We start from the raw sequence: 144,179 nt of genomic DNA, 5'->3' as shown, positions 1-144,179 counted from the left end.
GGCACTCCGCCTTCTCTGACTGTCTTCATAATGATGTTGCTGAGTTACATAAGAGTGCAGTATCTCTCAGCAGGCTCTCAATAAGAAATTATGCGTTAGATCTCAACCCAAACTCCCTGCTTTTATTTCTTTTTGTTCCTGCACAGAGCTGTAGCAGAGAGTTACCAAAATGTATTTTTTCCTCCTCTCCCAAGTGACAGAAAAATTCTTCTTTGATCACTGACCTAATTAATGAAGCAATTGATGAATGTAAATACCAGATTAGTTATGCAAATGATCACACCACAGAAAAAAAAAATCTGAAAAAATATATTGCCCCCATTAAGAAGTTCTGAGGATGCAGAAATTATGAATGTATGAGACAAGATCTTCTTCAAGAAGAATAATAAAAAAATACAACATATAAACAAAAATAAAACTGTGGATGAGAAGCAGAGGGGTTTTAGGGTAAATGTGATCTGAATGAGGATGCAGAATGAAGGGCTTTGCCTTTGTTTTCCCTTTTTCTAGCTGTGTATTCAATGTACTTTGATAAAGCAATCTCTGATATTTTCAGTCCTGTATTAGGCAGAAGAGTTTGTATTGTAGATCAACACTCACACTAGCCAGTACACACTGTAGGTATTTTAGCACTGCTGACAAAGTATCAGGATTGCTGCAAACACTTAATGTGTATAAGTGACATTAAGGTAGTGACATGACAGATAAGAGAATTACCAACAAAACAATGTGATCTACCGTATCAACTCACTCCAATAACAACTCATCAAATACAGCAGCTTGGTCAATGGTCTTAGGCTTCAAGCTATGATGCTCTATGATGCTAGAGGAGTAACTACAGTATCACTAACAGTAATATATGTACATAAATTTTTTTTATGTATGCATTTGTGCATGGATGGAAGTATCAGTATTTGTGTGGTGATATAGAGAATGTAGGACAGACAAAAGAAATTGCAGCCATGCTAGTGGATGTGTAAGACTACTTTGAAATAAATGTCAACATCCAAGGTTTAATTTGTACTGGACCTTGTCTGAGCAGGAACCTGGGGCCTCCAAAGTTGGGATGGTACCTCCTTTGCATGTGGGTTTTGTACATGTCCCATGAGCTATGCTGGCATTTGATTTATTGCTTTCTGGTATCTAAATATTTTGGCATGTGATTATTGTTACTGCTCCACTTTGTGTTGAAATGGTGGCTAAATTAGGGGGTGCATGTGTAGGTGTGGCATCATGACCATATTTGATCACTGAGACTGATCAATGAACATACAGACACTCAGTTCATTTTTTAACCTACTACATTTTCATGGTTGTATACAGAACTTATGGCAAATAGGAAATAGCTGACCATTATAACACTGTTGTTGCAGAAAAAAATAATTGTAAGTAGGAGGTTAGAAAAGCAGTTTCAATATATCGGCTACAGAGGCAACAGATGACGTTTCAGGAAAAATAAAAAATTTGAAGAGCAAATATGTGGAATTCGCTCATTGTGCAGTTCTTTCCCTGGTGTGCTACATCCAGTGATTAATTTGAAGAACTGTGTAATCTTATTGTTACTGAACAATTTGAGAAATCAGCACCTAGCTATGTATAAGGCCACATTATAGGTAGGTGAAGGTAAAGCAAAGACTTTAATGATTCTGCTGTGCTTGCAGATGAATATGTATTGACACATAAATGAATCTTTTTTGATCAGTAACAGACTGATTTTATTCCAAAAGATACTATTGATAGGTTTCAGCTGGGTTTAGCTTCAAATTGTACGAAGAACGATATATACTCTTATGTGAGAAATGGCAGATTTTGAAATGACTTTGAACAACAGGGACACTGGAAAAAGGATTGTCTGTCATTCATAAGTTAAGTTTGTTATGTTGACTGCTCAGATTGTCTCTACATAAAATCCTGTAGATACTCTTTGGTTTCTCTACACTCATTTGGCTACTTCATAAAATCATTTGGTGACTCCATGAAATCATTTCACTATTCCATAAAATAATCTGGACAAGATTTGGTCTCCTGAATGTTTGGAAAGGTTAAGACATTTTTATAATCAGTGCAAGTCTGTTTTGGGGGACTATGTGTTAATAAGGCCTGTTAGCACTTCAGCTGCATATGATAGGGTATTTTATAAGAACAAGCTTTGTTTATTACATGCAGTCATACTAAGTACAACATAGTGAAACTTGTTCTCTGCATTTAACACATCCCTGAGGAGCACTTGGGCAGCCACCATATGGCGTTTGTGAATCAACTCCAGATCCAAGTCATTGGTTTGGTCAAGCACACTGATTGAAGAATGAACATCTGTGAACCACTTTCATATCATATTCATATCATGTCAAGAATTTCCCTTCAGGGATAAATAAAGGAATTCTGATTCTGATTCATACTTTCTGTAAAAACAAACAAAAAAAAAAAAAACAAAAACAGAAGATGCTGGAAGACATTCGCAAACAAAAAATATCTAAATTATGGGGACTTTTATGGAAAAATATAAACAGTAAAATGTTAAATGGACTGTACTTATATTGTGTTTTTTTAGTCTGACCAACCACTCAAAGTGCTTTACAACACAAGCCAGCAGAGGATGAAATGCACGGTGACACCTGTTCATCAGCGGCGATAATCATTCACACAAACACTCATGCCCTTGGAACAGCCATCAGAACCAAGCTGAGCTTCAATGTCTTGCCCAAGGACACATCACCTCAGCTGCCAGATGCGACATGACTGCAATGGCTGCAACATAATCCTTTGGGGCAACTCTGAACATCAACATTACGTCAACCTAAAGTGCTTTTGTTGCCACCCATTGGTTGAGATTGTTACTCAAAGTGTCTAACATTACAGAAAGGTTCCCAACAGAGACAAAGTTTTTTGTTTAATAGTAAAATCTTTTTTGATTAACCAGAAACATAAGCAACCAGAAACACAAGCCTTGCACAAGAACAAATATCATTCTTAAAACCTGTGAGGTGAATTGTTGCCTCTCTTCTACTTTAATGGGGAACAACTCGTCTTTCTTAAATATCTAGCAACCAGTCTTAGGTCATTTTTCTGAAATAAAATTTCAGGCTTACTGCAGAAGGGTTGATTAACTTTTAGAATCCCTGCTCATAAAAATTTAACTAGATTAAAATTTCCATCTCTACACTCTATACAGTCATTCTTACCCCCCCCCCCCCCCCCAAAAAAAAAAGTTAAAAAAAAGTTACCTGTATCTTAAATAACATCAAAATGCTCAAAAGTTGATAGAATATTAGGAAGACACAATAGAGTGTGAAAAGAGGAGGTCATCTGCATACAACAGGAATTTTATTAATTGCTCATGTTGTAGGGTTGTTGTAAGGGGTTCAATAGCTGTCCTCCTGACAAATCCTAAGCTTGATCGGAGCTATCTTACAGTATTTATTCCAGAAGCTTAATTCGGTTTCCTCTGGAGAGTTTCTCCTGTCCTGTTTATGACAACTGTTTTTAGTTCTGCTTAAATGCCCATGAGATTTACTGCAGTGACACGACTGCATGCATAGAAAGGTTTACAAAATATGATAGCAGCAGTTAGGGACGTTACCGTACATGGTACAGCTATAAACTCAGTTTTTAGCTCGTCTTGTGTGTTTTAGGAAAACTGAAGAACTTAGAGGAAAGAAAAACCACTAAAATCCAGGTAATGTGTGGTGTGAACCCATATTTAAACAATTATTAAGTCTTCATCTTTTCTATGACGACAGGCATTTTATCCTACCTTCAACTATGGGAAGGAAACACAACAATGGAATAAGCTATGCAGCAAACAGCAGCATGGCAGAGACTACAGTGTCATAACCCCATCAACCATTTTTGTGTAATTACTCTTACTGCAAGAAGGTAGAGACAAAAGGTCCATACAGCAGGTTTAAGTAGGTCTGCAGGTCTGAATGTCTATCGACATCTGGAAAAGTGAATTCATTCAACTTGGCAAATCATGGTTCACTGTTTTAAGCAGCGGGCACTCTGACAACTTGGGACAAAAGTACTGTATGTGCTGTTGCCAGGACATCAAGAGATAGGTGGTGTTTAGGATGCTGCATCCCATCCACTCAGAGTGGAAGGATTTAACCCACACGATGGAGTAATTTGTGATTTGGGAGAATGCCTCACTAAGCTGGATGGACTCTTGTTTCAGATTTTTCCATCTTTGTCATTATATGCCTGAGCAAGTCAAATCATGGGCCAAACTGAAAATGGATGGCAGTAAATGTGTGGCTGGATGGTTGCTGGGTCAAAAATCTGCACCAACACAAAAATTTTGGCTTTGGAAGTGAATGAATAATCCCCTCTTCCTCACCCCAACAGCTTAAGTGGAGCTATTTAGAGACCTGCAATCAAAGACTGTGGTCTTAGTGGACAGCTCTAACACACGAATGAGCAGTGAGCATATAGTAGGACACTTCTGCAGAAGACAACACATGCACAGAAAAATGCTCTGAACAAATTAAATACATTGTCATAGCTTATTAAAAAAGGAAAATGTGAAGTAAATATATTTCATCTCCTCCTTGTTAAAATCTGAACAAATTATTCACTGATGGGAGTTTTATAAAAATTAAGGAAAGAAAGCTTCACAGGCCATGATGTGAGGAGAAGTAATGATAAAAATAGAAATGTTTATAATAAAATCCAGCTCTCTCAAATTACCTGAATTTTTTGGGGTGTCTGTGCCATGTACTAATAAGGATCAGAGGCCCTCCACATGCTCCTCATGTCCCTTTCTACACTGGAAAGTCAAGGGATTAAGAGGCTTTTGCTGCAAATGAAGCCAAACTGACTTTGGCTTTACCAGGGCATATAGACAGAGAGAGGCTGAGAGAGCATGAGAGAGTTAGAATGGTTCTTGTTCACACCACTGTAGTTTCACTTCTTGTTCGAATGCACACAGGCTTATAGCCGTCTGATGGCTGCCTTCACCAAATATGTGTGTTTGTGAGACAAATTATAGTTACTATGCAAAAAATATAAAAATGCGAAAAATGCTCCCCCCCTCCATTAGCCGGCTGATGTGTCCTTGAGCAAGGCACTTAATCCCCCAATATGCTCCCCGGGCGCTTGATGCTGCCCACTGATCCTGTGTGTGTTTCACTGCATGTAATTTGCCGGGTGTTCCATGTGTTCAACTAAGGATGGGTCAAATGCAGAAGACGAATTCAGTGTGTGTATGTAAATATATACTGTACATACTGTCAATAAAGCTGATTCTTCTTCTTAAACATCCAGACTATAAAGTCATGACTTCTCGTTGTGTAAGGGTTGTTCATAAAGTAGTATGTAATCATTCTAACCTCTGTATACAGATGTCCATGTTACACCTTTTGATAAAGACCTCCTCAACCCCGTTTGAGTTTTCAGGATTATCAAGGTAGTACAGAGGCTGTTGTGCCTGAAGTTGCAGTCATTAATGCCATTATCTGGGCAGATTTACATGAGTAAGTGGTAGCTTACTTGTGTAGATGAGGTGCCTTCTAGGAAAATCTGACCTAAGGCTGAGAAACTGAGACACTAGTTGTCTATCTACCCCTACCTACCATCTTGTGCTATCAGAGATCAGTAAAACAACTGATACCATACTGTAAACTTGCATGTTTATGATTTAACTACATTACACTACATTATGATTAAGCTAGACTAATTGATATTTTTATTTTATTTTTTTTAAAATATTGAATATCTATGTATCATGTCACAGGTTTTCCTCAGTCACAGCTCTAGCACGTGTCTGAGCCCAATTGCAAAAAAAGGAGCAACATTTTATAATGATCATGTATGTGGTGAGTTAGAAGGAGTATAATTCCACACCAGAGAAGCTGTCAACCCCACAAACTTTCTCTTGAACCTACTCTATTTTCCACAATTTCATCATCAAAAAATAGAAAAGCTTGTCCTTGCTGCTCTTATATGGTCTTATAATTTAGTTCTTTGAGCTTCCAAGTGATGCTTTTGTATGTCCATGCAGCCCCTTTTGGTTCTGATGATATGTTTGTTTGGGTGATTGGTCTTGTGACATTGGAACAGTAAGCAGAACTTTAAAACTGTCTGAACTCCTCTCCCCTGTTTAAATCTAACAAAGAAATGTTGGTGTGAAACTTAACCAAGCACACTGTAACATGACTGACTGAAAAGTTAAAAGACACACACACACACACAAAATGTAAGGACATAACAAAGCCTGCCTTGAGAATCTAGCTAGAGCTGTTCTGATGGTATCTCACGTAGACCAAACTGACTGTGAATTTGATGATGTTTTATATGTTTTCTATTTTATAGGGGATACATTTCAGAAGAATATGACATTTGTTTATAAAGGTTAATAAAGAGGGTCGAAAACTACCCTACTGACACCTTGGGCTATCTTCAATCGACCTTGGCCCTGCATGTTGTAGCAGATTTCTTAAAACTCTGCCATTTCCCATTAACAGTTTTATAAGGTAATAATATGTCAGTGTTGTGTTGTGCTGTGTGTGTAAAAAATTGAGGTTTAATGTCTTCAAGAACTAAAACTCTGTTGAGATTGAGATAGCGGCAGATTTAATTATTGTAATTTGTACAGACTTGCAAGTCTCTATTGTTTCTTGTCTAAGGCACAACGATGCTTTACTGAACACAACTGAATGTTAACACCAGCAAAGTTGTCTGACAAATACAGATAATACTTTTATCATTTAAATGTTTATATGTAATACTGAATTATACACTCCATGTGAACTCCATGTAAACATCCTGATTACTGAAAGGACAAGTGTACACGTAAAACTACTCATAATCTATTCAGTTTTTAAAGGAACCTTTGAAATTTAAAAACGTTTTAAAACGGATTGTAAAAAAGTGACAAATTCTATCATAAACTCCACTTCCTCCTCCTGCTACTCTAAATTATTAACGCCATGCATGTTAAACTTTGAAGTACGGGCTCAGATCCAGTTTCTAGTAATCCAACGGATTTATTCAGCCTTGCATGGATAACTGTTGTCTTATTTGGAAGAGGTGAAATTGGCTGTACCCTTTCCTTAACTTCTCCAGGGTCTTGATTCTTTAATGACAAAAAACAATCAAAGCAAGAACATGAATGTGCTTCACTCAGCCATTCCAAAGTCAACAGGGGCTCATGACTTTAACTAACTCTATCAAGAGTGGCTGTGACTTAATTAAACCTCACAAACAATGTCACGGACCACAGGGGCTGGCACCGGTGCTTTGCCAGAACGCAAAATGTGAGAGAAATGCCATTACCTCATTTTACTTTACAAAGAAAACATTTTTCTCAGAGGACCTCACAGTGATTCTGGCTGCGGTCCTTCAGCAGGCAATCATCAATATTTATTTGCCCTCATTTAGATATTTTGTATTCATTTACTTTCCTAACTTTCCTTTTGAAAATCTAATGCAATAAAGCTCAAACTCAATTAAATATTTCCCCCATGCATTATAGCAGCAGCATAACAACGTATCATGTATTAACCGCATTGTCTATCATTATAACTTTTTAAGGAAAACAAAGTTTGGCAGTGCTTCATGGATTAAACCTGTTGTCTGGTGGCTTTACCAACTCAAGACTTGGCCATTATCTACTGATCATTAGAACCAGTTCAGCAACGTGGAAAATGGGATATTAGGCGTTTGTAGCTACAGGTTTGTGAAGCAGATTGCATTAGTGCTTGTTGAGAAGTTACAAAACTCAGACGCTGCTTAATTAAAAGAAGTCAGCATCTGTTCAGCAAGCGATTAAATATGAGAGGCATCGACATGTAGTATGTATAAACTGAGTTTTGGCACTATAGTTTCTTTAACAGGTGATTAAGCAATCATATGTTTTCTCTTTGTGAAATGGGCAACATTTCCATCACTCTGCCAAGCCACTTTGTTAAGATGTGATTTTCTATGCTTCAGCATGCTTGTAGCCTATAAGTCTTGCTTGGCAGTGATGGGTAGTTAAAGACTTTCTTCCCAGGTCATGTTGGCTGACCTCAGAAGCAATTGTCAGGTTCTGGACAGCAGAATAACATTATAATCCATCTCTATCTCATAGTGCTATGCGCTGTAAATCTGTTTTACTGTTTCCCATGCTTTTAGCAAAGATTAAGCTCCCTGCATACACTAAAAAACACGCTCATAACAGTAAAATTCAGTAAAATTTAAAGCAATAAATTCAAATTACTGAAAGGTTTGAGTTGAATTTGAGTTTGAAGCTGGCCAATCATCGTCAGGGGTCTTCTACAAAAGCCATCACACCTGCACTCTCTCAACCCTCATTCTGTTTGTTGGCCTGTGAGGCCATTGTTCTGTTTTGTGGTAAGTTAAGTTATAAAGCCATGTGGTGGGAGGTAGAGGAAGATATGCAAGTTTGGGGTACCCTGTACATTCTGCCATAAGTAGTCTAAACACACTAGATTTATTGGTTGATGCCACCCACCGTCTTTGATTTATTTAAGCACTTTTTTTTATAACAGACAGTTAGGCCTTCTCGTTCTTGTTCTAGTGAGTAGTTAGTTAATTTTATTGTGTTGTTTTTGTTTATTTTGGCACAACCTCACAGCATCCTCCTCCCCCTGATTTTTAGTTAAAACTTTTAAGTTTAGTTTGTTATATCAAGAATCAATCAATGTCCCTTGACTGCTGTCTTTTCCAGATACAGTAGCTAAACTTTATCCAATCACAGCATCAAAAACCACTACAGTAAAACATTCCAAAATTATTCAAGTAACCCACATGGAACAAGAAAGATGAAGTCAGAGACAGTGAACTCTGAAGTGACGCAGGAGGTACAGTATCAGATTAACAAAAGCAAAAAAGCTGGGGCAAATTTGTTGGAACACTTGTGTAGTGCTTCAGTTCTTCAACATGATTATGGCGTCTACCTGAGAATCACACCAGCAAATTAATGCTATGGTGGAAGTGAGCTCTATATTAGACTGATGGGAGAGACACAAAGCTGGGTCAAACATGCAGCAGTGTGCATAATTCTCTTGTGTGCTAATTTCTACATGTTTACATCAAGATGTAAAAAAAGACAAAACCAAAGTACAATGTTAGCTCCATCCACAAACCTCGTTTTTAATAACTGAACCATCTGAACTTAATTTCCATATCATTTATTCCTTAGCTATCATTAAGAGTCTATGTGTAACAGCCCTCTAAATGTATGTAAATGGTATGTGCTTGTGTTTTACCTTAGTTAGACCCTCAGGATATGTGTGTTTGTCAAAGAGCTCATCACAGAGCCTGCTGGTTATGCTCCAAACTGCCAGGCGAATAGGTGGGATGCTGTGACAGATGGAGACTGAGGGTCAGAAGCAGGACAGCAGTGGTGTGCTTCACTGAGTCTCACAGATATATACTGATTCACAGAACCACACAAGCTTTATGGCGAGGAATGAAACACTGGAAAAAGCAACAGTATACCCCAAAATTAAAACTTATGTGATTACATTAACATTAAAAATCTAAACTGTGACAGTAGCAGTGGCTAAGATGAGACCTTCTTTATCACAACAGAAATGTCCTGAGTGACTGTTTTGTTCCAAAAGACTGATCAAATCACTCCAAACATCCGCAAAATAATCCAGGTTTTTAAAGTCCTATTTGTACACAAAAAATCACAAACTTTCTAGTCAGAAATAGAGTTGCACATCATCTGAGATTTAATATATTTATTGGTTGTTGCTGCATATTATGTAACAGAGCAACATCAGCATTCACTTGGAGTCAGATTTCTCTCCTTGAGATGACATTAATCGATATCAACATATGGAGGTATCGGTCATTTGTGCAACTTATTTTGACCCATATATATGATCGTATTTGGGAGGCAGTAAGTCTGTTGAAGTAGCATAAAGTAGCACAGAGAATGACTAAGTAAACCAAACCAAGTAGTTTTTTTTTAACTAAAACCTAGCTAAGTAGTTTTACTAACCAAACTGTGACCATTTCACAACATTAAAATGACTTAAGAGGTATGAACACATATTGGGCTCTTTACATTATTGGATTTCTCCATCAGCTAAACCCTAAGCTAAACTTTTGGGTATTTCTAGAGTGACTCTGATTAGTTGCCGATTTTTGCTGGTAACTGTCTGTGGATGTCTTGCTGCATGAACTTCATCCATTTCTTCATTGTTAATGTTAAAAATGAACTTGTTTTTAAATGATCGTCATGATGACGACGCCTGATGATGATGATGATGATGAGTATCTTGGAAATCTCATGGAGAATGGCAGCTTGATGACATTACATGACAGTGTTTCCACACCGCCTTCAGGGCATTGTCTTCAGTATGATAAGACTCTGTTCTCTGACCAGATCCCTGAAATGATCAGTTTTCCAACAAACCAGTTTAAGAGTCCAATCCCTTAAATGTCCTTTCTCTGTTTTATGTGCACATTTTGTCTGAGTGTGAGTGTTTACCATGTTGTGCTGTCAGTTACAGTTCATGTAGTTTGAGGCATGAGGGCAGGTGAAGATTACATTTATGTAAGCACAATAAAAGCCTCCCAGCAAGGGCAGACATTGTGAACGTAAGCCTTCCCAAAGCAGATAACATATAGGCGAAACACTGCCTGACCTTATTCATTTCAAATTATAATTTGAAAAAAATATAGTATTTGGCATTTTGCTTGCCATAATAGCTTCCATCGTATCAACTGACCACGTAAAGGAGAACAAAAGTGGCAATGTAAAGCAAAAGGCAACAAGTGTGTATGGACATGTGCACGTAGAGCATCCACCTATGCTGAAGCACCTCTCAATAAGAGCCTGTCTGCTGCAGCATCCAGATCCTGCTCTGAGTGATTTTTATTAATTTGATCTGTCAGCCAAGTTAATCCCACTCACCATCCACATGCAAGCCAACAATGTGGAGAGTCCAGTTCCCTGCCCCTAGCCAGTGTCTGAACAATTTGTTGGTTACACAAGATTGTCCTCGACCGCATCAACAACGCACCAGTCCTGATTACTTTGAAACAAACCAGAGTACTCTCATTTTTATGCACTTCATCAGGGAGGGAAGAAAACACAGAGGCTTGGCTCTTCAATCTACTTTACTTTTATATCACATTGGTGTTATGTTTTACAAGCCTGGCTTCATACCTTGTTCAGCAATAATCACTGTTAAGCCACTGTCTCACAGTTTTCTTATACGTTCTATGTATTTATTCATATTTTTCAGAGTAGGGAAGGAGACTAGTTTGGATCTTTTTGATGCAGCTATAGTGCCATACCAACTGTATGTTGGTGTCTCACTGAGCAGTACAGCTCCCTAATAACTACTTTTACAAAGCTTTCTCAACAGTCCAGATGATCTGGAGGGTGCTTTATATCTGCTTATCTAAATCCTTTCATGCAGCATCAAACACTGACTGGCCAACAAGATGCCATTCGTGAAATGATCAACTTTGAAAGCCAAATTCTTTCTTTAGTCCCTTAGTTTATTAGCATGCAACAATATTTATTCTTTTGTAAAGTCATTACAGAAAACTGCTAACAAGAATGTGAATGTGTTGGCACAGAAAAAAACAACGACAAATGAGTCAGTTGATTTAACAAATACCACAAAATAACATAAGTGAGTGACCCCTCTAGTAGCCATAATAATTGCACTATAAAGAAAAAATATTGGGACAAAACTGTTAATAACTGTATTATTGAATTCAGGTGTAGTATGGAGCTGTTCCAGTGAAGGGAGATCTTAATGCTTCAGCATACCAAGACATTTTGGACAATGCTATGCTTCCAACTTTGTGACAACAGTTTGGGGAAGGCCCTTTTCTATTCCAGCGTGACTGTGTCCCAGTGCACAAAGTAAGGTCCATAAAGGTCTTACCTTAACTATATGATTGTCACTGTAACCTTGACAATAAAGCTCCTCTAACCTTAGCAAAGTAATTACTTTGCAATCGAATCAAAATGTTGAGCTGCTTCAAGAGAGAAAGCAAAGTGAAATGAAGTGAAAAGTGACATTTTTCCATCTGTCTTTGAATGCTCCAGTGTTTGTTTATTTGTTGTCTTTCAGTCATAAGCAGTCAATGAATAAGTTAGAAGACTTCATTTTAGCTAATTTTTACTATTATTAGCAAGAGGGTTTTTATTCTCCAACCTACTTTTATATTAATTATGGAATACTGTACCTTTGCTTTTCTATCTATCTGTATAGTATTGTTATTAGTTTACCTTTTATTTTCTAGCCCAGTTTTAATCTTCATCTTTTATCTTCTTTTTTATGTGAAGCACTTGGTGTGTGTTTCTTTGTTGTACATCACTCTGAGCTGTATTTCTTGTATGAAAGGTGCTTAACAAATAAAGCTTTTTGTTCTGATTAAAATATTAAAAAGTATCTAAATACCGTACAGCAGTGAATGTATTTAAGGCATTTGGTACATTGTGAAACTCTGCACACACATCGAAACACTCATTGCAATGATCACCTTATGCCTGCGGGATATGTCCATTTGTGAGGGCTTATACTGTGTGTCTGTGTGATTTACTGTGTATTTAGGAGTGCGAAGTGCATGACTTTGCTTGCGTTTATGTGTCTTGCTACAACCACATGCCCAGAGGTGTATACAGACTGAAGTTATGTATTGATTAATTCATATGAGTTTGGCTGCTGTTTTTAAGCTAACAAGTAATTTTCCATTGGCCTTATTAATCCTTATTAATCCATTCATTGTACATTTAGAAATGTAGTTACAATATCTTCAAACATTTTAAACTTAACTGGATATATCTCATACAAACTAGTTTCTGTTTGCAGCAAAAAAAAAGCCAAAGCCAAATACTGAAAGTTATGACACTGTCATGGTTTACTGGGACACATTCTTAGAAGAGAGCCTCAGTTGATGGTCATACCTATGCTTTATCTGTTATGGAAACTCAAAACATTCCAGCATGGGGACATGGTTAGACTGCTTTTTCCAAACAGCTGGTCAATGTGTTGTGGTTGTACCACCAACACAAATGAATCTATCATCATCACCCCGCACACTATCAGCTGTGATCTGAAAGTGAGTCAACAGGTACTCATGATGACTGATCCTGCATCAGTTACTGAGACCAACAGGCCATCAGCCTGTTTGGCCTGGATACAACCATTAGTGCAATATGATAAATAAGACACAGATTAAGGAACACAAATTTCCCTTTCCAGTATGGCTGAGGGTCTCATTTGGAGATATGGCTAATCTTTACACAGCTCTCCATCTCCATCATGGTGCCTCTTTTGAAAGCCCAGGTAAACAGTTCTTCTTCTCCTCCAATGACATTCCCATTAGAGCAATCCTGCCTATAAATGCCAGACAGAACACAAAAAGGGTGGTTTCATTTCAGTGTGCTTCTTAGGCTGCACTCCAAGACAAGGCAAGCTTCTATTCACCCGCCCTTTAAATTATACCCTGTTTCTTAACACAGTCAACCAAGACCCACTGACTATGAATAATGCAACAGGGTAATCAGGACCTCTCAATGGATGCACAGATCATGGAAAGCAGTGATAAATAAGTAACAGATTTTACTACTACACACTGTATTCTTAAAACATGAAACAATACAAAAACATGAAATAATTTGAATACTGTTGTAAATTATGAACCCATTCACTTGGTTAAGTATATTAAGCAGGTTTTAAGGAAAGCAAACTGGTTAATGAAACTATCCTGAACAGGGCTGGAAATTAACGCCAGCCACGAACCAAATGCAGGTGATTTTGTGTGATACAGGGTGAATTTGCTCAACCTCAGCCACGGTGGCGGGTAAATAAATGTGGTGTGCTTCACAAAGCGAAGGGTGCTTCCTTGACAGGACTGATCAGAGGCTACGCAAGACCCTTCCTAGCACTGGCATAACACATTTTGAAACAAGCTAGCAAGTATGTTAAACTCCTGCCTTTACTGCACATTGCCCTATCTGTGATGCCATCCCTTCACTTTTGTTTGCCATTTTTAAGGAGCAGCAAAGCATCATGCACATGGGATTGTAGTACTTTAGCAGCACAGATACACATAGGCATCCCTGAATTAACTCGCTACGAAGGTCTTTTGTAGAATTTGAAGAATTCTGGACATCAAAACAGTTCTTTGGTAGCAATCGATTCCTTGAGGATGCTGTCTTGAGGATTCTTGTCATCATGTCCATATATTATCATTCCAGATAATATATGGGCATGATGGCACCCATCACCGGCGCACATGATGGCAAATGGTTAACTAGCTTTGAATTACCGTATCTACTATTCAGCAGGATGCAAGAGTGTGACCAAGCTGGAAGTTACAGTACTGAAGAAAATGTATTGTTATTATTAGGGAATGATCAATCAGGAACAATCAAGGGGTGCCAATGTCACATCAGAGTTCTTTATATTGTGAGATCAATCAGAGACAAAGCCCATTCTCCTGCCAGTGGCAGTAGGACAGTCAGTGTTATCAGTGCAACTAGCGCTTCAATTATAACAGCAACAATGTTCAGATCCAAGATAATGCCAGAAAAAGGAAAGAGCTATAACAAAGAACAACAGTGTTTCTCTCTTAGTAAATAAAGCTGCTGATACGTGCTGTCCATCAAATGGAGCAATAACTGTACACTGAAGTGGACTGTAAGGAGTAACTCTTACAACAGCTGAGCTGACACTATCACCTTCTCTCAAATTTAAAATTAAGGTCTGATTGGAAAGGGGTAAACAAGTTGTTGTTAGAGAGGCTGGTCATCTACCCCCTGCTCAATGCACCTGTCCAATTTAAAACACATTGAAAATGCTTATTTTCAATCTTGTGGCAACAACAGTAGCATGACCAATTTTTTGCATGTGCACCTATTGAGACACAAAGCGATATCCATTGGACACAAGCTTCAGTCTTCTCTGCTGGCCAGCATAGATAAGACCATTCTGACTTAACCGCTGTGATGACTTTAAAGAAAAAAAGAAGAAAGAAAAAATAACCACATATATTTCATAAAGTACTCATAAACACGCTGCAGATTTTACATTTTTGATGGAAAGTGTTACATTTTATAAACAGTACAAAAGAAGTTTTGTTAAATACAGTTGACAATTTCAATTTGAGATTAACAAATTGACATTATGGTCATTCATAGCATATATTTGAGTAGCACAATAAAGTGGGGTGCAGTGAGCTCACATCCCACATCTTGTTTACAAGGCAAAACAGTCTGTCTCCATGGCTACAGACATTACTTCCTCATTTGTAGTGGGTGGGTGCTTGTTTCAGAATGTAGCAGTGGGCTGGTAACCCTCACAAAACCACAATGACTGATGCTTAACAGTTCCTAATACGTAAATTGCACCAAGATCTATGAAAACTATTATGTATAATTTGTATGTAGTATTTGTATGAGAGCCCTGTTGCAGTCTGTTCTCACTTTCAAAATATAAAAATGTATATAAATACAGTAATAGCAATATGTGTTTTTTCTTCATTTATCAAGAAGAAGAATGAAGAATAATCAGCTTTATTGACAGTATATATATTTTAACATACACACACTGAATTCATCTTCTGCATTTGACCCATCCTTAGTTGAACACACACATGCAACACCCGGCAAATTACATGCAGTGAAACACACACAGGAGCAGTGGGCAGCATCAAGCGCCTGGGGAGCATATTGGGGGGGTTAAGTGTCTTGCTCAAGGGCACATCAGCCGGCTAATGGAGAGGGGGAGCATTTTTCACTCCACCACACCCAAATTTTTCAAACCGGTGACCCTCCAATCACAAGCAGCTTCTCCAACCTCTAGGCCACGGGTACATTTATATAATCTAACAAATATTAGATTATGAATAACTTGGTTCTTAATTGGTTATCATGCTTTCCATAAATTGCCACCTTAAAATGCACTACACCAGAGATGAGCGAGTGCTCTGTTTTGGGCACACGACAAGCATTCCCTCAGCGCTATACTGTACCTTTACATTTACAATTTCCTTGATAGACACGTTACTTTCTGATAAATATGGCTAATATATAGAACATATATCTCTAATACAAAAAATAGTTTAAAAAAAATTAAACTACATTGTAACATTTGTAATGTTAACAATGAACCTTAAAACTGGACATGTCCCTCTATCCTCAATGGAAACTGCATTCTTGATAATCTGGCTGCAGGATTTAAGTCCAGGGATGTTACACCTGTATATTTGTAAGAAAGATTAAACTAGAAACCTTAACAAACTGCTGAACATCACAGTACGAAATCACTGTGGTTGATCAATATTGTGTTTGGACAGTGCAGCAGTGTCAGTCCAATAAGTCTGAGTGAGACAAGTTCAGTTGCTGACATTTTCGAATTCATTGTGGTTGGGCAATGAATGTGGCTCTCCAGCCAGCACAGATGTTGTTGAGCTGTCCACTCTGCCCAGCAGTCAGCATTTGCTCTAACCCTGAGGAAATCATATGAACGCAGTGTTGCACTCAGTGTGAGGAATTATTGGGTTTGACTGGATGTCTTAGTCACTAAGGAAATTCAGCTGGGCAGGTACTGGGACCAACAAAAATGCTGATTTTTGTCTGCCTTTCATTACTAAATAATATGAAGTAAAATATAAATATAGAAGTAGCTCACCAACTGTTTATAGATCGTTTTTTTCAATTCAACCTCAATTCAACCACTGAAGCTGTCTAATATTATAAGACATAATGCATTAAAGTGAAAGCTGAAGGAGAAACTGCATTATCAGAAATAAATCTCATGAGTTGCCCTTGGTGGCTGCATTTTACTCTACCCTATTTCAGACAAATGTTCTGTTGAACTCATTTTGCTTTTCTAACATTCAACTATTACTAAGTTAGTGTAATGTGATATGCAAGAAGACTATGCAAGCTTCAATTTCCTGCATCAAACAACATTTCATCATTGCTTAGTACTGTTTTTTTCCAATGGAACAAGCCTGCACACTTGGTAAAACTTGAATGGTTCATGTGAGAAAATGTAGATCACATCCTCAACCCAGAATGTGATTCGCCGCAGTGGTGAGATTACAAAGGTGATAATAGACCACCCCACCCACCGTATACACACACTCACACAAAAGAGCATGGGACCAAAATGCAATTTCCATGCAAATTTTGAGCACACTTACAAAAAGATTTCCATATTCAGTGTGATTGGGATTTGAAGTCACTTTTTACTTTGCTTAACCTTTTATTTATACATTTTTTACTTTCATTTCTTCTTTTGCTCTATCTCTCTGTCTCTTCCTCATGTGTTAGCTTAATGCAGGTTTTGTGCGTTGACCAGAATGTACGGGTGCGAGGCTGCTTTACCCTCCCGTTCTCGTCGCTTTATTTATTCATGTGACATCTTGTCCTTTTGCCTCATCCAGCTCAGTGCTTTGCAGGGATACAGATGCTTTAGATAGCAGACACATTTGGGTTGCTCAAGCACTGATCGTATGCCAGCCACTCAGACAACACCATTAATCTCTCTTATCAGCATCTCAGTGGGTGCTCTGGCCCCAGAATGGTATGTTCTGCATTAGACTACCATTACTCAATGGATGCTAAATAAACCACATTGCTCCCTCTGATTTACCCTTAGTACTGAAGCACAGCCCTCAGATGAAGAGGCAAAAAGGGCCATCGCTCTCCCAGTGGCGCTGACCACTTTGTTATTGTTAGTTCCTTCAAAGTGTTCCTGGCCTCTTACACCAACAGCTTGACAATTTTGTAATTGCATTGTGTGATAAAAAGCTAATTAAGTTATGGGAGATCTCTTATCTGTTTTATTTTCCTCTGTGCTATCCAGGGGATGACCTTGATAAGATCAGTTGGAGGCTGCTGGCTTTTTTTCCACTGGTGCTCTGTGTTAATAGGGACAGTGATAACTACTGTGGATGGAGATGAGTAAAGACTCCTTGATGACAGGAAGCTTAACACAATATACAGAGATACAGGTCCCGATAAAAGACAAGGAGCGCCTGAGGGAATCACCCACCAATAAAGTTCTGGTCTTTGTGATCCCATAAACAACTGATAAGACTTGGAAGCCTGATGAGTTGAATTATTTTACTGACACTTGGAAAATATGGGTTGACTGGCCTCTTATGAAGCAAGACAATATCCTCACACTTGCAAAATCTGTACCATAAGCGACAAAAAACGACCACCAGGCACTGAAAATGTAGTTGTATACTGTATACTGGGAACACACACTGGGTATTCTGTTCTTGAGATGCAGAAAAAAAAACAAACTCATCTCCACTGCCACTCAAAAACCAACAGGCAAAACACTCATGCAGACATGCACACATACACACACTTATCTTTTTTATTCAGACTGCATCTCTTTACTGACATTTCAGTGTGGTGAGCCGCATAGAGCTGATATCCCGTGATTGCATATTAGGATAGATTAGGATTGTGCTGTCTGTGCAGGAAATACATCTTAGTCTGGGATTTATTGCGCCTGGTTGGTTTATGGTGCAAAGCATGGCTAGCTGAGCAACTGTAGCCCCAAACATAAAACATCATTCATTTTAGTTAAGAACGCCCAGCCAGATATATGGAATGGCACAGGAATGGCACTCAATAGCTTTTTCATTCAGTCTCACGCATGTCAGGGATCCTGTACTCCACCTGAGGTTGTACCTGAGAAAGACTTTGCAACAAATGGCCCTCTCCCCCATTTAGGAAGAGAAAGAAATAGTTGCATACACACATCCTTCTAAAATCAGTCTGTCACGACAGCGTTATTGATATTAAAACTACAATGATAAACACAAATGTTCACAAATGAGTTTTGGATCTCTTATTGTTACACCTAAACACATAATAGTTCTCAAACTAGCATATTTTCAAGACACAGGAACCTTTCACAATGAATGAATTGGGCCATATTTTGTAAGTGCAGACTATGTGGCTTTTTGGATTTGTTTTTTGGGGATATGTTAAGAATGTATCTGGGGGAAAATTTGACAGTGCTCTCACCATGCATTACCTAAATGAACTGTTATCCTCAGCACTCACCCAGGCCTTGTTTGGTATTAAATAATTCAGCACATTCTCTGTTGCAGACTTCAGCTGCATGCACATCACATCTGTGCTTGCTGTCTCCCCTGGGTTTCAGAGGCGTAATGTATTACATTGGCCCATGAGGCAGTGGTGACTGTTGCACATACTGTATGTATTATGTCAGCCTCGCATTCACCTGCCCAAGGGTGTGGTTTGGCTGATGGTGAGGAAACAGTTACACTGTTGTACATCATTCTCTGCACTATTTTACTAGACTATTCTGAGTGTATGGAATAGCTGCGAGCGATGTGGTGACACGAACAGAGTTAGTTAATGAACAAAATTAGATACTTAATGTAAAGGGTAAAAAGTAAACAGTGACAGGGAGAGAGTGGGCTGTTCTGTCAGTTAAGTAAGTGGGAGATTACCCCAAGCTTTTTCTTAATGACTGACTCTATGGTCTTTTTTTATTTTCATGCAACTTTTACAAAGTAGCCTTTATCAGCAGAATGTGTCTTGAACACCTTCTCTTGTAGAAATGTAACTATCCAACAGGCTAATTTGTTCTTTGGCATGTGGCCTTTCTATTGCAGAAAGAGAAAATCAGAGTTGTGTGTCACTGCTACAAGATGACCTGCTGACAGACAGTGTTAGAGACCCAGCAGGCATTGGTGTATCGATCAGAGGGGTAGCACCTCATCACAATGTGAACTGACTGTGTGCATGTGAGTAGACCTGGGGGGTGGGGCAGGAACCATTAAAAATGTACACTGTGTGACTAACTCAGGTGAATAAGGCACTTAAGCAGCAACAAGAGGAAAGGAAACAAAAAAATTGTCTTCATTGTTACACTATGGAAGCATAACTACACATATATGCACACTAATGCATATATCATGCAGGTTACTTAATTTCAGGTAATTGTCTACAGGGGAACTGATATTGGATTTTTCTGCTTCTGAGTATTGGGTGAAGAGAGCAGCATATTGACACAGCATGGAGAATGTGCCCTTGAATGACTTTCCTCAGCACTCTGGCATTTGTACTTGACAAACAGGCTAATTATCGGATGACTTAATAAGAGTCTTCCATTCAGAATAGATTTCTGCCTAAGACAAATGATGTACACATGGCACCAAGAAATTAGAAGTCTGGAAAGGCAGAACGTGCCTCTGTCAGCGCCCACTCAGCTGGACAAATCACTACATGCAGAAGGGTTAAGGAGCCCAGATGACCACATTGATTATAATTATGACATTGTTTTGGTCATTTACTCCTCCATAATGGATTGGTTTCAATTAGATGGATTTCGTAATCCTTTTGGGTTCAACAAAACCAAAAATCAGAGCTAAACATGGCACTATAGACTGCAAATACAATGATTCATATTTAGTTGTAACATAGCAAGACTTGAATAAATAGTAAAAACTATTTAAAATATAAGAAAAGAAAAACCATGTAAAAAGTTAGCCAAAAGAAATACAGTAATAATTGTATTTATTTGGTCATATCACAAAATAACTGCTAAACTACTGAATTCCATTCCCATTAGTCTGGAGTAAATCACATCATCTGAATTTAAAGAAAAAAAAAACAAACAAATATGAAGTTTAGTGTAGTTTGAAAGCTTTTATACTGAGTTTAGAAACAGCAGCCATCAAAACCAAAACACAGTAGAGCACAAATGATAAACATGCCTGTATGATCTCGAGGTAAACCAGCTCTGTCTAAGCAGTTTCCTCAGATGTCTTCCTCCCCCGACTCTTCCTTTCTCTCCATTTATTCCTTCATACTCTGCCACCCTAGTTCTTCACAAGCTCTGTCCCTCACTGTCTGTTATGAAATTTAATGGAGGAAATGCATCTTGCCCTGAGTTGACCCAGGGTTTTAACTTGACCTTTGTTTGATGAATGCCTCATCTGTTTCTCCGCCACTGTCTTGTATTCGTTCTCCAATAATAATTTTTGGGCTTGAAAATGTTCTTTTGATGCATAGTTTGACATCAAGATGTCTCCTCTTAATTAATATATGGCATTGAATCATGTCAATGTCTAAAGCTGATAAAGTTGATAAACTGCCCTAAGCACAAGTATTATGGCTAGTAACTTAACATTTCTTTTAGCTTTTTTTAGCTCTTACCAGGCAAGAACATATGCTTATACACAGCTCTAGATCAGAAAGTAAAAAAAAAAAAATGTTGTCTGAAGGCTATAGTAATAATAATACTGTATTACTGAATTGCATTTAAATATTACAGTAGACACTTTAACATATACAAGGTTTACTATCAATGAGAGAAGGTTTATCTGTATCCAAATTACACTGACAGTTTTTTTTTTACATACCTACCAATAAATGCATATTATACTACAGACGTATAGAGCAACACTATTGTCCCATCTGTATTATTAACAAAAACACTTTAAGTACCTGGGATTTCTCCACTATTGTCATTTTACGTATGTAAAGATATGGCAAATTCAAAAATAATTTCTTTCATGATTTTGGTTTTTATCTCTTTTGATATCTGCAAAGCAAAAATTATTCACTTAATTAACAATCCCCTTTAAAAATGACTTTCATGTGTCTGTGGCCACTGTAGCTGCAATACAATCTACATCATGATTAAAAATCCCAGCAGTCAGAGAGCGGTGGCATTAAGAGCTGGTGTATTTGTATGTGCATCTATGGGGTTGGGGTAGCATAGTTTATTTTCAAATGCGATGCAATGTGCATTAATATGTGCTCTGAGCTCACTTTATGCCAGAGAGCCATTATGTTGATAGATCACATTTCTCAGATCACAAATAACTGCGGAATGTTGCCTTTAAATTCACTTGAATTCTCTGTGTAAAAATACATCTGACCAAGTGCCAAGGATATGCCATCACAGAGTCATAATAACAAGTTAGAACGTGCTGGAAACAGCAACGTGCTCCAGGCTGCTAGAACAAAGCACAAGCAGTGGTGGTGGCCCAGAGAAAGAGCTCATCAAGTTCCTAAGACAACCTCATTGTACTGTATTGCAATCATGTCCCCTACATGATTGCTGACACTTGCTGAGGAATCAGTTCATTCTGATCAACAAAGTCAATGCTCTGTCAAAACAAATGGTTCATTTGTTAATAGGCTTGCTAATTCTTAACAAAAAAAAGTGCTCCACAGAGGAGAGGAAAGGATAAAGCAGGTTAAAAACAAAACAAAAAATGCTATGATGCCCATGCTTGTAATGTACAAAAAACCTTTCAAATACAGATGTCCTGCATTTAAAACAAACACAACAGTAACAGTCAATAACAGTTTGATGTAGAGATGTTAAAATTGCACTTTCTATAACGTAATTACATTGGTGAAGCAAGTTTAACCTGCTTTAAATTAGCGTGTTTGAATGGGATAGCTATTTGCAGTTATTCATTTCACAGACACGTGTAGAGAGAGTGAAAGTCGTGTCTTTTTCTGCGTGAGGAGTGAAATGGCTGATATTTCATGTACAAAGTACTGAGGATATTAGACATGTTTTGGCTGTTGAACTTTTGAACAGGTCATTTAAGTGCAAGTACAAGAAAGCCTTGACATCAAAATCACATTGTTCTGTTTGATTGCTACTGACGTGGCTCCGACTCTGCCTCTCATCCCACGCTGGCTGTCAAGTTCACAGCAAGTTACCAAAATATCAATCATGTGCTGCTCAGAAAAGGCCTCTGTTTTGTCAGAGTCAAATGATGAATTACACAGTCTCAGATAAGGTGAAATGTCTTCAGATTACAGAAAAATAATTTTGTTAAACTTGTATATTTAATTAAGGACAAAAAGATACTCTTTTTTATCACTGACTTCACACACGTGGATTTACAAAGTATTAGATGAAGGCGTGGTAAAAGATTCCAAGTAGCATCTATGATTTATTCGCCCTGGTGAGGAAATGGGATGCTGCTTTATTTTTTTATGCCACAGTGTTAGACATTGAGACGAATGGTTGCATTAAAAGATAAAAGAAAGTGAACATTAACTGAATACAAAGGGGAACATGAGCGTGGCTCCAGAGATATGAACTACAATTCTTTTCATGACACAAGCATTGATATGTGATACTATTCTTCGCCCCACACTCTTTCTCTCTCTATTGTGGTCCCTGTGGTTTTTCTCAACACCAGAAGTGCATCAAAACTTCCTATAATTTAAAGTACAGTATGTCATTGCTGCCTCCTAACACACCGCATATAAACGTATCTTTGTTGAATCTTCTTTCTGCAGTTCTTCAGAGGGAGAGAGAGAGAGAGAGGGAGAGAGAAAGAGAGGGAGGGAGAGCTTGTGTTGGCCACTGCATATGCTTTGATGTATTACTGTTGCCCACTGAGCCTTTCTTTCATGACATATCTGAGGAGTGATTATGTCTGCTGGGTTTCCAACGTTTGTTTAAAGGATGGGAACAGATGCGATTGTGATGTGCCTCTTTTGTTCTTGACTGAACTGCACGCAAACATCATATAATTTCTGGTCCTTCTCCTGTAACTTTTCCCCATATTTAGTTTCATTAGAGTACCAATCTGAACAAGTGGCTATGTGCCCTACACCTTCAATATGCCTGTATTGATCTGGACAGTAACTTTGTGCCTTTGTGTTGCTGCCGTCACCTTGAGTCATGCCTGGAGAGCAGCCAGACTACTTGTAGCCAATTTGCGTCAGACTAACAGCACACAGTGTTTTCTTAATAGGATTGTCACAGTGGCAGTAAAGGGTCCATCTAAACACAGTGCTTTTCCAAACTGCTGATTACTGTTAAGAGTAGACCCAAGAAGGGCCTTTACTTATCAGTTGGGAGGTAACATACTAGAGTGAAAGGCACTTATTAGTCTTCTCATTTGCCTGCATTTCCTCCACAAGAGTGTAGACCATATGACACAATGAAAAATTCAGTTCCCTTGAGTAGAGCACATAAAATCTGAATATTTTCTCAATCTGGGTCATCCACAACCAATGAAAGTGTGTGGAATATATAGTAAGCATGTTAGCTTGCACACAGATATGCACATGCACATACAACAAGAGAGAGTTATTGTGCTACTGCAGCAGGGTATGAAGATCAGACTTTATTGCATTTTAACATGCCCATGTCTCACATCAGTTCCACAAACCACAATCTCTATATTGAAGGAATGTCAATAGAGAATGCAGCAAACTGGGCAATAAAACTGTGTCCTCTTGAGATAGAAACTAGATTTGCCAAATTGAAATATAAAACTGCATATAGCACATCTGCTCTTATCTGATACTTTGTCCAGTAGCGAGGAGCTCATACATGTCAAATCATAGAAAGCGTGTACACAGAACAATATTCTTACTGTATGTAATCCAAACATGCATGTTAAAGTTTGCTACAAAAATAAAAGCACACTTTAAGTTCTGATAGACACTTTTGCAAAGGTCTAGATGATGGGACTTGTGCCTCTCCACAATAAAGAGCTTCATTTTAGGTGCCATCATTTTCTGTTATCCCCATTTGTTCCCTGTGGTTTTCCTCCAACAATTCAGAGAGATTCACGAGAGATGGCTTGAAGACTTTAAATTGTCTGTGCCTGTCAGTTTCTACCCATTTCTGTTTACATTGGTAACTTTTCCACAGACAGGGCTTTACGTGCTTGATTTTTTTTTCCAAGTCCAAAAGGGAGGTACATTAAAGACCAAAAGTAACACTAAACACTATTTTGTTGTGGATATTAGTCCAGGATTTTCTACTGAACCTGCTGTTTATGCATCAGAAGCAAAGGTGTCTCTTGGAAGACAAAGGATGCCTCCCTAACAGGCTGGAGGGCAGTTGAGGGCACAAGCAGACATCTGCATAGACTGTAGTTATAGCCAGTGTTCCAAAATAGCAATGAACAATCATAGTTCTGCTTAAAGAATGTTGACTGTCGGTTGGAAACAATAAGCAATAAATATTTAGATATTTTCTTGGACACCTTCATCCATCCCAACCACCCTTGGAACTGTCACCTTACGTCCTCCTCTGCTCCCATTACAATTCTCCTACATGGCTTTGGGGCACCTGCTGAAAGAGCTGATGGTGTCATTCTTCTTGTACTGACAGCCTTAACGTGCTGGATCCCATCCGTATCTACCATTGTAATGTGGTCATTGGTGTTAAATTTGGGGAGCAGTAGGTGCTTTGCCATGGCCAGCAGTAGCCATTCGCCACCTATTTGTGCACACTTCATAATACAAGTAGTGAAGGATAAGTCTAAACGATCACGGCCTCACCTCTTAGCCTGGCCACTGCAGAACCTCACTGACCGAACCCTCTTTAACTGGTGTTAAAATCACTATTTATTGCTGCACTGTGTCCCACTTCCCTTTCTAAATGTGCACTAGAACTGCACTGACTAGTTCTAAGCAGAGCTTATAAATAAATTCAAAGCAACACTTGACCAAGGCACACAAATGGATAGTCATCCTTTTTTACCAGGCCTGTAACCTCTTAAGGGCCATAATGCTTTTTCAAGATGTGTGGGTGCACATTAGTTCACTCTTTTACTGTAGATTCTGGTGAGGAGAGCACAGGTGTTTGTCAATGGAATATGCTGAAAAACATCTTTTACATGAATACTGTTAGAGGCATGCAGGCTCAAAAAAGGCTGAACCAAAAAGGGTTTATTTTTAGCATTCATTAAATTCACACTGCAGCTGAGTGCATATTATTGTCTAATTGTTTGTAATCTGTAAAGTCTCTACAGTAGAGGCTGGTGGGGCCAGGCCCCACCAGATGTCACTGTTGCGCACAGCACAACATTATCAGTAATTCATTCTAATAAGATATATTTTTCTTCACAACTAACTAATGATGTTATGCATTTATCACATACAACAATTGCAGCACTGTAATACATTCCAAATACCTTGCTATACATGTTGCATCACAGTCAGGACTCCATCTGGTGAGTATGGGGCCGTCCCTGTCTGTTTAAGCAAGTGAGTGGGTGAAAATGGTATGTGCATGTTCAGCATGCTTTCAGTAATGAGCTGTGGGACACCATCAGGATGGCCACATGCTGATAGCACCTAATAAAATGTTACGCTAATCGATATGACATACGTCAAGACACTGGTCTTTTCAACCAACAGCTCCTTGTTATGTTAGCCACCACTAACAGGCTAGCAAAATGAATGAGGAGGACAATCTATTATTATTTATTAAGTTAGATTTAGCATCTTGCCAGTAGAGCAAGAATTAGAGATTAAACGTTTGGGACCACATCAGCCAGAGGGTTTTGACATCATACAGCTGGGAAAAGACAAAAACCGCTAACTACAAGCGTTGCCAAGAAGACACTCTTCACCAGACACTTGGATCACCACAGGATTCAAGAATCTGAATCATCTTTCATAACGACTGGTCAAACACAAAAGTAGCATTTTGAATGTGGAAAATGAATTAGATTAGGCTTGCTTGGAAGGACTAATATAGCGGTTCAGATCGATGCTGCTCAGAAACATGCCATTGACCCCTCACAAGCAGCAAACACAAGAGAGCAGGTATGTTCTTTGTAGAAATCAAAACTTTGCTCTGTAAAATTACTTTGCTAAATCTTGCAAGGACCTTTGATTTGACTGTAGGTTGAGCACCATTAAGCAATGCATTTTCCTGTTCTAAAATGTTGCTTATGTCTTATAACAGTGATCATTTACTGCTTAACCAGTTTGGATTTGTAATTTGATACTGTATAACAGGGTACTATACCAGTTCTGTGCGCTCAAAAGCTGTTATTGATAAATGCCACTCATATCTCTGTCTCCACCTCTGCTTACTCCTGCTCCATGTTACATTAATGCATGCTTGTGGGTTAATTGATGAGGTGAACTATTTGAATTCATTGAGCAAGTACTTTGCATTTTAGTGTTCATTGTGCCCACCAGGCGTTCTGTGCTAGAGATGCCACTGTTCTTAATTATTTAACATATGTGTGTATAAAACCACTGCATATTATCTACACTAAACTAAAGCAAACTAAGATTTTGTGTGCAAAAGTGAAGACACTATGCAATAAAGCATGCAACACTGTACATGAGATCCCTATAGCTGTGGGGATCCCCAGTTCCAATCTCTCATACCTCACAGTAATGGTGACAGCTGTAGTTGCGCTGACTCCCCCACCTGCCTACACTAATATATACATTACGCTCAATGAGTTGGAGTTAAGGAGCAAAATGTACATTGCATGGTTTTCCCTGATGCAATTTGAGACTGCTAAGCCATGAGCAGTGGCCTAGTCTGTTCCATAACCATGAAGCAGAATATTAGATTCCCCAGCTCCCCCTGCTTGAGCACTGTGAAAGTGATAAGGAGATGGGAAACTCCCTGAAGGAGACCTGGAATCAAGCACAGTATGTACTCATCCCACTCTAAGGACCAAGACCAGCTATAACTAGAATGTTATGACTGAATTTAATATTTACATTTAATTATTCTAAAAATTCTAAAATGTTGAAAAGAAATTGGGGGGAAATACTGTGGATTAGTCCATGATCATCTGTCATGCACAGCATCTGCATAGAGGTTTCTGACAGTATTGCGAAACACTGAAAAATTTGATTTTTTATTAAGTTCTTGTGCTTCATGACTTCCAAAATGACAACACTGTTACATAAATGACATAAATTGAAGAGTGTTTGCTAATCTGCCACCACTATGGTTAAGGTCTGGTTAAGTTTAAGAAATGAATGGTGCAACTAACCCCTGGTGATCTAGGGGTTTAAGGTGTGGACCGTGAACCCAACGTTGAGGGTTGGTGTTATGATTGTGGTTAGGATCCAAATCCAACAGGTGACCTTTGTTGCTCTCAGCTCTACACTCATCTGCTATCATTTCTCCTTTTCTATCCTTGGGGATTAAAAAAAAACAACAACAGCAATTATGGAACATGGCATTCTTTCTGTTATTTATTCATTTATTTCTGTGACGCTTGCTGATGTTCCAAACCAGATCTACCAAACTCTCTGAATTGGACAAACTTGTCTAAGATTGCTCCATTTAACCTGATGAATGCCAGATGAATGTCATGCATTCATGAGGAGGGTTATCATTATTAGCATAACTGGTTTCTCTTTTGTCATAGAGGTCTATGAGGCTAGTTTCATTCATAACAATCTCACCAGACAGTAAAAAGAACACTTTACTCCACAGAGCTTCAAGCCCAAATATAAGAAATCACTGTACAAAAAGATAACAGATTTATCAGTGGCAGAAACAATTAGGAAATATTAAAAGCGCAGCAGAGAAGCACTCTTCTGTTACAGAAATTATCTTACATGAATTTAAAAAACAAGAAGTGTCCAAGAGGTATGAAAGAGTCAAAGAGATATTGAACGAGAGGATATTAAAGCCTGGAGCAGGTGAGGTTACAATGTCAGGAGCAACAGAAGATACAAGACATAGAATTGCATAATTCTGGTACATTATATAAACTTCAAACTGATTCAGATTAAAGTATTGTCTATATATTACTCATATGACAGGTCTAGACCAGTTGTGAATTTGAAGAATACTTGATAACAAATAAAAGGTTACTGCAACAATTTCTCTCAAATCATTTATCACTTAAGAACAAATCTGTCTGTGTCAGAGGTTCATTGTATCTCAACAAGCCTCCCTGACTTGCATGATGCAGCGATGTCAGAATATAATAATATCTTCCCATTTCTGCCTTTGTTGTTGAGAGGACACAGTTATTATTTGCGCAATCTCACGATAGATCATCAGGGGAATACAAAGATAGTGGTGTTTGCACAAATGACAAATAGTCCCCTGATTGTTCCATTATGGCATTTTTAATTAATATTGATTTGAATGAGTGGGCATGCTCAAACTTTTGTTAAACGTTTTGATTTTCCTCATTATTGACTGGCTAAAATGAAGTGGACTCTTTCCTTCAATTTTGTTATTTATGTATTCATTTTTGCACATATTCTTCAAAATATTCTTCTATTTTTATATTCGGCATTTTTGATCAATGATGTCCTTGCAATTACCTTAAAGTAGTAGTTCATCTTTAATCCAATTGACTATGTTACTCTTGAGTTTAATGTCAAGGTGTCAAAGTGCAATAGATGTGATGTAGGATATAGTATCTGGGTCTTGTAGACAGCACTTCATTGTTTAGATGCAAATTTTCAGGGGGGTGGCGCTATCACGGTGTCCATTTGGGATCTAACTGAGGTTTATTAAATGAGAGGGATGGACTATCCATCTGGTAAACATTCACCTAAAAGGCAGAGTTGTTTGAAGACTGAAGCCAATTAGAAATGATATACAAAGAGGTCCTAGATTTACATTTTCTTCCATCAAGGAGCAGATGGATTTATGTCACTAACACCTCAGATCAGAAGGGGAACAGAGACCAAAGGCACGCACATTATTCATTCAACACTGCTGCATGCATAATGTTTAGTCTATATTTGATATACTGTCTCTGAGGTCTGCATCCACAGCACAAAAATAGGAAACTCTTTACTACAGCTCATGGCATGTACATTTAAGTTTCTTTTGCACGACGGGTTAATTCTGTCTAGATGTATTAAAATAATCAATCTAATTACAAGTCTTCCGTTTGCACAGGGAGGAAAAAAAACATCAATGGGATTTTGAAAACATATTTACAGAGGCTGAGGCAGGGAGCGTATCAGCAAATATTGGATTTTGCTGTGAAGGGAGCAAATGGGTCAGAGTAACATTAGACACAGGGAAAACGATGACAAAGCGAGACCAAAGGGGGCAAAAATCAGATAAATAAGAAAAGCAATAAGTTAGATATCAATGGAGTGGATAAAGAAAGCACATCAATAGTAACATACACATACACACACAGACTATCACACAGCAGTCACTTATATTGCCATGGTGTTGCGATAGTGTGCTGATAGCATTATGTCACGCTAAAGGATGACACTAATCTCATTAGGAATCTAGTGTGGTAAAATCAAGCAAAGCAGCATACATGACATGCTGTAGCTAGAAAAATGTGTCAGGCAGTAAACATAAAGCAGTGCAGGCAAGTGGAGTAAAGAGAGGCCATATTTCAAATTTTTAGAAATTAGGAAGTAGTTGCTAGTAGTATTTGCTGCCTGGTTCACAGGAAACTATTAATTTTCCAAGCCAGGTAAAACTGAAAATGCAGATGTTTGGGGACAAGGTTGACGGAGGGACACTCAGAGTACAGGGCTTTCACACTGGTGACTGGAGTTTTCATCATGCATCTCACTCAGGTTTAGACTGCTAAATCACTTGGATAGGATTAGGAAAGATTGCTGTTTTACTTGAATACTTAGAAAGTCAAAGGGTCCCATCTCAAGTTTTCTACATATAACCATGAAACATTAATCAGAATAACAATAATGTTGTGCAGATTCTCTCAGTGACCACATTTATACTTCATCATTAAATCTCATCTTGATTTCATCCAGATACGAGGCAGTGGAAAAGACAAGTGTACATGACTGTATGAACATTCTGCTTTACCAGTCAGCAGCTCACATTTTCTCTCTAAAGTTTTTTTTTTTTCAATAATCAGGGCAGATTTGTTCTTCTTAAAAAAAGATTAAAAAGACAAGAACCAGATATTTTGTGCCGTATTTACTTCTCACTTCCAAGTAATATAACGTAAACCGAGTTTACACTAACTGCTAACATACATTTGAATATGTTAGTATGAAGACTTGCAGTTCCCTCTTACTATGATTGTGAGGCCTTACTGCATGTGTGTTTGCTTGTCAAACAGTTAACAGACAGCTACTTTATGTATGGTCAACAAGGTAATGTATCACTCTCTCTTTTGTTAACTGCAATAGTTTTCATTGTGACATGAACACATATACCAGATACTAACAGGCCACAACATACACTGACTGACGCCAAACGGAAAAGGATGCTCGCCTTACTTTTCATGTGTGAACTGGGCCTGGTATTAGTTTCAGTTCATTTAGGTTAGTCACTAAAGGCAGAAATAAACTAAACCGAAGCTAACTTCAGGAATGAGATTCATCATTCACTGCCCAACTTGGTCTCAACTAAACATGAACTCTCACCAGAATTGTTTGATACAGTCAAAATCCAAAAAGTAGATTCCACTGTACTGTTTTTCACACAATGTCTCTAAAAGACATTTTTGGAGAGCACACTGAGCTGGACTAAGGTGTCAAATTATAAGACAATCAAACTTATGGTACAAGGGGCATGGCCTTTTCAAGACTGCATTTTTGGTCCTTAAGTGGAGTTTCACCTTGTGGCCAATTGGGCTCATGATTTTTGGGAAGCATTTGCACATTATTTCTAGTTACTGGGCAAGGTTTTATGTTTCCAGCTCACTTCACTTCAAAGTAATTTGAAACACAGCACACCACAAATGACAATAATAAACTAGCAAAAACTCAATAGGATTCTAACCCTTTGAGGTTTGACAGAACAGTTTGAGTGACTGTGTATCTGTGTTCATGATTGTTGGTGAGTGTCAGTGATCATGTGAAAGCACTATCAGAAACTAAATGACAGACTAACAAGGGGAGCTGAGAGGCCCCTTAAGCAACAAAATGTAATGGCTACATGATAGCTGTATTGTATAGAGCCCTGGAGTTTCCTGTTATTTCATCAGATGAATGGGGCTGACCTGCACATACACACACTCACTGACACACAAATATACAAAGCACACACACTGTATATCGAATGTCCTTTTCCCCAGAGCTTAACAGCTCACCACACACGGTGGATGGCTTTGACTAAAGTGCAATGTGGAGATGTATGGCCAGACATTTTTAGCATGAATGCTAGCAGGGGGACATAAAGCTCTTGCCACAACTGTGTAAGCATACACGGCTGTATTCTAGATGTACACAAAATAAAGCAGCTGGACAGATTTCAAGACAAGCCAATGTTAGGACTATCATGCATGTGGCATGTGGAAATCAGAAATCAGAAAATCTGTAAGCGTGAGCTGAGGACAAACAAAACAATTTTCAAAGCTTTTCATTTTCAAAAAGCCATTCAGTTTTCAAAGTAGGAGAGCATACTGAAGATATTCCTTGTGCATGCCTCAACACTATATGGCAACTGGCGCAGAAAGCGATATGCAGAAGTAGGAGAGTAGCAATTAGAAGCACAGTGGAGTGCTGAGCCAATACAGGCAGATAAAGAGCCCCTTTGCCCACAGTTTTCAAGCTGTAATTATGTGTAATTGTGATTTTTTTCTGTGGCTTGTGAGCTACTCTCAGCACCACATTCCTCTCAAATGAGTCCTGTGGGGCTCACCTTCACTTTCCCTGCTCAGCACTTTCACACCACACCCACTGATGGCTTGCTTCAACTCATTATTGTGGAGCCATGTACGGTTGGGCCTTCACGCCTACATACCCACTGAACTGCTGCCTCTGCTGCCACCCCAAACTCCATCAGTTTAATTTAATTAGACTTCAGAATTTGCATTAGAGGAACTGTCACCATTGAGCATGATAAATGTACAGACATCTTGCAGAGATACACTGATGGTTATATACTGACGGTTATAAGCACATGAGCGCTCCTCTATAACACAAAGTGAGAGTGCATAACATGACCCAAATCAAAAAATGTGATGTATGATTTTAAAACTGCGTTGAACCTAACAAACATAAGAGTCAACTGCCATGCTAGCAGCTGTGTGAAGCTCTACGTTGAGGTACATGCTAACATCAGAAAGCTAACAATGTTCATTAACATACTGAGGTAGTGTAGGGTTCATTATCTCACAACACCATTTCAACAAAAATTGGGACACTGTGTAAAATATAAATAAAATCAGAACGCATTGATCTTCTCATAGTCAATCATGATAGTACCAATGAACCTGTTTACCTGTAGAATGTTCCAAACGGTGTTTTTTGAGCAGTTATCACATTTTGTTTTATTTATGTTTGCACAGCGTCCAAACATTTTTGGAATCTGGGTTTTAGTTGTGCATGCTAACATTTGCTAATTAGCACAAAATACAAAGTGCAGCTGAGGCTTATGGAAATTGTTTGGGCAAAAGACAATCTTTTGGTAACTGCATTATTAGGTACACTTCAATGCAAACAATGCAATAAACTGAAACTTTGAAACTTTGTTGGATGAAGAGAACATGGGGAGTGAGGGAGTGTGGCCAGGCCTGTAAAGTTGGGCTTGTGCAGTTGGGGACACTAGCATTGGCCCTGGAGCTATTTTCTTCTCACTTTGCAGAGTTTTCCAGGGAAACATGTAATAGGTCAAAATGAGCTCAAATTTCCAGATGTGTTCAAGTTAGCCCCCCCCAAAATCCCTGTTTTATGGTCAACACTACGCAATATTGCATTGTAGTTCGTTAGTAAGTTACACAAGTAGCTTTATTTCTAATTTAGAGATAAAGAGGAGATGATGAACAGACCTTTTTGCAATATGCCAATGCGTGCAGGTACTTTTGGCCCAGTCATGTTGCATATATACTCGATTATCTCCACAGACTTCATATCCAAGTTCTTTAAAGAGCACAGCTGATATTTCTATAGAGCTGGAGCCTCTTGCTGGCACCCGTACTCAACATTACTTAAGCCTTTAATGCAGACTCTAGTAAAAATCAAACAATTTATGGTATTAAGCTACATAGTGTGAAAGCACAAATGAGCATGAATGACTCTTGAGCTGTGCTTCATCAAACACTCAAAAATTTCTGCCTTTTCTGTACTTCAGGGATCAATTTACACAACCACACACCTGGGACAAGTCTTCACATAACAAAAGTGCTATGTCACCTGGGACTTGCGGCAAGTTGCTGAGTAAATCTATTTGTTTCTCCTCTCTCCCATTTTCCTCCCTTTGGTGATGTCTCATGCAAAGGATTGGAATTTCAAATTTCCGCTTTTGATGACATTTGTGCCAAGGGCTCTGACATAATGTTTTCTCAGTTGAATAAATATGTAAATACAGACAGTTATGTCTGATTAAGCAAATAAATGACTTAATTAATGAAAACTTTTTTGTCACCTTTGTGTTTGATGAATGTATGTGTGAACACTGTGATCACACTAAGGGCCCATGTTTGCTGCTCCTGTGAATGCAACGTAGAGAAGTTCTAAATTTCCAGTAAGAAGTTAAACTATGACATTTCACACATGCTGACTCATGTCCATTAAAGTCCCTATTTCCCTTTGTCTTAATATTCAGAACAAAGAAAACAAAGCAGAGAATGCAGGAGTTTGAGAACTCAAAAAGCCCCAAGCTGTGGCAGAGCTGCAGCCCGGTGGCATGAACATTGAGTTTGTTCCACCATGACGCCACCCTGTGAGCCCCCAGGTTGATGCCTTGGGTTTTTCTCTACAGTTCAGTGTTTCTTTCATGCCATCTGTGCCTGGCTCCAGGACATGGCATTCAAGCAGAGCACAGCACAGACATGACTCCTCTACCCTTGCTCCAAAGAGGCTGTAAGGTTTCACTTTGAGTGAACAAACCTCAGGTCAGAGGGTTACCGCACTAAACAGACATGGCATTAATACCACCAGCAATGAGCACGACATCCTCGATCCTGTTGTCGCTACACTTATTGTTTTTACTGGTGTGAGCAACCCCACCGCAGTTATTTGTAATGCTGGCCACTGGAGATACCAACTACACATACATTCAAACAAAATTTCACTGAAACCTGCTCAAAACATTGTTAAATTGCAGTGCAGGTAGCATGTGTGCCTCCATCTGTCACTATTGGTTTCTAATCAGAAGAGATGCAGAATTCCTTCATGTGGATATCATCTGTATCAAAATACTGGTGATAAAACAAGTTGTGAAAAACATCTTTCATAACATTAGCAAAAACTGCCTTTCTCAGTACAGTAAGACGACACAGCATCAGGTGGCTGTTTAATCAGATGCTGATGCATGATGGACGTCAGCTACTTGGGTTCCTTCATCTACAGCTCAGCTTGAGTTCCGCTAATCTGGAAGAAATCAAAGATTAGCATTTCTGAGAGATCTGTGTTTGCCTCAAAGACCACTGACTCAGATGTTCCCCAGCACACCAGAGACAAATCTGTCTGGTACATTTCATATTTCACACTACAAATATCTTCTTTTTTTTCCAGAGAATGTAGGTTGCTGCTGACATGTGCCAAAGTTGAATTGATGGGGACACCACCTATTTGATAACAGGGGCGAGACCGATGGAAGGATTGACTGTGCATTGAAATTTTTCAATGTAATGAAAATCATTCTTTACACGAAAACATTTCAGCACTACTTCATCATGTGGAACAAATTGTGCAGTCCTCTATTTTGTCGGCAAATTAAGATTAATCACTCTTTACTTTAAACATGCAAAAAATTAAGTGTGAAAGAGAGTGAAATGAATTTGCCAGCATCGCCTTGATAGGTTCAACTCCCAGCACTCTGAAGTTTTTCAGGTTGACCTAGATTCCATTATTTCTAAATTCTGCTGATTTTCCAACAGCAGGTAATTAAGTGTGATTCTTCCACCCTGTTCAATGGGGCCCTGAATGTTTCAGAGTTGGCTGCTGAGTCAGATGGGGTGGCGCTATGTGGCTAACTGAGATCTAGGGGCACATCTCAGTGCTGCTGCCTTTAGTATGTGTGCCAGCTGCCTGCCAGAGGCCCAGCCTCATTAGCTGAATTACAGAGATCAAACAGAGAGGCCGAGGAGCAGAAGAAAGAGAATCCGCTGTCCCTCTCCAAGAGGATGGGATGAAAGGCACACAAATAGTGAAGTGGAGGCAGCAGAAGACATTGTGTAACTGGCTCTGAGTTCGAAGGGTGGGTTCTTTGATTCCCTGTCTATTATAAATGAAAAATGTGTAGCACTTCGATGGGCCTGCACAGGTCTGTTGACATTCAAGTCTGCTTACTGATGTACTGCCATGAAAGAATATCAGCCTTTTGTGTCCTTCACCACCACAAGACGTAGGCATGTTTCTTAGAGAATACTACATAAATTTATGGATAATGTTTGATTAAACTTTTAAAGGAGTGGCTCTACAGGTTTCAGAAGAAATCTTGCTCATGGACGCTCATGGAAGTTTATGAGTTTTTGTTGTTGATGTTGTTTTATTAAGTATAAATTATTGCTTTTGTATGAGTGTATTGCTCAGAAAACCTGCTGAGTAAACAAAAGTGAGTCGAACACCACCTTTAGTAATTCTCTGCAAAAAATTACATTCATATTGATTTGATTTGCTTTGAGCTTAACAAGGCATGGATGAACCAAACATAGACAATAAATGTATCAAACTCTTCGCTGATGAAGAGAAAGATCCACGCTTAAAGTTTAATACAGTCCACTTCAACAAGCAAAGAATTTTTTCCGTATCCCTCAGAGTTTTGTCCTCATAATTGAAAGGTCAAAAAAGCAGTAAATTGTGTCCTATCTCAAACCTTTCACCATTTTTCAATTACAGCGTAGCTGTTCTTCCAGCAGTCACAAACAGTCAAGGATGTATAGCCAAAATTATTTTAGTCTTGAGCCAGGTTATTGCCAATTGAATAGTCCTGCTTTATTTATATAATTATTCTGTGTATCAGCAGAGAGTTAAGATAAGTAAAGCTCACACGCATTAAAGGTCAACAGGGGTGCAAAGTGCAAATCAATAAATATGGCTATGCAGGTTGGTTCTGAATACACCACAGCATATGTTGTACTTCCGCACAAATCAACTTTAATGAAGATTTTATCGTTATTTTTCTTTGTCACTGGGATGTGCACTTAGTGGTATAGCACATTAAATGACTATACATGACTGTACTGCAATGTATTGCGTGTCTTAGGTAAGTTTGCATGTAAACCTTGAGCAAATTAGTTTTGATTTATTCACGCCCTTTATCCAGTTTTGCACATTACAGTGCAGGCTAAGACAGAGACTTCTTGGACCCCTGATATTTAACAATAAAAGCCTTGTTGAAATTGGATAGTTTTCAAGTGCATCACTACTATCTGCAGTGAGGTAGAGATGCTTGCTTTCGGAACAGCAGGGGATTTAGAGAGGGATTTCATTAAGGTGAGGTAGATGAGATGGAGGTCCATACCTTGGAGGATGGGTTGAAATGCCCACAAGATTGCATCACTTCTTGTGAGGTTGACAGCTTTAGGTTAAAGCATCTTAACAATATAGACACTTCCCCAATTAAGTCCTCACTTGCTTTTAGAAACTTAATTGATGAGATAATTGGGTGGTGGTGGTGGAGGTGCGTTTGTGTGTGTGTGTGTGTGTGTTGGGGGGGGGTCATAGAGGCTCTCGTGCATAGAAACCATAAAATCAATTGATGGATTGGGAAATCTGCAAACACATCAGAATAAAAGTACCAAAGTGATCTCAAGTCATTTAACAAAGAGTACCATCTCAGCGCATCCCATTAAAACTGTAGCGCAATATAAACATGTTTCGTACTTGATAACGCACAGAGGTTTCAAATTGTGTGTTTTAGTAATACTAGCATCATGGTGTTATGAATGGCATGGTTGCTCCAGACTGAAATATATATACAGTAGAAAAAAGTATTGGGACACCAGACCCGACCATTACACCAACAGGGACTGTGATGACATCACATTCTAAATACATGGAAAGCTTTGCAGTTGTCACAGCTTGGACTCTTCCGGGAAGGCTTTCCACAAAATCTTCCCAGAAGTGTGTTTCTGTGGGAATTTTTGACCATTCATGCAGTAGAGCATTTGTGAGGTCAGATGCTGATACTCGCAATCGCCATTCCAGTTCATACCAAAGGTGTTAAACGGGGTTGAGGTCAGGGGTCTGTGTGGGCCAGTCAAGTTCTTCCACATCAAACTCATTCACACATCTTTATGGACTTTGCTTTGTGCACTTGGGCACAGTCATGCTGGGTCAACTTCTAAATACATAGACAGAAAAGGGCCTTCCCCAGACTGTTGCCACAAAGTTGAAATCATCATCATCATAGCATTGTCCAAAATGTGTTGATATGCTGAAGCACTAAGATTTCCCTTCACTGGAAGTAAAAGGCCAAGCCCAAACCTTGAAAAACAGCCCCATCCCAATACTTTTGCCTATACAGGGTATCTCAACAACATTTGAATGTTTTTTCATGAAATAATGACTCTTCACCAGCAGCATCAGCATTATGAGGTATTTTGATAATGCATTCCAATTAAATATGATACACACATTCAAGTCCTCCTGAGGATGAATTGTTAGAACTTATGAGTGGTGACTAGTGATTCCTTACCTTTCATATAGCACCATCAACATGCTAGAATGCTACAGTGTGACTAGTATGGTGAGCATTATACTCACAATATATCAGCATGTTGCCATGTGGATCTTAACATTTAGCATTTTAGTGCAACTTCACACAGTGGACTTCAGCAATACAGATAACAAACCAATTTATCAAGTCTTCATTGAATGTGCGTTGTGTGAGAAAGATGAGAGAAGTTTCTAGCTTATGTAGTTCTGAGCACAATACATTAGGTTGGATCTTTTGAATTACACTTTTAATTGTGTTCAGTTCTTTAAACAGAAATGTTAAAGGTTTACCTTTGCATGTATATCTCACACCCATACAGAAAAGGCAAGGAGTCGAAATTTTAATGAATGAGATTATGTTAAGCATCACAGATTCAGGCAAGGAGTGAAAATGAAGCTATTCTGAACACTTCAATTGTATTCAAACGGAGTTCCAGACAAGTATGCTCTGCATGGATTTACTGTCCCCGGGGACAGGGACAGACTTCATTGCAATCTCCTTTCTCATTTAACTCCTGAAAGGTGTTGGCAGTGCTTTGCATCTAAAGTGCCTTAGAAATTATCAGTCTTACAAGACCTGATATTAAAAGACACAACTTAAAGATCACTTTAAAGACCACTGAAGGAGAGGGAAAATTAGGAAACAGAGGTTTTATGTGATCAAAGCCGCTGTGAAACGAATTCGTTTTAAATAGCATGTTACTATAGAGAATATTAAAATGGCACTCTTGGTGAGAAGTAAATAGCAAATACCATACTGTGCTCATTTTGTGATACATTAAAATCCACTGTAAATCCAGAAGAATTTCCCTCATATGTGGGTCACACATCAGATCTGCAAACTAAGCATACTTCGACTGAAGCCTTTAAAATGCTTGAGACTCCCAAATTAATCACACTGTGGCAAAGGCAATGCATGCTTGTTATCTTTGCTAATTCATAGTTCACATAATACATAGGGGGAAAAAGATTAGTTCTTCAGTCATCTGCCAGCTCTTTCATCCCTTTATCCATCATGTCAGAAGTCTATTAGCACTGTGTGCTGATAAGAGAAATGGGTCACAATATTGTGACAAAACACCTGCCATAGCTTTTCTGAAAATATAAAACGCTAAGAATCTTCTCCAGACAAAAATTAGTGTATGTGAGGTTTTAGCTGTCAGAGGAGTCATTCAAATAGTCATTCTTTACCTTTCATCATTATGCCAATAAGGATATTAAGGAAATGCAAATGCACCACCATGCTTCCTTACCTGAGGCAGTGCAGCCTGCTCTGTTTCAATACAGCAACCAAGTCGAACTGCTCACTCTCCCTTGAGTACAACTGCTGCTGGGGAAAATATCATTGAAAAAAAAAAATAACAGTAAAAGGAAATATGGTCACAATAACACCCAGAAACAATGCTTGTTCCTAGCTGTACCTACAGAATTAGCTTAGCATCACTTCTGTATTGATACAAAGAAAGAGTCCCATTACAACTACACTATATAGACAAAGGTATCTAGACACACCTCTTTATGTTTTTATTTTTTTTTTCAGGGGCTGGGCTCAGCTCCTTACTTCCATTGAAGAGAAAATCTAACGCTTCAGCATACCAAGACATTTTGGACAATCCTCTGCTTCCGACTTTGTGGCAGCAGTTTGGGGAAGGCCTTTTTCTATTCTAGTATGACTGTGTCCCAGTGCACAAAGCAAAGTCCATAAAGACAAGCCTGGATGAGTTTGGTGTGGAAGAACTTGACTGGCCCTCACAGACCCCTGATCTCAACATCATCGAACATCTTTGGGATGAACTGGAGAGGAGAATGTGAGCCAGGCCTTTCAGTCCACTATCAGTGTCTGACCTCACAAATGCTCTACTGCATGAATGGGTAAAGATTCCCACAGAAACACTCCAAAATCTTGTGCAAAGCCTTCCCACGAGAGTGGAAGCTCTTATAGTTACAAAACTGTCTATGTATTTAGAATGTGATGTGATTACAGTTCCTGTTGGTGTGATGGTCAGCCAGTGCACATGGACATAGTGTATTTGCACTTATTATTCCCAGTGTTATAAATATAAGATCAATATTGCCTTCAAAAAATATTATTCATGTCTTCAAAGGGAAAAAAATCACCATATCGGAAAACAGCCTTTGCCAACGGATTTTTCTTATCCCCCCACCCCCCATTTTTCATTTATTGCATAAACAGCTCAATGCATCATCTGCGTCTTTACTTCCAAATAATTCAGCTTCCACATTGAAAATCAACAAGAGCTAACCAAAGTCATTAAGCGTCACTCTATCGGGTTCATGAATGTGTGTACAAAATTTCATTTTAATCCGCCAAAGAGTTGTTGAGATAATTCAGACTGGAGAAAAGTGGTGGACTGACTGACATATGGGTGGGCTGATGCTGCCATTGAAAGAGCCATGCCTCTAGCAAAAAACATTCCATCCTTTGACATAATGCCTCCCAAGGCAGAACACAAACAGCTTATGCATTCAATATGCATTATAAATTTACAACGGGTGGGGTGGGGAGGAGGACTAAAACTACAACTGTTGGGTACCTTTAAGCTATCCTGAGAACAGCAGAGAGGCCACGTGTGCCTACAGCTGCATAGAGCTACATTTTTTAGCAACCCTTCATTCATATTTGCATAACCTCCTTATTTGCCATGGGAAAGTTATATCAAGGATTTCTAAGAACATTTTTCTTCAAGTTCTCTGTGAGTATGAGAGTGTGAGAGGGGAGAAAGGTAGACTAAAGTAAAAAAGGACAGTGACTGGGCACAGACCTTTTGTTTGTTAGTATGGTAATATTCCTTTTAAAATTCCTAACTGCAGTGGACAATTGGTTACAACATGAACAATTTTTAAAGATGTGAAAGATCACTGAAATCATTTAAATCAAAAGCAATGTTAAAGTAGTTTGTGTTTGTTTGATTATTGGCAATCTTGCATAACGAAATTAGATTTTAAAAATACTTTAAAATATTTATTTAAAACCATTAGTATCAGTACAGTATTTTTAAATATTTGTGTAAAAGTACTTCCTCATCTTTGATTAACAGCATGCATTTTCATTGCAGAGCGAATGGCCACTCGGCAAACTAGAAGCAATTTTTCAACTGTCAGTTTACATTTGAAAATTTCACTTTAATATCCTCAATCCTCAGCACACAGACAAGCTACAGTGTTGTTGTTGTGTTGTTATGGCCAGCAGGTAGAAGATCTATGGTTGTATTTTTCTTTTTAGTATGGAAAACAGGCATAAGAAAATTTTGTTTACTCGTGAGAATAAATACTAAAAGAGCTTATGAAAATGTAAACTTGTAGCTTGTGTAGGCCTCCCAGCTGAAATCATGTGGGTGGGGCTTTTGAGCCTCTAGTGGTACGAAGTGGTATTACAAGATAAGACAGGTCTAGGATAGCTGGTTAACATGTTAACTTCAGTATATCTCTGCGACACAATACATAAATGTCTTTGAATTAAAGTTAACACTATTTTTTTAAGTTCTGTTGTTATTGTTAGTTAATTTTCTTTAATGTTTTAAACTTCAAATATTGCGTTATCTTTAAAATTGCATTGTGTTTCAGGTGTTCAGTGTAGGTATCAAAGGTGCAAAACCAAAAGACAATGATGCAGGGTGCATGCCAGGTACGTGATGAGATAGACAGAGTGAATGCATAGGCCAGCTTTTACAGCCTAAAGGCCCAGGAGAACTTAATCAGCTGATGACCCTCCCATTTTAGCCAACTGCCTGCTGAGATTGGCATAGACAGCCTCCAAGACTTTGAGAGGGGCATCACAGCTCATTATAACTGTGCCCATTTTTCTATTTCCATAGTATTTCTTGGATACAATAATTAGTTGCAGGCATTTTGGCTGGCTACATTTTCTTTTCAATTATCCAAACTATGAAGGTATTAACCTCTGTCCACCTTTCATACGTGTTCAACGTGACAACCACCAAGTTTTACTGGAGGGGAATTGAGAGACCTCCAGACATTTTTTATCCAACAATACACTACTGGCTATTTGAAAGTGAACTTCAAAAATTCACTTGATTTCAGACTCTTACTCCCACGATGCACCACAGAAAGACACAAGAAATCATTCCTTTCTGTCGCCATCAAACTGTTAAACTTTGCACTGTGTCGGACACACATACTTTTATATATGCAATGTATATATGTTACACATGTAAATACCTGTATTTTTGAGATTTATACTTATCTTGTTGTTTATCCTATTTTTATATCTTTCACTTTCTTTCTTGGTCGGGAAAACTGAAAGTGCAATGTCTGTACAATAAAGAATTTCCCCTCAGGGATAAATAAATAAATTCTGATTCTGATAACTTCTTCAGCACCATCCACCATACTTGTATTTTTACCTCTCCTAACAAAAGAAACTGTTCTGTTCTTTTGTCCCATTGAAACAAATAAAAACTATAATTACATTAAGTGTAATTGATAAATACAGTTTCAGATTCTCAGATTATTTTGAGATTGAAAAATATAAACAGCCTAAGTGTGGCCCTAACAGCCATCACACAGTCATGGTTGTCTTATCTTGTTATTTCAGATTTTTTCTTCTCTAAACCCAATTTTACAAATAAAATAGTCCAGCAGTCCACATTCATCGCAGTTTAATACATGGGATGCGACTTCATTAATCTTCAATTCTGTGAGGTTTGTCATACAAAATCGGGAAATCGCTATTGGATTCCTCCCAGAGACCCTTGCAGCAGACAGAACTTGAGGGTAACAAAGGGGTACTCAAACTTTTATTTTATTTTTCATAAACCTGTCAAATCATTAGAATCCTGATCTTTTCTTTATAAAAAAAAAAAATTTGACCCTCAAATTTTTAAGTACAAACATTTCAGTATTTGTTATGTGGATGCCATTTCTCCACTTGTCCATGGTTACATCTTAGCAGTGTGGGTTATTTTGCTTGAACGTTAAACAGGTCACTCTGAACTGCAGGTCATGTAATGCTTGTTGGCCCAGAAAAACATCTCCTTTAAAGACAAAGTCATACTTCTAGTTGTTTCTGACTGAACCCTGTTCAAATTCTTACTCGCATAACAATAGAAAAGCCACAATTGAGAATTATTCAATTCCCTTTCCTTCAATATCACTTCAATATCTTTTAATACTGTTTCCAGTTCTCTTCAAACATGGGCCTCACAGACTTGGTGTCCCTGTAGTAACCAGGCTGTTCTTTGATTCAGAGAGAGTGGATCAGAATAGGACTGACTGGAAAAGACATGTGTGTTTCTGTAAGTTGTCAACAGAAGAGTTAACTGTGACAAGGACTGCAGTGCAAAGGGATTGGCTTGGACATCCAAAATTGACATAAAGTGGGCAATCTGCCAAAATAAGGAGGGTTCACTAGCCGTCTAATTCAATCAATTAAGAAACCAAAAACATAGTGAAATTACCAATTAGTGAATAATCATACCAATATTCAGCTGTTAAAACTAGTTTATGAATCTGTGGTCACTACAAATCTATAGGTAAACTGAATAATTTGGTGTATGAAAGCAGGCTTTATTAAAAAAAAAAAAAAAAGAAAAAGAAAGAAGCTCAGCACTTTTTGCTGAAAAAGTGGGACAGATGAAATTCTTTGTTTGGATACAGCAAGAGCACAAAAAAAGGCTTTTATACGCAGTCCTTACATATTATAATACTAGTGAGCAGTGCTGTCAAGGCCACCTCTGCCTCTCTCTCTGAAGAGCCTATCATAATGAACTGCTGCAGGAGTTCTTGCTCCTGCATGAGCAAAGAGCCCCTTTTAAAAATCAGACACTATTTGAAGCTTTTGCAATGCAGTAAGATGTCCAAGCTGTCCATTCAGACCTCCGTCACTTAATCTTTAATCTACTGTATTCTGTCTAAATTTCCCTTTTCCATGTCCATCAAGACCTTTGCTGAGTACTCACTATTTGTACAATCAATCTCATCACTCTACACAAATGTAGCTATCCACAAACGAAATGAAGAGCTGTTACTGAGTGAAAATAAAAAAAAAAAGCTGACATTTTGTTTTTCTGATTTGCTTTTTACTTTCCTTGGGCAGAAACTCAACAGCTGAAAGAGCAATAATGCAGCATGGATGTCACAGTGCACACAAATGAACCAATGCAATGACACATACAAACACGCTCTGGTATGTCAACACTGGCATAAATTTCGAAGCACTTTTCCGGAATGCTCCCTCTTTCAGGGAACACATTTTATATGTAAATTGTTTTTGACAACATCATTCATCCACTAGGCTACACTTTTTGAGCACGTTAACTGGAAAATGTTGGTGACACTGGTGCAGAGAAAAAGCAAAAATGTTCAATGTTGCCTGATGTCTGAGAACAAACAAACAAAGCAACCAGAAACTGAAAGGTTATCCAAGGCCAAACAAACACATAAACACATAGCCAAATATTTGCAAGTGTGTTTGTCAAGACCCCACGCCTGACAAAATACATTTTCACATCATAGCGACACTGAAACTAACCTGTCAAGAATCAGAGGCATGTGTCAAAACCAAATACTAACACAGTCTTGCTATCTGTCTTCACAAACTGTTACAAGTCGCAAATGAGACCAGAAGATTAAACATTACGTGCCTTTTGTCTGCTAGAAGCTGCTAGTTAATCTGCCAGGCTACAAACAGAATTCTCATTGATGAAGAGGTTGTGAAGTCCCATGAAAGGCTTCTGAATAATTGTACCATGTTCTGCATGTCTTGATCTCAGTACATGCTCCTGATCCCAGGGCACCGTTTTCACGTGATTGAGAACATGCTGAGCCTAAGATCCTGTAAAAACTGGTGACTAACAAAGATCTTGGAGATCAAGAGCTTCAGATTTACAGCGTTTGATGACACCATTCAGTGAGATGCAAATATAATTCCCAGCTTGGCAAAACAATTTTTTTTCTCATGAGCTCATGAGAATAGAATAAAATGAATGCATGGCAAAATGTATGCCTAGTACTACAAGAGAAGAAAAATGATTAATGGCATCCAGGGCTGAAAATGGCCAAGTTGAACTTAAATGATCCTGTAACTGTAGCATCCAGAGCATTATTATTTTGAAAAATCAACATATACTGCATGGATGTCTTTCAATATATTAAACTCCAAAATAGTTATATAGTCATTGTCAGATAGTCACAGTGCTTTTTTCTCACAGTGATGTAAAAGTTAATAAATAAAATCATATATACATATAAAATATCAATGCATATATGATGATATTTTGAAGCTCCATCTACTGTCCAGACAGTTTCAGAGCAGGATATGTGATGTAGACTAAGGCCACGTACACCAACTATAAGGGTTATTAAATGGCCCCAAAGTTAATTTTATTATCGCGCAAAACAAAAACTTGAATTTCTAAGCAACTACAGCCCATTTTCTAAACGGTTCAGGTATAACCACTTTCCAGATATGCTCTCTTCAAGTAAGATCATATCTGTGTTCCCAAGCAACAAGGTGTAAACAAAGACAGAAAAACAAGGACAATGGCGACACACTCCATCACGTCATTGCTTTCCAGCCACCATAAAACATAAAATGAACAAAAAAGAAGGTGCCAGAGGGAATTCAACGGCTGCCATCCATAGGAGAATTCATCATTACGAAGGTGAACGAAAAATAATCCAAGAAGACCAACAATAGACGAAAAAGACAAGTAAACAAGGAACAGCAGATGAGAATAGCCACTGGTCTGTCAATAAAATGTTAGAAAGAAGCAAAGCTTTATTCTGATGGTATTCTTCGACTACACTTACATTTGGCAGGTGGCCTGAAACACAACTCCACATGAATGGACTGTAAGTGCTGTACATGTAAACAATATAGAGATGGATTACAAGTTTTAGTTAGCTTGCAGACAGGCTGACATGATCAGTGCAGGTAGGAAATGTTGGAGCAGGTGACATGTTTTAATAATGACCAAGAAAGACAGCTTCTAGTCAAAATGCAATATTCTGAGGTTAGTAAGGTGACTGCTACAAAGTAAGCCAATTATTTATTTAGCAGAAGTAACATTAAGTTACACAAGCTATCCCTTTAGAGCTCTGGTGAAAAATGCTAGCAGTCAGCAACCACATTTTAGCACACAACCCAACACACACACATACACACAGTGATCAGATCATCTGCATTCTCAACAGGGGACATCGTAATATTAAAACAAGAAGTATTTTGTCACATTGCTTGAAGATGTTTCTTCTCCTCTCCATCCCTGCGTAAAAGTGTGTTATCCCTCAAATAGTGTTTACTTCTTGTGAAAATAATATGGTGCCAATCACAGCTCATATATCAGCAGAATTAACTTCTCCAGCATCCTGTGATTACCACTAGAGGCAGCAGAGTGCTGTTGCTGCTGCTCTACTTAGTGTTTCCAGTCTTGCTTCAAGTAATCAGTCAGGCACACACTGTCTGGGTTACTCCAAATTAGAAATATGAAGCTGTTTTTATATCTTTTAAAAATCATATGTTCTTTCATTTACACTCTTGGCTCTCAACAAATGTTTTTCTAAATACATTTTACACTTTACATTATATAATTTCAAGCTGTGAATGAGGTGTTATTAATTCCATGTCCTAAATATACATTACTCTATTTAATGGTATTTACAGTTGCACTACTAAGCACACTAGTGTTAGCAGATGGTTTAAATTCCCCACATTTTCACTCCAATAGCAGCTACAGCATTTGTGCATTTGTTTTAGCATATATGACTCAATCTTCATGATGGCTTCTTTGAAATTTCAGAGAACACTGTCACACTAAGCCCTCAAAGACACTGCACTAAATTTTCCATAAATACTGTGTGAATGCACTCTGGATATTTAAACTTAATTTAATCCATAGATTCAGTGAGAGAGAGTTGGTGGAATGTCAGTGGGATGAAGAGAGCAGTGATAGATGAAAGAGGAAAGAGGGAGGCAGAGAAGAGCCATTCTGCCAATCAAGTAAGCTGAATAAAGCTGCACGCTTTGGCTCTTAATGAATGAGCCAATGTCCCCTTTAAAAGGACAAGCATGTGAACCACACCTGCACCTTGTTTAGTTCAATGAAGACGAGCAGTAGGGGGACGAGAAAAAGATGAAGAGAGACAGGGGGAATCCATCCTTTCTTTAAGACTTTTGGTGCTGATCCACCGTGAAGAAGAAAAAAGAGCCAGGGCTGAGAACATGATGGAAAAGAAGGTCCCATGGAAATAAAACAACCTCTAAAAATGCTTTAAAAGTCAACCTACAAAAATGTACAGAGTGAAAAAACATCACACAGAATTCACTCGCATAAGACATAGCCTAAACAAGCTGCTCCCTGTAAAAGTATCCAGGTTATAGAACAGAACACACCTTACTACAAAGTGAAATCAACAAGCATTCATTCCTAAATTTAATCTATGAAGTTTTGCATATAGAAGTAGCTTAACATTGTTTTCATTTCTTGATAAGTTACACGCATTTTTCTCAAATTACTGATTCTTGAGAAAAAATGAGAAGAAGAAAAAGAGATACCTACAAACATGCAGTACTCACTGCACATAAATTTATGACACCTTGAACTGTACCTCCCAGCCATTTTGTACACTGTGAAGAAAAAAGGCCCCTGCAACAGTAATCATTGATTCATATCTAATCTCTTGGTCTCTTCACCTTGGGTTGATATATCTTTAATGGTTGATGTTCACCTCAGATGGATTGATGCAAAGTCGTTGACTCTTTTGCAAGGTTCATTGCAGTCTGGTTCCTGCTCTGTCAGGGGCAAGACCACGGTATCGTTAATAATATAAGAGGAAGACAATACACCTTGGCTCCCAATCCACAATTCCAAATTATTCAATTGCCTTATGAGGCAGGAAAATAGTGATTGTCCAGGGAAAAATGATTCAAGTCCTCACAATTGTATTACGTTTAGAATATAAAGTATTGTAGCTCTTATGCATATATACATTCTGAATGACTAATGCAGGTTGATATGTTTTTTCCATAAAAAAAATAGCCTCAGGGAGAAAGCCTAGGCATGCAAATTGCTTGGAGTTGGTGTTATTAATGCACAAGCTTAGCTGAGTGGTAACAAGACCACTAACTAACAAAAAGCCTTTTCCTCACTCCCTCCTATCATGAGACTACTGATGCTTTGCAGGAATGGGTATCAGTATTCAGGTGAGATGCAATATTGTGCAGGTTTCACTGATTTGTGTTTAATTTGATTGTGTCTAAACGTTTCTCAGTCAGTAAATCACCGGTTTAGTTTTTTGGTTAAATGAAAATGTGCTGATGCTAAACATGATTCATTCTACATTTTTTTTTTCATTTGTAAAAACAACAATAAAGTTGATATTTCATGTACACCTTGGTCATTTTTAGCAAAACAAACAAGGTTTTTTCTTGAGGAGTGACTAGTTTTCTGGTGCCTGAAGCAGTAACATCACTTGTAGCATTGACACAGTGTGGTACTGATATTATTCAATCACTGCAGGATGATACACCGCATAATGTATACGCTAAAGCATAAGAATGCAGCATCCTACACAGCTGGTGAGCCACATCTTAAGGCATTGTTTCTTTCTTCTAACCTAATGCCTTGCAATCGCTAGAATTTGCCGGAGCAAAATAAAGAAACAACAACAGAAGTCAATATGTGTCAAATAAAATCAATTGTCTCATTAGGAAAACAACAAGGAGGATTTTTTACAGACAAATGGAATGTAATAGCCTACAATTCATTATGTTCTGCCTTTTGAATTTTGTTACTGCTGTTCTCACACTGAGACTGAGTAATTGTTTAATTAAAATCAACAAAGGGTGGGGTGGGGGGACCAACTCCTTATAACACACATTCATGCAGATTTATAGTTTCAAATACATAATTTTCTTGTGGTCAAATCTGGTCAAATCTAACTCTTTAATTTGGAGACTTTTTGCCTTACCATAGTTTATCAGTTGCTTAGTTCAAAAAGTTAACTGTATTTGCACAGACTTTAATATCACATTGTGAATTCAGGATTATTATACTTTACGGTATGTTAAGTCTGTTTATATTTAACATACTGGTCTTAAATTAATATCAGCCGTTCATAGTTCTTTAACAGAAACAAGCTACCACAATCCCTGTTACCTAATGATCACCTCATGACCATTGTCACACTTCAGATAACCACTAACCAATGTTGATTATAGCACATGCAATGTTGTCTGTGGTGATCAATCACGGCTCCAGCCTCCACAGTCCATCTTATGGGAGACCTGTAGTGAGCCTAATATCACTCAGGAATAATGAACAGAGGCCACGGCCTGATGGTTCAGCCTGGCCTCACAACCTCACCTTAACCCCTCCAGATGAAAAAGTCACTTCCTTCGGGTTTAGATTACTCACTTGATGCCAGTTGTCAAAGAGTATTGGTGCAGCTTTTCACTGCAGAAATTTTCCTCTCTCCTCCAGAATGGGCAGTTATGTTTGTTTGCCTTCAAAGTAAATATTATACAAGAATATACAAGCATGCAAGGTTTAGTATATTCTGAATTCAAAACACATTGTACTGTATATCACTCAAGACATTTCATATTAAACGCGATTTGTCATGGGTCCAAGGAAAATAGAGGTCGGACAGAATAATAAACAAATACTGTATGAATCCGGTATGGCGGTTTGGGCCATAAGCTTGAGACACGTCACATTTTCAATCTCCACCAGTGGGAGGACAAATCGCCTGAGAGGAGGGATTAGGGTTGTGAATCACTGATGGAATAAAAGCCTCTTGTTGTTGCTTTGTAATTGTCTCTGCCATATTTACATGTTAAAAAATGGAAATCTTTTGTTAGGTGCTGGCATGAAAATCATTCTCCTATGAGTCAGCAACGATGTTAAATATTCATGACTTTATGTGGAAAGCAGCATTTAGGTCCAGGATGCCAATGAGAAGTAAGCAAAGGCGCGGATTAGCAGAGGTGACAGGGTTGATGAATACAAACATTTAGGAGATTATGTTTTTGATTGGAATAATGCTTTGCAGGCAGATTTATTCAGAGCATTGGGGGAATGATTAGATTCCCACCCCACCTCAACCTCCTATCATCCATATGGAATTTTGACATGCTGTGTATGCCGGCTCCCCAGAGGTGGGGTGGCATTCAGTTTTCTACTGAGGCGGGGGAATTGATCCACAAGGTGACACACAGTATAAAAACTGTCAATAGAAGGTCAGGAGCTCTCCACCGCCAAGCATACAGAGTGTGTACTAAGCCTCCTGTGCAGCCATGCAGCGTCGATCAATGTTATATGAGAAGGTTGTAAACATCCAACTGAATCACCCTGCAGTTTTGCATTGGATTGCAATAGATGCCGAGTTGCATGAGTTTGGGATGAAAGGGAAGCCATTCCAGGAGTGAATTTAGGTTTTTTGACAATCTTACAAAACAACACTCACAAGTTCCGGCAGTTTGAAAACTTGTACAAAAAAAAAAGAAAGACGAAAGAAATACACTTTGATACATTTCTTACATAAGACTAATAGATGTGATCACTTTCATGTGACAGACAAAGCGTCTTCAAACATTATATTATATATCTGTTTGATGTTTCCTTGTCAGTTTCAGTGAGATAACAAAAGAAACCCACACAAGTACAGACACATAGATACAGGCAGACTCAGATTCACGCACACACACACACACACACACTTATATTGGGGAAAGACTTCAGAGATGAATTTCTGTTCTTAATGTTTGACTTTGATCTGCTTTATTTGATGTGCACTACTGAAAGAATGAGTTCCACTATTTTTCTCTTTGACCTGCTTCTTGCTTCAACATCAAATAAGCAGTGTTCTCTTGTACAGGGGAGTCAAAGGTTGCTAAAGTATTCTAAGGTCTAAATCAGAGAAAATATCTGGTTCCTTTAAGTTGATTGCAAGAACTCGATAGGGTTACTTCAGTATGAATGAATTATTATAATATAATAATTATTTCTGGAAAATACATTAAAGTACAAGCAAGGTCAGTTGCTGTGTTTTGGTATTCCTGTATGTCGTTTATTATCGCTATATGCCTGTTTTTTCTTGCTTGTATTACTGGCATCATGCAATGGGAGTCATGGGAGGAACTAACTTATCTACAACCAAACTAGCGGTTGCATCATAACATCGCAATGATCATGCTAACATACTGATGATGTTTGGCAGGACTAATATTCACCACTGTACAGGTGCCATTACTTTTGCAGGCATTTGGTCATAAACAAAAAAATATCAGGCAAATTACATAAGTGAACTGATGATGCCAATGGCTGACAAAATATTTCACTCAAAAACAAAAAATGTCATGTCAAAAAAAGTCAAATGTCATACAGTGGCGCTAGAGCAAAAATCTGATAGGTGTCGAGATATTTCAGCTGGAACCAACACCTAGACAATACCATTGCCAAGAGTGAAATTTTTGTACAATTAGCATGTACACTGGTAATGGCCATTGGATTATGGAGAAAATAGGATAATTCAGCTCTTCAGAGAAGTTAACGTTTTGTTCATCATCAGGGGGTACATAGCACAACACAAGCTAGATCTGTTTGCTCGTGGTTTTACATAAAGGGAATGTGAAGGCAGGTTAAAGTACTTGTGTTAAAAGAAGAGTTAATATTTTTCCTTTTAACTAATTCCTAGGTTGGATAGTAGTTTACTGTGCTGTTACATGCTATGTGTTTTTTCATCCTATTTCCAGTCTTCTAATGGTTAACATTATGAACTTTGCTGCACTTTTGCCACTTTTGCATTGAAGTCTAATTATTTTGAAAGCCTGCCCTTAATATCACTGCTGCAACAGACATGTTGCATTCCTGGTAAATGGTATGTATGCAGTGTGGCTGAAATATTATAATAATTATTATTATTATTAATAAAATATTTTCTCTGAAATAAATTAATAAGCTAATGCCATTTCAGACAAATGATTACACATGCCTACACTTGTTTTGCTGTATCATTATTTCCCTCTGTGTTGCCCTGAGGGTAGTTGACACAGTTGTAACATTTCACTTGCTCGTAATTGTAGCCATCAACTTACATAACCATTACTGTAACCTGACATCACAACAGGTGATCCATTAACCAATGAAAGCATCAGCCCAGGTACCATTTTGAGGGTTGTGACTACTGGTATGTCTTTGTTAGTTGTGGTACCCTTTAAACATTGTTTGTTGCTTAAAACACAGTATGTGATTTTAGTTAGAACTAATGATTTGCTACTTCTGCCTTCTGCAGGAGGCCTACCACTGCTGCTTGAGTTTGTCTCATGAGTGCCTGGCCTTAATTGGGTTGATTGCTCTGCCTTACGAGCGTGGATGGTATATGACTTGCCTTATACACACATTTTAATTAACTTCCAGTCAGGTTGGTTTTGTTTGGGTACCCATGACTGATCAAGAAACTTAAACTGAACACTGTCTTCCTGTTTTGGAAAAAGAATTAGTATAATGGAGTACCACTGTTACGAGACAAATTGAAATGGCTGCTACCTACTGTAGACCAATTAGCTTATTGTTTTGTCAGAATGCATGGGACTCACAGAAATTAATAATGTTATATGAAAATGAATTTTTAAAAAGAAGATCTGTTTGATGTGTTTTTTAAACAATATTTTGATTGGTTTTAACTTAATGATAGCAATAATAATTACACAGGAAAGTAGGAAGAGTTATAGCAAAAATAAAATAAACAAATACACAATCCAAAAAAATTAAATTAAATTAGATTTTAAAAAAGGAAAAATAAAGGATAAAAAGTCTGGTACATATCTATTTCATCTCTATCTCTGTACTCAGTCAGTTTTTCTCAATGATGTAGAACATATCACTAAACTAAACCTGGCTTGGCACTAAGAAATCATAAACAAATGTCACAGTTACAGAAGCAACATGTAATGTGCATTTAGACAAGTTGAGGAACAGGTTTGAGAAGCCATCACAGTCTTCCCTGTATGTTTCACTCCCGCTGACAAGTTATAAAATTAACCATCAAGTCCTGCATGTTTCACTCAGAAGCTTTAGAGTTAGTGGACGGATATTTGCTACCACGTTAACCCAGTTAACATTATTAATTAATTAATTATTTTGCTATTGCAAACTGATAACTTTTTTCGGTGAGAAAAAATGGCTTCCAGGCAGACTAAGCCAGCCTGGCTTGTTACCAAATTTCACATAGCCTACTGCTCACTAACATGGGCTAAAATTAGCAAATTTAAGTGCTTTGTTTACAGCTGGACCAACAATTAGCCAACTTAGTGAGGCTTTAATAGCAAAGTGGTGCACGTTGTGTCTGTTCTGGTAGTTTTAGTTTGTTTTGGTTCAGGTTTGGTAGTAATTCCCACTTTCTAGCCACAGGGCATCTCCATTTACTACAATGCATTGTGTTTTTGCGTTTCTGCAAAAACACGTTCACGTTCAAGTTCTAAAGTTTTCAATTCCTGAAGCACCATCCACTTACTACACTGGGTCATAATTTGACTCCGCTACATGTGTCTCCTCTCTAACTGGGCCTGGTATTATTTATATATCTGGAATGTGAAACAGTCTTTCACACTGAAATATGTGGGCTTTTTGTGGACTAAGAACTAAAAATCGTTAATTTGTTGCTGAAATAAATAAAAGTGAAGATGAAGTGCCTTCTGACAATACATGATATTCAGTACTTCTGGGCGTTATTGAACCCATTTTGGTCCTTCTCAGCTGTGCTTAGAATAAAGTCTCATAGGCTCCTAGCAGTACTAAATATCTTCATGTCTGAATGTAAGAGACTAACTGGACATAGTTTTCCACATTTATCACTAGCTTTCCTAGGCTTTAGAAGAAAAATAATAGCTGTCCCTCTTGGGGGGAGAGTCCCATTTTCAAATATTCTTGAAACATTTCAAAGAGTGGCTGCACACTTCTTTTTTGTAAACATCTTCGATATAAGCACTGGGACCTGCAGAGCTATCCCTGTTCAACTACACTCTTCCAAAAGAACTCTTCTAATGACAAGCTTGAATCGAACTCCAGTTGTAAATAAGTAAGTGAAAGGTGAGATCCAATTCCACTGGATTATTCACAGCCAGGTCCACCACCAAAAGTCACCTTATCATAACAAGAAAGGGAACAAATAAACTCATGAATAAATTCAAATGGGTAAAAATATGCACATACATAAGCCAGGTCATGCTAGTCTGATGACAAGAGGTGGCTGGATACAGAGCCTGGCTCCACTGCTGATGCACTGTTGAGCAGGGCACCCCTGCTGGCCCTCAAAAAGACTCTACTACAATCCCTGTATTCCATTTGAAATCAAAATGCAGTTAAGGCACAGTTCAATGTTCTTTCCTCTGCATTGTAGTGGTAAAGGCGCCTCTGTATTCTGACAGTTGCGGGGTGCTGTGTTGAACTGTACACCGTGTCTTTCAGACTGACAGCTTTGTTTGTATGCAGAACACACACAGCCATCACCTGGGGAGCAGCAGGGCCTCAGAGCAGAATATGAAAGTTCATACCCACTAAACTACATCAAGATGAACAGGGGTATATGGGACTAGACACAAAGAGTGACAAGAGTCACAACTGTATACATGTCCATGTGAAGTGTTGGACTTACTAAGAGTGGTAGCAGCATCCAGGGTAATGGATGTCAATGACCAGTGTCCTCCAACTGTTCAAGAGCCATTAGAGAAGGGGATCTATATTAAGAAAACACAGGCATGAGCCTTTTAAAACACCCTAGGGGTAATGGTATTAAAACCACACGACTGATGTGTGAGGAAGGACTGACACACATGAAGGACACAAGACCTTGGCCTCATCTTCAGAGACAGCAAGGACTGTCATAGCAGTGAAAATGAGAACTAACAGAATTATTTTAGAAAGTGGCTCCTAGGCTCTTAGCCAGCACTCCAACAACAGAGAGAGAAAAAGAAGGGTGATGTCTGCTGCTGCTTACAACTCTGTTCGTATATCAGTGCCTCCACATTTTCCAAAAGACCACTGGCTCAGACTGGCGTTGGTGCCACTTCAGGAAGAGACATCACATTTAGAGGGCACAAGGTTTTTTCATGTCATTTGTAGAGGTGGTTTTTATGTTGTCATGTGCTCAGCAGTGTAACATCCCCACACATACTGCCTGCCATGAGAATAGAAGTCATTTTGATGAATAGCAAATTGCCTTCAACTATTATAGACTAGCTGTTTTTTCTTTTGTCTTTTGTTTTTTTTTTGTTACAACTGACATTGAAATACCATGTGGAATTAGATTACTCCACACAGACATGTCAGACTGTAACAGAAAAGCTTAAAGTTGCTTTAATTGAATTTTGATCACTACTGGGCTGACGGATTTCAAAACAACCCTAGAAACATTGCCAGCGCAACATGTATTACTGACAACCTGCTGAATATACAGCCAGCGCCCACAGCCATAGCATGGCACCACTCTGCCTGAATGCACTCAGGTTCATGAGCCTTCTTAGTCACAAAGAACTTCCAATGAATGCTAAACAGGAAATCTCAGTCCAAACTTTTCTCCTGTGTGCTCTCTTGAGAGGGAAATGAATGAATTACGTAAAGACAGCAGAATCCTGTCTTGAAGACCTTTCGATTCCATGTACCTACTCACTTAATATGGCTTATCACTCTCTCTTTCTCTGAAAAAAACTGTCACTCACTGTTGTGTTACATGTTACAATCCACTACAACATGTTCTCATCCTTTTTTTTACATTACAATGCACTGTAGAAAAGTTTGTATAATCCTCAAGAAAGACATGTTCAGATCATTCCACAGATTAGCTAGTTCACTGACTCAGCTGATTCATGACTAGGTATAAAAGGGGCATCCTCAAAAGGCAGTTGTTCACAAGCAAGAACAGGGCAAGTGTCATCACTATGTGAAACTCATGACTGTATAATTAATACATGGACTGAGGAACATTGTCTCAGCTTTTTGGAATCAGGATTGTGCTTTATTAACTTGCAACCTTGTGTCACGTGGAACAAATAACTGAGTGGGGATCTAAATTACAAGCGTCATTATGCTACCATTTTGTATTGATCTCTGTCATATTCTCATGACAACGATGCAATATTTGGTGCCATGATATGACTTTAACACCATAAGTGATAGAAGAAGCTGCCATCCTTTTTGTTTCAACTTTTGTTTATAAAATTGAAAAACAACAAAAACAACAAATTGTTAATAACTGTCACCAGTTAGGTGCAGTAAAGTTTACTTTAAATTAATGTAATGACACACATAAAACATTAAAAGTACCAAATTCAACTGTCAACATTCATAGACAAAACTGTTTTTTGTTAGTCACCATTATTATTTTATGCCTATGGCATTTCACATGGTATAAATTGGTCAAGTGGCTAGCAGACTCATTTACTCATAACTTAACAAATGGCATGTATTGTTTTGACTTTTTATTACTTATCACTGGATTAATTCAATGCATCTCCGATTTGAACATGGTTAAATGACAGACTGCATGCACATTTTTTCACTGTTAAATGAAAAAAAAAAAAACATTGTTAAAACAAGTTCCTTGGGTATTTCATTCTGCACATTGCATATAAAATGTGCTTTGTCTGTTAGCCTATCATTTCTCCAAAATCGAGATTCTTTCAACATGGCTGGTTTATTTCAGAGAGAGGAGTAAATATCCTCATCATCTGTTTCTTGGCTGCTTGCCATGATCTGCCTGGTCGTAACATGTTTGAACATGTAGGAACAAGTTGTGCTTGGAGGGAAATGGTGAAACACAGGTGCCATAGAAATTTCAAAATGAAGAGATGATAATAAATCACCTTGGATCGCTGATCATTAAATCAATGTATCGATCCACACTGATGGATCTTCATTGCCATATAACTGAATACTGGGACACTAATTCTCAAAGGCTTGTCCTCAGTATACTGTGGCTTAGATTGTACTTGTATGTATCCATCCAACCATTTCAAGCCACTTATCAATGTTACTTTGCAACAAGCTAAAACAAATCTCTCCCATGGAACCCCTCCTATGATAATGATGCTGCATTACCAGGCCAGTATGTTCTGGGTTTGCTTTTTCTTTCTCATATTTGTGTCGTCAGAGTGCAGGATGACTCCTATGTGTCTTACAGTCATCTTGATCAGATCCTCAAGTCATCTCCATTCAGTGTAGCACAAGTAGCACCATTTGTTTTTAATTGAGTTATTTCTGAATCTCAAAACTGTAGGTGCTTAGACCCACAGCAGAACAATCTCATTTTAACAACTATTACATAATTCTATTGATCACCACCCTGAGCTGATGAGTAGGCGATAGCTGAAACACCAGTTCTTCACCGTCTTCTTATGCTCATTTATGAACACAGTGAACAAGACCTTGACATATCTGAACTGCTTCATTTCAGGCAGCAACTCCCCAAACCAGGGAGGGATAATTCATTTTTGAAGTGGTCCTGTGGGATCAGGCTAATTTCTAGTCACTGATTTTATTTGGCAAATATCAATTTACATCAATTTCCATTTTAGTCTGACTTTTGATTGGAAACCCTAAATATTATTATGGAAACAGCTATGAGTGATGATGATACTGCTGCTACATCTGATCTGTCCCTAGATTAGGTTTTTGTCATGTGCTTTTACACCTATAAGAAACCCTATTAGGAAAACTGTTTATTTAGCATGAAAGTGCATTGATTGTTTATTCATATTACTGTTCACATTTCACATTTCCATTTATCCCAACTTCTCTTTATGAATTCAACAAATTTTCAACAATACTTTTGATACTTTTGAAAACTGAGAACATGCTTAAAACAGATGGTAAAAATCTGCATATTATCTAAGAAAACTTTCTGATGTCTTATTATATCATTCAAACGACAATGTTTTCTTTCCTGTGTTCATCTAAGGAGAGTTAGAAGTCACTTGGAACAAATTAGTTTGTAAATAATTACGCATACACTTAAAGAGCATGATCAAAGTAATTAAATTTGTTTTGTATTCAGACAGCGGTATAGGAATCATTTTGTAATATTTGTATAGGTCACTGGAGGGGACTGTATGTGCCCAGATTCTTTATTGTCATTTCCATCATAAAATTTCCAGACCAGAGGAGATCTTTTGATCTTTTTTTTTTTTTTTTGAGGGCTTAACTAATCAGATTACTTAGGTTCTGTTTGCCCTGTGAGCAGGTTTTGATACAGTGCAAATGATTTTAATTTCACCAGGCCAGCCTGTGAGACAGCTCCAGCCTTACCTTCCTGATTGGTGAAGTGGTCTTTAATTGGTTTAAACTTTGCTCTTGCTGTTCAGGGATCTACACGCTTAATTTCAGCAAAAGGTCAATATCAATAAATCTTATGATAGAGAGGGGAGGAAGGCAGAGGCATGGAAATAAAATGCTCTACACTATTCTGGCTCGAACTGACCACTGGGAGGGGAAAACGAGCTGACCCTGGTAACACTGCGAACCAACAGGGTGTTAAGAGAAGATTAGAATTTGAAGCTCCATTGGCCCACCCTCTTGTCAGGTGTTTATTGCCCATGACCTTGGCGAGATGAGGTCAGATTTTCATATTATAGCAAACCAACTCCTTTGGTGCAATTGGTTGCAGTATATTCAACAACAGCATAATGAAATGGCCCGGCAAGGGGGGGGGGGGGGGGGGGGGGGGGTTATATCAGCTAGTGAGGAGAGACAAGCATGGATAGGTAGTGAGTCTCAAGGGCCAAAGTAGAAGAGACTGCGCAAGATTATTTGCAGCGCAGAACTGATGCAGAAGGAAGAAGAGTGATATGAACAAAAATTCACTCTGTAGGGGCCTTTCTTGTTGCATCAGCTCCCCCCTTGTGTGAGCAAGTCCTACAGAGACACACACAAGACACTGTGGTGCTTTGGGCCCAATCGGGAGTATCCAAATTCTACACGTACCCCTCAGGATTTCACTTGCCCAAACAGCCCCACTGATTACACGTCTAATACTTTTTACATCACTCGTCACTCTCTGATGCCCAAGTGAAGTGCTCGCTTAACACACAGGCATACACTCACACACACTCTCTCACACATAAGACAAAACTAAGTCACAATCGTCAACATCCTAACTGAGAACTACCCTGTCCATCACAAGATTATGTCACTGTTCACCCAGAGTGATGGCAAAGTCTTTCATTTGACACACAAACAAGCAATCAGCCAGGACTGTCCAGGTGCGATTAAAATAAATTACCAGAGCTCCCCTTGTGCTTTTCCTAATCTGTCAGCTGATTGGTCTTGATTCGGTGGTCATAGCTTCAGCAAAGCAACGTGAACTCCTTCACATTGGAGCTGAAATTGGGTAATTATTCTGTCTGGTCACCATGCATCACTACTCACATGAACTCAGAGAAAGGCAACACCAGCCAGAGGGGTGGTGCAAAAAGAAGAAAATACAAACAAAATGAATGGCAGCACTATAAAACATCAGGGCAGAGTGTAGGCTTCCTGTTCAAAATACACTATACTACTACTATATTATACTATACTATACAATACTATATATATATATATATATATATATACAGACAAATAAACACACAAACCACTGTCCAGTTATACTAGGATGTTAAATTATGGGATTCAGTCATCCAGTCAGGATATCTGTACCAACTCCATTCTCTCATCTGAATAAGGTCCGTACTGTTTTCAGGAAACCAAAATGGCAATGGCTGTCATGTCATACTGGTCCACAAGCCAATGGGTGATGTCACAATGGGCCACATTTTGTTACACAGTCTATGATTATGACACATATTCACCTTTATTAATGCTTTCTTAAACAGTGAACTCTACCAGCTGTGATAATTATGATGGGAGGAAAGGGAGGCAGTAGGTGACACAAGAGAAAAAGTGAAAGTCCCCATATGAAAGATGTTGTGGTAGATGGATGGGTCAAGCACAACCAGACTTTACTAAACCAACCCAAGTAGTTTTTGTGCCTACACCTAGCCAAATTGTGAACATTAACCATATGATGACACAGGTTTTGTATGCATCATGTATCACTGTTCATGCTGTTTTGGGAGTCACTGAGAATCAACCTATTGTGTTGTTAGGTACCAAGATGTGATAATTTTGATAGGCCTTTACTATAAGTATGCACTATAGGGGAAAAATATGTATTCACACTGGCACAGAAAAACTGTACCAAAACTGTACAACTTGCTTTGCGTTAACCACCACAGAGCTAATTACCACAATATTGAGAGCTTGCCTCTTGGTTTGCTTTTAAACCACTTCATGAAGGCATGAAGGAGACTGGGGATGGACTGTATGTATAATGTGCACTGTGGTTTGTTAAAACCTTGCCCTACCTCATATATCACCATAATGAAACACAGGAGGGGACCAAGGTGCACAGATTTCATCTGTCAGGAGGAGGAACTTAGCATCATCTCAAGCAGTGATGATAATCCATGTTTACCTATCCCCAAACAGGAGATGAGAATCTGTAATGACAGGCCCCAATCAACTTGAACCTTGGTAGCTAGGAGGCTAATAGCATTTCATGTCCAATTAGGTTAGCTGATGCTGGTGCATCTCCCTGACACAGCCTCTTCTCTGTGATAGGCAGACTCTGACGAAGAGGGAGGAGGGATATCTCTGACTGGGTTGACAGACTGGGTCAAAATCAGCTCTCCGGTGGGTTAAGTAATCCTGACACTGTGTCTGCCTTCCTGTGTAACCGAGCTGAGCAACAATATACAGCGCATGGAATCATGAAAAATTGAAAATATTTCATTTTTGAAACAAAATAGTCGAGGCATCGCTTTCACCACTGGAGTCCATCTTAAAGCTTAAATGCCGAGGTGCATTTCAGACCAGGCTGAGACAAGTCAGTAGGGGTGATGCCTCTGAAAATACTTTGATAAAATGGGAGACTTGACCGGTGAGGCGTGTGATGCAAATTAAATTCCTCTAACAGAGAATCTGATTGAAGTCAGAGAGGAACTGACCAAGCTGAACACAGACCTCACAAGCTCATCATCCCAGCCTCCGGCTCCTATGCTTGTGGCAAGATCTACCCCCTGTAGCTGAGCAAACACAGATGTGGCAGCCTCATTTAAATACCTTGCTCAGGGGGCTGCAATCTCATCCATGTTTCCCCTACTGGCAACTAAATTCAAATTTGAGTCTTTAGAGATTTACATGGTTTCAGCATACACAAATATGCTTGAATGAGTGTGAAGACAGCCTTGATTTGTTTTTAGAAGGAAAGTTGGCGAAGTACTGTAGTATATATCAGACTCAGTTTAGGCATTGCTTGTTCAGAGAGAGAGAGAGAACCCCTGTGATCTTACACAACAGAGCTAAGGTATGGTTGCCTTATTTTCTATAAAACAAACCTGAGTAAAAACAGTAGGGAATAAAAATAAAAATCTGTGTACCTCTGCCAGATGGAGCCCTGCTTGGTAGATAATGCCCATCACCACGACCCTGAGATACATTAGCAATGCTTATTTAAACAGCTGGGTTGAATATTGTCCGCTTAAACAGAATGAAATAGTCCCATTACCGGGCCATGCACTCTCCTCCTTCCACTTATTGTTTCCTACTGCTCTAAAACTCCCTCAACATTGAAGAAAGGTTGATTAATAGTAAGTGAAGCTGAATGAGTGGCAAGGTGGCAAATGGACAACACAATACTGCTGGAAACTGGATCACCAATACAAAATACACTACTGGTGTCTACATAACATTCAGCCTAACTCTAGTTGACATCGCTGCTTCTCAGAAACACACACTTTTAACCATGTTGATATTCGTCAATTCTTTTGTTACACGCACACAAAGACACACACACACACACACACACACAGTGAAGCAGCACTTCTCTTGGAGAGTGGCTGTCAGTCTGTCAGGGGAGCTATGCTTTTTTTCAGGTCTGGTTAGGTAGACAGATCTTTCTGTACCAAATGGTCATTTCCTGGAACAATTGGCGGAATGGCTTCCTGCAGTGAACACTTTTACACCTTCCCTACTTGTAGTTTAAATGAATGTGCTCCTGGACAGCAAATGTAGCCGAGGAGAATTGTGGATTATATGTGCCAAGTTGGAGCCAATATTTCTTCTTTGCAATTACATGACAGGTATTAGTAAAGGTGAGAAAAGTGAAAATTACAATTACTTCAAATATTTTGTTTGTGCATTGAACTAAAGCATATCAGACTGACATGTGCTTGCATGATGCATGCAATTTTTATGGTCGATTTACACATAGTACAGGACCTTTCTGCCTACAGGAGAGAGACCTAGGGAGAAAAAGAGGGATAAAATAAATGACTGCCAGGTGTATATTTTCATTTTTGCTTCCATTTGAGAACAGAGTATTCCAACCCCTATTTGTGGTGTTCACAAAGCAGACTGGTTTTTCTTTTCTCTGCGAGCTCTCAGACAACATGAGAGGGAACAAAAGACCATGGGACTGCTGCAGTCCTTTCAACTCTACAAGCTATTTCCAGATAGACAGACACACAGATATGCAAACTGAGACACACGACAGACAGACAGATGGATAGATAGTCTTCGTGCTAAACCAAAGAAAGCTTGTCAGACAGAGAAAAAACCCACTATTTTCAAAAGTTAGCCTGGAATGCATTTTTTGGTCTCAAATACACCAACAACATCATAGTTCTGTCAGTCTGGGAAGGCAAAAGCCTTTATAATCCTGCCTGGTATGTTATAGTTAGCAGTCAAATGCTCACCATAAAGACAGTTAAAGGACAAGATTTAAAAAGGTATTATTTTGTGGCAAAACCAATTAATTCTAAACAGATTTGCTGTGATGAGAGGATCAACTCGAGGAGGTAAATTTGTTCCACAAAAATGCTCCACACAGAATTCAACGACAGTGAACTCCGGCATGTGAACTTGTGCTGTTGACCAACAAATAGCAAGTCGTGTTTCACACTGCTGAACTTTGAAGTGAGCTGGAGAGTTCAAACCAGAGGAAGCAGTCATAGCTCATTAACTGTAATACATCTTTTATTAACCTCTTCTGTCAGGATAGAAACTGTTCTGCAAAAGAAAAACGTGCAAATCTATATTTATGTTAGTGACTTAACGTAGCTGATGACCTTTACTCTCCCCCATCAATAGCTTCATTGAACGAAATGGCAGGGAGAAGAAAACTGTAGCATAACAGCAGAGACAAAACAGAGGTATGATCTGGAAAATATTGTGACTAACTATCATGCTAACTTAGCCACGCTGGCTAGAGAGTTAACCAGCAGCTTGCCAGCTACAGGAGTATACCCATTCCACGGATTAGTTACCACACCAGCAAGCTTCACATTTCACATGGATGAATGTCAAAATGTCATTTTGCGGTGTGACTTCGCGAACTGCTAGATGATTGGAAACTGGAAACAGTTATACAGTAACATTAGTAGCTTAGTCATTTTAATCAGGATTTTTTAGACATAATGAGTTTGTGCAGTTACAGCGTTAGTTAACATTAGCTCAGAAGCCAAAGAGAGACTGACAGCTGTCAGCAGAATCATTTTAGATGATGTTGTCTTCAGCTTTAATTATCATGCATTACTTTCCAAATGTTTGTCGTACAGGAGACAACTGCATAACATTCACCAGTAAATATAATTCCCCTTCTGAATGTGATGATGATCCACTGGATGCAATGATCCATGTAATTTTATTATATCAGAATTTTAACTATATTTCTTAAATGTTATTTTGTTAAGATTTATTCATATAATGCTATTTATTTAATTTTTGTTAATGCTATTCTGGAGCATTAGGCAGGTGTACAGTTTTTCATAGTAGAGTTTATAGTTTGGATGGAGCCGTGACTGTGAAAAGTACTAGTGGTCTGATTTGACCCCAACCTGGACAATTCTGGCTCATACAATGTGGATATATATACGCAAGTATTTAGGACATTTTCTTATTTGGTCCTATTTGAGGAGAATGGCTATATTGGCTAGTGACAGGGAAGTGGAGGTGTCAGTGAAAAATGAGTTCTTCCCACTCAAATATAAAACTTGGCTATTACCTCAATAGCGATCCACACTGATTGTGCACATTTGTCATTCCTTTTGACAGAGCTTAAATAACATATAACCAGCTTTCAGACACATTTTGCTCAAAACCAAAACTGCCTGTGCTTTCATTGAGATTGGTTATATATGTCAATATGTAGACTGATTGATTGAGGCAATAATAACACCCCCTCCCCAATGTTAAACACTCTACAGCGATGCAAAGTTTCCTAAACTGCACTGTGTGGCTTTAGCTGCATCCCTCAGAGCTCTGCCAGTTTGTGTCTGGAGGTTTGGCTGTGAAAAAGCTGTCTCCAGACGGACAGGGATGATATAGTCACTTCTGCGAGGCCCCCAGTACTCTAATCGGCTTTGAGAAGAGAGACTGATAGAGGACATCATTGTCTGTTTCTTGGTGTTTAAGTCCTCAAGGCCTCAGCTCCTGTGTACCAAGGCCAAGCATCTCTCTGGCCTCACGCAATCCAGATTGTGTGAGCTGCGATCTGTTACGTGCCCCAGGGAGCTATAGCCACTGCTGGAGCGCAAAGTTTGTGAAGTCATCCCAGAAGGACTTCTTTCATGTCTAGCTGTGGCAGTGTCTCTGCAAGATTCCAGGAGCCATCTGTGGAGAGGAACCGTTCTCAAGGCTGTTGTCTTTGTTCACCATAAAGGTTAGCATGTATTTCGCCTCTCATTTCACCTGTCTCTGAAAAATGGAGCCGTTCTATTAAAGCACAGTCCTTCTACGGTAAAAGGCTTGTTCTTTTTAGTGAATTTTCCAGACTGCCCACATGGCTCAAATTAAGTGTCTCATAAAACTTCTGCTTAAATTGTCCTCTAAAGCAAATGCAAAGGTATTGCAGATTCTGCCATTAAAATCTCTATCTACAATTCCCCTGGCTTTTAAAAGTTGCACTGGCTTTTAGAAACACACAATCCCCACTATAATGAGGAAGCAAAATTAGAAAGTCAAAGTCCCAATTTACCACCAGAAACAAAAGTATGCATCCATTATTAATTTGTAATTTTATAGCATTTTGCTCAACATATTGTCTGCTATGTCACCTTGTATTTAGCACTGCCAAGACTAAATTGTATAAAGGAGGTTTGTCCTTTCCCCAGATTGCTTAAATGTGATGTGTTTTTTTTTTTTTTTAAATAATGCATGCTTTACCAGTTCAGTGTAAGAGAACTTTTTTCCTCTCATAAATCCGTAATATAACCAACCTTAGTTTCACTTTGGCTCCTGAGAGGTTGAACTCACCCCACGTTTTGTCTCAGTGTAATGGGAGGGATGTGTTTGATCATTAAGGCATCACTGAGATAAATGCAGAGCACTCCTGTCATTCGTCGAGAAGCAACAGCTAACCTCTACTGCAGCTACGTGTTCTTTCTTTTTACGTCAGCTACTGATAAACTCACATTAGGGAATCACTTGGTTTTGTTTGTTATTAGTGGGTGCGCAAACATGAATTCAACATGAGATCAGGATTTGTTGCAGTTCTATGTGCAGTCACCAGGGCTAAACTAACTGTTGATGTACAGAAAATAAAAAAACCCCTTCAAAACAACCTTTTCTGTTTCCTATGGTGGTATCGGGGTTCGACATTCATATCTTTCAAGTCAGTGAGAAATCTACTTGTTCGAAGGTCATTTTACTTGCTCCTATTCAAACAGTTTGATTTGGTTATCAAATAACCACAAAGACTAATGTTAACTGTCACATTTAATCTCATCCACTTTGCTCTCTAACCTGTGGCAAACTGCACATTGGAGTTATGGCCACATCCTCTAACTAAATTGTTTCCAGCATAACTGAAATGTTGCGCCTCAGCTCATGAACATTGCCAGTTTCTCACAAGTGCTCAATCGGTATGGCAAACAGAGATGAGAAAAAAGATGAGTCACTCACTCATAGGTACTTCCATCATCAGTTCTGTTTAATTCTTTTTTTAAGAAGGGTTTTGCCTGGTTCATTATCCAAATATGGCACTATACTCGCTACAAGCTACCAGGAAATCCTGTTCTTGTTGATTCCTGGGTAAACACAAAATTGGTAACTTTTTTAAGGATTAACAAACAATGAGGAATTGATTATTCTTTTCAGGTAACTTGCCCGACATTGTCTTCAACTCTTCTTTACTAAAAATACTGCTGCTAAAGTGAATCTTGCAAAAAAGTAATTAACATCAATTATTCGTCATAAGTGCCCCTGCATGTTCACATTCCTCTCTGTGAGAGATTTATGTCTCGTTGCTTCAGCATTTGCTCATGTGTGTTTGTCCCTATGCTGCTACTTTGCATGGTGACTCAATTCCAAGGCTGTGGCTGAGCATGGCACTGTCCTTGGCTGTCACTTCTCATCATTTGCCGGTCAGTGAGACAGCTGAGCAGAGGGCAGCATATGAGCAGTGAGGAAATGGAGTCCTGGTGCTGAGTGACAGACTCTGGCATTGAGTGACTGTGTCCTGTTAGGACCCCTGTTGCCTTCATGGGGAGCCTAGTCCTCACATCATACATAAAGGGATGAAGAATAATGCATCCATCCAATAATGCATACATGTACTGCACACATGTGCATGCCCATCTTTCAACAAGCATGTACAGAAGTATTGGAATACATACATATAAATGGGTTTGCATATATGCAGATTTACAGAACCACAAAAATGCACAGAAACAAATGTATTCACGACGCCACCACCCACATGAAGACACACATACACAAATGCATGCATACTGGCAAACAATCACACTACTGTCTCTCTGCTATTGATATTCCTCACAGCTGTGGCCTTCATGCACTTACAAGTCATCACAGGCTGCCTTCCGCCAATACATATAATGGAAGTCTGTAGCACTCATTCTTCGCTTTCCCTTTATCCTCTCAGGAAAGAATGTGAACGCATGCAACAGTCCACATATGCGCACACATGGGCACCTGTGAATGCACAGATACAGCAACATGCAGGCTACATTTAAAAATGCAAAGAAACTCACAGAAATACAGGGGGAACTACACATCCAGAAACTAAATGCATGCATTTAGAGCCTCAGCAACACAATAAACCATCTTTAAACAGAGAAGACCTTCAGCCAGCGAGGTCTGTGATTAATGCAAAGCATATATAAAATTCACAGGGCCATATAAAAAATGATACCTACTTGGGATTATTAGACATAGGAAAAACTGTTTTTATCCTGTGTATCAGCAAGAGTCCCCTATAGCCCCATCTCTCTGCACAGCAAAACCATCAACATCATCAATGAGCGAGCTGTAATACTCAGAGGACTTGTGAACAGGAAAGGCAGCAGAGCCTGTCAGAGATTCAGCCTTTAGTTTAGAAGACTGACAACAAAGTAAAAGTGAAAACGTTCAGGCTTTCACATTCACTGCATGATTTTGGATAAGCCTGTAGTGTTGCTCTTAAAATTTAATGATCCCCCATTGATAAGCAGTTACGTGTTGAATTTCAATGAGACAAGGTGATGGATATTCCAGATGTTTCAAAAAAGAGAACTGCAACACGAGAAAGAACATGGTCTTCTACTCTTGTTTTTTTTCTCTCTCTCTAACAGTATAAGACAGGACAAAGATTTCAGCTCAACCCAAGTCTGTTTTACTTACATATTATCAGAGGAAATTAATACATCCACAGTGACAATGACATTTCCTATGGCAAAGTGCATATGGAATGCATGTATGTACTTGTTCTCATCCATTCTTGGTTTAATTGTTTTTCCCCCATATAGTTTCCTCACCCCAAATGGAAGCTGTGACGGTGTTGTTTGAGCTCTACAAAAACATCTTAATAAGTAATTTAATTTTATATTAAACCCTGGAATATGATTTATGAGTAAGTAAGCACACTTCCAGCTGAATGAGGTAATGTCATCTTTTCCAATGCCACCTCAAGTTTTCAAGAAAATCTGCATTTTAAAAATAAATCAAGGCTACAAGATTAATTTTAAGCAGAACACCGATAAGGGTTTCGTGAGTGCTTTATTCTGCTGTCAAAGTACCGTTGATATTTTTTCTGGCTGAAAAAGTTCTCTCCTTCCCTCATTTCTCTAACCCCTATCCCTATATCTTCCCTGACAATCTCTGCTGTAGGCAAAGATTAATCAAATTGTGATATATTTTACTCTAGCAAAAAGACTTTACTTATTACCTTCACGCAGGTCACAGCAGAAAAGTACTGGCCTTGGAAATTGCTTGCTTACAGGATAACTCACTTTTAGCGCTATACCAGCACTTTTAAGCAAAACTGATTTGTGCATGCTCCAAAATAGACACAAAATCCAGAGAGTCCTAGCTCTGGTGTGGTCTTTAAAAGTAACTTGATAACACCCAAAGATTTGGCGATGGCTCCACGTTAGCTTGTTATCAACAAAGCCACAGTTCTGGATCACTTTTGGGAGATAAAGCCCAGAGTGGCTGCTTGACTATGGATTCAGAAGCTGGTGTGTTTAAACTCATAGATTTAATTATCAGTCAAATATTCTCCTAAACATATAGAAAATGTTAGAATGGATCTGTCTTCAATCAATCAAGAGGAGAGAATCACACACTGTGCAATACACAATATAGACAAATGTATTCAGACATATCTCATTATTATTGATTTCAGGTGTTGTAAGGGGTTGTTTTTCAGGGGTTGGACTGGGTTCCTTACTTTCAGTAAAGGGAAATCTTAATGCTTCAGCATACCAAGACATTTTAGACAATGCTACGCTTCCAACTTTGTGCAAACAGTTTGTTGAAGGCCCTTTTCTATTCCAGCATAACTGTGCCCCAATCCACAAAGCAATGTTCATAAAGACATGGCTGGATGAGTTTGGTGTGGAACAACTTGACTGGACCAAACAGAGCCTTGAATTTACCTTCTGCTGCTCGGTTTGTCTTTCCTTCCAAACCAAGTTCAATCAGTAAAAGGACATGATAAGCTTAGAAGCATACATATTCTGATGGATCTGACAGTTTAGAACAGGTTCTCAAATGGAACATGTTCTCAGTTATCGTCTAAGTCTAGAGAGAGGGAAACATACATGCGTATTTCTAGAACCAGTGGCACCCTTCAGCATGAACTGTATGTTCAGCAGACTTTCCACAGCCGCATGCTCCCTTAGTCCAGTGCTCCTTCTCACTCTCCACGTTATTCACGCTCTCATTAGCACTGTGAATGGAGGCTTTAATGTCTTCTCCACGCATTTAGATATTTTACATCTCAAATCCCAAAAGACAACACACAGTGGGAATTAATCGTTTTGTGGTTTTTCACCCTGCTGAGATACTGTGTGAGCTTTGTAAGCGTGTCACAGAGAGAGATGCTGCATCAAAGGAAGAGGGTAGCGCACGGCGTGAGAGCTCTTTGTTTTCCGAGACTTCAAGCTGAGAGCAGTTGTGTTACTGCTGAGTTAGTTAAATTTCCAGATATGACGCATGGCTGTTACCTCATTGTACCTTGAATAACCTTAATAATATGTATTACTGGTGTGGATAAGTACATATATACTGTACATGCTGACAAATATGCCTGGGAGTGTCCAGGTGTACTTATGTAGACTTGTGTGTATTTGCTCTATAATAAAGAAACCCAACATCATGTCAGCATGTGGCTCAGGATGACAAATCTCCTCTCACTATCTACAGCCACGCAGCCTCTCCACTGCATGGCTGGGGCCATGTTTCCCAGCCTCTCTGACACACAGGCAAGTGGCCTGCCTGCTAAACTACCCTCACTCCCCAAATGGAGTTCTCATTTTCAAGGGGAACGGCTGCAAGGCATAACGCACTTTGTCTTGGGAATTACTTTTTCTCTGCCTGTGTGGTTCTGTGCGATGGACATGGCTGGCTGGCTCTAGGGGGAGACAGATGGAGGCCGCTGGCTAGCCTGACACATGTTGAGAGGCTGTGATGAGTCAGTGACGAGGGACAGGCGGGATAGAGGTGCACAGCACTCTGTCTATGTAATGTGTTGATGAGAGCAGGGAGAATCGGAAAGCTGAGGCCTTGCTTGGCCTGAAATCTGCTCTCTCGGACTGTAGATTGGAGTTGCACTAACCTGTATCGTGAACGTGACCTGGATAGGAATAAGGACAAGTTTCATTAAGATTTGGGATATCAATTGGCACTCATAAATGACAAACTCTTATAATAGTGTGCTAAAAATACCTTTAAAATAGTGGTCGTTTTCTTTTTGTTATTTGTTTCAGCCTAAAATTAACGGGAATGTCATTAGTTCTGCAGATATTTGGTCCTCACCCTGAAAACTTGACAAATGGAAATTTTGATGACTGTGTGAGATGAAACGTAAGAGGGCCGCCAAAGTTATTTACACTTACACTGCCTTTAAGGAATATGAAATCCATCTCATATCATTAAAGTAAAAATGCTTCATTGTCTGGAGGACTATCTGGAATATGAGAACATTTTTTACAATAATCAATCTATTAGTTGTTGAGACATTTCTATCTGGACCAGTGGGGTAGAACAACTAACAGAGCAGCTATGTTAGGCTGGCTAATTATCCAGCTTCATTTGGTAAAAATGAATGAATATAAGATATACTGTTAAATCTCGCTACAGATATTGTGGTGTGATTTAGCTCAAGCTACTTTTTACAGCTTTGCAGAGCCTGAAGGACAACATTTAAGTCAATCAAAGGCTAAAATGATTCTGATGTATCAGAACTTTTCCCACTTTTCCTAGAAGCACACACACAAACACACACGCACACACACACTTTTACGTCTCATGTTGTTCCTAAATTGAATCTTGTGCTTCTGATCTGACTCTGTGTCTCTTGGGGTCTTGGCTTGCTTTAAACCAAAATTTTCAATAGATTTTAGATGTGAGACTTGGTTAGAAAAACATTTACACAGATGAGAGGTGGATTATGTTTGTACTGCAGACCAGTTATTAATTATTCAGTAGTGGACAGTTTGCATCATCAACATACAACCAGTGAATTTGAAAAATGTGTAAACTTTCACAAAACAGATCTTTTCATGGGAGAATAGCAAGACACAGCTTTTACACTGATGAAGTGAGAATGTGAAGTGAGTCTGAGATGCTAATAAACTGATCCATTGATTCATGTCATTTATAGCTGACTGCATCCTTACAGCAGATCCTGACTGCTACTGTACTAATGCTAACTAGAAGATAGCAATCTTCCTCTGGTGTCTCCTGCCAGATTCCAGACCATGGCATTGAGAGAGGAACTTGGACTGCCTTAGGCAATGAAACAAGAGTGGCGGTAGGCATCAGGGTCGATCTGAATAATTCAGCCCCTGGATCACAGTACATTTTCATATTCATATTTTCACTGGCACATTTATCTGAGAGATCCTCCCCTCCTCTGACTGAACACATCTTGCTCTTCAGACCCCATAAATATCTGAAACAGCTAATGACTCCTCTTGAGGAATTAAAAAGGCATCATTAGCCAGCACCTGAATGTTTGGTCTGATGTAGTGTGAGGACTTTGTCGATGCTGATTAAGAAAACAGTCTCAAGGGTTGTTCTGTGTCACAGCAAATTCATATGTAATGAAGAAACCGGGTGTACATTTAATGTACAGGATGTCCCTTTTCGCTACTGTCAACACAAGGACTAAAGATGAATTACTATAATTCTTGCAAGTTTATGTTGGCATATTATTTACAAGTCTATACAGTACATGTCAGTTACTGCTGTCCAGATCATCCAATATACAGCAGAGGCACACTGTAAAGAATGTTTTTATAGAGTGATGGCTTTTATATACACTCTCACCACAGAAAAAAAAAAATGCATCAACTGTCCTGTGACTGACATACTTACATTACATTCACTGTATGGCAGCTGTGTAAAAATATAAAAAATCAGACTTCATTTTTTAAGTCCATTAAGCCAACATAAATAGATGTAAACATAGATCTATACATACATAGATGTATAGACATAGGTCTGTTCTTTCCCCCTACATGCTGTTTCAGCTTTCTTGATGTTGACAGCATGGTTTGTCATAACAACAGTGCCCTGTCGTCTAGAGGTAAGGAGTGAATCCCCTGAGGGTACAGAGGATTCACAATGTTGCACAACAAATCAAACGGTTTTGACACTAGAAAAATGGCAGCATTCAAAAGCCTTCTTTTAAGTATTTCTTCTTACAAAATCCCCTACTTTTGAGTGCTCTTTATAATTACGATCCTTCTTGTGCAGGTGACAAACACATTAGCGATACGTTTACTCTCCCTTTGAGTGAAGCAGATTTGCAGGAGAATACATTTTATCTACCCCAGTCTCGAGCACAGCTGAGAGAAATAATGCTTGTCTAAGGGGCAACAGGTGTGCAAAAAAAAGGGCAAGGAGGAAGATGTAGAGGCAGCAGAGATGACCCACATTGGTGCGACTCGTTATGAATTTGCAATGACGCTGCTGAGCTTGTTAGCACACGGCTGGGGAGCCAGGGGTGATGGGAGATGCACAGTCGGCTATCTCTGCTAACCCCTCTGCAATTCTATTACACTTGTTTATAGCTCTTGGCAAACAGCACACCAAAGATATTTTAGCTTTTGAGAGAAGGGCAGGGTTAAAGGAGGGGCGACTACTTAGCATTTCACAAGGAGACAGAGAGGGCATCCTTAGCAAGTACGAATGCAGGGGAAGTGAGGAAAGAAAAGATTGAAAGATAAAGATAAAACTGGGCGGACTGTTAAAGTACTGATGTCTGGTAATGGGACCAAACAGAGCAAAAACACTATGAGATTAAATGTTATTATGGATTATGTTTTTTTGTCTTCTAATCTTTCTATGAATTTAAACCTTTATGTCCTTTCCCTAGCACAATTTGAGAGGATTTGTAAAAATCTCCCTGGTCTGCATGAATATTAAGAATATTTTTGAGTGACATTCCCTCATCCAGTTTCAAACGCAGTGTCAGTTTGAGAAGTGCCATCTCTCACTGCTAATGTAAATGCAGTGCTGGTTAAACTATGCTTTTTATTCAGTAGAGTGGGGACGATAGTTGCACCTCCAAATTAGTAACTCTTGTCACACACACATGCACACAGAGAGAGGTGTTTATGCATGTGTATGTGTGTGTGTGTGTGTGCATGAGTGATTGAGTGAGTGATGTAACCTGAGCTGCCCACAGCACTCCAACATGATTGGTTTAGGTGTTTTAAAATGACAGGAGCTTTTCAGCTGTGTTATCCACATGGTTAGTGACCTATAGGTATTAACAGGTTTTCCTATGATACAAATTATGGTAACTTCTGTAAATTCTTCAAACTGCAAATGCAAGAGGTTGAAAAAAATATTCCACTGAAGTAAGCAATCATTTTACGACAGCAGTCAAAAACAACAAAGCTTGCACAGTGTACTTTTAAATTCAACAGCTGAATAATTCATACACGTATAGGTTGCATAACCTTATATTGAAGATATTTTGTATGACCTGCAGCTTTGAATTTCTCTGCTCTCCCTTCCCCTTTATCTTTCTGATCAAAGGCTGGATTTTGCTTTGGCATGATGTACAACTGATTAGCTACTTTTTTCCACCACCTTCCAATAGTGCAAGATAAAGCTATTTTCTATGAATCCCACATTTCTTAGCAGCTCATGCAGAACGATAATAAGGAAAAATGAGTCCATAAATACAGCAGAGAAAGTCTGCCATCACAAAAACTATGAACATACAACTTGCTAGCAATCAGACTTAATTGGCCCAACTATTTCAGTAGTATTCAATGGTCCCATCTTAACTGGTCACACAAGATCTGAGGATTTGTTAAGCAATGACTCAAACAGGGATTTATTTCAGGTGTTAGATGGCTGATTGGGGGGAAAAAAATGCATTTCTGAGTAAGCAGCTGCTCTTAACCCATGTCATGTTATTACTTTATTATCAGAAGGCAGGAAGAAAAAACATAAGCACAATATGCTTTAAAGATAACGACCACAGACCACATGTTTGAGTAAATGCAACAGCAACATGGATTTCCAATACAAAAATAAATAAATTAACAAGTCATACATCAACCAGTGGCAGTTATTGATGGTAGAATGTTGATGCATTCAGGTCTTTCACTGCATATGGCTTTCTATCCTAAGGCTGGTAGCAGCATATATAATGGATGCCACAGCATATCTTGGCATGCTGAGGCCAATTCTATTTCAACTGCATCCTCACAGCAGGAGATAACCACAGTGACCCAAAAAAAAGCAGGACCGAACAGTGACAGCATGCACCCTCAATCATACAGTGCTGACATCACAAGAATTCAACGCAGTTATTGAGGTATATTGAGGATATGATGGAGACAAACTGCAACATCTAGTCCACATCTAAATTTGCACATTTTCTGGTGCTTTTTTTAATAGGTGGCTAAATTTTAAAGGTTTCAGGAATTAATGATAAAGATGGAAAAAGTCCAGGCAAAATGGACAGGTGAAGTCAAAAGGATGTTTACAGTTATAGTGAGCAACCCCTGCAGAGAAACTCCACTGATTTTACACATTAAAGTGTGTTTACAGGTCTAGGCGAGTACTACTGCATGTGCAAGAAAAAAGTAGTAAAAAGAAAAAAACTTTTCAGACAGGCACACAACACAACACACTCTTACAGTAATACTGCCATTTTGGACAGAGGCTTTTCTTACATCACATCAAAAACAGGCAGCAACCATGAATTTAAAGTCTCCTCAACAATGTCTTTTTCACCTGCCCCATGCTATGATTTCCTCTCAGGAAACATAATTGGTCAGCCAATTTAGACCACCATGAGCCCTGCTGAATGCCCCCAAAGTAATTTTGGTTCAGTTTTGATTTGGTCAGGATCACTGCTGTTCCAGCCGTGTGACAAGTGTTATTTTTCACAGCTTGCTTCATATTTAAATCAGTAAATTTTTTAGGATTCAGAGTTGTTTTGAAAAGCAAACTTCATTCAAGCATATCTAACTGAACAAAGTCCACACTAAATTCCCTTCTCAGAAGAATGCAATTTCTTTCACTTTGTGCACTGGAATAAATGAGCTCAAATACCTTTTGGTGACATGCAGCATTTACATATGAACCTGGACTGATTTTCCATATAATGTGAACACTACAGTAGCAGACAAAAGCCCTGGCAGCATTCATATATTGTACGTACACAAAGGATACTATGTTGTACTAAATTATAGAGGCGAATACTGATCCACATCTGTTGGGTCATTTGAGCTCAAAAAAACATGCCTTGAATATGACACAGGTCTCCACAGACCAGAGGCCCCCGGCACGGCTACATGCACCGACTATATTTCCACCACTGGTGAGGAAAGCAAATGAGAAATCAATCAAACACTTAAGGTTCATTTCATTGTGTAAGAGCACTGATCCATCACAGGGTGTTGTGGTCTGAGACAGCTTCTGCTCCTCTGCATGCTGCAGGATTGCTGACAAACACATACACACAGGAGGCAGACTGAAATATCAAAAGGTCAGTAGACAAGCAAGAGGAGAGACTGGTGTCGTTGTAAGACAGGCTGGGCCTCTGAGCTCTGTCCTCTTGGTTTGTCTGTGTGAAATCAAGGACACCACTGGAAATTGTAAACAGGGAATGATGTCCGTGTTTGGCCATGTATATTGCAGATGCCAGATGTGCCTTGCAATTCCTTTAGTTCATAATCATCCTTCAGTCTCAGTCATCATAAAGCCAAAAATTCGACTACGGAATTATGATGGCAGAGATTATAAGGAAAAATACGTAAGCCTCTTACTGAGAGTGTATTTTATCAGTGGAATTCATTGGACTATACATAGTTTTAAATAAATGATGTCAGACATGAACCAACTGCCAAGATTCTCTTAATTTATTCATCAAAAAGTGCAAACAGTCTCCCTCCAATATCATGTGACTTCTTCACACGTTAGTCGTGCCATATAACAATTAAAATTTCAGTGCGTCAGTCAAATACCAAGAACACACAACTTTTTCCTGTCTGTCCACCATTTTAGTCCTCAGTCAGAGCAGGGAGAAAGCAACATGTCACAACTACACCACAGTGCCACACAATGGCCAGGAGAAGAAAAGCATAGTGGATGCAGGCTAATTAAAAGGCTCATTCCAAAGTGTAGCTTTTCTGTGGAAAGTGGGAAAAGGCTTTTGTTTTCTTTCTGGTCAGCTGCTTTGGGAAATACCTTAAAATACTACAATCATCACCACATCATCACATTTGGAAAGACAGCCTTCAGTCCAGGAATCAGCTGATTAGATTTTGGTGAGAATCAGGATGTGTGATTTCCACTGTTATACAGTATTTATGTGCTGCTGGGAAAAACTGTGGGCTAAAGATTATAGGATTATGCTAGTTGGTTTGAGAATCAAACCAAATAAATAAATAAAAATCCATTCACTTTTATGGAGGCTGTATATTTTTCTGTTTTGGTGGATTGTATTGTAACAGCTAACTTCACGAAACATAAAAAAAATAAAATAAAATAAACTTGAAACCCTGCATCTAGTTCATCACATCATTTTGTGTAATGTGCCCCTCTAAGTCACCTTTACTCAGTTCTCCTCTGTTTGGAAGGGAGAGCTACAGGACAAGAAGAGATATAAAAGATCAAAAGACATCAGTTACGTGCATTGTGAAAATGTATGTCAGATGTTTATGGAAATTAACAGGAGTAACAAACCAGCAAAGAATGTTGGTTAGCTGAGGAACATTGTTGTTTGTTGTTTAAAGCACAAAAGAGTAAGGACTCTCATAGAGGACAGGAGTTTCTGTGTGTTTGCAGCTTTTCGAGCACTGAAGTCAATCAAGAGTATTGAGGACTGAATGAGACCTAATTAGCGAAGAGGAAAGAGTGATGTATTGCTGGAGGAGGGGTGATCTGCACTAGTGAAGCAGAGGGAATGTGGTCCCACACAGATCTGGCATTAAAATGTAAATGTAGTCATTTGATGTATAATATCAGGGCATGTCAAATCTCTATGCCGCTTTATCAGAATCAGTATTCCTTTACTATACTATATGCTGTATTTTTACAATTGCAGGTGTAAATACAACTTCTAACCAAGCAATAATCACTATGATAAAAAATATAAAAATCTAATTTCTCTAAATATCTCTCATTGGTAATAGGAATAGTTTTTAATAATTAGTAATAGTAATTTTGGGAAACACTGTGATGTAATACTCGGCTTTCCTGTCTAGTGTTAGATGAAAGCCTGATACCATTCTCTTGTATCTATGGTAAACCACCACAACCAGTCAGTTAGCTTAGCTTAGCATAAAGACTGTAAAACAGCCAATCTGGCACTGTCCAAAGAGGTATACAGTGTTAATTAGCAGGCTTTAGTGATGCTATATGTTTCCCGCCGCTTCCAGTTTTCACTACATGCCAGCTGGCAAATGGCAGTAGCTTTATATTTACTGTACATACATAAGAGCGAATTAGTATGTTTCCTAGAATGATTCACTGATTTTATCCACTTACATAAAATCAGTGATCCAGGTTTAGTGGATAGAGCTTCTTATAATGTAATATACGAAGTGGTCTTCCTACTAGTAGATAGATATGTAAAACAAAGGTAGTGGCACACCATCAAAGCAAACAATTAGACCTTGACATTTTATTAAAACACGATTGCTGCAGTAGTTCCTGTATGTTCCCTACAACAGATGGTATTTCTTTGGTGTTACTGAGTCTGACTCTCTGTTTCTGTCCCTTCACTTACCTCTTGTGGCTATCTGAGAGTTTACCAGCTTTTTGTTCTGCTGTACACCTGTGGTGAAGTAGGTCCTTGGCTTGATTGTCTTGTATGCAATTGATTTGTTGTTAACACTATTCAAGCTCTGAGGAAAGCCTATGAAACAAACATGGGTCATGCTTTTTAAACAAATGTAGAGCTCTACAGGCATTGTTTGTTTGCTTTGGAGCTGATTTATACTTTTGCGGTTGATCCTTTTTTTTTTAATTTGTCTCTTATGTGACACATAATGTATTCAATGTTCTGTTATATATAAAATTCACTGAAATAAGTAAACGTGCTGCAATGTGGATCTCACGGATCTCACAAGGATTACAGTGTATCTGTATTGATCATCTCTCCACTTTATCAAAATAACAACAACAACAACAACAACAATAATAATAATCAGAAGAAGAAGAAGAAGGGCACATCTTGTTTCAGTGTCTGTGAATCCAAGAACTGAGAAAAGGCAACCAAAAAAGAACAATAATATTAACAGTAACAATAATAAAAAGACTAATGATTCAGGCAGGTACCAAATTGCCAATATCATTTCCTCTGGACAGGGATACCTAGCCTGGTGCTTATGTGTGTGTACTTGATGTGTGTGTTTGTGGCTCTGTGCCCACATGTGCCTGTGTGTATCAGCGTGTTTATGCATCTTTGTGCTTGTTTGTGAGCCTGTGCCCGACTAGAAAAAAAATTACGTTCCATAAAACGTCTCCATAAACAGCATAGCACAATAAATCCAAGGCAGAAATATTAAGTGGAACCAATATTTTGCTGGATCCACTCCAGATTCTGAGTAAACTCACGAGTCAGGATGACCTTAGCTTTTAAAAAAAATATATTTTACAGGGGAAAATAATTCAATTCCCTTACAATGAAGGCATCCCTGACATAGAGCTATCTGTGTAGTGCACCTGGGCCTTTCCACTGAGAGGTCATCAAGCAAATGTTCTCTCTAGGGAAACCTTTATTAAATATGCCATGAATATACAAGCAAAAGAGTATTTTGCAATATTAAGAAAATAGGAATGTTAAGAAAAAGTTCTGCAACATGTTGCTGTGTTCAAAGATGGAAGCCTCCCATACGTGCAGAGAGACTAAGTGGTGAAGCTACACCATCAAGGACACCTGTTTCTTTGAGGGAACCGTTAATGAGAAGCATCTTGACTGTGCAATGCTGCAGCAGTCATGTGCAAATGCAAGGAAAGGCACACGATCCCACTGGAGTCCCCACATGGAGCCTCAGTGTGCTTTACAATGTGATGACATGTTAAAAAATTTATGAAGTCCTAAGATGACACAGTGTGACTGTGTACTCAGAAACCGATAACTTACAATATTAAGCATTTCTTTATCATATTTCCTAAAAGCCAAATGTGATCATTTATTAATCAAAGAAAACATGCAAAAGAGAATTTATTATACTGCAGAATATTCCCTCAATTAGCCTTACGGCATCAGCATAACGTCTGTGATCCTGTAGTAGAAACCACAGAGGACCCCAGAACAAATTCATCTGCATGGAAGATCCACCTAACCCGAATCCACTCTGCTTTTCTCTTTACAGTTATGCTGAGGAATGCACCGAGCCTCTGGCTGTTCATTACAGTCATCTGCCAAAACCCTCTGGAAAGTGTCGTGCATTGCTCAAGAAGTTGTCATTCTGAATTTGCTTTACTGTTCCATTATCTTTTTTAGAAAACTAATTTCATATTAGTGTAATTGCCTCTGGTGGGGTTATGCAGGGCTGTTGTGTTGGGGGAAAAATGCTGATGAAGAGGATGGTGGGAGAGAAAAAGTCACGTTGGCCCTCCCTTCCTATTTCGGTGTTTCAGTCAAATGAGGTCATCAAACACCAACCTGCTTTGTATTAATGATATAACAGCCTGGGATTTTTGGACACCCCGTCCCCAGAGTGTGCTTGGCTGGAGGCAGAGGAAGACTTCATCCTGATTTAAGAGGGAGATAACACCCTCGATAGAACTGTGACAAAGACTAGATAGGCAGTGTGTGAGCAGATAGTGAGGGAGTGTGGACGCCAGCAGAGAGGAGAAGACAGGAGAGGAGCGAGGCAGAGGAGGGACTGTGTGGTACACTGTGCCTTTAAAGCTCCAAGCCCCCTCCCTCCGAGCAGAGCAGAACAGCCGAGTGGTGCTGGCAGGAGCCTGAGCCCCACGATAAACTCTGGCATCAGCTTCCCTTCATCCGGCAGTCAGCGAGGACACAGTGAGGGCGCAGGGGCAGAGAGACGGGGACGGAGAAAGGGAAAGAGCACGAGTGACAGAAAGGAGGGGGGGGGGAGAGACGAAAACAAGCAGATAGACAGAGAGGGAGAGGCTGTCATAGGAATCACACAGCTCTTTTTTCACAGCAGCAGCTCAGTCGCTCTGTCTGCCGCCTCCCGATGCAGGCGAACGCTGACGGGGATGACGGGTGGCGTGCTTTCGGCAGCACACTTACGTGAGTGATGGTAGCGGCTGCGGCGGCATCGCAATTCGAAGCTGGAGCTCTCCTCACTGCTCTGGTTGTTAGTCATCTTTCAGCCTCCTCTCTCCCTTCTCAGAGGGCTATCACAGCCATTCATCGTTCCCATCTCATGCCTCCTGCCTCCTCCTCCTCCTCAGCAGCTTCATCCTCCACTTCTACTCCTCCTCTGATGAGCCAAAGCCTCAGAGTGAAATAACCCGGCTGATAGAAGCTTCTCTCTGTCAAGACAGTAAGTAGGGGAGGGAGGGAAAGAGCTGCATGTGTGTGAGGGAGAGAGAGCGTGTGTGTGAGAGAAGAGAAAGAGAGGAAGAGAGAACAGCAAGGCTGTGAGAAGAGAAAATGTTAGTGTGTGCGACAGAGGGACCGCTAAAGAACCAGCAGGTCATGTGGAGCTTGAATGATCCTGCTGTCTGTGGACAGTGAGCTCTGGGCATAGCAACAGCAAAGTGATGCACAGGAAAGGTGAGTAGGTGTGTGTGTGCGTGTGTGTCGAGGTGAGGCAAGTACTACTGAAGCAAGAGATGCATTTTAACAGCAGCAAAAAATCATCAACAGTAAATTCCTGTCCATCTCTGAAGCTCCTTCATTCTCTTTTTATGCTGTTACAAATGGGGGTGGGGTGGTGGAGGCGGCGGTGGTGAGGGGGTGATACGAAGATGCATGAGAGAATAAATGATTGCTTTCCCTTCTGTCTGTCCAGGTGCCATGTGTGATTGGCCAGCGTGCCCCATGGCAGTGACATCGCCCTGGATTTGGCGAGAAGCTCTTTCCCCTGCATGTTCTCTGAGGCTCCTCTGGGAAGCTTTCATAGGATTTATCCAGTCCTGCTGGATGGCACAAAGCTCTCTGCCTCTCTGAGAAGAGTCCACAGAGAAAACATACACTACACGGATAAGAAGTAAAATAATTATCCAATCACAGCACAAGGAGGCAGATCGGGTTCCCTTAGCAACAACTAAAGGAGAGAAGAGAATCCTTTTCTCTTTCTGCTACCTTGGTTTTTTGGGCACACCCCTGTGGACTGCTGCGGGTCAGTGTTTTCTTAGAGGACTCGGTTAGCTCCGTTGCATAAGACAAGCTACCACCCAAATTCCAGGGGAAGGTGCTCAATCGCCCTCAAGCCCCTATGTAACTGTGTCTCATCCGCACCATGAGTTTTTGTTATCCCTCCCTGCAAATTCTCACCACAAGTCACGTTCAGCTGGCTTGGAAATCAATTCATTCTGATCCCACGCCACCTGGAATAAGCCTTGCTTTGGGGGGAGACTGGACACTCTTGTGAAAAGACCCACAGCCAGCTTCCTCTCTTTCGTGGACGAAAAATGACGGACAACACGAGTAAGTCATCATCTGCAAAGAAAATGGATGTGAAAGTTTATTTTGATGTGAGTTTCTACTGACAGTCTTTTTATTTTTCCTGAAGGAGGAAAGAGCACACTTCACAGAGGAATATCCCACTTTTTTCCTAACAGGATCTGTCCTTTCTCCCTTAAAAGACAGTAGCCCTCACTGAGGGACTATATTTAGAAGGCAAATCTTGTCCCTGCTGGCCAATAATGTAGAACACGATCAATTTGAAAACTGAGCCACTGCTGGGAGTTCTATTTTTCTATCTCTGTTGGATAGCTTTCTCTATAAAAGGGTTAATACAAGCCTCTTTTCTGCTTTCACTTTTGTAAGGTAGCATGCCATTATGCCACTGTGTTTCACAAGTAATAAAGATTGTACAGGAAAAGTAGAAGAGGAAAAAAGGCTCTTCTATAGGCAGGTGTTTTAAATAGCATCTCCTCGGGAACAATTTCAAACATACACACTGACACATGAGATGAGTTGGCTCAACACGATTATGTAAGAGTTTCATACCGGCTTTAGCCCATGTGTGTTGCCTCTTCATTTTCCATGGATTTACAGCATTTGACTTTTCCCATGCACATTTTCTTTGCGCTTTTGGAAGTCTCTGCCAGAGGGCATGGATGTCAGAGTGTGACCCTGTGCAGAGTGTACGGGCGAGGCAAGGTGTTTTGGCTGCCCAGGTGCTTTTAAGATGTTGAGGTCTCCCTGCGTGGCCGGGGCCCCTGTTCGGATCAGTAGCACTGAGGCTCCTTGTAGCCAAAGACATGGACCCCGACTCGGCTCCCCCACGCCCTCAGCCTGTTGGCCACTGGCCCCACGTCACCCTGTAAAGGATGTCCCTAAGCAGAGCTCCGGCCAGGGACACCTCTGAGACCCCCAGCCCGAGAGAACGTATCCGCAGCCACATGAAGATGGTGATCAGCCAGCTGGAAGGTATCCTCATAGAGCTCAAGGATGTGGCCAAGGAACTCCGGGAGGTGAGGTTTCAAGCCAGCTTACACATATCAGACTTCTTGGGGGTGGGGGGTGGGGGGTATGGAGTTAGGGAGGAACAGTGGGAGGAAGAGACAGGGAGAGAATGTGGGTGCCAGGTGGGTGTGCTTCTCAAGTAGGCTGCATTTAATTAAGTGTAACATTCCTTTCACAGCGTGTAGATTTTGATTAAGATTTGAAAGTGATGAGATTTCACTTTTTTTTTTTTTGTAGCAGGAGGATATTGTTGATTACCACCACAGCAAGGCTGTCTTCCATTTCCAATCACACAATTGCTTATCACCAATTACAAACGTCCTTCATGTGTTCAGTGGTGTCTTGTGGGAGGTACAGTAGATGTGAAGAGCTGTTGAAAAGCAGCAAAGCCAGGCTGAAAAGAAACACAGAGGCAGGCTTAGATAAGATACGAGACTTAGCGCCGCAATAGTTATATAACCATTTTGTTAAGGATCAGCTGGATTTCTACTGTATTTTTGCAACTGCCATGGTAACACTAGGAGATTTGTGTGTGTGTGTGTGTGTATGCACTACACAGTTTGAACAAGGATCAACAAAGAGAGATACCTGCGTGCGTGTGTGTATATGTGCGAGAGTTCTTATATCCATCTACAAGTGCATGGAGTCAAAAAATGCGTGTACGATGTCTGAAAATCAGAGTGCATCTGTTCACGTCTGCGACAGTACAAAATGGCCCTCATCATCTCCTTGGGATCTTCCCATTGCTGCGTCCCCAAAGCTGTGAGCACTTTTTGCTCCTCCAAAGAAAGAGATGAAGGCAGATAGAGAGGCAGAGATAAATGAAACCTGAGCAAACAGTTGTGTCTGACCCATCCCACATCCTCTGAGCGCGTCACATGATTAACCTCCCACCTGCTCCTGATCATGGATGCAGAGGGAGTGTGTGTGAGTGTGTGTGTGTGTGTATTTCTAGAAGAAGCCAAATGGTGGATGTTAACGCATGTAATGACCTGAAGGAGGAGGAGGAGGGTTTTGAGCAGCCAGAGTGAAGCTGCCATAACTCCATCACTGCACACAAACCTTATCCCCCTACTTCTCCCCAACTCCCAGCTCTGCCTCACTCGCCAGGCTCTACTTTATGTTCCTGCACAGTTGGAGGTGCAAGGGCACAGCGCACAGTGCACCTTGTCTCTGGTGAGCAGGAGAAGCCGGCCCGCGTGCAGGAGTGATTGATGATTATGGGACAACTGCAAGTGGAATAATGCTGGCTGGAGCTATTTATAAACAAAAACACGGCCTGTGCCTCTGTCAGCTCCGACGCATATTACCATTCTTATCCCGGACCCCATTAGAGAGGGCTCTGCACAGTGGCTCAAATGTCATTTTTTATTGGGAGACCACAATCCCACATATTGAAATGACTAAGGAATCATGTTAGCTGCAGTGGCGGGTCATAATGCTAGTGTCAATATCCTGCAATTAACTGACCTGTGAGATTGCAGACTGTATCAAAGGGAGATGAAGAAACAGAATCAGTGTAGTGCTATCAGATGCACGGAAGCCTAATGTTCCATAAAATCTCTCATTCTTGGCCACATGAAAGGAACAACATAATAGATAACAACTGTCACATAAATAAATGATGAATTGCTGTGTGAATGTGGTGAAATAAATAACTCAGTGAAGGAGCAGTAATGACTGATTATCACCCACAAGGTCTTTGGGGAGATACTGCAGTGCTCTGAGGAGTTAAAGCTAACACTCTGAAGCATGCAACTGCCCAGAATTTAAGAAGTAACTGCTCTGTCACTGTACTTAATTTAAAGTACTGTTTTCATAACTGAAGATCACATATGTACAGTGTCATTGTGCTATTTGGACAAAAGCTGAATCAAAAAAAAACAAAAAAACAAACAAAAAAACATAACAAACACTGCAATAGATTTTTTTTGAAAGTGAAGGAAATATTACTTTTATTACTAAATTTTAAATGAGGATTTACAAATTTTAATTTTATTTTTCAAGCCCCAAGCAGACATTTTACAAGGCCCAAGGATTTGGGATCTTTCAAGCGTAAGGATTATCTATCCCAAATGTACTGTCTATAACCAGAATTTTTCAACAGCACTGATTCTACCACAAAGTGGCTTGCTTTTCTCATAAAGGTAAAGGAGTCTAAAAAAAAAGACACCCATGGGTCTTACTTTCTTGTCTGCCAGAATTCATCATCCTCATTGTCCCTCCTCTGCATAACGAGTGCCATCTCATCTTAAATGGTCGGCAAAAATAGGTTCATCAATTTTAGCAGAAGAGTTGGGATCGTTACAAAAACACTAAGTGCAGTCTAATCGAACCCTGCGGTCAAGGTACCATTAAACTTTAATCACCATCACGTAAATGGGAATTGTTTCCTGTGTGGCAGGAATTTGGAATATTAAAACACTGACGCCATAGCAAAACCTCGCCACAAATAATCTCATATTCTTTATGCTTATTTCAGTTGAAACAGTCATTATGAGGGAACCTGATAAATGAGCGATAATGAATGTTAAATTAAAAAGCCATACCAAGGAACCACACATTCAAGCATGTGAGGCCTGTTTTTTTTCACTCAGATCTTCACAGAATACTAGCACTCTGCACCGTGACTACATTAATGCCGCTTTATGCTATCTGCACATCATCTTCATTCTATAGAACTAATAAAGCATTCAAAAACATAACATGGTAGTCCCTGATTGGCTGTCAGTTTGAAAGCCACTAATAACTAAAATCGGCAGGTCTAGTATGGAATGCAATTTGCAGACATTTAGCAGATCGTGCCAAGTGGTTATCTACCCTCAAGATAGCAGATTAAAAAAAAATAATAATAAATAAATAAGTTATAGGCTGTCTCTTAGACTGTGCTTTTACTGTACTAGACTGAAGAAATGTTTATACTAACAGATTACATAAAGTTGTTTCATGAGAGAGATCTTTGTAATCAAAGTATTTTAAGCATCACAGTGGCCTGTGCATGGTATACAGTCAATCTCCTTTACAAGTTAAAGATAAATGTGACACAGAAGCAGAAGCAGTTTTTCAAGATTGTTCCTTTCAAAAGTCCATTACAGTCAAATGCAGTCTGTCTAACTTGTGAATCCCATTACAAGCTTCATGACAGGTAAAATGAGAAGGATCTAAAGGAAGGACATTGGAAGGGAATATACTGATAAATTACACCATTTGTAATAATAATACTGGCAGGAGTGGCAACTCTGGAGGAAATAATTCATTAGGTCACATGTCAACCCTGGACTTCTGGAAGTCTGAGGATAAACAAGGAAAGCAAAGGAAAGCAAAGGAAAGCAAAGGAAAGCAAAGGAAAGCAAAGGAAAGCAAAGGAAAGCTAGGGCACCAAAGTTTCTCCTTTTGCTAAAGGAGAAAGTCAGAGATAAAAGTGTGACTAAGGAAACGTACATGTACCTGTGGACTCTTTTGGTCATTAGAGATACAGAGTGGTGAATTAAAAGAATTCTATAAATCACTTAAATGAAAACAAAATTGAGACTGGGGAGAAGGGAAGGTGGCATAGACAAAGGGTAGGGGGGTTTACAATGAGACATGACAAAATATTTTTAAACTGAAACAAACAGGAATGATGGAGTGTTATAACATGGATGTAGTTATAATTCAGAATTGTACTATAAGCAGGCAATGCTGCTCATCTATGTTGGGCTCAAGACAAATGAACACAAGAAGGCAATCAGGACCCGTGGAATTAAAGCTCCAGTTGAGAGGAGTGAACATAACCTGGAAAAATTATCTCTAGCAAAGTACAGAACGTCCAGAAAAACTGGTCTCCCTCACTTAGCCATGCTGGGGACGAGGCCTGAAGACAGAGGAAGGAGACAATACTTGTGTCAGAACTGCATCTTCCAAAATTTTGCTTTTTAGGACTGACGTCCTGAAAAATAGCTTTAGTAATGACAGTGGCTATCATGCAGTTTTAGTATTATATAACAGATTTTTGAAAGTGTATCATGAATGCTTTTGTTTTACTGAAAATCCTCTGTGCAGCAGTCGGGCTATGAGCCTTTCAGGTTTTGCTTGCTTCTAGAAAATAGAGACCAACTTTGTGCTCAACAAGCTTGGCCCACCACTAAATATATACAAGCACATCTCATTTAAAGTTACAGTCATCCGTGAGCACCATGGCAGACACAGTGGTACAAATGGGGTGGTCTATTCAATGTCTATTCATCACCCAAAACCAAACGAGTGATCCCAGTAGCCTGGCTGTCAATCAAGGCATTTGAGCTGCAATGGAAAAGGAAAACTGCTATGTAAACGATTTGTTCAGAAAGGCTTCCGCGTGGTGTTCTTTCATGTCTGAGGTGTGCTTAAATACTGTATTGTTGAAGCCTGGTATCAAGGCTGAGGTATCCAAACAGCTGGTCCCCAGATCAGCCAGCAAGCAAGCAAGCAAGCCAGCAGCGTTTCCTTGCCGAGACTCAAACCAGTTATGACACATCGGTGCCGGGTGGGGGGTGGGGGTCCCTCTCTCCGCTTAAGCTGTCGTGCTCTGCACAGACCCAAATCTGTTCCAAACCCAGAGGCAGCCCAAGGGAGACCAAAACCAAAATCAAAGGGCCATTTTTTTCTGCAGGGGCCATATCCTCTCCTCATTCTGTGTTTCCCCCTGCTGATGTTGCTGCTGAGCAGGGCAGGGAGGAGAAAACTGCCTTACAAAAATCCTTCAACATTTAACCATGTGGGAGACTCCAGTAATCACTAGTACTTTCACTCAGGGAGTAGAACAATATAAATGCTGGTGGTAGGAACGCCTTATTCCATGAAATAGTGAATGCTATTACAAAGAAATATTTTGGGGAACATTTAGGGACATGGCAAAGAATTGGGAAATGGGTCACTGCAGAGGCATGTAATACAATAGAATGTAATATTTTAAAAAATATTATCAGTGAGTAACTATACTAAGTATTTACACGTTCAAAAGATTTATCCCCAGTTTCTTTCACTAGGAACAAATCTCTCTAAATGTCTATATTTATAGCCGGGGGAAAAACTTTACTTACTACTAAAGTAAGTAAAGTAAATTCACTGTAAATAAAAACCCATTTTAATCCAACCATTAAAGACAACTTAATAAGGCTATCACATCATCCTGGCAGGAGATGGTGGTGCTTTACGTCTGTCCAAATTAATGCCTACAACCAGAAATTCCAATCAATCACAAAGCTGTGTCCTAGTGGATCATTTCCCACAAAGCAACTATTTTGATCTGGCCACTGGCACCACAGGTTTACTGCCCAGTTGAGCACAGGCCAGTGATCTCCACTGAGGATGACCCAGCCTGTTCTCCACAATTTCCATTTAGTTCACATTAAGGCAGGGTTTGAACCAGCCTCCAACCTGTGAACGGGCAGACCAGCTGTCCTTGTAGGCCAACAACACTCAGTGGGCAATGCCAAATGCTTAACCACTCACAGAGGAACGGACCCTTCAACCTGACAAACCTGGGCCAAAGGGTTTCTTCTCATTAAAAGCTATTTGGAAGAAATGACAAGTATCCGCCTGCTGTGTCTGTCAATTTGTTCCTCCTTGCCTGACCTCTTTTGTGTGTGGAAATTAAATTCCTAAATTAAACTTGGTGACATGCCTCCAGCAGAGCTCTTTTTGCTCAGGAAAACAACGAGAACAAGGTACCCCAAGCCTTATCTATTCTTCGCTGAACACAAAACACCCCGTCATCTCCACACCTGTGTTGCTGCCTTGAGCTGAGCTCCACATAAATTTGTCCATTATTTGAATGAATCAGAGACTCAATTATTCTCAGGACTGATGAAATACTGCTTTAGGATTTGAAGTAAAATGTCAGTTCTCTCTTGGTTGAACTGATTTGAAGCAGATTCTGAACTGGCCACAATCACTATATTTTATTATACAATCACTGTATTTACCAGTACAAAGTCTGGTCTTCTGCATCTAGCTGATGCTTTTACCAAGATGAGCTTGAAAAATAATTGTTAATTTCAAGATCCCCACATTAAAAAGTAAGAAGTATTAAGTACTGAAAGCAGAGCAGAGACAAAGAAGGCAGGGAGTAGTGGTAAACAACGGGTTAAGACTTCAGCCGCATCTAACCTTGACAGCTGTGGAGAGAATAAAACTGTACCACGCAAAGCATTCCCCTGAGCCTCTTTTACCTAGCTCTGCTGTGGAGCTCGAGCTTCTTTAGGATGCAGGCCCAGCATATTGACTAGCCCATCATGCCTGTAAGACCCACTGGATTAGCTGGCCCTTTGAGCTCTGCCTCCCTCCACGAACCCTGCACTCAGCACAGACTGTAATAAGGGCTTTGGGTTAGACCTCTGCTGAGGTAAACACTCCGAAAATTGCGCTCGTCTTGCTCATTGATTTATATCAACTAACATGAATTGTGGGGGCCAGTTACTGATAAAGCAGTAAAATTTTTTACCATGCGTGTTTGTACTTTGCGATTTGGGAACAAAACTCCTTTTTCTTGTTCCTCAGCAGAGATAGAGCTGAATGGGATGAAAAGGGGTGTTAAAGGTAGAGCAAAGAAAGACAGAGCATGTGTGAAAGAGAGAGAGAGACGAAGAGAGAGAGATATGAAGGGTGGACAGAGATAATGGTTCCTCTTGCTGCACAGGATTGCAACAGACTGGGTAGAACAGCTTAGATCAATTGTTGCAATTGTGCTCGTTCGTGGGCGTGTTTAGGATTGTTTTGGCCTATCTCTGTGCTGTGAATAAAACCAGTAGGCTGTAGTTAATGGTGTGAAAAATGGCATCCATCGAAGTGCACAAGCAGCCTCCAAGAATAGCTACTTCATTTCATTGTGTCAAAGCATACTGTACGCAGAGGGACAGCTTGCTCTCCATTAGGCTGTCAGCCTGACTGTCTCTTTTACCAGGTGCGGACACTAATTTTTACTAAGAGCGTAGATGCACGCAAAGCATAACGAGAGCTACTGATTAATAACATGATCTGATTTCAGAGGCTATATTTTCCTCCATTTCCGTAGCCTGTGAAAGTGCTCAGGGCAGTGTGGGCCAACCTACTCACCAGTGTAGCAGCTTAATCCAGCTTCAATCTTTGGAACTGTGTTATACTGAGGGATCATCAGGAGGCTTTTTTGTCCTCCCTTTTATTTTTAGCCGTGGTCTGTGATGCATCATAAATCAACCCAGTTTTGAATGAGATCGTTCAGTTTTAACCAGCAGAAATAGCTGAGTCGAGAAGGCACACAACCAAGCATCTGTATCCTCTGGCCTTAAAAAAAAAAAAAAAAAGAAAAAAAAAATCAAAAATGTAAGATATTTTTGGGAATGTCAACTTGATGCACAGAGCATGTCCATTCTGACATATAATGTCAAGCAGGTGCTCACAGATAACTTACAGGTGGTTTCGTTGTGCTATGAATATTCATACCATGGGAATATCATACTGCATCTGGTAGTTTGTTCTGCATGAACGATGTCTGACTACTGAAAAACAGTAGCTTCTTGTATAGTGGAAAGTATAGTGGAAAGGTTATGGCCATAAAGTTATTAATTGTAAATTGCTTATTCATCAGTAACTTGCTGTCAGTGCAAATAAACCACTGCACATTGAAACTTTCAACGGAGAAATCCACTTATGGAGTAACACTTAGCCTGACATCTGCTTGTAGTTTGACAGATTAAATGTCTGTCATTCACTATGAGGTCTGTGTGTTAAGATTATGAGGGAGAAAATCAGTGTGACATTTCAGTTTTGTTGATGTATTTTAGGCAACATTTAATGGGACTGTGATAAATGAAGCTTAGCCTCCTGTCCACCTTATTATAAACTACATTTGTGCCAAGTTCTGATCTTATTATCTCAACACACAAATGTGTGGTGACTCTGGTCATTCATTACCGAGAACATTTCTCTAAGCATAGTTTCTTTGTGCCCTGAAAAAAACAAAAAAACAACGGACACTCACACACACACACACACTTGGACTCACACACATTCTATCACTCACTCACAAGGAGGACAAACTAAGGATATACCGCCACGGAAAGCTCATTTGTTTAAGGTCTATAAATTTTGGCACATCTGCTAGGTTGTCTTCTGCACATTGCAAATTTTTTAAAAATGATTTCAGCTGCATTGGCGGTAAAGCAGCGTTACAATCAGATATCTGAACTGTACGTCTTTGGAGATTTTCAGAATATTGATATCACACAGTTACAATTTGGATGATTTGGATTTCTACAACTGAATTTTGTTCTTCGAAAAAAAAAAAAAACATGCTGAAATCATATCTTCAAAAATTCTGACAGAAGAACACCCACACAGTAAGTTCATTATTTTTAAAGAATATTTTTGCACCAAATTAAGCTAGTGCTACTAAGTAGCTTCAGTCAAATGAAAAGTTTTCCAATTTGTCCTCAATTTTGGAAATACTGCAAAAAATTAGTTTGCAATTATTAGAACTTCTAACAACAGTTATAAGTTTTAATAATTATGCAGGGGATTGACAGAATTTTCATTAATTTCTTTGAGTGCAAGATCACACACTCCTTGAGGGAATAGGTTAATACAGAGGTAATGCACCTTGCCATGTGCGCAGCAAGACTTGAGAAATGCCAAAACATTAGATTCTCTTACTGAGATTTGTTTCTAATCCACCTAATTAGTGCCAGCTAGACAGAGATCCATTTAACATTTAAATGTCATTAAATTCTTCACTTTGTCGGGAGCCTGTCTGTCTCAGGGCGTCATAGTTAATCAGCGTCGTGGACCTGAGCGGGACCTGTATTATTGAATGAATCAGTTATTTTTGTTTTTGCTCATTATGCAAATGCACCTTTGAATTTCACAATGGATTAGATTGGTCGACCAAGATTTTAATCTTTGACTCACCATATACAGTTGCACGAAATCCACGAATCACCAAGTTTAAGCATCATTTTCTTTTAAGTGCACTATTCCTTATATTGTTTTGACTGGAAAATTGGATTGGTGGTGTTACATTTCACAGGGGATGATATCCAAGGGGAAGTGGTCTATCCCACACTGAGCCAAGTTTATGCCAGCAAGTGGAGCAGGTGTTGAGGCTGCAGGTGAATAAGCTGGCCAGTAGCAATTTTGTGGCGGTTGTCTTGCAGCAAAGGATGTTTTTGCTCAGCTTATAAGTGACCTTTGACGTAATGTTGGCTCATGTTTCAACAGAGTCATTGTAATTCCTTGTTAAGGCCACCACATCTACAGTCTCTGAGCTGAACATGTAAAATGACACAATGTAACCCTGTTGAGCATCTTAAACAGCTCTCCATGTTTGAGGAATCTGTCTCTCTCTCTCTCTCTCTCTCTCCCTTCCTCTCCCAGCCTCACACTGGCAGCTCACACTCTGCCAGTGGCATGCCATGGATGGCTGCCACCACTGTCATCATCAGTAGCATGACCATCTAGTGTGCACCATTTAATGCAGGGCAGGGCAAGATGAGAGAATCACAGCAGAAAGGACAGGCTAATTATTCAGAGACGCAGCTAAAAGCAGACAGGGATGGAACATGTCAACAAACTGTTTGGATGATTAATATTTTTTGTCATCTGCACAGTAACCTGCGCTGTTGGCAGTTTATGGCCAAGATGAGGAAGCCCAAGATTTCTGACTTTTATGCAAAGTAGACGATACAGCAAGGTCTGGGAAGATGAAAAATATAATTAGACTTTTTGGTCGGCTGTTATTCTCAAGGATATTAAGTGGAGATGGGACTGCAGGTTCATGTGTGCTGCGGTGGAGTGTGTGCTGCAGGTTCTGATTGGAGAGAAAAATTTCTAATTATGATTATGAAAAAAGAAAAAAAAATAATTTATTGATGCATTTACTGATGAACATGCATTAGCAAATTCCCAAGGTTAATAACCCTCTGGATTGCCTTCTTTGTTTCCAATAAAGTACTGTGTCAGCCATTTCTCAATATTTTGGGGGAGAATGATCATCTGGTCTATTTACTATATCCAATATACAGTATTTCGTTATACGGATTACTGATGCCTTTACTGCTGTGAGTTATTTTCACAACACGTGTCCCGTATTAGTATGCAGGGCTGTCATGCCAAGGCTCCTCAGGATGCCAGTTCATTTCAATGTAAATTATGACATTCTTAATGTAGGTACTCAGACACACTGACTTGTGGGTACTTGCTTATTGTTTTGCTTCAGTTAACACAATCTGTAATGATCACAGGTAGGAAGCATGTGAGATGTCAGACCAAGGGCCTCAAAATGCTAACAGTCGGATAATTACCGTTCACCTCTTTAGCGAGTTTTATAACCAGTATTTTATGACCATGTAGCTGTTTGACACCAGAAACTTAAATATTCATCAAATATATTGCCTGTGTTATGAGATATAGCACATAATTATTTTACAGTGGATGGTTCAACAAAGGAATGGAAGAAATAGATCCTTAATACAACAATTACTGTGTAAGTCATTTTTACAGAATAAAACACCAACGCAAATATTAAATCTTAGAACTTGTTGATTTTCTTTGTCCTATATTGTAGTAAAATATATATTTGATGACATCATCATGAGGTGTAGGAATTTGTAATAAATACTGTTTTACTGTTTTCGGATGCTGAAGACCAATCTTCAAATGAATCTGCAGGTTGTTTGATTTTAGGCCTGCTGAGAAAAAATGTTCAGTATGCACGAGGACTTATGGTTCCTCATGTAAAGGTTGTCCTAGAGCCAAAAGAACAAAAGGGTGATCCTAACAGCACCAGTAATAACCCCTGACTGTATCATGATAATAAGTCTACACAAGTTGACTGCATATTGAATTTTATAAATTCAAAAATAAAGAACAACACAAAATGCCATTTCGGTGACATCTGATGGACCATGGCGACTGAATCTTGTAACTCCCTCCCCCTCTCTTTATATTGATTGAATTTCATACAGTTTGATTGACAGACTTAATGTAAGTAGTGCTTCCATCACTCTTCTTTGCTGGCATACAAAAATATACAATACAATATCTTCCATACAGCCTACAGAGCTGCATAGTTGATCATTAATTTCTTGAGTGACACCATAATGCAAGGCATGCTGACGTTTGTTCACAATGACTCACGTGTACAGCCGCAAGTAATGCACATGCAGACAGTACATTCACCTCAATAGAGAAAAATAGATATCTGTCTGAGGTAAGGAAAGTATGGAACAGCTGAAGGGTCTGACAAGTAAAGCTGCTCCACTGTCCTCGATTCAACTATGTCTCACTCAGTTTTGTGGCTCCCAGTGAGACAGCACAGATTATTTTCTGGAAATTAGATGGTTGATAGAGATACAAAGAATGACTTTTTTCCGGACAGTATGTCATGGACTGATTTGCTTCTTTGAGTTACTATAACTTACTTTGTTGCTGTGCTGCAAAATGAGGATGAACAAATTTCACATCCTATTATGAACCCATTCTGCTGCCCTTGTATGTTTATATACAATCGGTCATTGAATACAGCGTGTGACCAATGCTGTGTGTGGACCAGGGTGAAAAAAATTTTTTAAAAAGTGTTATAATTTGTGTGTGACCAAGGACTTCAGGTTAATCATGACTGCAATGACCCTCGCAGAGCTATAGTTTCTGGCACTACCACATAAATCATAGTGCCCAGTCTACAGCTTGAGGTTTATTACCAATTCTGCGTGCATCTGTGACTTGCCAAAAGGCAAACTACGTGACTAATTGACCTAATGTTTTGAGCCTGTCCTTTTTTGGCTGCAGAGCCACTGACATGCACTAGAAGACGAAGGGACAGGGAGAAGCGGCGGAGATGAAGCTGCACTGATGACCTCCACAGTGACTATCAAGGTCATGGCTAGAATTATAACTCCTAGAATCAGCTGTTCATATTGGCAAAAAGGGCAGCTTGATGGAGTGGTTTGCCCACAGTCAGGACTTTCAGAGTCAGGTGAGGGTGAAGACACTCGGGTCATCCATTGTTGAGTTGGAGTGGGGAGGCTTTTGTCAGCACAAAACAAATAGGACAAGGGCATAAAACAGCAGGGCGTCCAACGTACGTTGCAGTTTGTATAGGTGTCACTGTGTGAGGGAAAAATATTTAGAGACAGAGAATCAAGATGATGATACAGACATGGAGACAGGGTGGGAGAGAAAGTGGGATGAGGAGGAGCATGGAAGACAGAGAAAAAAGAAAAGAGAGACAGACAGACACAAAGGCAGACAGACAGACGGAGGGCTTATCTCCTGGCCTGCAGACAACATTTCTTTATCAGAGCTGGCGTGTTGTGCACAGGCTGGGTGGGGTGGGGTGGGGTTCTTCTTTGAGGAGTCAGAGGGTCAGCAATTCATCCCATAATTCTATGGCTGCATGTCACTTTCAAATGCACAACAATAACAAAAAAAAACTGGGTCTAGTTATTTAACACCTGTCATTCCTGCATCTGCACTGGGAGCTGAGTATAGTGGCTGTTCGTCAAAGCATATTTGCGAGAGTTCACAAAGGAGCACGAGATTTCTCTTTAACCATCTGTGTGCTTTATAGAGCTTACTTATTTTTAACTGATATTCTAATTCCATGAGTCTCTTGGCCCTAAGAAGCAACAGATCCATCTGTCTTGCAATTCTTTGCAGAGTCATTTGAAACAACCAAAAATAGCTTTGGTCTACATTTAGTCAATGACATCTCGTATGACCTAAATGAAGACAATATTAAATGGGCTGCAAGTAGCTAAATTTGTGGTGGCACACACTCTTTAAAAGGATCTGTGTTTTCAGTGCATCCTTATGTCTAAATTATGATGAAAGGAAAAAAAAAATCAAGGGCACTGCCTACATCTACAAAAACTAAACATGCCTTTAAAGTCACAATACGCCAACTGGAGAGCCTCTTGCTTTGTTACGCTGATACACAATATTAGGGCAGAATGTGATGTGGTGCAGCAATATTTAGAAATATAATCAAAGCAATATCAGTTAGAAAGAGAAAAATACATTTATGTGACAGAGGACTAAAGGTGCAGCATTCAATGAGGACACAATTTTCCGGAAAGAGCAAGAAATAAATTAGTATTCAAATTGGATTTTGAGTTAAGCCACAAGAGTATTTTTTTAAATCACTTTTGGGGGCATTTATTGCAATGTAAATGTTTTCACACAGAAAATTATCCTACAAAATGAAAAGAAATGTTCTTCATCATCACTGTGACTTTAATAAATTATACGGATTTTACATTGAACTGTGCTGACATATATAACACATACGGGAACTGTTTTGGTTTTCGACTTTTTTTTGTATATGTATATATGCGTATGTAAAAGCAAAACAAAGATGACTCAAACAAGTGCAGCTGACGCCTCAAAAGGAGATAAAGTTTTTTCTTGAGCTGGCTTTTTTAAGACAACAGTGTCACCCTATGGTGTTTCAATAACTATTATTAGCACATAATAGTGTATTCTGTCATTAATTAATACTGTTCTTTATAGGCTGACTCCATCTGCGTTCTTTTTTGAGTTTTAAAATGGAAACTCCCAGTGAGAAGTGACTACACATAGCAGTGACAAAGGGTACAGTGCTGATGAAGCCCCATTTCCTCGGCCCACACACACACACACAGAAGTTCACTGACAGCGTGAGCATGGGAGTGATCAAAGTGTCATGCAATTTGAGCTTGGAGGTGGAAGAGAATTCTATTTCATTTTTATCACACTTTGCCTACTATGCATACATGTCATGCAGGATTTGTCGAATGCTGTTCGTACAAACACTAAGTTGGCACCTACTTCCCAGCTAAACGAGAAAGACAGGAAGAGAGAGAGAGAGAGAGAGAGAGAGAGAGAGAGAGAGAGAGAGAGAGAGAGAGAGAGAGGGAGAGAGGGAGGGAGGGAGCTGGGGAGTGAATGAAGACAGAGTGGCCTTACCAAGAAAAAAAGCAGTGAAACTAAAATAAAATGTTATTTCTGGTTGTTTCACACAAGTTATGTTCCAAAGCACAAAAACAACCCTGATGCGCTGTATTGTTGGAGTTCATGTGAATTCAGCTGAACCACTCAGTTGTCCAGTATGGGTATCTCTCTACTCTGTGTGTGTGTGTGTGTGTGTGTGGTTTGACCCCACTCTCAGTCAAACAGACCTGCAGCTCTCAGTCCCAAGGAGGCACATTAGGTGAGCTATTGTTTTATATTTAGCAACAACATCATGCAATGTCCAATGTCAAAGATTATGAATGTGAATACAACTGAAGTGTCACTTTAATCATGACAACCCAACAAGAACACGCGGCAGTCTGAGTGGGCCACATGTACACCTTTTATGGAGGTTTATGCATTGTGAGACACAATAAAATTCCCAGCTCAGTTAAGGAAACTCTTTGCAACCCTGTGAGCGATAGTTGTCAATGCAAGTGAAAACCTGATTTCAGAACCCTCTCTTTCTGCTTGGGAGCAAGTCCCATAGTGCTTGGTGTCCATGGATAGGTTGGCATTAGGATGCCTCACTTTGATTCTTCCAATCTGAGTCACAGAGCTTCATTCACTTTTAGTTCCTGCTGACTGTTTCAGAACTTCAGACAGTGTTGAACAGAAACGTAATAACTAAAGATAAACCATTTATGACATTACTGCTACTTTTTTGTCATTGAAATCCTAAATAATAATGAGCTCATCAGCAGAGGAGTATCTCTCTAGAGGAATAAAGTAAAGAGTGTGAAACAAGCGAGAGATTCTAGTTTCAAAACTTTGCCTTCATACTCAACTTCGATACAAGCAGAGACAGTGTGACCTTTGCACATAACATAGCTGTGAATGTAAATCTCACACAAAGCTTTCCAGCTCCACTAATTGATGCCTGCAGCAAAAAGACAAAAAAACATCCATCGCTTTGACATGTTCGTGTGAAGGCTTGCTGGCACTCTTGGACCAGTGCGCCTCTGGGAATTTGCAACCTGTCGAACACCCTCTCCTCTGCTTGACCAGATGCAGCCCATCCGGACACCTGGAGGAGGGTGACACCATTACCTCTCCTTCAGTCTAATTGCATGGACACAACATTGGCATTAGGGGAAACTGTTCCGAAGCCAAATTCTGCAGGAGAGGTAGCAGGGACTTGATGCACTGAAATTCATTCTGACAGCCTCTGCCCGATTGACAGACTGATAAAGGTTGACTGTCGTGTGTACTCGCCGCAGGTAGATGGGCTGTTTGCCCCGCCTCCACAGGGCTCCGGGGAGATTGGCTTTCGGGCTGGAAAGTGGAAAACAGCTCAGGAAACATTTAGTGTTGGATTTGAATCTGGCTGTAACTGTTGGTGGTCAGGCAATTAGATATACACAGTGCAAAACACAGTCTCATGCTGTTCTCAGCCCACTCCTGCCTGCCTGCCTCAGCACTATACATATGTATGAGAGCAAGCCTGGGAAGAGAGGAGAGTCGCAAACCGTCCATAAGCCATAACTATTTTTTTATTTTTGAATACAGGTTGCGGCAAAGGGTGATATCGTAGAGCTACTGTTTCTCATCAGTGATGTGCTTGGACTCTTCTTTAACCAGTATATGTCATAGTGACAATCATGTTTAATTGGCTTAATAGTTTTATTGTTTGCATATATAAACTTAAAGTGGAAAAGGCAAAAGACCTGTCATGTTGTTCTCCGCCTCGATTTCGGCCCAAGCAATAAACTTAAACCCACTTTTATGCGGTGAAACTTCGAAAAAAGGGAAACAAACAAAGATCAATAAATGCTACTTTCACTTCACAAATATGTTGTTTTTTTTATCAGTGAGGCTAGTGGAGGCAGAAGATACTCTATTGATTTCTGATCCTAGGACAACAGTGGATATCCTTGAGGAATAACAAACTGTTGCTTCAACTTTAGTTAACATCCATTGTATCAAAACACAGTCTTGTCGGGTTTTGCATGCCGAGAGGTCGTCCAACCAAACCTTACATCCTTGAGCAAACAAATATCTACATAAATAATATTCAAGCACTGCAGTATCAACAGTTACATTCTAATGAGGTGTGCATAGGTAAATCTGAATGGCACCATATTATCTTAGAATGGCTTCAAATGCTGAGGATACTAAAACCTCTGATCCGTGAAGATTCATAAATTGGATCTTATTTTTGACTCATGTGCACGTCTTTTATCTTGGACTGACAAATAAAAAAGCGGCAGATAATTTCAGACTGATCATCTTAAGAACGGGGGAAGAAAGGGGAGTAAGGGAAAACAAACAATTGAAGGTTGCCTCGGGTATCATCTCTATGAGGGGCACTGAGCCATTAAAGGCAAAAAACAAGCATCAAGGAGGAAAGTAAAATCGAGCGCTGGCACTAACAACATCGTCACTCAGCCCACCCATCCACTTCTTACCCTCCTTTCACACCACATTGTCAAAATAACTGCCAGAAGTGTTTCATGCCTCAGAACTGCTGGAAAGAACGTCGGACTTTGTGGGAGGTGCTGTGCGCTCACAATATTGAGAACAATAAAGAAAGAAACAATCTGGCATATCAGTTCAATGTAAAAATATCATTTATTTGATGAACGGTGCACCACAGCGAGCCTTGGCAACTCTTAACAGCGAGACTCCATTTTGAAGCAGTGGAGAATTTTTCTAATGACAAATCCAGAGTAAACTTTTGTTACAGCCAGTGGCTGTATTTTCCATCCATTTTAATCTTTATTGGATTTCTTTCCTTTATCTGCTATTGCTGTATTTAGTGTTGATGATTTCCAATGAGGGAGGAAAAATAGGCCATCGGATTCTCTTAATTCACCGCACACACTCTGCCCTTGCCATTTAATTGATAGATGCACACTCTCTCTTTTTTCACTCTCTCTTACTCTCCACAAAGCCATCCATTTATTGCCACTTTCATTACTCGGAGCAGAACGGCGAGTTTTTGAGATCAGTGCTGGGTGTCTGGTGGCTAATGAATTGGGTGGACTGCAATGACTGCAGGAGCATCTGCCTTAGCTATCAAAGGACACTTAGTGACATGTTCAGAGTGACAACAGAGAGATGAGGAACTAAAAGCTACTGCTGCCTGACGTACAATAAAGCAGACACAGGAATCTTTTTTTTTTGTCTTACATTTACCTCCATTCAGGTCTTCATGAGTGACCAAATGTTAATCATATTTCCGAGCTACAGATGGAGGAAACAAATCTGCATATGAGAGCTCTGGAGATAGATGTGTGTTTCCATGTTTGTTCGTACCACTGATTAAAGTAATGCCATGAAACTTGAGAGAGCAAGTATTATTGATGTACCATCCCTAAGCAGGATCTCAGTAATACAGTAGCAGGGCTGTGCTGGTGTAAGTCTGGGCCCAGAGCACCCCGCCAGCAGCACTGAGGCATGTCATTAGAAGCACCTAATCAAGCCCACATGCAGGACTTTGGCTCAAGTGCCAGAATTGTGGCCAGGGGCAAAAAACACAAACACTGGTCCTCCAGCAGATATAAGGAGCGGTTCAGGTCTGCTCTGAGAGTTTGAGGGGTGAGTCCACTTCCTTATTTTTTTATTGGTTAAATTTAGACCAATGTCCTATGCTGCAGAATACTAATCAGGCCAGTGCCAAGCCAAAGAGAGAGCCGCATGAGACTCCACTCCTGTATTCCTCCTCCATTTCTACTGCATTAAAGCTTTCTGGCATTCAGGACCCTGTACTAGTGGAGTAGCTCTAGCTGTAAGTTTAACTGTAACCCAGAGATGTATTGACTGCTTCTCACACAATTATGAGCAGCATTTGAAACACCCAAGGCATATTAGTGACACATCAAAGTCGCTTAATGGGACGCTGATTTTTGTTTCACCACTGGACTTTCCAAGTAAAGTGTAACCCATTAAATGAATATTTCATATGCATTTTGATGGGATGTATCTGAGACTCTGCAAACATTACCTACTATTTATTGCCCTGCTCACATACTTCTACTTCGTTCCACTTTGCATTAGAGAGTGGATGCTTTTGTGTCCAATCACTCATTTGTTGTGCTGTATGAATTATTGAGTAGGTACAGTATATTCACATAAATAATTGAAGAATTTGAGTTGTAGATGGAAATATGTGCATTTTTCTCTCAATCGATCACATTTCAGAATATAAGTTGTTTTTTGCTTTTTTTCATTTTCAAATATTGCTGATGTGGACAAACTTTTAACAGCCTTTATGACTTCAGTTTTGATCCGGTGGCTCTCATATTGTCAATCAAATATAGCACATTCCAGTCTTTGATTTTTTAATAACATTCAGTGACACATGATTCATTCATTCATAAGTGCTTTCATGGCAGGCTTTCCTGGCTTCTTACATAGGAGCATGTCCATGACATGTTTCCGGCTGATTTCTGACCGACATTTCTGTTTAACGTTGATAACACAGCTCTACAGCAAAGATTACAGGAAAAGCTACAGTAATATTTGTGGCTGACCGAGCACACCAACCCTCACTTTTTTTCTTTTTTTTTTTGTGCTCTAGAAATGAGAGCAGATGCCAAATGAAACCACTAAGCAGAGCAGTACTGAAATAAGAAAGAGCTGTAACCGGGACACACTGGGTGAATATTTAGAGCAATGTACATATTTTAGCATGCTATTTCATGTCATTCCAGGTCAAAGCAGACCTTGCGTGTGCCTGGGCTGATTTAACATCAGATTTAAGGGTACATGTAGACAGAAGTACAGAAGTGTTGTGCCAAGTAAGCACTACTGGCAATATGTGTTGTTTTACGGAGAGCTGGACACAGGTTATCCAGGTTACCAAAGGGCACGGTCTCTGGCTCCTGCTGTGAATTTCTTCGTATCTCTGTCTTTCTGTTTCTCATGCTCTCTTAGTCCTTGAACTCCCCTGAGTCAATAGAGTCACTCCACTCTGGGGTGTAAAGTCAGGGGGCCAGGGACATGGTACTTGCGTGTCAGCACTACATTTGCTCTGGCCTTGGAGAGAAAAAGAAGGGTTAGGAAGGTTAGAATAAGTGCGAGATGAGGACGCTAAAGACGGAGAAGGAGGGAGATTCAGGGTGCTTCATCATCTCCAGTGACAACAGCACACAGAGGGAAGCAAAGTACATGTCCACTTACAATCCGCAACCTTATCCAGCATGCTGCCAGATAGCGGTCACCTCGCAGACGTCTGGCCAAGCCCATCTATTAACCCAGAACAGCTGGCCCTTTTCCAGCTTGAACAACTGCACTTTTAATTGTGCTTGGGTTCTGGGGGGAAAAGAACCAGAGGTTTTCTACGATAACATTTACATTTTGATCATTACCAAAGAGTCTTGTCTCACAGGATCACGACACAAGAGACACAGTGTAACAACATTCCATAGATAGAATACCCGCTGTCATTAAAATGTCCTAATTTTTTGAGAAAAAATGAATACAAGATTATGTTGCGTCTTTCCTAATTTTAATAACCTTGACACTCCCCACCCCACCGTGCACACACACCTCAATTGCTGAATCCTGTCGATGCTGCAGAATGCACCAGCATCTACATAATACAACAAAACTAATTTCCCTGTCTCCTGCTGTTCTTGAGTCCTGAGAAGATGAAAATATTCATTGCTGTTGTCCTGAACACAGCATAATCATCTAGGATTTATGCCTCTTGCTTGTATCAAATTAATTGTGCATGGAGTGAGGAGGGTCGAGAGAATATCTCATAGTAATGCATAAAGTAAAACTATATTCCTATTTTTTTTCTTCGACCACACAGCTGCTTCCTCCACTGGAAATGCGCATTGCACGGATATGGTGCAGTATTACATATTAGCTAATTTCCAGGCTTGTCAGCATAGTGTGGAGAGGGGTGGGATACACCGCATTTACATTAAAGCGGTTATACAAGCCAATGTAATATAAGACTGTTGCTTTAGGATTATCCCATGGCTTTGACGTGCAGATGCAGTGGTTTCTTCTGTCTAAACACTTAAGTCACAAGGTGAAATTTGTCAGGAGCTATTAATGGATGTCTACCATTTTTAGTTGATGGTGAAAAGTCTATGTACTAAGAAACAGAGAAACAAACAGACTTCTGAAAAAACGTGGAAACAACATCTGCTATGTTACTCATAGGTTTCAGAACTGATGAAACCTGGGGTGTGGTTTATCAGGATCACTACTGAGATGGACCTGAGGTGGGCTGAGTGAGTTGGTATTTTCTTATCAAGTTCAATACCATCTCATTTGTTTTGGAGCATCTATGGGATAAAGGAACATCATAAAGTAATTCCACAATGGGTCCAACACTAGGCTATGGTTCTGACAGTGTGAGCAAATCCTTTGAAGCGCTCTCCATCATCTTTGTGAGTTAGTATTATCACCATCTTTTCATAGGTTAACCCTTTTCATTCAGTTGCACTAATTTATTGTCACATAGATGGAACTTACAGTACATCTTGATTTAAAGACTTAGGGTCAGTGTGATGGAGCCAGTGGTGATTCAGTGTATCTCTGGAGCACTATTAGTAAAGATTATGATGAACAATGTCTTTAAACAGTTCATAAGTTTTAATATGTGAGGCAAATAACTCACTGCTCTGGCAAGATAACAGCTTTGTAACCTTAATTAAATGGAAGAGATGGTTTTATAAGCATGCATGATCTTCACATTTGAGCTGTTGTCCAGGAGTAGAGCTACCTTCAAAGAGCTGCAGATTCAGTAAGTTTCCCAGAGGCATTTGATAAGAAGGGTGTAAGGTACAATTTGTCACTGCTTCCTCTTTCTAGATTGTTAAAAACAAACAAAAAAAATGGAGTCAGCAAGCTTCCATCTGGAAACTGACAAGACAAAGAAGCAGCCATGTTCACTGCAGTTTTTAGTGACTAGATCAGAGTCTCTAAATGCAAAAAGAATGGAACAACAAAATGGTTCCTGCAGAAACACATCTTTCTGAAACTCCAATTGACTTGGTCAGTGCCTTCTTAACTGTTAGAAATACATATATTTTATGCGGTAGTTAAGATTTGGTTCAGAAGAAGAAAACATCATAGTTAGGGAAAGTTCAAGGCAAAAGTACTTTGATATGGTTAGAAAAACATCTTGATTTGAGTTAAAATGACTACTTTGTTAAGGTTAGGAGACCTTTGTTGTTATTGCCACAATTGTAACCACATGCTTGAGGTTAAGCCACAGTAATAGTTAAAAGAAAGCCATTTTGACCCAGGCATTCATTCACCCCGATCTCATCTCTACGGGTACTTTGCCCATCCATAACATCAACTGACTTCTTCATTTGCCCCCAAAGGACAAGAGTCATAATTAATTTGGCCATCACTTGAACCTGAATATACGCTGTTTTGGGTCATTTCTTGAGACGACAGTCCTATAATACACAGTCCCATTCTCCATCTTCCTCTCAAGCTTACTAGACAAGAATTAAGGGTTAGAGATTCAAACTAATCACCTAACTGCAGCCTGTCTTTGAAACTGTCACTACCTCATAAACTAGCACAAATATTGAGATGAATGTACACAGGTCAAGACTTATCATGACGTTAAATGTGAAAGTCATGCTAAGAAAAAGTAAAGCCATCTCCCCATGAGAAGAAGACTGACCAAGTCATCATAAAGGATCGATGGTGTAGCAATAAAAGAGTGGAAACAGAAGACTGTGCCACGCTCATAAGCCCAGAAAAAGGGAGGGGTTGACAGTAAACCCTGTAAATCCATTCGTTGTTTCAGACATGGAAGGAGAACAGAACTGACAATAGCTTGAGGGGCCACTGCTCCATGGAGTGAATACCAGAGCGGAGGAGAGGAAAAATAAATAAAGAATGTGTCACCTAGTGGGAGGAGGCACTGAGGCAAGATCTGTCAGAACTCTGCTGCTGTCTGCAGATTAGATCTGGGGCTATTTAAAGAGGGAGAGCACGCCAAAGCCCCCCGACGCCAGTGTCCACACTGCACCCGCCGACACTCTGACATCATTGGCAGCCATCACCTTGTGACAAAATAACATGAAGCAAAAATGATGGCTAAAAAGGGGGAGGGAGGCACTTCCCTCTGCCATGACCGACATGATCACGTTGCACGTTCGCTGCATCTGTGTAGATTCACCGCATAAAAGCCAAGGTCACACGAGAGGGAATTTGCTTGATGATGTCACAGATGCAGTCAGAGCTGCAGTACACATTTCTAAAGGTTATTGTTGGCCTATAAATATAATTTATATCCTTAGGTTAGACGTGTGAGCTGCCATCAGAATAATCACTTTTTCCCATCAGGACCAACGTAGCATGAGCCAGCCTGGCAGTCAGACGGATTTGGCATGTGCTGTATATGTATCTGTTGCTTGTGTATGACGATGTGTTTTTATTTAAGAAGGGAAAAAAGAGCTAGTGACTGATGCATGTGTTTGCGTGGGTGTATGGGTATCTGCCAGAAGACATGAGATTGGCTGCGTGCACAGGAGTGTGTGTGCATATACTGTAGTTTTGTGTGTGCCTATTGTGGGTGTGTGGTGTTGCGTGCGTGCATGTTGTTTGTGCGCGCTTTCTGTCCTCCCACAATAGATTGATTATATAGAACGCTGTTGGCGAGGCCCCGCTGTGTGTTTGGTCACATCACTCTGACTGTCTGTGATGTTTCTCTTCTCAAATAAAGCAACATGAGCCCAGTCATGTTTGCCTCCCAAACATGAGCCAAGGATGATGAAGCTGTGTGCACTACCAAACTGCAAGGCCTCATTTACCCCTTGATACCTTCTCTCTTCCCCACTCCCTCTTGCTCTTGCACTCCTGTCTCACTCTCTTCCTCCGGGCTGCAGCAGACTGACTCTCTGCTACAGACTGAGTCATTCTAAGCCAGTCAGTTATCTCTCCATCCAGCCCTCAGATTTCACCACTCCTTTTGTTGTCATCAATCAAAGCACGGCTGCCAGAAAGAAAGGGAGAAACCCTGAGAGGTGTCAAAACAGTGGCCAGTGTTGCACTTGTAGGTTGATGCTGCATTTACGAATGGACACAGAATCTGTGGATTATTAATGCAGCCCCTCTTCAAATGTTTCCAGGAACCTTGTAGAATGGTGTGTGAAAAATGAGGACCTTGCATCAGAAGTGCCTTGGCAAACACCAGTTATTGCGTCATGCAGACTTGCAAACTGGCACTACAGTAGGTTTGGAGGAGGCAGTACGCTGCCAGGTTGAGCATATAGTTGAAAGGGTCACGGAGACACGCAGGTGAAGACAAAGAAGCTGGGGAGGTTCAGTCACAGAGATCCTCACAAATGCTCCCCACAGATGGCTCAGCGAAGCGTCCATGCTATACCTCTACCTGCTAATTACATGCTGTGCCTGACTTCACACTATCTCTTCCCTACTAATGCCAACTTTATTGAAAAGATGAATATGCTTTACATGGAACAATACATCTCCATTCTTCACTTCCAATTTGTGTCAACAGCACAATACAATGGCCCACTGTTTATGGACTGGCAATTTAAAGCGTGAAAGCAAGAGATGAAGTGAGAGGAGAAAAGGATAGAAAATTGCCTCTGCTGTCCTTCACCTTCACTGTACATTGCTTATTTGTCTGTGGTAATTGGCCCTTTTAATGTGCCTGGAGAATGCAGGTAGAGAACCCCAGTGTGTTATGCTTTTTCTGTTTCTTTTTTTTCGTTTTTCTTTTTTAAACAAGACAGCAGAGCAGCATGTTACATATAGGAGGGAATCTGACGGATGACGTGTTACACAAAGACTATATTCCTGGTTGCCACCATGGACTTGCCATTCACCTCCGCTATATGAGAGCCTGACAATCCAAATTCATCTTTTCTGGAGTTGCACTTAATTTCCCATCACTGGGCAGACACTTGACAATGGGATTTAGTTAAATGCACATTAACACTGTTTTCTTTTTGCCTGTGATTACGCATACTGAGGAAGGAGACAGTTACATTTTAGTTTGCCTTCCTCTGGACAACCACAACCCCTTCCCCTGCAGTGGGAATGAGGACTGTCAAAAATGAGTCCAAAATGTAGTAGAAAAATATTAATAGTTCACAAAAATACTGCCCTAGTTAAACAGAATTTTTCTCTCACTTTGGTGAGATTTGTTTACCAGGCTCCTCTTGCCGGAAGGGTTTGTGTGAGTGAGGTAGTGCTGCTCCACACACCACCATGTTTCCCTGCCAACTCTGCAACCTATAATTATCAAGACACACGCACGGCATACACACACAGACACACATGTATTAGACCGCAAATTAAGAGAATTCTTGGGAATAAAATATGCTGTTATTGCTCTGAGGGGAACATATATGTATGCAGATTTCAGGCAAGTAATCAATATGTTTTGAACTTATGAGCAATATTTCAATATGTAATTAAAGGAGCCGATCCATACACATTGACTAATTGTTCTCGCTATGAGATGCTTGATGAAATGCATCCAAAAAAAAAAAAAAAAAAAAAGAAAGAGAAAAAGAGAGGCTGTCGCAGCTTCTTAATGGGGAGCTGCGCCAGCACATCTGGATTTTGATGACTAATTTCACATACAAGGGCTGTTTTTTGTTTCCATTGGAGCTTTGTTAAAGTTCATTCTTACTCTGAGAGGATTAACCTTGATTGAGCGTAAAAGAAAAGGTAGCATGCACAAAAATAAGAGAACATTTGTGTTTGGATGCAACGGAAACTTCTATTAGTGAGACACTATTTTGTAGTCCTTGCTTGCTTGAGTTTAATTATATGTGCCATTTTAGCACTGCAATCAAAGTACTACATTGCTGTGAGGATTCTTATGGCACTCAAAAAACAGTCACTGTAGACCTTATCAATATATAGTAAACGCCAGACTAGCTTGCAAGTGCACATTCTCAATATCATTGCTTCGGTGGGGAATGTTTGTTCAATAACATGATACCAATGATCAGAATTCAGCCATCTCCCCTAAGAGATTAGACACTAATTGCTTTATTGATAACTCTGATAGCCCACTGGTTGACGTTCCACATCAAAACAGATTCCACAAGTATCAACCTGGAATACACAAAGATCAGAGCACGACAAATACCCTAACTGTCCCCACCACTCGCCGCAGTAAGATTTTACCTCACACTTCATTCTGGGTCACAGCTCATCTCACGAATTACTCTTAAGTACAGCCAAGCTAAAAATAGGCAAAGAGTACAGATAATGACAAAGAAGGTCATCGTCAGCCCTGCTATGTCCGCAAGGTCTGGCAAGGAGCCGGCTGATTGTTCATTTCTATTGTTAGGGACGGCAGACTTTTAAGAAGATGTTATCCACACATTACAGGAGGATGTGTTGACATCTGTCACTGTGATGATTGATTGCCTGAAGGATATTCTTCAGTTTGCTACAATTTTGTTGCTGTTTTACAAGATGCAATATGCGGGTGGGTGGACAGGAGAGATTCTAAAAATAGAGGAACGCCTGATGGAGGCAGGTATGTGTGGCAGGCAGATGGTGCCTTGTGGGGAATGTCTCCCAGTGATTTTGTTTGCAAATAGGTCTCTGTAAAGTCGCCGGCTCCTCTCCTCGAACTTGCCTGCTGTTATAGGCAGAGCTTTAGGAACTGCCATATCTGATAAAGGTGCTGCAGACTCAAAGATGTCCTGCCACTTGCTGGAGAGAGAGTGAAAGTGACGCACTGTGACAGGTTTTGTCACTCTCTGAGGCAACCGCCCTACAGATTGTCACAGATAGAAACGGGAGAACCCTGGAAGCAGTGACAAATTGTCTTGAGAAAAAGAAGTAGGAGAGCAAGACATGCCAATATCTGCGGCCTACATCAGAGAAAAGGGGAGTGTGCCATCACTCATGATCTTTGTTTTTATGTCCCGTAATCGTATGCGTTTAGTTAGTTTAATAGTTTTGCTTTAATAACGGCCCCATGGTTGCCCCCTAAAAGTAAACGATCCTAGTCATCAGTCCAGAGGACTTGTAGTTGACTCACATTTTGTCCATCAAACCACCGCACTTTTTTATTTATTTATTTATTTTTTTAATGAGCTGCGTCATCGTACACAGAACAACGCAGGAGAATGCAGGAGCAACAGTGTGGGTGTGAGTCTTGTCTCAGAATGACCTCACCACAAAACTAACTGGCGTGACAGCAGAGAAGAGAAGCATAGGGCTGCATGACACCAAACAGCAAGACCTGCGCAATCTGTTGACTGTGCTGATGTTCTCTGCTCCTCTGGTGACTGTCTGAAATCGTTTCAGCTACTTTTGAGCCTCCTTGAGACACTGGTGGAACCTCCTCTACTACCGTCCAGCAAGCGTTCAGGTGACAGCGCTGTTAGCAGCCCAGCAGCAGAGGCGCAATGTTGTGCACAAGGATTTCATAAGTCAACTATGACCTGGATGCACAGTTTTACTTGCTCAGTGAGGAACTCTGATGTTTGCACATTTATCAAAAAAAAGGCATCAACACAGGGACCACGTAGGCTGATGTGCCATGAACAATTCTAAGATGATAAAAAAAAAAAAATAGAACAGGTCAATATTCTCTTTATGCCATCAAGAGAGCACTCCTTGATCTGCTCCACTGAGTGAGAGCAGGGACGACATTGTGAACACAGTAACAGAAGCCAGGGTGATTTCACGGAGATATGGGCACATTTTCTGGTTCGTAACTGCTAGCGCCACACCAGATAAAGCTCATTTGGTTGTAAAAACTCAAACAAACATTTCACAAGTACACAAATTAAACCCCCAATTATTTTTTAATAAGGCAGCTACAGGTTTTTTATCCCTTGAAGTCTTCACTACTTAAGGTTCTCTTGTTGTCACTCAGGAGAAACAAGACCATAGGATTAATGATTTCTTATTTGTTTTAGGATTACAAATTTATTGTGGAAGTTTACATTTACTGAATAAAGCGTGTCCTCATGAGGCAATATCGGCTTTTGCTTCTATTGCTGGAGTTGTTTTAAAGTTGAGCGCAGCTTAAAAAATTCAGTAATGCATCCCTGTAAATGGGACCCTATAATAGCATATCAGTTACTGTGGTATGGTAAAATAGACTGCTTATTTTAAGCAGCTCACTCCTCCAGACAGTGAGTCACAGTCAGGCCTGAGGGTGAAAATGCTTTGTTGATGAGAGGTCAGAGGAGACTTGCTCAAACTAGCAGTGGCCAGTGGAGTAAGTGCCAAGAAAGTGTGGAGAGAAAAAAAGTCATCGAGGAATAAATACTGACTATTAAACCAGCCGGGTTCCACCTCTTTCATCCATCTACAGATCTGCAGGATCAGGCCTCTCTAGGCTAATGATCATCAAGTCGTGACCTGTAGTGAACAGGTCAGTGTCACATCAGTGAAAGATGGAGGTGATGTGGTGGCATGAAATGTTTTTCCTGCTTCAAAAATGCAACAGTTGAGATCGTTTTTGCATTATACAACCTTGTTGCTGAACAGTCGCAGCTCTTCATGGCTACAGTCTTTCTGCTGGATAATGCACCATATGACTAAGCATGTTTCATCTCAAGATAGCTATCTAATAGCTACAGAAAAATTCCTGAGGTCTACCACTGTAAGCAGCAAAGGGAAGGTTAAAATAAATGGCATATATGTTTCTCTTTTCTCTCTCTCTGAGTCTCAGTGTTTCAATTTCAGCATGGCACATTCGGCTATATTTGGTGGGTAATGATATATGGGTTCACACAATAAAAGAAAATGGTAGCACACTCCCATTAAGATAAGCGCTGCAGGCCAAGGAAACCTAGAAATGCCAGTGGCATATTGATTGCATGCCCTGTATTAATAGTAGGGTTAACTGCTGCTCTCTCAGCTCGGACATTTCATCCAAAGTCGCGGCCCGACAACAATGAACAGCAATGAAAAATAACCTCAAGATTTAACCAAATAATAATAATAAAAAAAAAGAGTACAAGCGCTGAAGAGCTGAAAAAACAGCCACAGTCCATGAATTGGTTGCTGCTGATTTGGTTACTACTATAATTTCTCCACTAAGGACACACTGTTGACCAGAAGATATTATGGCAAAAATTTTTGTTTTTTTCCATTATGACTCACTTAAACTGGTTTAAATGTAGTGACTCAGCACACCATGAAAATCCACAGGTATCCAAATATTAATCACTTGTGTCAGGTGTGATCATTATTAATCAACACTGATACTTGATCGATAATCGCATACATTTTTGGGTGCCAGCTGATTAGCATCATCAACTATAAGCAGGCTAATACAGACAGAAATAGCACAAAAACAGCACACTGGTTAGCTTTACAGACTCATTTCTTTTAAGGCTGTATTTTATTTATGTTTTTTTTTTTTGTCACAAGGGCTGTTAAATTTTAGAGCATTTATACTTTGTGTTGTTAGCATGTTGCTGATGGATATGTCTGCCTTCATCAGGATATACTAGTGTGTATGAACAAGCACGATGCTACACAGTAAACCAGTGCAGCTGCAGTGAAGTTACAGTCAGGCACAGCACAGCATATCTGATGCCTAAACGAAAAGAGGCCCATTTTCACACAGTTCATAACAGCCTCATACATTATTGCGTATGGGGCAGAGCTGCAGATGTGGCTTGCATATTGTAAATGGTAGTATGTCTGCTACTATATATTTCCAACGTCTGTTAGTTATTAGAACATTCTATGTACACATTCACTGCACACTACATGGTTCATGTACATAATTGTGCCTATATTTTTGTCCATAATGCAGACTGTCTTCACAAGAAGACCAAGAGCACTGGTTGCTCAAATGTTTAAAACAACATCTCTCCAGGTTTTCCTGACAGGTGACCTTTTGAGATTATGGGAGAAATAGCTTTCCTATCTTGGTAGAAAAATGTTAGTCAAGATGTTTTACCACAACAGGAAGGCTTAGAAGTTAGGAGAGAACAACTTGAATCAAACCTCATTTTGCATTTTTTTTTTTAAACTACTATTTAGGGTAGGTATTTATATCTGCAACAGATTTTCAGTTCATTTATATTTGGGAACTACCTGTTGACCTACTGGTTTTCATTTTCTTTTGGCAGGGTCAGCCATTCCCAGGCTGGATTCAAACTACCTTCACATGCACAATGAAAACTAAAACATCCTAATTATGTTCCACGAGTGAAATCATGTCTCACTGACGTCTTTAACAGAACAAGCTTCCTTGGTTGTGCTGTAAACAGAAACATCATTTTTCTGTTGTATTTTTGACTTAGTAGCAGGTAACAACTTCACTTGCTGTTACCATGGTAGCCTCAAGTCGCCAAATTAACCAAGGCTGAACCCTTAAGACGCATTTACATATGATGTTCATCCAAGTGTTCATCACTGGTTCATCATTGGTTGGTTATCTTTGGATTTACTGACTGAAAGATAGAGCAGCTAACACCTCACAGCTGTAGAAACATAATGCTTTTCTGCACCACATAGAAATGGTGGTTGCAACTTGTTTAAGACAAATGATGACAGTGCGGACAGCTGACAGCGTGTGGCTGACACTGAACTCAAATCCAACTATGTCAATAAAGAAAATATCTGCAATGTACTTATGAAACATTTACAGTATGTTTCTATTTGTTCTCAGCAATGGGGTTGACTTTAAGTGGCAACAATATCAATAACTGAAAGCAGTCTGGCAGCTGTCATGGATGATACCTCAGTGATTAACCCCAAGCCACATGGCATGTCCAGTTATACACATCCACAGATCTTATCTTCCACCAACACATTCACGTCTCCTTTTTCTTCTTGTAGGGAAAACTGTAAAAACATGTTCTCCATCGTGGTATTTTTATTTCACTTTATTTATTTATCTGTATCTTAGTGTGTTATTTCAGATTTTTGAGGGTGTGCAAATCCATTTACACCCCTGGAATTGTGAAATAACACTCGGCCCAGTACTGCCACATGGAAACTATCATTAGGTAATATCATCTGTCCTCTGCCCAAGAAAACAGCCATGATAGCAGCCATAACAGGATAACAGGAATTTGTTTGTTGGGATTTTTTTTTTTGTTTTTTTGTGGGGGGGTCATTAAAAAAAGACTGCAGGTGCTAGCTTTTGCATGGTAACTGTAGACATGGAGCATAAATAAATAGAACCCTCAGTCTTACTGGCTGAAAAGGAGTGGAAACAGCATCCTCACTTATGAAAAGGCGATGATGGCTGTGTATGACTGTGAGTGAGGTGAAAATCAACTCTGATGCTGGGCTTTACTGTGGGCTATAATTTCAAAGATATCAGTGTTTTCCTGATAGATGCTGAAGTGGAACAAAGCTGACAATGAGATCCTAAAAAGCTGCGTAAGTTAAACGTGAAAATAGGATTGTTTGCCTGTCAGTCTTTCATCTGTTGCCTTAATGTCTCCCGTCCTTCATCCCTCCATCCCTCATGCATCATTCTCTTTCATGATTAACTTCATGGAGTAAATTACAAGTGATTGAAACTGTGACCAAATGGACATGTGTTTAAATCAAGTGGACAGACATTCCTACGTGCACATGTGCCTGAGAATCATATTTTTGCCAGTATTTCTAGCACGTAACAGAAAGATTTAAAATCTAAACCTTTAATGTGGTTTCAGAGCACACCTTATTTTCTTTTACACTGATAAATTGCAAATTAACTATTTTGAATACAACTATTTCTACTACTGCTGCTGCTGCTTTTATAGGTCAGTTCTCCCCAAATGAATACATGGCCAAACAATTAAAAATAAATAAATGGAAAAAAAATTAAACATTAGATAAACATAATAACTCTGTCAGAAATAGAACATTCATGTTTTGTATTTTTTTTTAAATAATAAGGTTAACTTTTTGCTTGCCTGTACACAGCATCTAAGGTTTGACTGACCAGCAATTGTTATCAACCAAAATTCATTCTAAATAGACTATAGTAGATATAATACATTTAGAAGATAATGGTAAATGATAGATGATCAGAACAGCTGATCAGATAAACATATGAAACTAAAATATAATGCACTGCAGGGCTCGAACACAGATAACTGATACCTTTTCATTTTATTTTAAATCTTTATCCTTAAGTTGAGCAAAATAAATCTAATTATTTTATTATGCCAGTACAAAGTAACAACTATAGATGATAATAAAGAAATGAAACAATATTTAACCTGTAATAGGCGATCAGAGATCAGTAATTGGTGAACAGGCTCACAACTCCTGATTGGAGCACCTTTAACAGCATTCGGTTTAAACAGGCTTTGACAGCCCAGACAAGATGTTACGCTGTAATAATTTTATGCAACATGTTCACAGCACTTTTAATGCTTATTCACAGCTATAGTAAGAACTGTGTGTGGCACTATTATTATAACAAATTTACCTTAACCACAACAACAACAACAACAAAAAACTTCATTTAATCCCCAAACAACAAGCAGAGTATAATTAGTCATCAGCACAAGATGGGGAGGACATGTAGCAATGCAAGCGCTCTCTGTATCTTTGTTTGTCTTTCAGGGTGGACTTGCTGCTTATCAGCTTACTGGGTTGGCCTGTAGACAAAGTGTCAGGGTGAAGGATTTACTGCTGGATTGGGCTGAGCCGGGTCCTGTAGTGTTGTATTCTCCCCGCCAGAGAGATTCTACCCTTTTTCCCAGTATGGGTCAACTACATTTTGCTCTCCAACCCACCAGACACACACACACACACACACAAACAAACAGATGCACATTTGCCATTTGCCATGCTCTGACAAACTGCAATCACTTTAGGCTCTTCCACTGAAAAGTTGTTAATGAAAACTCTACTGTGTCATTAAAATGGGTCAGTGTGAGGCCTGGCTGTGCTCACATGTACACCTTTTTTTTCCTGGCATGTGACCAGCTTGACCTGACAGTACTCAGGCCTAATCCAATCGCTATCTCAGGGAAGCAGACAGACTGAGAAGCCCCATAGCGTGGCACTACCATCTTTTTTTCTGGTCATTACCGCCGCTAGGCCTCTCAACACGGATAGAAGCAATGAAGGAGAACCTCAATAAATGATCAGTGTGCTCTGCCAGCACCAATGCATGCTGCATCTGCTGCATCTGCTGCCTCCCTGCTGCTGGAAGACAGAGTTCCCATCTTGCTCCCTCACTGATTGTACAAACCATAGCCTCTCCAGTATAATAGTATAAACCTTCCAAATTTGCCGGTACAGCAGGTGGGTTAGTCTGCTCAGTCTAATGACCTAAATTTGGCTAAGGAAGTGGTTGATTTCCCAGATCTCAAAGACGGCAGAAGCCCACCTCTTCCGAAGCCCCAAAGGGATAAATGAGGTTTGTAATGATGCTTTTGATTAGTGAGTTGTCAGGAGGTATTTGCCCTATGCTCATCACATCCTTGTTTAGCACTTTAAGGCCTCCATAAAGATGAGTGTTTTTTGAAAAAAGATGAAAAGGCAGGGGGCATGTGCCTAATGAAGTCTCAGGCTTATAGCCCCTCTCATGACAGGATAATTACACCAAATGCTTCCAGCGAACACTTCAAAGGACACTTCACCCCTGTGCCAACACCACGCAACACGTCTCACCAATCAAGATGGCCTGACCTAAATCAGGTCCCCCTGGCTTGCCTGTAATGTCCCCCGCCCACTGGACCTCTGCAGAGTCAACAGCATTAGAATCACAAACGCGTTCCATGTAATTTAAGAGGACAGTATGCGTACAGGAATTCAGTATTTATAACACTGACCAGTTAGTCCCATAAAAGGATGTCACTGTAGCACTTATGAAGAGAGCATGTGCAGAGTTGCAGCGTCTGGTGAAAATTCACGAACATGCAAACACGTGTCATCTGAGTTGCACGTTGCATACCATCAGTTAAGTTGCCCCCTCTTTCCCACGCATATGCTTTGAAGGAAGGAATAAAGTGCAATAAGAGCATTCCTCTGAAAGTTCATTCAGTCGCTGTCAGTTTGGGAAATGGGATTTTGAAGCAGAGCTGTATCAATTTGTGGCTATATTAAAGCGACAGTCCACAGAAAATCCATATTTTTACAGGCAGTGAGGATGAAAAACTCACAAGGTGCAGGGTTTAAAGTGTGGCTGTTGTGGTTTGCTCTGTCTTAAAGAATGAAGGATCGGATCAGGATGAAATTCCAGCTGTTACGATTTATTTCAGTCAAGTTTCCATGGCAGACAGAAAGCATCAAAATGTCTACTGAAAAAATTCTTGATTGACTTCTGGTACATAATTAATTACTCTGCTGTGTATCCATGCTCTCAGCATATTCCAAAGACTCACACCTTCAACAAATCTGCCCTAAGCTTTCACTTAATGAGGCCCAAGGTTTCAAGTCCACAGAGCTGCGCAGAGACTTCTGCATTCACTTACAGCTGGGTAATATTAAGTAAGTAAAAAGAAATTCATAATACTCCATAGTGAATTGGATGTCTGGAAGAGATTGCACACATTTACGACTCACTGGCCAATTTTTCTAGTGAATCCGGTAAATATGTTCTTTCAGAGTAAGTCGGGGATGATAAATCAGCTTCTGGGGTATAAGATAAACCATATCACCACAGCGTGAGGGGCTTGGATGCTCCACTCTTCACGTCTTGAGGAGAATTAAATTGAGGGTAAATAAGCATGGGGTAGAGTAAGGAGAAACTGCATTATAATAATATTTGCAAAAATTTTACTCACGAAGCCACCATGCCAGGCTATTGTGATAATTGCTGAGAGTTCCTAACTGGCATAAAGTGCTTCCAGCGCTAGAAGTGCTGCACAGGGGCAGGCTGGAAATCTATTGTGACATGTTGAGAAAGAAATAACACTTAGATCTGTTTGAATGGCTCCACTGAACACATTTTTGTTTTCCCCATGAAAAAAGCAAATCCATGCTTGACGCTGGATGCTGCATAATTAACAAACAAGCTCTGCAAACTTGTCTCAGTCTACTCTGAAAATGACTCCTGGAAGAACGGGTGGCACAGGAACAGATGGAGAGAGGCCACTTGAACACAGCGTAATGAAGCGATTCACAGAAAATTCACTCATACAGTGTGCATTTCAAATGAACCCAGAGAGGGTGTTATGTCTCATTTATTTTGGTAACTCACACCTGATGTATTTTTTACATATGTACAGACTGCAGTGCTGCAGATGTCACATTTCTGAGCTGTTTCTATTTGCTGATGAATATTAGAATATGTAAGAAATTTGGAAATCATGATATTTGGCGGATAAGCGGTATAGAAAATGGATGGATGGATGATATTTGGATCATAAGAAACATGTTAAAGATGCACTTTTGCATCATTTATGTATATAAGATTTGCAAAGGACGACAATCGCAGGGACAATCTGTTTACTAGACAGATAACAAACATTGTCTCATGCAGAAAGCCATCAATGCACATCAAAACAAGCTATTCCCGTTAAACATCTGTTTAAAGATCAGCAGAGTGATTAGAACATGTGGTTAATACACCCCCACCCCCCCCCCACCCCTCATCAGAGGCAATTTCACACCCAAATTTTCACATTTGCTAATTTTGACCTCAGCCTGTGTTTTTCAACAACACATGAAACATTAGTAGTGGAATAAGTTATTCCAGTGCTAATGTTCCAGTACATTTCCAATTAGCATTACGAGAGGACAGACGCTCACTTGGGGAAAAAGAAACGGGTACCCACTCACAATAAATAAATCATGATACCAGGTGGAGCTGAATATTAGAGAGAAGTCCTCTTGTAATGATAGTGGACAGTGTGGAATCTATTTTCCAAATCATCACTTCACCAGAGAAGAGGCTCTTCGGAGAGTTTTTACATTACTGACCATCACTCTGTGTTAGATTATCCTTGTCTGTCTTTTCCATCACTGGACCTTTCTGTCACAGACAAGGCTCCAAGTGCCCTCTTTCACTCTGACCCTCAATTACCCAGCACAATCATCTCAGACAGGTGTTGAGGTACAGTAATAAACCCTTGCCTGATGCTGCCGAGGCAGCCTCTCTTTTAAAGCACCTCTGAGAGCTGTGAAATGACTGAACTCGGTGTTGATCAGGTGCCGCGACCACGGTTGACTTGTGGCTGCCGGGCTGATAGTGTGCAGTAAAAAAGAAAAAAAAAATTTTACAGTACCACTTATTGCTCTGTATAAACAAGATCGTGTGTTAAGTGTTGCCTGGGCATTCCTGCTATAAAAATAATAAAAAAAAAACTATGTTCATTGCTATAATCTGTGTGCTAATCATTCACACACATAATCATAGATATTGTTATATTCATCATTATAGTTTTTAGTCGCTTCCTCTAGACACCATTTACAGTAAAGCAAGTAAGTTAAGTTGTCAGCGGGGGCATTGAGAGAAAATTAAAGACTAAAGATAAACTTGAATCCCCAGCACTTACATCCTGATACTATACATTACTGCTTAACTGTGTTGCAAATGGAGTCTTTTCAGTCACAAGGATATGTCATCACTGCATCATAAACTCTGTAGAGTGGTAGAGCCATAAAGTCCATGGGGGATACACAGTCTAACTCCTGAGGTTTATCACAGCTTCAAGCTGCACATCCAGAGTTTTAAGGAAACAAAACAAAGGAGAGGTCAAAAATATTTATTATTAATTAGTATTTTAGGTTTTGTTAGAAGCTATCATAACAACAGTCAGGAGGACCTCAGTCAGGTTACACATGTACCTGAGCATGTTATCCACCCACACACACAACTGTTCTGACTGATGTGCACAGGACCATTATGTGTTGGTACAGTAAACATGAGCTGGTTAGTGCATAAAGGCTGAGCACTGGACTAATTCTGTCCACTCATGCAGTGTTTGGCTAATTTTATAGCCTCGGACAGGACCTGTTATTCATAGCTGCTCTATGGGACTGATGAGAGGACAATCACAGAGAGACATTCAGTATCTTCTTACTGATGTACAGATAAGATGCTATTCCAATATCACTGCAAAATCTTTCATTCTAAAATTATGTAATTACTTTTTGCCTTCACTTTAGACTCTTATAGATTTTCATTATGCATTTTCTATTTTAAACAGATTGTGAGAATTGTTAACGAAAGGTTCCTAATGTGTTCATTCATCCCTTTGTGCTAAAGCAATCTGCTCCTCCCAGTCACTCCATAACTGACTTCATGACACACTGTCTGACTGGAATAAGCTAAATTAGCCTACATACAGCAGGCAGGGTTCAGGCTAACCAGTGGTGGAAGCTAGCACAGTGGAACACAATGGAAAATAAGCAAGGTCATGATCCACTGCAGAGAAGCAGCAACATTCGGGTGATGTTTGGCAACCAGAAACTTAATTCTTATTTTTCTTATAGCTTAGTCACAGTGCTTGTGTCACAGCCTAGTGTTTGTGTTAGAGTTAGGGTTAGCTGTTGTAAATACTAAACGAAAATTATTCTAAAATACTTCTTGTTCATTGTAAAATTTGCTAACCAACAAATAGTCTCAATTGGTATCATCATAGCAAGCTTGTGAAATACATTTGATAGAAAATTTCATAACTCAATGATTTAATTCAAGTCTCTTGTTCAAGTTGTATAATCAAGTAAACTGAGCTATTCAGTCTCCTCTGGGCCAGAGAAACAACTTACATTAACAACATCACCAGTAAAAAGTCGGCAAATCACACAGCAAACACGTCGAGTAATTCAAGGATTAGAGGATTCATACAGCCCAAATCCCTCTGGGCAGACTGCCAACAGAGAAGCACGGTCCAGGTACTCATGAGGTGCACGATGCCACAACTAGCAGATCTGCGGAGAAGCTCAGTGACAGATGAGCCAGTGCCATGCATGCAGACGTGCACAGCCAGACTCAAATGGCAGGTGGTGTGACTTAACGGCATAAAATATCTCTGAGAAAATATAAGCCATATAAGATATGATGGTGAGAAGAACAGCAACATCTAGTCATCGGTCACCCTCTTCCTCTTAAATTTGTAGCTGGTTGGGTTTGTAGCTTATTTTTGAGTCAGTGATTTGGTGAGCAAATTTATGTTAGATTCAAATCATCATCTTGAGATATTTGCACATCTTCATCAAGCTCACGGATATCAACACAGATCACCTGAGCCTTTGGTGAACATATGGACGGAATGGCATCAGTATGCTTGCACTTAGTGTTGAATACTTGTATTATTTATTCTTTTAAAGTTGGAGAGGGGATGAAGAAGAGATAAGACTTTTAATAAGAATTATCTGCAGTCAAAAGAGCAAGCAAGAAGCAAAACGCTGCAAATAATTACAGAGCGAATAGAAAGGGGATCAGAAAACACAAATCTCGGGATAAAACTACACTTTCTCTGTTATTCAGCTGCAATTACATTGCAAACTGGTGCGCATGTTCCAAAAACTTTTTTGGAGTTCAAACCACTATGTCTAATTGCTGAGAGGTTTGGGGAAATATATCATTTACAAGCTGCGTGAACGCTGAGTGTTTTCATTTTACAATAGATTGTTGTTGAGAGCAGAACATGCTGATTGAATACGCTAAAATGTCAAGTATAAAGGGCTTGGATTTTAGGTGTTGTCAGCAAACCAGTGTGATTTCAGCTGAAGTGCTTTCCATTCATCAAACACTCAACACTGTGGCTGCTGATGACAGAAGCTCTGAGGTTAATTTTGAGGCAACATTGAATTAAATGCTTTTTACACGATACATTTCCATCCAGTAGGTGAAAAGTTTAGTTGATTTCGTTTGAGATGGACAAAAGTGGTGGCATTAAAACATACATCAGTGTACAAGCATCAAAGGCACTGGGTTAAGAGTATTGCACCATAAAGCTGTGTGCCTGTACAGGTTCATTTCATTCATCAAGGTGGCTGCAATACAACATCAAGGCAAAATGAAGCCACTGGATTGAGGATGCAGCACTTTCACCACTCATCTCCCTCAGAGCAGGCTCTGTCAGTTCTTCTCTTGTTCCTTCTGAAGAGCTGAAGAAGCCTCTTTGATGAGTCCAGGCACGTCTTCAATGCTGCAACCGCAAGCCAGTGGATATTTACCTTTGTCTTCATGTAGCATGAAGCTAATTCACAACACCTGTCCACAAAAGGCCTTGCAGGAAATAAAATTATTTTAAAAACCATGAACAAACAATTAAGGATTTATGGATGAAAAGTAGTGCAGTGGCAAGCTGTAAAGGCAAACACAGTTCTATTAGCCGCTGTGAATAAATCTCAGCTTTTGTAAAACCTGCCCGTGAGGGGTAAATCAACAGGATGTAAAGCATCTGGAAATGTCATGTAATGTCGTATTGGGTAGGCTGTCACAGAGATTTATATCAAACTGAGTCTCACAATTAGTACTTTTGGTTCAGTTTGTCAGCTTTTGTTGTTAGAAAGAGTCAAATTATTTTCTATTCAGTCTATCTGTTTGTGTATAAAAGAAGATCAGTATGTATTTTGCACTTGTACCAAACATATGAGTAATAATGAACCCCCTGGGCACATTCGAGGGGCCTTGTGCAGATTTGTTGTGAACAAGCAGAAGTTATGTTTTCCTTCAATAAAACACTGTGTATCCTCAAGGACTATCAAATGTGTTGAGTCCATTCCCTTCCTCAACACAGTTTTGTGTACATCCATGTTTAATAGCTTGTGGTCTTATTCTTCCCAGCCTTCCTAGGCATATTGCAGCATGTACTCGTATCTTACCACATCCCGTGTGTCAGTGTAATATTGGGACACCATTGGTAGGACTGTGTGTCCCATCGCCAACATGCATGCACACATGCACGAAATGAAGTAATAGAGTGGTGGAACCACTGCTTAGTTGTGCTGCTTGTGATGCTAAAATCACATGAGAAAATCCCTGCGCTGTGTACTGTCTTCTAAACCACTTAAGATGGTCTTGGCTACAGCTGCTTAGTCCAGTGGTTCCCAACGTGGGGTCTGCGCCTGCCACAGAAGGTGTGCAAGGCTTTGTCTACTTTGAGGTTGTCAAATTTTTGCATGTAAGATAAAAAAAAAAAAAAAAAAAAAAACAACATATAAAACCTGTACATAAACCTAGTTTCAAAATAGGATATAGATATATTTTTTCTTCTCTTAAAAATAGTACACTAATAGCCACACCCCTGTGACCTCTAAACCACAGATTTGTGCTTGTTCTTGCAGTCAGAGCATCAGTGATTTATGAATGAAACAACATGGCTGAGAAGCGTTAAACTGCAGATGACTCATCAGTACCAAAAAAGTAAAATGTTCACAATTGCGATGCTAACATTACACATCAATTACATTGTGAATGTTTGCTAATTAGCACCAAACACAAAATTCTTTTTGAAGTGATTGCCTTTGGATTTGCACGTATTTGATAATAAACTACAGTACTTATTAAAACATGCTTGACACAAAATGGCAACTTAAGGGATTGCCAAAGTTAATACAATTATTCCTGAGAGGAACATGAATGTGTGCATCACATTTCATGGGAATTTATCCAACAGCTGTCAAGACCTTTCACTCAAAACTACAAATGTCAACCTCAAATTGGCACTACAAGCCAACTGGCGCCACCGCAATCCCTTTAATACTGCATATATTCTGTAGTCTGGTCCAAAGTGATGGACCATCCATAGACCTATGCTGCTAAAAAACATCAGAGTATTAATTCAAGCTCTTTCTGGTCCCCTCTTGGCCTAAAATTTGCATCTCTTTAATTCTCTGTCTTGTGCTCTCACTTTTCCATTACAGGTGGTGGGTCAGATTGATAAACTAACGTCCGACTTTGACTTTGACCTGGAGCCAGATGACTGGACGGTGGCCACAGCCAGCAGCACGTCCAGCAGCGAGCGGGGTTTGGGAGAGGCCTTCAGACTGGACTTCCTCAATGCAGATGTGCTTTCTGATAGTTGGGAGTTCTGCAGCTACCTGGAGGCAGCTGGTGCCGCCGCCCGCAGATCTGGTGAGCAACCAGGAGATCTGCGACCAGAGCTGGGTCGTGGGACCATCCCCACCCAGACGCAGACCCCCACCCCACCCCCCACCACTGCCTCGGTCTACTCTCAGATGAATGGCGGGCTCCCCATCCCTAATGGGCCCCGCATTATTACTCCAGATTCATCCAGCGAGGAGGCCAGCAGCTCCACGCACAGCCACAAGACTTCCCGTACCTCTGGCACAAGAGAAAGAGTTCGCTTCAGTGACAAAATTCTGTATCATGCACTGTGCTGTGATGATGATGAGGAGGAGGAGGAGCAAGAGGAATTACAGGAGGACAAGAGTGGCTGTGCTACACCAGATAGCGATAGTGAACCCAGTCTCCTGACAAGCTCAGTCACCCCCAAACGTTCTTCCTCTGAGCACTCACTCCTCCATAACTGTCTGGATCCTTCCTATGTCTCCTCACCAGTGAAGGGGATGACGGGAGCTCACACACTACCCAGGAAAGGTCTCTTAAACCCAGGCTGCCGCAAAAAACTGTTACGAAATAGCAGCACACAAACTGTCTCTGACAAGAGCACCCAAACTGTACTGCCCTATATTCCAACCAAACAGAAAACAAAGGACCACTGAGAAAGCCCTAAGTTTATCATAAATCTCATGAAGAGGACTGTGCATTATTTAATATTAAATACATAGCTCATAGATTAATACACAAATAAATTAATTACTAAATAAATAAATGGTATATGGGAAATCACTCGACTACCTAAAGTTATTCTGAGGCTCAGGGACAACACAATGAAATGAAGCAAAGCCGACCATTCAGATGAAAGTTTCTGGTGGACCAAAAGGTTAGTGCCTGTTCTAACATGAAAAGATACACTGAATGGATTCCCTGTCTGTAATTAGTTGAAACGATGACAGAGATTATAAAAGCAATCATTTTTACTAGAACATTTGAAGTATTCAAAGGTGAAAGTGAGGTATGAAGAGGTCATTTCCCCTCCTTGTACAATAGTACAAGGCTGAAAAAAAAAGAAAATGCTTGTTCCTATAATGTGGATACAAAACGCTGCACATTCTGTACTCTGATTCTGTATAAACATTGTCTTTTTCCATGTTCCAGTTATTTCAAATGTCAAGGGGATTGTTGCTTTCAGTGGGGTAATGTATCTAGATGCACATGTCAAGCCTCTTCCTCTCTTTGATGTCAACAAACAACTTTGAGCGAGGAGCCCCGAAAAAAAAAGAGAGCGATACAGAGAAAAGAAAAAAAAAACTACATACCTGCCCTTGATTTTATAAATAATGAGATCGCTTTTTGGTCTGCTGCAGAAGATGAAAGATTAGAGCAGCACACAAAAACATATATCTACTTTGACAATGTGCAAGTCCAGAAGTGACATTTGCATTTTGTGTTCTCTTGATTCATGCCTGGCTGCGACGTCATTAGGCCTAGGATCCAAGCTAAACAGCAGTCCACAAAAAAGTGCTAAAGGTTTTGTCTTGCTATTCAGTTGCCCAGCAGGGAATTGAACTCAGCAGAGCAGCATTTTATTCACAGGGCTAAAGCCAATAGCCATTCCTGATCAATATGTTAGAGGGAGGTTGCAGCGAGAGGTCTCTCTGTGCTGAGCCTGCATGCCACTCTCCTGGGATCTTTGAACAAAAACTCACAGTCAGACCTATTTACTTACACTGAGTGGAACAAAAATTAGAACTGTGGCCCTAAAGCACTGACATTTGAAAAAAAATGTGTGTCCAAGAGTGAGACCTCATGGTGGAAAGGGAGAGTGTGTTCCTGTTCAAAGATGTGTATATACACACACACACACACATATATATATATATATATATATATATATATATATATATATATATTTTTTTTACAGAGCAATAATCCTCCCTGGGGACCGGCTTTGTGAGCCTGCTCTCCTGGTCCCTTCAACCACACTTTCTAATGTTGTGTTTGCCAGTTTAAAAAGAAAAAAAGTAAAATGTCATAGTCTTAAAGAGGAAAAACATGGCTGACTCCTGTGAAATTGACCTTTGTGCCTCTGATCACCTAATATGGACTTTACCTTCCACAGTAGGCAGTGACGGTCACATACCGTAGAAAGATACTTTACTAATACACCTAATGCTTCCATGTAAAACAACAAACCTCTCATGTGATTCTTTTTCCTTTTAGTGGTACAAACAAGTCAATTTATCATTAAAATATTTCACTAAATTCATGAAGATCAGACAGTTTTAGTCTGCAGCAACAGTTTCAAATTATCTACAACTGGTCAAAGCAATACATTGGAACCAACAACCAGAATCCCAGAGAAATAAAGCATAAGAGAAATTTCTATTCACATAGCAGTTAAGATTTATACAATTTTGGAAAATTGATAAAAGCAATAATTGTTGTAAATTAGGTTCAAAATAAGCTTGGATACTATACAACTAATAAGAGACTAATTCTGCAGAGAACTACCCAAGTGATGTTCCTTTGCCAGCATTGGTACCCAGCGTCGGCTGTATTTCAGTGATTCTCTGCTTTGATGACAGTTTGGGATGTACCCAGTCTTCTACAACTGGGCACTGTAGATTATTAGGTGCTCCAGAGAAGCACATTCATAACAGCCCACCTCTTTGTTGTTGTTTATGTGTTCATGTATAACAGTTATTGCATAAAGCACTCTTTGGGGAATTACACTACGCTGTTCAGGCAGCATCACGCCTCAAGAGCTCAATATAAAGGAAGTAGAGCTACACTTTTACATCAGGCAGCTTGGTAGAACCCAAACAAGCACCAATTATCCTGAAGCTGATGTGGTATACATGCATACACTAGAGGTTATTTTGTGATTGTTTTTTCCTGGTTTTGTAACATTTTCCTTTTTTCTTGCTCTAACTCAGTTAATCCCAAGTACCTGTGAAGAGAGAGAGGCACTGAAGAGAGTTCAATGACCCACTCCCCAGAGCATTGGCTGCCATTTCTCTGCTAGATTAGGGACCAACAGGTCATCACAGCCATTAGCATAAACAAACAAAGCTATGCCGCCACACAGGCAAAGCTTCATTTACAGGAAAACAAACTAAGCCCTTATTATGATGCCTATACACTTACCAGACATTATAATGTGAGAGGGATCCCCCGCCCCCCCCTGCCCGCCTTTCCAGTCTAAAGATTTTAAAAGTCATATCTGCGATAAAATCACCTCTTCAAATATAGAGCTGTTTGGCACTGGTGCAGAATACATTATCATTGGGGACAGATTTGAGATATTTGGACAAAACATTAGCAACGTCTCTTTTGCCAACAGGCTCATTATTCATCTCTAATAGGGCAGAGCTTTGTCCTCAGTTCTCTGTAGGACAAGGATGGGAGGCGTCCAAAGGTTATGAAGTCCTGAGCACACTGATGCCAAATCATCTGACTACCAGGAAGATCATTTTGTGACACCACTGCATACAAAACAGATGTTGTGTGTTTGTGTCTGTGAGCATATATGCGTGCCTCTTGTCTGCGTGTTCGCTGCCTTTGTGCCTGCACATTGTGTGAGCAGATAAGGGATATTTTCTAAATCATGCAATGCTTCATGCTTAATTTCATAAGTCACTGTCACAGCAATTAATGGAGATCAATACAAATAGAGGCCACACGTCCCCCTGGAAGTCATTTGGCCAGACTTGTCCATAAGACAAGATTAGACAAAATGTCTTTTAGGAGGCTGCAAAGTAAGTCATGCCATCTGTGTTTTGACATCAGCTGTGGGCATGTATTAGCATCCCTGATCAATCCGCTAATCACAGCCAGCAGGGCGCTCTCTGTTGTGTGACTGACAAATAGTGTAGAGGAAAAAAGCACTTCGAAAATGGTGATAATGACATTAAAACACAGAAACACATGCCCCTGTCCCCTCCCATACCCACCCTTCTTATACAATTACCACATTTCACTCTCATGGCCCCTTGCCCCATCAGTGAGCAGAGGAAAACAGATGACGGATGACAGTTTTCTCTGCTGATTGGTAAGGGTCCATGAAGCGGAGAGCTCAATGCAGCTTCACTGATTACTATGGATTAGCTAACGGCCAGGGCTACCTAAGGTTGATTTGTTTCATCTTTGGGTCGCTACTAGAACAAACTATTTCTATTTCTCCTTCTCCTATCTGTAACTTTTGTAGTCATAATAATGCTGTTCAGCCACTGGATATCTTTTACTGAACTCACCAAGATGTAGGACAATAATTTAATATCTAAGTTTGAGTTAAAAACAAGCAGAAAATTCTGTGTCATTGAGCGAACAGTATCCAGATTGCGGTTTGAACTCTACCAAATGACAGGTTAAGAGCTCACTGCTCCTGATGAGACAAGGTCAGCTGCAGCGGAACAATGTGCTGAACTTCAGGTGCACTGCACGGCTGGCACAGAGTTACACAGTGTACCCCATGTCGAGGACACCGCCGGGTTTATGTGCACACAGACACCAGTCACAACTGTCCACAGAATCAACACTGTTTTGTGCCCTGAGCCAAACCCAAGACCATCTCCCGGCTTCTGGGGGATGGCCGGACAAGGCCACTCCAACCATCAGTCACCATTTGATTGGGCTGGAGGAGTGATTAATGAAGAGCCATGCAACAGCCGCAGATAAGATTAGACCTTTACAGGTGATGAAGGACAGGGCCTCTGGCTGTGAGTGGGGGGGCTGGGCGGTTCCTGGGACAAAACACTGCCTTCAGATGACTTGGTACACCGTAATTAAAGTTAATGAGAACCCTGTCACTTTCACATACACCATGGCATTGTGATTGAACAGTGTGTCAAGCAAAACAAAGAAAAGTAATGGGAGGCGATAATTATTCTTTGATAGGTCAAAGAGAGGGCGACCATATGGCCTTGATCAAATAAAGTTACCAAATTACTTTTAATGTTTGTACTGGACCTGGGTTGAAGAAACCTGCATTAATGCAGTTAAGATAAGAGACATAAAAAAGTACACACACTTTCTGTTCCTGGGACTTTAATGTGGAAAACTGTCCTTTAGTAAAAGTAAAACTAAATGTAAAAATGTACTCGCTCACTGACTTGAGGACAACTGCATTTAAGATTGACAGAAACCACAAACACGTTTTAGTTCAATCACAGTCAATGAGAAGCATATACAGAGGAAAGGGCCTAAAGCTAACGATGGATATAATTCATGATGCAGAGCACTTGAGAAAAGAAATCAGCACAACCAGGCTAAAGACAGGGAGATACCATTTTCGTCACATTATGTGACTGATAATTGGAATATCTCCCAATGTGAACTTAAAATGTGGCAGGACCGAGCAAGGCAAAGGAGTGCGTAATCATCGCTGAAGCAATTTATGAGATCGAATGAAAGACAGACAGAGAAAGAAATGATTGCAGCTGAAATACTACGAGTCCTCAAATTGAACCAACACAGAAATGTAACCTTGTTGCATACCACATTAAATTGCACACAAATGACATGTGTAATGACACGCTCAGTTGAGCGAGGAATACATCAAGAGACAACTGAATTGGTCCAGAAAAACACACAATCATGCGAAACACAACAGACTGCAAGTTCCTGGTGAGTCGTGAAAGGAAAGAATAAATCGGACAAAGCTGCTGATAAATTAATTTGTATTTGAAAGGTAGACTGTGGAATATAAATACACCTAAGTGCAGCTCTGCGAACATACATCTAATTCTGACAACACACAGTAGAAGTCATAGAAAAGTCAGCAGCAGTCTTTTCTGGAGAGCTCCAGTTTGGCAGCCTGTCAGCATTTCCATGGCGCTTAACACATAAAGGCCAAGAAGGCAGGGCATTGCTGACAGTTTAGTAAGACCAACAAGTAAGAGTTAAATGATGATAAGACAGGTGTAAAGTACAAGGCGAGTCCCCAAGTGCCCCTTATTTCACCTTACAAGAGGCTTTCCCCATTCCTCATATTTACTACTTTCTCTACATCATTTAGTCTCTCTCTCTCTCTCTCTCTTTATTTCTCCTTCTCTTGCCTTCAATGTCTCTCTCTCACATATGCACACTCTCCTTTATTCAGTCTTTCCTATGAGCTTGTCTCCTCTGGCTGTAATGAGCTCCCAATTCGAGCCCAGGAGGCTGTGACTGAGGTCTTCATCAAACACACAGCAATTCACAAGGTGCCAAGGACAGGTAAGAGTCACTCTTCTATGAAACAGCAGGGAGGGGAATAAGCTGGAGATCAGTTATGCCGCAGCACTGGATGATTGATTGTGTCATGGATTGGTTCCTGTCTTCGGCGCTTGTGGCAAAAATCCGACTGGACCTTCGGGGGGAAAAAGCTCTGATTGCAATAATTACTGCTATAGTCATTTTGGTCCCATTAATAGAGTTTGCTTGTGGTTCAACGGCTTCTTCCTTATTCTAACCATAAAGGGTCAGCAGACGGAGAAGGGTGCCCAAATATTATGTTACGCTGCTGTGCATTTCCAATACACTATAGAAGTGATCATTCTCAAATGACTGCAATTAGTCAAATGTCAGGCTCAGTTTGCACTCTCACGGTGGCCTGCTGACAAAGTAACTCACAGGTACGTCAAAAGATTAATAGCTGCGGGATTTCATTAAGTCAGGTGTTTGATGGAAACAGGAGGAATAAACACAAATTCATTTGAACTTTAGTGCTTTCTCTTAGGTGCAGTGCATGAAGGCACAGAGGACAACAATAAATCTGTCAACGCGCTCAGCCATACACATGTATCCATACAGCCACATGTATGTCACACATTACAGTCACAGCTGACAACAGCTCTTACTATTCTTATCGTGCTCTCTGATCTTGTCATTGCTGTTGTACTTATTGAACAAAAGATTATTTTCAGTGGATTAATGTGAGGAGTGATGGAAAACAACCTGAAAGGTGAAAACGGCTCAACTTGTCCTAATGCCTGAAATTATTAACGAAACAGCAATTATGACTTTATTTGGATAGAAGCTTTCATGCACAGATGCACCCCAAAGTTCTTTACAACAATGGATTAATAACAATGGACTGGACCCATAGACTGGAAGCAACATGACGCACTGTCAATTTATAAGAACGGAAAATATACTGCAATAATAATGTCCTACAAACATATCACACACAAACACATCAGTAAGACACTGGGATCAGGTCTCAGTCCCCAAACCCAGCCTACACATTAAATGGAAATACAAAAGTGGAAATGTTATTGTTAGAGCATCTGGTCATTACAATCTGATATTATTTATTCTCACAAACTATTAACTATTATCCATCTTCTCAGTAGATATTATTGCTACAGCTAACAAACTGCATCATTCCTCTCATGAAGGTAACTAAGCAGGGGTCATTGTGTGATATTATGTGTGTGTGTGTGTGTGTGTGTGTGTGTGTGTGTGTGTGTGTGTGTGGCATTACTGGATGGCTGCCAAGATACATCACAAACAAACATCACTGCTTTTCCTTTAAAATAATCCCAAGGCAGCAAAAGGCCTGTAATGTGGCTTGGATAAAAAGCAATCAGGCCTCAGTTTTAAATTATGGCATCTTGGCCTTGTCCAAGTGGTCAATCAATGCTCTCTTTTGCTTGTGTCCTCAGTGCATCAGCACAGGCTATAAAGCCTGGAAAGCACAGCCTTTAAATGGCTGTGTGGGCCCTTTGCTAGCTTCGTGTCTGGCAATCTGGCAAAGGTTTCTGGCACCCTCGGTGTCAGACCTGGACTTTAAGACCATGTAAAGTGTAAATCTTCCAGCTGACAGACTGATCTATGTTGTCTCCAGACTGGATTTATCTTCTTGCACAGAGCAGTAAGAAGCCAGCTGTAGCAACATGCAATTATCAGGGATAAAATATACATTACAGTAATCTTTTCATTGACATTAACATTGACTAACTCACAGTTCTTGAGTCTATATTATTTGTATGAGGAAAATTCTCATAGTATCAAAGTATTTATTGTGCAAATTACCAGCAGCAGTGCAAGGTACACCTGGGTGTTTTAATTTTTTAAATGTTACACACCTGCATGGGCTCCAAAAGTACACAACCATATACACATATCATGCCTATTTGCATTATTTGATCTTGCATTTTTTTAACCTGCAACATAGCCACTAGTAACCACACAGGCACAGTTTAGATCCTATTACGGCAATAATGCTAGTCAAGTATACAGTTACACCATCATCCACTGACTGATTGTAGATTGTGGCGTCCTATTTGTAGCAAGTCTTTTGTTCGGAAAAAAAACATTCTGGAGTCTCTATAGGTCATAGAGAGGAGGTTTTAAGAGCCAGATCTTTAAAACATGTGACTGACCATAATGGAGCCCCCAACACACCCACTGTCCATGTATGGCAAATGAATGCTCTTCAAGGGACAGTTCGACCCAAAATCAAAGAAAGCGCTATTTATGTATCTACGTGGTTTTCGAGTCTCATTCTTCAAACCGCATAAGAGAGGAGAGGACATCTTTACTAGTCAAAAGCATGTAGTGTAACTGATAACATTAATAGGGGCTGCATCAAAGTCCAAAGTCCAAAGTCCAGGTATTATGCATGTTGACTTACTGGCATGACCTAATAGGTGACTTAAACAGAATGGAGTCGTAATTTATATTATTAGCCACAGGTGCTTTTCCTGCATTGACAAGTCAAAATGTCTGCTGTGCAAAAGGGCAATTAGTTACACTGGGCAACAGAATATTTCCATGCACACTAAAATGTCACCAATCACAGTAAGAACAGCATGAGTGTAAAACCCTACAGCATCCCAGACCCCCAACATTCCAGTGCTGACTATGCTGTTCGGTGCATACCCTCTGCACTCATATAAACACACAAACTACACTTGGAATCGGAACCGTGTGGCATAACATAAAGCCTTTTTGTTTTACAATATTAATACAACTACCTAAAAATACAGAATTTATTTGCCATTACGTAAATGATAAGTGATTTATTGAGGTGACAGTCATACACAGCATCGTGTCTGATGCAGTCAATGGTCTATTTCTACTGCAATCAAAAACACAACACTTGGCACTGCCGGAGAAAATGTCAAATAATGAGCGTGGTCACTGCTTAGGTTTTACTTAATTTTAATGAGGGGAAGACACAATATGATACACACACGTGTCTTCGATCTGACCCTCTTTCACACACATTCTGACATTCTTCACTGATGCCATGGTTGTATAACTAGACATCTCTGTAGTCAGTTTTTTGACACAAATCTGTTGAGGGGAAAAAGAGCAGCACATGCATCAATAAATTATACGTCGCATTGACAAGAATGTTATCAAGCAGCAAGCGACAGCTGGATGGTCAGACCATTTCAGTCGTGTGGGATCAGAATATAAAGGGGTCCTGAGAGAGTTGATTGACAAAGATTCAAAATTCAAAATGCCTCAAGAATAACTTCTATTATCCATACTCACCAAGCTACATGGTATAGTGAGATCCATTGTATGAATCTCTGGCAAATGGATGAGGAGTGTGTGATTGTGCAGTGCTTTCAAAATGTTCATCACCACTAGGCCACAGATACAATCCACAGAATCTAAATTTCTTTGAGATAACTATAAGCCAATGAAAGGGAAGGCCATCAGAAAGATGATCCTGCATGTTTTAGTACGAATCTGAACCTCACTCACTAAAAACTTCAATGTGCAAACTCACACATATAGGCATTACAGACGTTCATCCATCCATCCATTTTCTATACCCCTTATCCGTCAGGGTCACGGGGGAGCTGGAGCCTATCCCAGCTGACTACGGGTGAGAGGCGGGGTACACCCTGGACTGGTTGCCTGTCAATCGCAGGGCCAACACACAAAGACAAACAACCACACACTCTCACACTCACACCTAGGGGCAATTTAGAGTAGCCAATTAACCTAATGTGCATGTTTTTGGTATTGTGGGAGGAAGCCGGAGTACCCGGAGAAAACTCACGCAGGCACAGGGAGAACATGCAAACTCCGCCGCCCCATTACAGACGTTCATAGTTGAATTCAATTCACAGATACAAGGCAATCTGACAAAAACCAACCAAGTGCTTCATCCCATTGAAGCACAGAAAAGAGAATGGTGGCTAACTGCAGCTGACTGTAAAGCAGTCATGTTCAGCAGACATTAGGGGCAAGAGTCAAGCAGAGACTCTGGCTAGTACAGTACAGTAAATATTGTACTGATGTGACGACATCTGAAGACAGCATTATCAACATTTTGAAATTTGCCAAATACATTAATTGATAGCATTGCCTCTTTGTATTGAAAAAGATTTTCAAAATCCACACCACAACAAGGATGGCGGAGCATGTAGCTTTGTGTCTGTGGACTTGTTTTACCTTTTTTGCTGCAGCCTAGTTGTCAATGACTGATGAAAGTGTTCACTTGAGTGATGAACGTAGACCAGATAGGTGTAACCCAACAAACCAAATCAACATTTCTCTGCAACAGAATACACTGTCCCCAAAGCAAAATGTATGTGCCATTTTTAGCATTTCACCACTCCTTACCATACAGATGGGTATTAGTAATGATACAGTATCTGTATTTAAGATCATTATGGATTTCAACTTTAAAGGTCATGCTTTCGGAAGAAACAGTCATGCAGTCATAAATCCTTTGTCTTCTAAGTTTCTTCTTTTTTTAAAAAAAAAAAAAACTACCTTACATTTTATAGAGGCAGCTGCTCATGTAGTTATTCATTCATTCATTCATTCATCCACCCAAAAAGAACTAGTGAGCTGAATAAAGGAGATCCCTTTCTCAGGCCATTACCAACTATTTCCCTGAGGTGCAAACCCCATCACACAGTGTTTTTAGAGACTGTGAGAAAGAGACTTGGCAGAGTAGAAGAATACATTTCTGCTTAATTAATCCCATTCCTTACTTTAGGTATTAAAAGGCAATGGTCTGTTTAACAACTTTCGGCGACACTAAACGGGTAATTAGTCAGAGCCTAATCATTTTTCATACATTTTATGGGTATGTCCAGGGCGGGATGTGCTCCCCGGAGGGTCATCCCACTAGCCACCTCACTTATTCCACACCCTTTTCACAGCTTCCTCCCTCCACACAGGATTAAGTCATTTCCTTCCTTCTCAGCCAGTTTGTCATTAAATGTGTCAAGCTCTGTGCTCAGATATCCACATCTTAGTAGTCTTTACCTCGAGATCCAACATGATAGCAATGGACACATACTTGCACTTCGTCAATGTTGGGTGGTGGTATAGTGTGATGTAGAAACCATTTTCTCCAATATAAAGAGGAAAAAGAAAACAGAATGAGAGTGGGAGCACAATCAACTGTGACACACTGACTAGCAGTCTGTGCCAGCTGTTGCAGGCAGCCAATCCCAAAGCTGAACACAGCGTTTGTGACATTTATTCAAATGGTTGGGAAATTAGAATCATTTAAATAGTGAGAGCCGCCCACTGTCCAGGTGTAAATATGAATTCAATAATGCTTTCTGTTCTCTAAATAAGCACAGCTGTTCAGACACACAGCCAGGATTCTGAATTCAAAACATGGTGCAGGAAATGTCATTCTTTTTTTTCTTTTTTTTGTGAGAGAGAATAGACTAAAATAGTCGAACACACCAGTAATAGCTTTTATCTTGCCCTGGTAATGAGCTTTAACCACCCACGGAAGCAGAGGCCAAAGATAAAATCAATTAAACAAAAGTGCACATCTTCACAGCCATCTCCAACAACGGTTTGAGAATTAAAATCAGCTTAGTACTCTATATTCATGAAAAAACATCTGTTTTACATGCCCAGACTGGACCTACAAAGATTAGATGGTGGTGGAAAGCAGTATGTGGATATTTGGCTGAACCAAACCGAGGAGTGGGTAATGGGGGCTTACAAGGCCGGCAACAATACCCACAGAACACTGGGGTCTCGTCCCGCTGCCAATGTTTCCACAGCAAGCTCAGGCTTTACCAAACCAGTTCACTGATGAAGGTTTATGAACAAGGTCTTTCTATCAGAGATAAATGAAAAATCATGTCAAGTGTGGGCATTGTTGTTGAATAAAAACACATCACTGACATATTTTCAAAGCAACTTTTAGTCACACAAATTTAACGAGTTTGCATGGTGTGCCCAGATCAGAGTTCTGTCATCAGCTACACTTTATGAAACTCTATTACACAAGGTGGGATGCTCCATATGTAATTCACCTCTGGCTGGAAGAAGTCAGCAAACATTGTCACATTTGTTAAATTTTCACGAGCTTTTTTACTGTCGGTAACCAAAACGCCCACAATCATTTCAACCAGGCCATTTCATTATGCCAACTATTGCAAAATCAATCTCAACATATCAATCAGCTTTAAACAAGCCAAAGCTTTAACCTAGATAGTGAGCTATTAACCCCTACAGCGCAGAGGTCATCTCTGAGCTGATCATATGCAGGCTAAGCCCCCCTCAAGCTCCTTACGCTGGTGCTAATGTTACATGTCTATGTGTCATCTGGAGTGACTACAGCAGTTACACTAAAATTTTTAACTCCTCACTGCTCTGCCTATTTCACACAATATATAAGTCAACCAGCGTTTCAATTTATCTGCAGCTCTCTATGACATTTGTCTACAAATCAGTGACCAGTAGTGTGGAGCAGTAAAAGCCACAGGTGGTATGACTACAAAAGCATCTATCACTCTGCGCTCATCATTAACCTTTAAACACCCAATACATCTTTTCTCATGGCAGATATTTTGACCTGTAGGAATAGCACAGGCGTAACTAACAACATTAATGACGGCTCTGTTAATTTAAAGGTGTGTGAGTTAGCCATGCCAGTGAGCACCAAGGCACTGTCCCCGGTACCACTAAATGAACAGAAAACATTACCTAATGTTACTAAACTCACCATGTTTGATAAGCCTATTTACAACAAAGATGTCATTAACATATTAGAGTCAACAAGGCTGTTTATAGACTTTTATCTATTTGGGCAACACAACATGACATGAACAACAGAATTACAGTCAAAATGTGATGTGACAAAAAATATATATATATATAAAAAAAAAGACTCAGGACAATTGCCTCAGCTAAAATTTGAATGTTAGAAAGAGGAACAGGGTGAGAGTAATCTGAGGTAGTCATGGTAACTGTGTATAGTTTGTACGTTTGAGATGCAAAAAAAAACGCTGATTCATTATTGAGAGGCTGGAGAATTTTAACATTTATCTCTCAGTGGCTGGTAGATGTTCACATTTTGAAAAGGTAATTTTTCACCCTGATAGTAAAACTACTTCATTTTCGGGTACCACAAGTTGTGCCTTTGTCTGAAGTCAAGAGTGCAAGCTCTGAAAGGACACAGCCTGACAAGGTGGGGCATTCACAGGACCTGAAGGACAAGCTGAACCTGCACCTTCTCCACAAATTAGAATCATCTACAGTACATCCATACTGATGTGATGTGTGTAATCCAATGGTGTGTTTGGGCCTGACACAACTTGAGTAACTGGTTCACCAGGAGGTTGTTCTCAAAAAAAAAAGTGTAAATACTGCAACAATTAATAATAATTTTACAATATGAGTTGTGAAATTTTACCCCAAAACATGATAAAGTAAAACAAACCAGGTTAAAAGTATTTATATATGAACAACATTCATCGGATTAACAACTTGCGCATGCTACTAAATGGTAAGGGTTATACTCTAAAAGTGCAGAAATGCTGAACCTGACCTGAGACCCAGTTTGAGGTGCAGTTTCAGCGCTGGTTGCAGCAGAAGCACAAAGAGCAGCTCAGACAGGCGGGCAAGCACAGTTGCAGTTTATAAGGCTGATCAGCAGCCTCATTAATAGGCTGTAATGATTTGCCTGCTATCAAACATGGCTGGAGTACTTTCATCTAAAACAGCACAGCTGATGCTTTTTCAATTTCTGACAAAAGCTCCACACCATCAGACATCACAGCACATGCTTAGGTTGCAGATCCATGTTCACAATGAGTGTTTGTCCTTATTGTTATGAAGAAATATGGCTCTGCTATGTCCTTTAATAAGGAGTTCTAAGGCCCATATCCATAATTCACAACATACTGTCAATTTTTCATTTTAATCATTATATGGAATTCATTGGTATAAAAATTCAAATATGCACCTCACATTAAGGCTGAACAGCTAGAGTCAACTGGCAAAGATGTAATGAAGGTTCAACTAGTGCAGAAATTATCCACGAAAACTGAGTATATATACTGCTAAAGCTACATGTGCTTATAAGTTTAAAGTGTCTCTTAAGTGAAGTGAGAATGTAAAGTGTTTTTTCCCTCCCATATGATTTATTTGATCGCAGCAGGAACCAAATTCATTTATTATTAATGGTTTTGGAAAAATGTCAGAGTCCCTGTCTGTTTATTGCTTTACAAGGATCCTGTGTTGTTGTTAATCCTCTTGCCTTTAATTAACATAACAAAATTATTAATGTCTTCTTTTTATCTTTATTATCGTGTCTTAAATCCCTTTAGCAGCTGAGAAGCATGCCTAATCGTGAGGAAATGGGTTGTGATATGTGTTATTTCAGCTTGTTTTCCAAGTTGCAGCTGCGGTTAAATAAACTAAACTGGAGCTCATATTTATCCAGCGTCTCAGGAAATTAGTCCTAACTGGCCCAAAATTCTCACAGTGACTCATATTTATTTGTGCTGTCAGAATTGTGAGTGAAATAATAAATTTATTGACACATCCCCCCTCAGGATGTAAGGCAGCTACTGAGCCATCCACTTCCAGCAGATTGATCCAAAAAACATGCGAAGTTTGAGTGATTTGGAAATATAAACAAATTAAATATTGGACACATTTTTCAGAAGTCAAAAACAGACAAATCAAAAGATCTGTAATGAGATTTTAAAGCTTAGAATAACAATGAGAAATGGAAAAAAAGAATTCTTCTAAAATACATTACATGCCTTAGTTTTAATGACACAAAAGAAGGCTGTGGTGACTAATTTTATCCAGAATAATTGCTGCACTTATAAGTGCTCCAAAAATTACACAATCTTCAATTTCAGACTTCATTACAAAAACCGAAATAATGAAAACATTAATAAGATATTAAAGAGTAGCACTGGTTTAACTTTAGAAACCATTTAAGATGAGATACAAATAAAATCATATTGTATTTCCCTATCAGTGTGCCACTAAGAGATGCTCTCAGAGATGCTGTGCTATTTTCAGTATGTAATCATCTGTCCTGCATCAAACTTAACTTCAGATCAGCCTGACACACTGGAAGCTACAAGAAAATATACAAGCCATCACTGATTGCACTGTATCATCATACTGTGATGTCAGTCACTCTCAGCAATAAGATAAAGGCTAAAACACCTACTGTCCTCTTCCGATGACCAGTATGTTTTTACATTAGTTAGAGACGCCCTTTTCTTCATCAGTTACTCCTATGTTATTATGTTTCAGTGTAGCCACATACACAGATGAATTGTTCCTATTAATATGTTTTTTTTTCTGTTTCATTAATCAGATAACTTAACTGAAGTATAAAATTCTGGTGTGTCTCATAACTAAAGTGATTGGTGAGATGGCAGCTTGCAAAAAATCTGTTAAATCAAATAGGAAGGGAAGGCACCAGCTCAGAAACAACATTTATTAGAAAAAAGCTGACACTTTGGAGCTTAGGAGGTAATATCACACACCCTATTTGTTCTAGGTACAAGCATCTCAATCCACTGATCTGGATCAATAAATTCAACAATCAACTCTCAGATATGATTGATTCAAAGTGAAAATCCATATCATCTTCGTTAAGATAGGTCTGTATTCTGAAATTCCTTTGACACGTATGTGTCAGTATTTTTGGTCCAAATATTCAGCCAAGAAAATGAAAATGAGGATATTTACTCCACTATGAACCACACTGAACTATCACCTTAAGATTGCATGCTTCTGCCAACCAAGAAGCAATTTACATACAGGTCTGTATATGTAATAAAGACAAATTAAGAAGAACAAGAGATAACGTTAGACACAAAAACAACAAGGCTACTGTAACACGTGGATTTGAAGGTTATCTTTACAGCGGGGAGGGGCTGACAGAAATGTGGCAAAAGTTAAAGGGGCCTCAGCCTGTTATCAGTATATGGATGAAGAGGAGATGAATACCCGTCGGTGAGAAACAATGTGCATGAGAGACTGAAATAAAGACATTGTGTGTGTGTGCGTGTGTGTGTGTGTGCATCAACATGTGTGACAAGTACAGAAACAAAGAGATGAGTATGTCTGTGAGAGATGAGATATGCGTCTTTCTGGAAAGATAAACTTAATATCCTGTAGTCTGTGATGCACTGCTATTTTCTAATCATGTATTTTGAGTGCATTCATGATTTGAAAACAGATAATCAGCGATCTTCAGTGTGAAACCCAAATCATGTTGGATTTTAAACCCCCTGTAATCTGAGCGAAGCTTTAAAAGTTGTCTTTCACAGTTTTTAGAATATGTGATATAGAAGCTAGGAACTATAATTTAGTTTTAAATAAATAAATAAATGCCTGAAAGTAAAACATCTATGACATTTTTTTATAAATTATGTTGACATTACAATTGCAAAGAAAATAGTTTGTTAGAAGAGAATAGCATGTTCCCAATTTCTAAATGAAAATTGTGCGCTAAGTTTTGAAAGTCTCAGCTGATCCTGTTGATTGCTGTGAATCCTCTGTGTGTGACGGCTGACCTGCAAGAGGTTCGGTGTGATATTTTAAATAATAAACTAATTAATCCCTCCATGAAGTGTGTTCACAAATCAATCATGTGTTAATAAATCATTAATGACCGTGAAAATGTTGTGTCAGAACAGTTTAATTTTTGATATGCTTTCACTTGTTTATATTTTCATACAGATACAGTAGCAAGCATAATTCAGCAAAGCAGCAACTACTTAACTGCTACTAACTTTAAGGCACATTATGATGTCTAAACTAAAAATGGGCTGTTTTGGATTTAGTTAAATTACACCTTCTGTATTTACGATATGTAATTAGAGCATCTTATACTGTATGTACTCATAAACACGGCACACACCTTAGCTAAAATATGGCTTAACAGTTTTTGTTTGTTGCTGGTACGATTAGCTCTTTACTTTTACTGTGACCAACCTAAGAAAACTTAGTTGCATTTGACAAATGTTAAACTGCAAATTTTGACAAACAAGCTTTGTAAAAGCAATTTGACAGAAGTTGGTTTGGAAGAAGTCTCACTAGCAGGGCTGCCCTAACTGTGTAGAGTGCGTTGTCATTGTTAAAGTAGTATTCTTAGTATCAAATTAATAGGATTAATATAACAACAGGCTGTTGCAGATGCTATACATATAGTTTAAGAACGTATTAATATTATAATTCATCCCAAGATCTTTCGAAAAGTTGAAAACGTTTGCATCTTTTAGATAAGAAGCATCACAGCCACCTTTAATCTGAATTCCAGCCACTGAAGCTGCCAAAAACACTTGGAAAGCAAAGTTTCATCAGCGCTCCAGAAATACAGCTTTATGCGTAAGCAGTCTTCATACAGCTTTGTAACCTGCATATATCATAGGGTTACAACCCAACTATAACTTCACACTGGGTCTATTCATCAGGTGCCCTGACGCCTAGTGTGATTTTCAGTGTCAGCACAATGTGTACAAAGCAGTAAATCAGATAGGCTTTATGTATGCGTGTTAGTGTGTGCGTGCGTGTGTGTATCTGAAGAGCACATTCACACTGTGGACCGAAAGGAGCTACCACTGACATTAAGTTGAAAGAGGGAATGTGATTACAACTGATTAAAAGCTGCTTTGTTGTTTCCTTCTCTTCTAAGCGTTAATGGTATTTGCTTAGAAAGAGAAAACCATCCTAAGTAAACAAATCAAAAGGTAATCAACCACATGAATTACAGCTGACATGTTTGTTTTGTGTGGGGTTTGGAACAGTAACACTATAAAATAAGTTTTGCTTTGATAAGCATATCCGAGAAATGTGAACATTTATTAGCCCTCCCATGTGATTAAGATTACCTTGTAAATAGATCACCAACATACATCCTGATTATGTGCACACACATGCAGGGGCACCACACCATCGACTGACTCCAACAAACGCGTTGTACAAGCGACATATTTTAGATGTTCTGACAACTGAAAGAAGAAAATGACAATTATCACATTAAAGCATCCATCCATCCATCCATTTTCTATACCGCTTATCCGTCAGGGTCGCGGGGGAGCTGGAGCCTATCCCAGCTGACTACGGGCGAGAGGCGGGGTACACCCTGGACTGGTCGCCAGTCAATCACAGGGCCAACACACAAAGACAAACAACCACACACTCTCACACTCACACCTAGGGGCAATTTAGAGTAGCCAATTAACCTAATGTGCATGTTTTTGGTATTGTGGGAGGAAGCCGGAGAACCCGGAGAAAACCCACGCAGGCACAGGGAGAACATGCAAACTCCACATAGAAGGGCCCAGACCGGGATTCGAGCCGCCCCACATTAAAGCATATTTTATCTAAAGGAATAATAAATAAATGTACCCAATTTAACATTAGAACCAAAACAAAATAAAATGTAATATATATACCATGAATCTTAGAGTGTTCTAGAAGTATGCAGGGATCTCATCCTGCAGAGCAAGGTTGTGGACAGACATTTTGCAGGGCACACGCTCAAGCAAAAAAATGGGAGCCCCTCACAATTATTTATAAAACCTAATTTTTCACACAATAGCACATAATGTACTAAAATGTCTACTTCAATACACGTACTGCATACCCATACTAGCTTGCTTGCTGTTAAGCTTAATGGTGGGTTCTTGCTTAAGTCAGGTTGGCTGTACTGAGATGTTTAAATTACAGTTTAAAGGAAAGAGCAGTGACAAATAATGCCAAGGCTTTGGGTAACTATTGTTACCTTGTTGTCTATAAAGGCAGGTGAGGGAGACATTGATGATGGTCTGCAGGGCGTTCAATTTGCACACCTACCTGTGGTGGCTGCAAGAAGATAAGTCTTACAAGGTGGTGATGGGGGCTCATGCAATCTTGCAGACTTAGAACCCAAATGCAGCTGTAGGGCATTACAACACTCTTGAGAACTGAAGCCATGGGTCTAATTTAAAATATTAAATTAGAAAAAGAAATGGAGAAAATGTCTCGCAAAAAGGGCACTTATCTAGTCAGAGACCAAACGGGCAGGTGCTCAAGCACCCCGAGGTCTATCTGTGCATGTGGCTGCTGCAGAGGCTTCAGACCAACATCAGATTAGAACCATGCCTGCCAGCAGTCCTTAACTGTGCTGCCCTCCCTCAGCTGTGTAAGGGTTGTCCTCAGCATCGTGACCTGAGGTCAAACATGACAGCTAAGCTAGGAATATTATTCAGTTAATAAAAAGGTTCCTCTTTTGGAAAACCAAAAACTGCTATGGATCTTCCCATGCATTAGGCACATGGCGGGGGAAACAACTGATTCATTACACAGGACTGCAGTTTTTGAGCTGTTGGCTCATTCCAGGCTTGGAGCGAGAGGTGTCAAATGAGAGCGGGCAGAATCTGGCAAATCACATCTGTTGCTTCCTTTTATAACTCCCACCTGGTAGTGTTTCCTCCCTGCAAAATTCATTGATGGGCTTGATTAATCACCAAAAAGCAAATCTGTCAATAATCTCGTACTGAAGAAGGCTAACCTGTAGTTTGATTTGGGGATTTCAAAAAATATGCTCTTCCTTAAGACTGCTGGTCCAATTGTTGTAGACCTGGGCATATTTTATGAGGTATGGCACTCCCCACTGCCCCTTAATGCAGTCTGACATGGTCAGATTGAGGCAATGTGCCACACAATGCACTGTTATCAGCCCAAGGAATGAGTTCTGGAGTCTCTTTCCAACTCCAGCTTTTCTTCACTGAAAGAATTCAAAATGATCACTAAAGCAATCTCATCAAATACCTAAAGAAAGGTAAAAGTAAATGAGACAACTACCAACCATTTCAAAGGCTCCATGACTTCAGAAAGAGGCTTTTTAGGTATGGTGCCATACAAAATTGCAGTGTCAATAGCCCACACTTCACCCAAATCCAGTAGTTTGGTTTTTTTACTACAGTTCTTCCCAATATAAAAAATTGACAGTCCAATTAATTTTAATTAGAATACAAACTTCACTATGTTACTGAATTGTGAGAAGTACTCTCACCTTATAACAAGAACCAGTAGCTTGGTGACAAAAGTGTCAGTGGGCTCATCAGCCATTAATTCCCACCCTGGGGATTTTTGCCAGCTCGGTTACCAGCCGGTCATACAGAATCTGATCGATGATCTCTAATATTTCATCAATGATGTGACTGCTTTTATATCTGGTGTTGGAACTGATCTTGCAGCAGAAATGTAATTAGGCTGGCTTGTCTGTCAGTAATTATGTGGAGATGTTCATTTTACAATCATGTAATCACATGGCTGCAGAATTTATATTCAAACCATCAAAACAAGCATATCCCCATTGCTCGTAAGCAAATAATGGGCTCATAGGTGCTTTTTTAATTTTTTTTGCTTGTAACAATCACATATTCATATATTTTGCAGCATTCTTAATAGTCTATGTCCATTTGCACACTATAACTGTGATCATCTCTATTGTTGGTCCTTTCCACCTCTTGTGCATTTTTTTCAGACCATACAAACTTACCACATCTCCCCAGTAACATGGATTGTCACTTTTTAACTGCCCATAATAATGAGCTGATATCTGCATTGTTTAACCTCCTCTCATGATTCTCCTCCACCCGAACTCGCCTTGTAAAGTAATTCTACAAGCCATATTTGCAAAGCTGAAATTATTAAACTAGACATGCTTGACACAAAATATCAGGACTGCCTGTCGTATTCTGTCGTATAAATTTTATGTTCTTAAGTTAAAGAATCAACTGAGCACCTTTATTTTATTGTGATCTAATATAAGCCATCTTTAATTCCTTAACTCAGACTGCACAGTAAGTAGTGCTAAGATATTTGATCGCACTGTTCTGATTGCATAAAAAGGTGTGTTATTCATTCTGTGACAGTTTTTCTGCAAAAAAGGAAAAGAAAAAGACAATATATAGAATCATAACCCCTGCATCATATACACATTGTCATATTTGATACACAGCCCTGTCAAGAACTGAAACAAAATTTAACAGAAGTGACCACCTCACAATTCTCTATGCAGAAGAACCCGTGACCAGCAATTGTTAATTGCCCTATAACGGAAAATGAGTCATTTTAATCAACAAAAGCACTGGGCTTGCAGTGCATTTGCAAAATTTTATCAACACATTAAGTGTTGATAACACACTCCTTACATTATTGCTATAATTATGCTTGGCTCTCTGATATATATTGTATGTTACTTTAATGTTATTTTATTATGGCCTTTTACTGAATTAACAGGCTTTAGAGTAGTTATAATGAAGTGCT

At 39.7% G+C, this 144,179-nt stretch overlaps 1 protein-coding gene across 1 annotated transcript; it reads left to right on the top strand.

The window, feature by feature from the left end:
- Nucleotides 1-82,722: 82,722 nt before the first annotated feature.
- On the top strand, nt 82,723-123,567 carry insyn1 (inhibitory synaptic factor 1). The gene is made up of 2 exons (XM_046375882.1): nt 82,723-82,872; nt 122,519-123,567. Exons 1-2 carry the CDS (start codon nt 82,729-82,731, stop codon nt 123,338-123,340), a joined length of 966 nt encoding a protein of 321 aa, XP_046231838.1. The 5' UTR covers nt 82,723-82,728; the 3' UTR covers nt 123,341-123,567.
- The last annotated feature ends 20,612 nt before the right edge of the window (nt 123,568-144,179 follow it).

The sequence above is a fragment of the Scatophagus argus genome, chromosome 1 (assembly GCF_020382885.2).
Source record: "Scatophagus argus isolate fScaArg1 chromosome 1, fScaArg1.pri, whole genome shotgun sequence".
NCBI lineage: Eukaryota > Metazoa > Chordata > Actinopteri > Scatophagidae > Scatophagus > Scatophagus argus.
Note: the sequence above shows the minus strand (reverse complement) of the source record. Positions and strands in the feature narration are given on the sequence as shown.

Excerpts from the sequence above, each read along its gene's own strand:
- insyn1 (XM_046375882.1), top strand. The coding sequence starts at position 82,729 with ATGTCCCTAAGCAGAGCTCCGGCCAGGGACACCTCTGAGACCCCCAGC. Across the intron at positions 82,873-122,518 it reads TGGCCAAGGAACTCCGGGAG|GTGGTGGGTCAGATTGATAA; the intron begins GTGAGGTTTCAA and ends TTTCCATTACAG.